We start from the raw sequence: 121,896 nt of genomic DNA on the forward strand, positions 1-121,896 counted from the left end.
AAGGATGACGCCAACATGTAGAACATTCATGCGTGTATACGAATTTTCTTTTTTATAAAAATAACTGACAAAAATATTTTTAATTAAAATAATGAATGCGGTTAATTACATAATAAATCTTACTCTTAAAATACATGGCGATATCAACAGAAATTCGCTTTTCCTATGAAATATGTGGAAGGAAACACCTACGAAAGAAATCTAGACAGCTGAGATGTGAAAGATGCATTGACCAAAAAAAAAAAAAAAAGTTGTCAACGAACGCACTGGGGCTCAAAGTACGCGGAAAAAGTTTTCGCGCAATCTCAGTAAGTAGATGATTGGATATGGAGGTAGTAAATCCTACATTAGCTCAATTTCTGAAGTTTTTATTACAGGATGCGTATTTGTGTCTATTAAGCGTGGAAATTAAAGTAGTTACTGGGTGATGCTAATAATAATAATAATAATAATAATAATAACAACAACAAAACCTCTCGCAATTTAAGCCAATCTACTTCAAATAAAAATTTGCACCAAAAGAAAAAATTTCATTCTTTTACTTTATTAAGTTATTTAAAAAATATACTTAGCTCTGATTTGTCACGAATACCGAATTATTACTAAGTGATGTGAAAATATTTAGAACCGCAGAAAAATATCCTAAATTAAAGGGGAATACTATCAAGATGAAACCAGTTGTACTATATCTAGGAAAAGCGAGTAGTAAATTCTCTACGGTGGGCAAATTTTGTTGTTCAACTGGCTTCAAAATAAATCTTAACACCGCTTTATGAAAACTGTAAGGGATAATCGAAGTTTAAAGCCAGCACAAGATATCGTATGAGGAGTTCAATTCTGTACTGGCACAAATCTAACCTTGGGAAGAGGATAGTGCTCAGCTTAATTTTTGTGGGAGGAGGGGAAAAGAATACGCCAAGACGGCTATTAACCATGCGGCGAGTGTATCATGCATGTTAATTATATGTTTTCATAGTTAAAGCAGAACAAGGTCATTCAGGATGATTCAAATAGACTGAGCAAATCAATGAGGATACTAGTTTAATATAGCTACATGAAAGATTTGAACTGAGCTACATATCCTACTATGTTAGTGTAACTACAATGGGAAAAGCGGAGGACACAAGGGATTTTGCAATTATGGCAGCAGATATTTGAAGTTCAGTACTTAAATCAAACTTCAATATGTTCAACTGCAATACTGAAAGAGGAAAAAATAAAATAAACCTGACCAGCAAAGATGAGGTGAGAGTAATTCCGATGTAGTCTGATTATGGTCTCCATTGGAACTACTGAGAATTTGATTAAATCTGGTCAACAAGATTTGAAGGAGATGAACCTCTGAAGAGTCCACGCGGTTAGCCTAGTGGTTATGTGCTTCGCAACCATATGCCTGGGGAAGGAGTGTCCCAGGTTCGATTCCCGTCGACGATGTGAGGAACTTAAGGATCTTCATCAGCCATAGCCACGTTAGCCGGTCTTGGGCATGGACAGCAGAGTTTTTCTCCCCAGTTTATCTGGGATTTTTCATCCCGCAAGCAAACAGGCCCCGTGAACACACACGGATAGTCACGAATATCGCCCTAGGGGATACAGCAGAGGAATGGCAATCCGGCTGCATTAATACGCCAGTAACCACTCATTAGAAGGGGACTCAACCCGTCCTAGACGGATAAGAAGGATAGGATCCTCTGAGGAAGTAAAAGGGGAGGCAACAAAAATGATTTGAGAATGGTAGGGTGGTAACTATTAGGATAGACTGAAGACAGGTTATCATAGGTAATCTGCAGAATTCTGGAATAGAAAAAGGGATGATGTGGATAAGACATTTGTACTGTTGAGAGAGAATTAAATCGATAGACACGAGAGGTATTTTTCAAATGGCAGAACAAAAGGAATGTGGAATGACAAAAAACCGTCTCTGGAAGAGGCATAACATTTTTTTTTTGTTTGTTTTTATACGAAACCAAGTGGAGGGGGAGGGGCACGGGATACGTTGTCCACGAGGATGATCTAGTGTAAACAGTAAATGAGTTTAAGGAGTGGTCACCGAAATTGGAGGCCTGAATAATAATAATAATAATATACAATGTATAAAAATAAATAACAAAGTTGTAAAAAAGTTATGCATATAACAAGGTGGTAATTTATCTTAATATTTAGTCCTAAGAGTATTCCTTATGCATATTTTTTTTTAATATTTAAATAATTTTTAAAAACTTTAGTTCAGTGGTTTCGAAACAGACTTAAGCCACTGAAGTGGCTATTAAGCCAAATAATGTAGATAGTCCTGACGACTCATTATGAAAAGCATTTGAGCCAAACTAAGGATTCCAAATTCATTATTATCAATCTGCAACTAACTGTACAGCGCAGCCTGCTGAATCTCAAAAATTAAATCTAATTACAGAGAGTATACTCTATTTTCTTGGGATGGGGGAAGAAATGTAGGAATTTTTGGAAGAAAAAGTTGGAAATAAGGAATCTGCAATATTAAAGCTGTGATCAACCTTTATTACCACTGAAATTTGTACTCTTGTTATAAGATCTTTAGAATTTAATTTATTCTAAAAAATAAAGCAAAAATTTATATTATGTTGATGGTTTTGTGCAATATTTAAATTTTAATACTTGTAATAGTATAATGTTGAAGAAAACGCCTACACAAAACGCGTCAAAATTTTAAAGACCAGAAAGTTATTTACATTACACGAATTAATATTTTTAGTATTTTAACACTAAAAATAGTAATAACCAAATTCATTACACATATTTCCTATCCATGTTTCTGAGAATCAAATAATTTTTGCTGAAAGATTCCTATATTACATTTTTTCCCCCATTACAAATAGAGGGGGAAATTCTTTTTGCTGCCGTTTACTTCTAAAAACTTTTCTCTTTCTTTCAACCATTTATGAAGTTAAAAAGAATATTTCTTTATTATGATGCATGACTGTAATTGAATAAATAACAATAGCAGAACTGCTGCGGTGTTGAGAACAGTGGCCAGCAGAAATAAGTGATGCCATTGTTAAAGGACTATCAGACTACATCTGGACTACTATGCACTCAAATCTGGTACAAGATTTGTAGGGAGAAGAAATTTAAAGAAGGTACAGAAGCAGATAAAAGGAATCTCAGGCCTGTGAAATGTTAGCTGATTAGATCGAAAGCTGAGTGAGGCAAACAGAAGGGGTGGAATAACTTAATCAAGATGTTCAAAGCTGTTGAGAGATATTTAAATATCAGATGGACACAAAAGAAAATTTTAATGGCAGTGCAAGGACTTGGGATCATTTCTAGAAGCTGCTTAATGAAACAATAAGAAGTTCTTGGATAGTGTTGCTGGTATATGTTGCGAATGCTTCTTAAGAGGTGAATGAATTAAACTCTCAGTGTGATGGATATGTTACTGGCTGAGTAAACTGCCTATGATGAGTCTGTGGACTCCATGAAGGTTTGGTATAATAATACTTGTAGAATGGGGCTTCCACGATGAGCTATGAACACTATGGATGTACCAATGTAATTATTATTAGATCTTCATGAGTCAAAAGACTTAGCACAAGAGGTAATGTAATAATATGTAACAGTATCATGATAACTGCCGTTTTGAACGGCAGTTATCATGACTACGTGCCAACATGCACATGTAAAAAAAAAAAAAAAAAATGCATCTGACCCATTTTTCTGTTTCATGCCAAATATTAAATGCTTTTCCAGTTTTTACTATCAGACAGTAATCACTGTTTTATTTTATGGGTGCTCCTCTCCCAATATTATTTTTTTATTTCAATTACTGTTTTAACCTCTCTGAACCTATAACAACCAAACGCTGGTATGTACGATAATTTATGCTCCGAAAATCACGTTTTCACCAAAACAATTCGCAGGTAAATTAGCGATCAACTGAATCAAGCTTGAGTGTGTTCTTCAAAGTCAAGGCGCAAAAGATTTTTTTTTAATCAGTTGTAATTCAGATGACGAAACCAACTAAAGAGAAAGAAAGAAGGAGAAAGGGAGAGAAACAGTAAGCGAGCACACGTTTTAGAAGTACGATTATTTTATAATTTCAAACAACGCTACATTTTCTCCCAGTTAAAAATCAGCATAAAGTTTTTACTGTGCTTTCACCCATCTAATGTCATATCCAGTTACACCATTCTCGTCCTTGCGTAGCGAAAGGTTCCAACAGAACGAATTTGTAAGATAGGAGAAAGCCGTCGAAGCATGTGATGTGTATTGAGCCAAGTAAATGAACAGCAGAGCACTCAGTTTTTGTTTTATTTTATTACTTTTTTTCCCCCTGCAGATGAAGACGAGCCAAAAAGCTTGTGTGTAAGCCAAACTTCCAGAAATAAAAGTTCATGAAGGCTAGGTAAAGGAGATGACGCACGAAATATAATATAATAATTAGACAAAGATGCCACACTCGATATTTTTTCGAATGAAAATGCTTGTTTTTATATAATAAACTATACAGATCAAAAATCATCGCATCAAATAAGATTAACGTGTAAACGAATAAAACACAGAAATAGATTAAGAATAACCTTCGTGTATGAAAAAAAACAGACAAATTTATCTCGGGGGGTCTCAATATATCTGTACTTTACAACCTAACCAGAAACTTTCCTTGTTATATAATCTTACAGAAGAAAGAAAGAAAAAATATTAACAGAGGTTACATATTTCCAAGGTATTTTTTTTCTTGGAATCATAATGTTGTATTATATATCGAGAAATTTGGAAATGTCTACAAGCGTGATGTAGTCGAATTTAGCTGAGATGCTTATCATGCGGATTGCGCATGAATATACACACACCCTTCCTTGAGTGTGGTTATTATCTCGTTGAAACAGATCAACCATGTCCTGTTTGTAAATAGCAGCTACATGCAACTGAAATGAATAGTTCATCAATTTAATACAAAAAAAAAGTTTATGAGCTCGAAGTCAATTATCCGAGCTTAAGCAAAGTCGTTTACAATTAAATGCAAAGATAACTTTAGCTATGATACAGCATTACAATTACATGTGATGCAGGTATCAATTAGCATTCCTCAATTAAGCAACATGATAAATCTATTTTACTTTTATAAGAACAATGTTATAATTAAATGTTGGGTTCCTTGATCAAGGCTAGGCACTTAATTTTCAATGAAATAATCCAGAAAATTGTATTTTTTTTTTCCTTCTACTTAATCATATTTTTGGGAAAGCCATAAAAATTGGAGGGGTTTACCATAAAGGTTTGGTGTTACCCAAACCTTGATTAGACAAAGCTCTCTCTCTCTCTCTCTCTCAGACTCGCACTCACCTCCTGACTTGTTCAGCTAGGAAGACGTTACCAGTATCTTAACTACTAGCATATCTCCTGAGGTTGCTGATGCATACTAGTCTTCTTACTACTTAGCGGATGAGATACTATCAAGAAGGATAGTAGATGATAGTGCAAAACAGTCCTCAGCATTCACGTCATAAATCTAATAATAACTGGAGATTTAAATACGCTGTTCACTATACAAGAATATACATGAGAAAACGTTGGTAACTAAAGATTAAAGAGTCCAGTAACTGTTGGGCAATTTTAAATTTCACCATTATTTTAGTCAAGCGGTCTAAAAATTAATGATTTTTTTTATGTGGCTCCCACCCACGAAAGGTTTTATTTATGAACCTATACATTCGTACTGTCGGTGGGTTAAGGTTTTTTTTTTAGAAGGAAAAAACCCTTAACCCACTCACGTATATATTGATTAACCCATATATATATATATATATATATATTACTTTGGCAGGAAACCTGCTCTAGAAACCAAACATGGAACTTTCTCAGGCCTTCAATAAGTGGAACGGTAATCTCACACTGGGAGACGAAATCCATATCATTTGTGTCAACTTTGTGCTTTTGTGTTTAATTTGCGACTCTGTTTCAAACTACAAAAATTGATGTAATACTTAAATACATGCAAATCAAGTTTAATCATACTTAAGAAATGGTGAACATCATTTCAAATTGGATAAAAGATTTTGAAAACAATTACTTGAAGCAGTGGCCATTTTAAAATCTCTGGGCTCTTCCTGAAGCAAGAACTACGGAAATATTTACAATTTCAAACATTTATGTAAACGAAAAGCATCCCCTAACAACCACTGATGAAGTAGCCGATATAGCTGGCAGAATGGACAGGATCGGATCTCCACTTTTCAACTTACAGCGGGCGTTCGAATCTCACTGTGGTAAGAAAGAATAATCATCAATGGCTTTAGGCCCGGGGTCGGCAACCTTTTGAGTCGGAAGAGTCAAAAATTACAAATTTCAAAATTTTTAAAGAGCCACAAAATTTTAAAAAGTTTTTAAAGAGCCACAAGATCTTATTGTCTTCAAGGCATTTTTGCACGGCATTCGCTATATCTTCCCCTCTAGTTTGTCCCGAGAGCGGTAGCAATCCTAGAAGTTCTTCTTTTGGACCTTGGGAAGACATATACCTGACAAAAAGGGCAACTTGTGCCGTGTCTTTTATGTCGCAAGACTCATCTATAGCAAGTGATAAGGCAGAAGGTTGAATATCTTCCACCTGCAAATATGTTACATTTGAAGACATTTTTAGCTATTCTATCTTGTACTGTATTAGCGGATACGAGAAGCTGGGCATAATGAAATATAATTTATCAAAAAACATTTTACAACGATATTTTCCAATTAAAAATACCTACCTAAATAAAATAAATAATTCTCTAATAATTTAATTATTAAAATAAATAATTTAGACACGAAACACTGTTTGTCTCACTCTCTCACGTACTGACTGACTATAAGTACACAGTTTCGTCGCATCTGTGGTCGCCTCCCGTGTGCGGTGATCGCCGACTGGCACGAACGGACTTGTCAGAACGTGTTTATCCACGGCGCAGTCTGCACATTTTAGTTTTTTTTTTTAATTTTGGCAAATATTAGATACTTAGTTTACGAGTAAAGGTGTTATGCCCAGCTATGCCGAAATCAATGAAAATTGACAAACATATAAACTTCCGAGAGCTTCCGACGGACTGACGACAGTGACGATGCGTGTCACGGGGGAGGGGTGCGGTGAAAAGCGAGTACAAGTGGCTGAGAGATAGAATCGGTGCCTAATCCTCGTTAATCGATTCAGAACGATTTTTAAATTTTTTTTTTTGATAAAATAAATAATATTTGCGTATGGAACTAAAGAGCCGCAGCTTTACATCCAAAGAGCCGCATGTGGCTCGCGAGCCGCAGGTTGCCGACCCCTGGCTTTAGGCGGCAGATGATTTTTCATCTATCCGCAGATCTATCCAGTTCTGGAGATCAGACAGAGATTGGCAGATTAGCTACCCCTTAAGACTACCCACGGTATTTTTAAAAAATGGGAATGGCATTCACAAATCAGTAACTGGATTTTTAATGGGCAATACGCCAATTACACAATATTGCAGCTCACGAATGAAATCAGGCGCAGTGTCGATCGAGAAATATTCACAAGTTTTGTTCTGTCTCCGCCTGTATACAATAGGTACAGGAAACTTAAGAGCCGAAGAATTAGTAACAACGATATTAGTAATAATCCTGTCCAGGTAGCATCTGTGGGTAAGTTAATATAAACTAGTTCTCCAGCATTTTATTGCTACTGCAAGAATTTTCCATTCAAATTAAACGCCAAAAGGAAATCTGAATAGCGGATACCAAGTAGCAGATAACTTCAGCACAAGCTGTAAGTACTTTTAGTGCATTAAACCAATTATATTTCGATCTAAAAATCGGCCACGTGCAAGCGCCCGCTATGCCCACCGTACGAAGCAAAGATGGCGGCAACAAAAGCCAACGACGAACAAGCACCCCATGACCTTAACCAGCGCTATTTCAGTCCGCTGTGCCTCCCGTCTGTAAAACAGTTCCTGAACTTAGGCAAACGAATAGAAAGCCTCGAACACCATCAGTGTTATGAACGAAACTTTTTCCTCCAAAATACACGAACTAGAAACCAAGCTCGAATCAAATGACGATCAGCAGCGCAATGCAAGTCCGCGTGAATGAACTCCGTGAAATAATCGCATCAACGGTGCACGACTCGATGGAGGGCAAAAACAAAAAAAATTCAACGCCGTCATTTTGAACTTTCCAACAGAAAACGGAAAAGCACTAAAAGAAGACATAATCAAACTAGCTGAAGAATGCGACATCGGCCCTAAAAATATCGTCAGGCGCCATCGTTTCGGACCCATAAACAAAAGAAAGGACGGAACAAACTTTCCACGGCTCGTAAAAGTGACTTGCGAAACGCCGACAAGCATATCACTACTAATAGCAGCAATCACAACAAGTTCAAAGACACTTGTCTCCAGTCGCGCATACGTGCTCGACCAATCATTTGCACAAAGGGAACAAGGCCACCATCTTCGAAGACAACTTGCAGAAAAACATCAAAATGGTGACTACAGTTGGACCATCGACTACAGACAAGTTAAATTGGTACAAAAACCAAGAGATGCCACTAGCAGCCACCAAGGTGACCAGTATGCAGGCACTGCATAGGAAACGTGGACCCCTGCGGTCAAACATATGACTCACAAGACTATAAATCCACTTTACCAACATCCGTGGCCTAAACTCAACTTTAAGTGTCAACTACCACCTGCAGTCTACCAAAGCCCACCTACTCTTTAAGGAGAAACTCAGATCTTACTTCCCTCCAGCACTATTCATCTGACCCTTCCAAACTATACACTCTTTAACTGCTTTCGACCCAAGAGTGGCATCTGTTCATACATCCACTCTGACATACCTTGCCAGAGAGCACCCAACCTAGAATTGCCCAACTTTGATCTTCTCTGGAGACTGGATGAAAATATCCCTACCCAACTCAGTCAAATTCATATGCTGTCTCTACCGCTCCCCAAATGCAACCAACCACTCTGAGCTCTTTAATTTCCTCTCCCTAAAGATTGACTTTCTCCAGTCCCACTTTCCTAACAGTGAAATAATCCTCTTAGGAGATTTTAATGTCCACAATATCAACTGGCTTTCCTCCTCCAGCTGTACAGATCTTGCAGCAGAGATGCTGAAACATTCGCCATCACTAATGACCTTACACAACTCGTTCAGATGCCAACCAGAATACCTGATAACCCAAGCGACTCTCCAAATATCCAAGACCTCTTCCTGATCAATGACCCATCCAAATACACAATAAATGTAGAGGGCCCGCTAGGCAATTCTGACCACAACCTAGTGCTCATCTTCTCCCCCATGCAACAATGCTTACACAGTTACTCCCAAACAAGAGTAGTTTGTCATATAACAGTGTCAAGTGGGACAGCCTCCGCAACTTCTATGCCTCATTCTCCCCATAGTTAGACTAATGCTTCCAACCCAAACACATGCACTGAACTCATAACCAAATTAATCCTCACTGGCATAGAATCATACATTCCCCACAGTACTCTGACCTGCCATTCCCTAACTAAACCCTGGTTTTCCAAAAGATGTGCCAAGGTAGTACAAATAAAAAAACCAAACATACCATCACTGGCTCAGATCAAGAACCCCATCCTCCTTTAGAGCTTATAGACAAGCCCGAAATAAATGCAAAAAAAAAAAAAAAAAAAAACAATCAATGCTTCCAAAACAGAGGTCGAAAGCGAAAAAAGCAGGAAAATATCAGTCTGTCCAAATGGCAGCCGAGCCTTTTGATCTCTCACCAAAGCAATCGGCCGTAACTTCTGCCCAACACTATTCCCACCTCTATCATATCCAGATGGCTCCAGTGCATCATCTCCTACAGATAAGGCTAATCTCCTGGCCTGACACTTGGCTTCCAATGCACGCATAATCGACAATGGCAAATGTCCCCAACCATTCCAGATGCCCAACATACAATGCCCACCATATTCTTTTGCCAGAAAGAGATCAGCAAAATACTGTCTAAATTAGACACAAAAAAGTCTCCTAGCCCTGATGGCATTCCTCCAATTGTCCTGAAGGTTTGCGCACCAGAACTGTCTCCTCTCCTATGTCGCTTATATATACTATCTTACTCCACTGGTATCTATCCCACAGCCTAGAAATTTGCCTATATTCAACCCATTCCCAAAGAGGGCGACAAGTCACTGCCGTCCAACTACTGCCCCATTCGCTCACCTCAGTCCTGTCTAAAGTAATGGAAAAAATGATCAATCCCCAACTCCTTCACTACCTTGAAGCTACATGTCTAATAAACGACCGCCAGTATGGATTCCGTCACTGCTGATCAACAGGAGATCTGCTCACATATGGCACCCATCTCTGGTCAAATGCCATGTAAAAGTTTGGCGAATCACAAGCGGTTGGACTTGATATTTCCAAGGCGTTTAACTGGGTCTGGCACAAGGGCCTACTAAGCAAACTGCCATCGTTTGGTCTATCTCAAGACTTCTGTAATTGGATTGCCAACTTTCTGTCTGGACGCTCACTATGTGTGGTGGTCGATGGCGCATTATTCTCTCACCACTCAACTAATGCTGGGGTTCCTCAGGGTTCTGCCCTCTCACCAACCTCTTCATACTATATACTACTATATATCAATGACCTACTTCGGCTTACCTGCAACCCAATACACAGTTCTGCAGATGACAGCACATTGCACTCCTCCCTTTCTTTTGATACACCTTACTCCACACAACTCACCTCAACCAACAGAACTGCAACCATCACTGCTCTCATTCAGACCTCCAAGCCATCCTCCAATGGGATTCAGATAACCCCGTTAATTTTAATGCAAATAAAACCCAGTACTGTCTAATTTCTCATAAAAAAGAACCAGTTTCTCGCAATATTATATTTGACAATATCCAAATTTCTAGACAATCTGAGATTTCGCTTCTTGGTATTACCCTGACATTAAGCCTCTCCTGGCATAAACACATAACCAATGCATCCTCAGGTTCTAAAAAACTAGGATTTCTCTTTCGCTCAAGATGTTACTTTACCCTTGAACAGCTATTAACCTTATACAAATCACAAATCCGCCCAACCATCGAATACTGCTTCCACTCAAAAAAAAAAAAAAAAGAATTCGAGGGATATGCAAAGTCGTAATGAATATATGATACTGGGAAATCCAATATCAATGTATCACTGAAGCTAAATGGATGTCGGAGATCTACTATTTTAGAGAGGAGGACTGAATAATCGCTGATGAAAATTCATAATACTCAACGGCCTCTTCAGAATCTGTTCTACTGCCAAAACAATAAATATTGATATTCCTGAAGTAACTACAACTGAACTATATTAACCTGACGTAACCACAACTGATCTATATTAAATGTCAAGCTGCTGCAAATTTCATCATTTTCAATTAACTGTGTGGGGTTTCCCAGCAAAACTACTGTGATTATGATTCCTTTTACTATCAACAGCAAGGTAAAACTTGGAAGAAAATTGAAAATTCTGGCGGTGCGCAGTTACTAAGGTAACCATGCAAACAAACTTCGAACAACGACCTCTTCTACAAACGGAACTTAGCGTTTATTCTGTTACACAATATATACAGCATGCACAATTATATTTTCAGAACCAATATACCTGAATAGATACGGCTTTGAAACGCTTTCCAAAAAAAAAAAAAAAAAAATGCTTACAGCTTCCTTTCCTTTAAGAAAACTAATTACTTCTAATTAAAGACCCAAAATCGTGTTAGTATGAGAAACTCTGTAGGCATATTTTCATTTTCCACTGAATAAAATGTCACGGAAAATTGTCCTGGCCAAGTAACTTGACTTGTTTAAAACAAATTAGTACTCTGAGAGGGAGATTAATTCTATTAACCATGGTGCATTATAGCTATCAAATACGCGGGTTCCTCCTTCCATCCTATGAGACCAGCTAACTCACTTTCGACTGAAAAGTTGCGAAAGGTTCTTTGTGTCATCGAGAAAAGGATTTCCAATTGATAATTCCAAGAGTATCGTTGAAACCACTTGAACTACAAAAGCATCATATTATTTAAAAAAAAAATGGTTTAAATTCTAAGGAGTTGGTGTCAGTTCAAATCTTATTAGAGCGAGAGGGATTCCTCAGAATATTCACCTGCCAAATGTATATAAGTATACTAATCCAATGGTAACGCACTGAGCAATATTATCACGAAATCACTGACAAACGTACTAGTCTACTAAATTTAAACCAGAGATAAGAAAACATTGGTTAGAGCCTCTTAAAGGTTGTTATAGATATATGGAACACTCGACATTATTTTTCACAGCTCTGCGAATGACATCTGACGTTCACAATTGAATCATTTCAGCAACTCAACTGCAATTTTTGAATACAGTATTGGACCGGATATACAATTCTACAGTAGACAATTAGTTTTAACAAATTCTCATTCAATTAAAAAATAATAATAATAAATTTCACAAATATCAAGTTCAATGATGCATGTTGTAAATTAATGGCTGTACTACTGCTAGGTCCACATGAGGTTAGATTTAAGAAACAGCAGGCGATTCACACCTCGAAAGGTCACTTTTTTTTCCCTTTTTTACTCTGCAATTATCAAACTTCCAGTAACAAACATTAAAAGCATTTATTAAACAATACTGGACGACGACAGAAACAAGTACCGATTACTCTCCGCATGCAGAGTTTACTGTTGCCGTGGGAACAAGAAAGCACAACTCGAAACAGCAAAGCAAACTAAATTTAAAATATAAAGGCGGAATACAGTACAGTACTGTACTTGTATAATATGAAGTTTGGAATATGAATTTAATATATAGAAAACTTTATAATACAAACGAAAAGACAATAGCAGTAACTTATTTTAAAACTTCTCACATTACTTCTCACAAGAAGGCCGCAAAACCTATGAAATGTAAGGATCGAGAGAAAAGTAATTTGTTGATATTCTTCTTGAGAATCGATGCCTGTACTTTATAGGAAAAGGAGTCAAATAACAGAGATTGATAGAATGAAACGGTGAAGGAGTAACAGGTTGGATGAATCACCCAAATGTGAGAGCAGTATTGCAAAGTAAGACGGGTCTGGTATTTGCACAAAGTTAATAGACGGGCGAATGAAAAGTAACCTCTTGGACGAAAAAAAAGGATGTTTTTTTTTTTGTTTTTTTAAAGTGAAGGATGCTATAGAAGTGATATAGTTGAGTCAGAACAAGAAAATAAATCTGATCTTGACTGTTCAGCTGATAATTATCAAAGGTAAGGCAAAAAGAACAGATCGTTCTGTCAAAGGGGGAAAAAAGACAAAATTGGGTTTGGGAAGTACAAAAGGTTGTCATCACCCAGTGAAGAACGGTATGAGGATAAGACTTTAGAACAGTGACTGTAGATGATATTTAAGCATGAAATGAGTTAGCCGCAGGTTTGTTGCATAAGCAGGAAGAACATAAATAACAGACTTGTAGAACACCTGTATTAATCGGAAAATCGTTAAGAGAGAAAACGCACTCCACCATTACATGCAGTGAACAGTTCGAGAAGAAACTGGCAATCCAATTATAAAGAAAAGAAAGGAAGATCAAAAGATGCAATTTGCTGAGAAGCCCTCGATGCCAAACTGCCCTGCAAATATCGAGTGCAATAGCACAGGATTCTCCAAACTTTCCATGGTATGTACTTGTCCAGGGATAGGCAAGGAGATTTGCTGTGAATCTTTTGACTGGCGGAATCCACATGTGGCCAGTGTTTAGTTGAGTTCTCCAGGCGCTGAATATAATTATTCATGACCTTTTCCATTACATACAACACAGATGCGAGAGCAATAGCTAGTGTGATGGAGTACACACACATCGCTCCATGCACACTTTTTTTTTTTTTTGGAATTAACTGTATATGGCTTTACTTCCATGCTGTAAGGTGGATACCAGTGTAATGATGATAAAGGACAGGCGTCAGTTCAGTAGCACATCACTCTTGAGCACAATTGTTGGGGGGGGGGAGAGAATACCATCAGGCCCTCCTTTTGGGTTGATCAAGATTCTTCTGAAGTCCTTCTGGCATAAAGCTCAAAGCAACATGCAAAGTTATTCCTGGTTGGAGGTGATTTGCCTTCGTCATCCAAGGCAAATCACATGCGGATAATCAGAAATGCGGTTAATCGTGCGAATTAACTTTTTTTGTTAACTGCCATTAACAAAAAGTGGGATATTTTTCCACATTTAGTTCTTTTAGAGTAAGTAATGTCTTTGAAATCAGGAAACATTTTCTCAACCATTTTCCTCTCCAACCTCGGTTATACATATCAACTGATCTTATGTTGGATATTGTAACCATGTCAATGTTTACTTGCAATGAAATGTAAAAATAAAACAAAATAAGTGATGCTGGTGCTTTTAAAGTCAAAACTGACACCAATAAGAACTTTATATTGTGGGAGAGATTGACTTCGATTTGGGTTTATATAGGTCAAATTTATTTGAAACTAAGTAAGAAAATACCGTATACGGGGACAATTTTCAATAAGATTGCTAAACTCCTCAAGCCACATGGAATACGAGCGGCTTTTAAACCTTCTAAGACCATCGGCCAATTCTTAAGATCTCCGAAAGACAGTCATCCTTTCTTCAAATATGCCAGTCTACAACATCCCCTGTTCGTGCGGATTAAACTATATTGGTCAGACCTCTAGAAGTTTTGAAATCAGAAAAAAAGAAACACGTAGGAGACGTAAACAATAACAGAGAAGCCAAATCGGGGTTAGCATTTCATTTCTCCAGGACAAACCATACCATAGAATGGGACAAAAGCTCCATGCCCTACTTAGAGGACGATTTCCGCTCACGAATCATAAAAGAAGCCATAACAGTGATTCATTCTAAACAGAACTTAAATAGAAACCAAGGATTAATTCTGTCTGAGATTTGGAAGACCCTCATAAGATCTTTAAGCATGCCAGAATTAAATCTTGCTGCTAATTACAGAACGTTCCTACATAACAAAAAGTCAGATCATACACGCTCCATGCGTGTGACGTACGCGTTCTCCTGTTTTTTTTTTTTGTTTTTTTTTGTAAAAAATACAGTTGTATTTTTTCTTCCTTCATTAATAGTTTTAGTTAACAGTTTTAGCGTTTAAGTTGTTTTACATTATTTTTACCCTGAAGAAACCAAACAGCTAAGTTGGAGAAACTTGTCGGTATTTTCTTACTTAGTTTCAAATAAATTTGACCTATATAAACCCAAATTGAAGTCAATATTTTCGATAGTTCTTTTGGTCAAAAATAACTTTTTTTATCATTATGAACTTTATACTGTTTTCCAGGTGTGCAACTACAACCAGGAACTAGTTATTACTGCTGATCTTAGCAAATCTAGTTTCTAGTTACTGTTTCGGAAAACGTTTTCACAATTTTTATGGATAATTAGCAAACACATTCCGTGAAAATAAAGATTTTATGCAGTCTAAAACAGACTAGTGATACAAATCTTCAGTGTTAACCAGATACACAATAAGATGCGTGAACGTCTTTTAGAAGCATACGAAAATATTTTACTCTGCTCTAATAAAAGCGCTCGCAAGTCGATGCCGAACAGTTGCATAGAGACACGTGAAGTATAAAATTCTTATGATCACGCGAACGCAAAGACGATCTCGTTCTATACGCGATGCATTCAGTGCTCAATTTCATTCAATTAACGGATAAGTATATTTTTTTAAAATATCCGTGGAGTTTAAAATGTTACTCAACGCTAAAAAATTCCTTTCACACATCACATATGATGATACTAGCTAGATTTATCAAAAATTTCTCAATAATGTGCTTCGATTTTCTACTCACGAAGCAAGTTTGGACGAGCTACTGAAAGTGGAAAACTCAAGGGAAGGAGTTTAAAGTAAGAAAGAAAACTGATTTTATCTCCACCCACACCCCCAAGCCACCCAAATACAAACAGCACCCCACAGAGAGAGAGAGAGAGTTTATGAACCTTTGCTTTTCTTGGTCCCTTAAGCTAATATTCTAGTACCTTAAGTCTTCCTTCCTCTTTAATAAAAAATAATAAATGTATAACAGAGAACCATAGGTGAGCGGATATTTACAACAGTTACGAAAAATGGTTCTGAAGGATCTTTTGTACATTACTATTGTCTTGAATTATCACAAGAATCACCATCACATATGGACTCGTTAACTCAAATATTTCGTTCTAAAAAGCGTGATTCATATTTGTGGCAATGTTCGAATGCATAACATTTTTAAGCTAAGCAACAGCAATCATCTAATCAATTAATCTGTAGACCAGGGGTCTTCAACGCATGGCCCGCGGAGCTCTTTGCCGTGGTCTGCCGGCCATTTTGAAATAATAACTACTTAACATTAAAACGCAAGTAAATAAAATATAAATTCAATGAAGCCAGCGGGCCACTAAGCTTTACTGCAGTATTTTGAATTGTAAGATGTTTTCCAGAATCACAAGGAATGCTGTGCATTTGATACTTTATATAAAATCCTACAAAAATAAATATTAAATAGACATGCTTCTTCAGCCATCTACCAGCGCCAGCGGTTCTTAAGTACTAGTACTAACGTCGCAGGTAGGTGGCTGAAGCAGTAGTCTTCCAGATACATCTCGAAGGTTCTCGATACTTCGTTATTTTCATATAAATACAAGAGGTTCTTATCCACAGTTTAGTCGTTAACAGTGTGATATTCGTGTATAAGCGCACGCAAGTTCGTCGTGTCAGCCATAGCCTATTGTGGTTTTATATTGCCAGACTTTTTTTTTTTTCATTAGTGTGAGACATATTCAGTGGATAATAACCGTTACGACCATTTTGGATATTTTTGGGGTTCACCTTCCATTACTATGGCGTCTACGAGTAAAAAGCGTAAATCAAGTGATTCTTGTAGGATTTTTAATGAAAAGCGGACCAATTTGTACTTTTTTGTGCCGATCGGCGATAAGCCAGTGTGTTTAATTTGTCGTGAGTCAGTGTCAGTATCAAAAGAATACAATATAAAACGACATTATGAGACAACGCATGTATCCACTTTCAATCATCGTCAAGGGCGGCTTCGTGTGGACAAAGTGAACCGTCTCCAAATTGATTTAAAATGCTAGCAGAGTACGTTTAAGGGGCAGAGGAAAGAAAGCGAAGCGTGCGTCAAAGTCATGTAATAGCTGAAAAAATTGCTAAAAAATTAAAAGCCTTCTTGGACGGCGAGTTTGTGAAAGAGTGTCTCATCGCTGCTGGGGAAATTCTGTGCCCAAATAATAAGGAAGTGTTTAAAACCGAGTTTGTCTCGAATAACTGTAGCACGACGTGTCGAAGAACTTCCCAATGACATTGAAGCTTTAAAAAAAACGGTCGTCCGAATTTACGTCATATTCACTTGCTTTAGATGAGAGCACAGATGTGAAGGATACAGCACAACTGGCTATCTTTGTCCGTACGTCGCAGTGATCAACAATGTACTGTGACAGAAGAACTGCTAGCGCTTGTACTTATGAAGGGAACGTCGAAAGGCACTGATATTCTTGAAGCCGCCAAGAAAACGCTCCAGCGTTTCGACCTCAGCTTAACCTCAAGGGCGTGGGGTAACTGATGGTACCCCTATTATGGTGGGAAAGAGCGAAGGGCTTGTTGCGCTGCTACGGAAAGAACTGGAACTAAAAGGAAAAGATTTCGCCCATTATCACCGTTTAATCCACCAGGAGAATTTGTGCACCAAAACTATTGAACTTGAGAATTTCATGAAAGTTATTGTGACTGTCGTCAACATCATTTGGGCAAGAGGATTGAATCACCGTCAATTCCAAGAGTTTTTGACCCAAGAGTGCGAAACGGATCACGTCGATGTGGTTTATTAGAGTGATGTGCTTTGGTTGAGCAGAGGAAAGGTTCTTAAAGAGTCTTTGACTTAAGGAGCGAAATACAGCAGTTCATACAAACCAAGGGGAAGCCGATTGTGGGATTCAACGATCCGAAGGGATGACAGACTTTGCCTTTGTGACCGACATCTCGTTGCATATGAATGACCTAAATACGGCTACAATCCAAAGATCAACTGGTGCACACTCTGTTTGATCACATCAAAGCTTTTGTAGACAAGCTCAAACTTTGGGAGGCACAAATCGCAAAAAGAGATTTAACTCATTTTCAGCTTCTCACTGAGTCCAACTGTTCGTCTCTTGATAAATACGCTACAAAATTAGTCATGTTGCGAAGTGAGATTTAGTGATTTTCATAACCAACAGTCTTCTTTAGATTCATTTTCAATGCCATTCAGTATCAATGCTGCCGAAATCACAGGCTCAGTACAAATGGAGCTGCTTGAACTCCAAAACAACACTTCTTTGAGAGAAAAATTATTCCATGTGCCCTTGCTTATATTTTACAAAGACTACATTTATGAGAAAACATTCCCTAATCTTCGCCGGCATGGTTTGAAGATGTGCGCTTTGTTAGGAAGCACATACTTATGTGAGCAGTTCTCCAGAATGAAGCATGTGAAGTCCAAGACAAAAACTCAGATTACGGACCAACATCTCGAGAATACTCTGCGAATTGGGACCTCCAACATTGATGCCAACATCGACAAGCTGCTCAAGGAAAAGCACTGCCAGGTTTCCCATTGACATTGTAAAAATGAATGTTTTCTTCATTAAATTATCGTTTTTTCAAGTATTAAAGCTGAGTTTGTTTATTTTTATAGGATTTTATGTAAAGTATCAAATGCACAGCGTTCCTTGAGAATCTGGAAAGCATCTAACAATTCTAAATACCGCAGTATAGTTAATTATTTCTTAGACGCGTTAACTGAAAATTATGCTTTTCATCAAATGCGTGATGAAAAGCATAATTTTCAGGAGGGAAACCCTACAACCTCCTTGCAAAACCGGACAACGCATTTTCAGCTGAAAAGTCCTTATGGGGGTCCTTATGAAATGTCTGAAATGGGATTCAAATTCGTCTTTCCAACTGAAATATAAAAGTTGGGTGCCTCGTGAATGCGTTATTGATAAACTGTAATCTCTGCACAATTTATAAAATACCACTACTACAGTATATTAAACATAAGCTAAAATAATTAACGATTTATTATATGCCATGGATTTAAAGATACCTAGAGTCCATTAAAACTTGAGCTTTCTCTTGGTTTTATTCGTCGACCAGATATTAATAAATGATATGCACAAATTGTCAACAAGTTTCACCAGCTGTTCTGTCTGGCTTCTTCGGGACAAGTATAAAGGTACACATTAACGTAGTAAAAAAGAAGAATGGAGTAACAGAGTCAAATAAATTAAAACTGACACGTAACATCATAAGCATGGAATGTGGTGTCTCAGTCAATGTTTATTGAGCCCATTATATAGTTTTTAGCGAAATGAAATTCTTGTAAGCTAAGTGGGGAAAAAAAAAAATAGTCCTTTTTTTTATCTAAAATTTTTGATTTGAAAGTTAGTTCTCTAAAGGTCACCCTCACCAATGACATCCGTACCTTAAGTATATCAAGTTTATTATTTTGGTAAGTACATCTAAATTCGTGTATGCTTCCATGTATTTCAGTTTTTTACTTCATAAATTTTCAACAAAAAGGTCTGTTGAAAGACATGTGTAACGGAAATACAATATAACACCTGTAATAACCTTGAACAAAGTTCGAGATAAATTCTCTCTCACACACTTTTTTTCCTCTCCAGTGAAAAACAAATCACTGAAACAAAGTCCACGACAAGCTAAGATTACAAATGCCGCAATTTATCAACTAAGATGCGTTTTCCCTGTCCAAGTTTGTTTCTCATAACAATAACAAAAAGATACCAGAATTACAACACCATTCCTAACGAAATTAAAAATGGAAATATATTTCTCTTATTTCTTCGATTTTATATGTAAATAAATTACTATTATGGCACAACTGCATTAATCGGCAAAATAACAAACATGATCACTCAAGATCCCATTTCGTTTATTTCTCATATATCTACTTAAACTACTATTCACATATTGCACAAATAATAAGCCTTGCAGTTCATATACACTGCTTGGAAAGAAGTCAACACATACTATAGTATGAAGAAAGCCATGACGCCCATCTTAATAAGATGCAGGACATCCTTTGGCTGTATTAATACAGCAATCCTAAGATATATATATATATATATATACTTTCCACACGCGTACGATAGCGAGCAATGAAAATTTTGGACAATTGTTCCTGTAGACATGCAATGAGTTCTGAACTGTTGTGGAATGGGCGTCCCTTGACCTCGCCCGACTCCCAGTTCATCACATGGATGTTCAATAGAGTTGAGATCAGGGCTGTGTGAAGGCCAGTCAAGTGTGGTAACTGAATAATATAAGCACGTAAACACAAGAAAGATATTTAATTAACCAAATATTTCGGTCTGGAAATAGTAGACCATCTTCAGTGGCACTACGAGAACAGTTTAAAAAAAAATACAAGGTGGAATACTAACAATAGATCATTTAAAAATAGAACACTGGATATTTCTTATGTCAAACTAAATTTTACAGCCAAGTAGAAGGAACGGCCATGGGAAGTCTTCTCTCTCCTTCTTTAGCCAACTTTTATTTAGAACATCTAGAAGTCCTCTTCTCATCTATTTTCCCTCAACCATCCTGTTGGGTAAGATATATAGATGACATCTTTTCTGTATGGCAGCACAACAAAGACTCCTTACCTTGATTGAGCGGGATGTGGTAAATCCAGTTTTATTTTATAGCCGGGTACGAAACTCGGGTCGAAATCCATCGACATCCATAGAGTTTCAATGCCGAAAAAACTATCGGCGGAACCAAGTGTAAATGATCACTTGGGTGGTACAACACCAGGGCAACTCCATGCAAAGGTGGAGCAAGCTCCGTCACTAACTTTAATATTCTCTCATAATGTAAAACCCAGCTCCTAAGAGATGTATATATATTTGTATTGTTTTACATTATGAGAAGAGGTCACTACCCAGACCGGTTTCAACCTTTTTTGAGGTCTCATCAGTGAGTAGGTAGACCTGGAATGGAATATCAAGGTTTTAAGTGAACCGAAACGTACATACCTCTGCTATCGAATTGCCGAAGTGGTGTACTATATATTGTTAAATATTGTTAATTACAAAGATAATCAGCCGAAAGGCTATTTTACCGGGGAATTTGACTTGAGCGGGAGATGGTAAATCCCGTTTTATTTTATAGCCGGGTACGAAACTCGGGTCGAAATCCATCGACATCCATAGAGTTTCAATGCCGAAAAAACTATCGGCGGAACCAAGTGTAAATGATCACTTGGGTAGTACAACACCAAAATAAAATGGTAAAATAAAATAATCAGCCGAGAGGTAAAATAGCCTTTCGGCTGATTATCTTTGTAATTAACAATATTTAACAATATACAGGGTGTTCGGGATAAATTTGACAGTTTCGTAAGGAAAAAGAAAATCTTCTTTGTATCTATTAAATTTAATGAATTGACAAAAAAAACATTACAGGCAGAGTTAATTACAATACTATCAACAAGATTTACTCAAAATAACCACCATTAGCATCGATCACAGCTTCAATTCTGCTTCGGAACCTCGAACAAGCTGATGCTACAGTCTCCCTGGGAAGGGCCGCAAAAACTGTTTTAATTTTATCCATTAACTGGGCTTTTGTATTACTGGAAGTGCGATTGGTGTCTTTTTCAACTGCGCCCCATACAAAATAATCCATGGGGTTAAGGTCTGGGGAGTTTGGAGGCCAAACATTTGGACTGGTGAAGTCGTAGAAATTTTCAGACAACCATTTTTGACTTTTCCCAGAGGTGTGGCAAGGGGCCGAATCCTGCTGCCATACATACGGCCTACCATTGGCTACCCTTGTTTATCCAGGGCTTGACTACAGTTAGCAACTCCACGAACAAAGCCCGAATTCCAATGCCAGGGTTCTTCAACACCTGTTCCTGCAGATTTGCGAGGAATTCTGCTGTACGAACGCAATCAGATCGTCTGCTAGGGATCTTTCTTCTTGCTACATCCTCGTAGTCACCATTGCAAGTCTCTAGTTCATGCCTGATTGTTTTTACTGTATTCAGGGAGCATTGGGCAGCAGTCGTAATATCCTTATTTTGATGGCGGGCACGAATCATCATGATATAAGTTATTCTCTTCCATGATTCAGGTGGGTTCCAGCTATCCATCCTTTCTGACATCTTGTATATGAATGAAGAAGGGTCCAAACTTTTAAATGAAGAGAAGTGTGTGTTAATACATGTAACTTACGGAAAAATATAATTAATTATAAATATGTCAAATTTATCCCGAACACCCTGTATAGTACACCACTAAGTCAATTCGATAGTAGAGGTATGTAAGTTTCGGTTCACTTAAAAACCTTCATATTCCAGGTCTACCTACTCACTGATGAGACCTCAAAAGGTTGAAACCGGTCTGGGTAGTGACCTCTTCTCATAATGTAAAACAGTATTTATACATCTCTTAGGATTTTACATTATGAAAGAATATTAAAGTTAGTGACGGATCTTGCTCCACCTTTGCATGGAGTTGCCCTGGTGTTGTACTACCCAAGTGATCATTTACACTTGGTTCCGCCGATAGTTTTTTCGGCGTTGAAACTCTATGGATGTCGACCCGAGTTTCGTACCCGGCTATAAAATATAAAATAAAACGGGATTTACCATTTCCCGCTCAATCAACAAATTCGCCGGTAAAATAGCCTTTCGGCTGATTATCTTTGTGACTCCTTACCTTCTCTTTTTAAACAGTATCAATTCCTTACATCATCGTATAAAATTTACTATGGAAATGGAAGAAAACAACCAGTTATCTTTTTCAGACGTTCTCCTCATCCGGTCACCTTCAAATACTCTTACAACTACAGTTTACAGGAAACCAACGTTCACAGGTTGTTATATTCTTAAAGAATCAGTCCATCATCCTTGTCAAAAAACAGGAATCATAAAATGCCTGATCAGAAGAGCCAAAACTAATTGTTCTACTTATAATTTTCTACAGAAAGAACTTTCTACTATCTAACAACAAATGAAACTCAATGGCTATTCCGAAAAGAGTACTCAACATTTTCTCGATTCTTATAATCCACCACAAAACAACAAAGATTCAATATGTCGAGTTCCAATTCCATACATCTCCGGGATTTCAGAACCTATCACAAGAATTCTGAAGAAATATGAGTTAACAGCTACGTATTCACCTATTAACAAATTATCTTCCCATTTTCCTTCTACTAAAGACAGCTCAACTATGTCTCTTCCTGGAGTTTATCAAGTTCCCTGCAACTGTGATCTCTCCTATTTTGGACAAACTGGACATTCTCTTGAAAAAAGAATCCAAGAACATCAATCCTCCATTCATCACAACAAACCTGAAAAATCTAGATTGGCTCAGCACGGGATTGAAACTAACCACAACATCCTTTGGTCAAAAACTCGCCTCTTACACAGATCCCGTTATAAATTTGAACGTTTATTCAAAGAAAGCATAGAGGCTTTACTCCATCGTCCTAACCTGAATGACTGTATATCTATATCAAAATTCTGGGAAAGTCTAATCAGGATAACTCATTAATTCATATTAATTTTATGTTATTTAATATTATCAATTAATATCTTTATTTCAATCATGTCTCTGCTTAAAAATATTCCCTTTTAATACTTAGTGATATAACATCACGCTGCTTGTTCTATTTTTAAACGATCTATTGTTACCTTGTATTTTTTTTTTTTTTTTTTTTTAACTGTTCTTGTAATGCCACTGAAGATGGTCTGCTATTTCCAGACCGAAATATTTGGTTAATTAAATATCTTTCCTGTGTTTACGTGCTTATATTATTCAGTCTTTATGTCACAAGTATCCTTAAAACATCAAGTGTGGTAACGTTCATATGCACAAAACAGCAAGCTACAGCAGCAGCCTTATGACAAGGTGCACTGTTTTGCTGAAAGAAACAATGGTCAACTCCGTAGAAATGCCACAAAGTAGGAAGCATTGCATTGTCCAGAATGGTCAGATACCTCTCAGAGTTCAATGTTTGCGGCACCACAAACAGAGGTGCAAGGCCAAACCAGGAAAAACAGGACCATATACCATCACATTACCACTTCCAAATTTCGTGAATCCCAACTCAATCTCCTTGTTCCCATACACTATCGCCTTTCTACATGCCCAACTAATTTGCCTAAACATTTCACAATCGGTATTTTCTGCATTCCCTGATCTATAAGAGCATCCTATCAGATAGATATACTAACCTGTTTATTTCAACTTCACACCACACAGATTCAAAATCTGTGCATGTGCTATCTATTTCCACACTTAGTGGACACAATTCCTCAGCAATCATTAACAACACAAACCCTCCTCTTTTCAAATTTCTATCCTTCTGGAAAATTATATATCCTTCTATTTCTATTCCTGACATCAAATCCTCCTCAGACAACCAAGTTTCACTTATTCCAATTATCTTTGGGCATACTGACTCAATCAATGCAACAAACTCAGCTCTCTTCTTCCAAATATTCCTTACATTTATGTACAAACATAACAATCCCTGTGTCCTTGAGGCCATTCTACCAGTACCAACATTCTCTATTCTATGTGCTATACCACATCTCTCTCTCTCTCTCTCTCTCTTTCTTTTCGGTCTGATCACACCCATTTCCCTGATCCTGACTGATTTCCATTCCTACCTGTCTCATCCTCACCTTCATGAATTCCATCACCTTGTGCTGCTGCTGCTGTAACCACATCTTCAACCTCATATCCATCTTTATCCATCTATATTCTGGTTGGTAGGTTAACAATATGGAACAGATTATGACATAACTAAATGATTAAGTTTTGCTTCTGGCTTAATAATCATGTTAGAGAAGGAGGGCTAGATTTCATTATTAACATTAAAGTTTCCTATGAAGATTGGGCAATTACTGTATGAAATTAACTTTTTGCAATAAGTAGTGAGTAGTGGTTGTCTGAATTAGAAGAGCAAAAAGGCAATAAAAAAATTTTTAGCAGAGCTGACTGTAATGCAGGGATTCCAGTTTGATAACCTTTGGCAAGGAATGTAAATTTGGCGAAGCATCAAATCCTCCCTTTTTATGGAAAACATCATGCAAGATGTAGTTGGGATAGTTGAGGATAGACTGAAGTCATGGAGGATGCAAAGTGGAGTTTGATTATGTGGACTCAGTTTGGGTGCTCATCAGTGGTGGTGGTCGGTATTTGATTGTTTGCATTGATACCCTGGATGTTGGTGAAATGGATGTCGAAGTATATTTTTATAGGATGAAATGCATTTATTTACATACATATTTGTTTCATATATTTATTATACATATTTACATATTTTTTTGTTATTTTCCCAATTTTTTGTTGTATTTTTCACATTTTTTTTGTCTTTTTTGTTGCTTTTGTGGGAGGTTTTTTTTTATATACATATATAATACACATATATATTAACACTAGTACTTTGGTTATCTTTCATGGGTGAGTTAGTGCAGGAAACCTAGAGAGTAAACAGGGTAGGCCAGTGCACATAATTCCTACACAAAAGTGTCAAGGCTCAAATACAAGAATGGCCTCAAGAGTTGATATGAAAAGCTGAGAATGATATCAGTTTTGAAAGTGTCTCAAAGAAATGTTTATTTGCAGATCTAAGTGCTTTCGTGAATACTACCAACTCTGACCAGTTATTTTCCAGAAGTTTCAACAGTGGTGAAGTTCTTTTGATTGTATTAAGAATTTTTTTTGTTTAACTTTTTATATCAGCATTGATTTAATGGTTGATTAAGTATTAAAATTAGGCAAAAAATATAGATTTAAAAATTAATTGGCTGATTTTGATGAAAAGTTTTCTCATCTATTAAGTAAGATAATAATAATGACAATTCTAGTGAAAAGAGTAAAAATAATAAAACTAACCACAGGTAGTGGATTTTATGGTTTATCAAGAGATCAATCTTAGCCAGACTGCATTTTAACATCATGTAAAAAAATATTCAGGTCAAATAAAATAGGCATATAAAATAATTGCAGGTTGCTGCCCTGCAACCTGCAATTATTTGTAGGTTAAATCACAGTGTGCATATTTTAATTTAAGCTGAAAATAATAAATAAGTATAATCCAAGAGAAACAAAAGCAATGTAACTGCACAAATGTATATAAGTGACAGTTGACATACTGCTGACCAGTTATGTAAATGATATAAAAAACTGAGTATACAGTATTTAAAATCTAAATTTAAAACAGTAACATAACAAAATAAATCACTGAATTATTTTTAATTGATATGTACTAATGATTCTGAAAGGGTTATACAGAATTTCAGTAGATCAAATTTTTCATTTTATGGAGAGCAGGGAAAGGACGTGATGGCATCCTTGGAAATTGAAAATGAATGCCGTCAAGAAGGGGATGAGGGATAGATTTTTCTCTCAAAATGGTGCGTTATTGGAATGAATTGCCATTAGATGTTGTGTAAGTAGTGTGAAAGAATTCAAGAACAGGTATGACAGCTGGAGCAAATAGTATAGCCTCCCTCAACAAGTCCTGATTACCTGAAGATCTCTCTTAATAATAATAATAACAACAAATGTGAAAATTTATAAATTTATATATTTTAAATTTATAAAATTAAATATGCTCTCTCCCTAACTTGCAATGGAAAACTATGGTCAAACACTGACAATGTTGCGTGGCCATTATAGATCTAAAGCAATGCAATCTCTGCAGTATATAAACTTAAGATTTTTTTTTTTTTTTTTTTTTTTGCACAGATCTAGAAATCTGTAAATATGACACTTCTGCAAAACAGCAACTGCATCACAAAACCTGGATTTTTTTTCAAAATGCCAACCCTACCAATCAAAGACTGTTATTCTATGATACTACTAATAGATTGGCTAATGTTCAGACGATCTCTGCTCTAGATCAAATAAACATGGAGCTTTTTCAAGTCACTGTCAGGCTTCCAGTAAGCATGATAGCAGTCTCACATTGGGCAATGAAATTCATCTGCCACCTAATTAAATTCAAAGCATCCATGCCCATAATGACTCAAATCCACAGATGGGTGGCTAGGGAGCAGAGATGCTAATCACACAGCCAACTAACTAGAAAAGCTTAACAGACTTAGATTTGCCAAAACACAACAGATGTGTCCGATGAACATTATCAATGTAAATGAACAAAAATTGTTTTTAAATAGTACACCACAATTAATTTATTGCCATGCAAAGTTTTCTTTTTTAATTCTGCTAATAAACTGCAGTTCAGAATCGCTTTCCTAAACTGCAGGAGGAAAATAACATGCAGTTTGGAATTGTTTTTCTGGTTCAAACAAGAAAATGCTGTAAAAAAACAGAATTAAGTGTATTTTGAATGCAAAAATAATTGATATTTGATTGTATTAACTCATAATACAGTACCAAAATGGGGAAGAACCAATGATGGTGAATGAGCAGGAGATATACGAGGAAGTGAGTAAATTTGAGATCAACCAGGCCACAAGATTTGATAGTATATCATTGTGCATCTTGAGGGAATGTTCCAGTGAGTTAAAGCTTTAACTTACATTTTTTAACATGAGCCTTAGATTACCTCAAGTTCCAAAGGAGTGGAAAGATGGTAAAATTGTTCCACTTTAAAGGGAATGATAAGACAAAGTGTTTGGAATTATAGGCTAACCAGCTTGTCTACAGTTGTGGTCAAGGTGCTAGAGAAAGTAGTGAGGACACCAGTGGCGGCCTGTGGCTTGAAATTGTGGGAGATGCTGCAACTTTTGAAATATACATACACACTGTAAGTACAGTGTATACGTGTTTGGAGAAAATATCCAAATTATAGTAAAAAAATTTTTAAAAAATTAAACATGAAAAAATATTGTTTATTATCAATAAAATTATACAGTTTGGTATAATTCTTAAAAATAAAATATATTCTTCTGGTTTTGTTTCATGAAAAAATATTGTTTATTATTGATAAAATTATACAGTTTAGTATAATTCAAAATTACTTAAAAATAAAATCCATTATCATAACCCCAATGATGTTCTAAAATAAAAACTATAACAAATGTTATGTCTTTAATTGTAATGTCCAAATATTTAAAGAGATGGAGTAAACACAATAAGCACTACGAACACTCTACTACTGGCGCAAACTGCATATAAACAACAGTGGAACTGCGCAACAGACAGTGCCGCATTACACTAATAGCTCGCATCCAGTGGCAAATTCTCCATGCTTGCTGCGTAAGCTCATTAATTGAGAAAGAAGTAATATTTATTTGTTAATAAATGCATGCATTTATAAGCATTCCATTTAGGCTTTTATTTTTGTAGACAGAAGATGTCTTAAGCTTGCGCAGCAATAATTGAGCTTTGTGTTATGTATCGAAGACCGATGCTTGCTCATCTAGTCAAAAGCTACCTTGTCTTGCTCAGTTGTAGGAGCTTCCAGGTCCTAGCTGCAGCACTGTGATTTCATGCGTGCATAGCCATTTCTGCTCCCTTCTTAAATAGAAGAAGAGGAAATCTATCCCAGAAGAAGAAAGTCACTTGTGATGTGCCCCAGGGCATATCACTAGTAACTTTCTTCTTCTGGGATATCACACTAGTGGTTTTGGGGCCATTGTTGTTTAATTTGTATGTAAATGATATTGGAAAGGGCTTACATGGTGATATACAGTTGTTTGCAAATGATGCAAAGTTTGGGATTTTTTATTTGGTTTTTTTTAATGGTGCAAAGACATAAAAAGGTCATACTGCAGCAGGATAACACCAGTACATATGGTAATTGGTTAGTAGGACAATCACAAACATCCATGGCCTTAGCAGGATTCAAACTCACAGACTCTTGGCTGGAGAGCAGATATGCTAACTACTTGGCCAACCAGGCTGCCACAAATTTGGGGAGAGTCATGAGAAGCAGAGCTGATGTTATAACCTTGCAAGAGAACGTGAACAGACTGTAAATGGGAAAGTGTGTGGGGAAGGGGGGGGATGTCAATTTAATGTAATGTGATGTCATTTGAGAAACAAAGATAGAATGCAGAGTATAGTATTTGTGGGGATATCTTAGAGGAGCTGGAGGAGATGAAAGATCTGGGGGCTTATGGGGGATAGGGACTAGAAATTTCATGGACTTTTGCTAAAACTGTGAGGACAACACAGCAGATTATGGGAATGATGCAGAGAACACTGATCAAAGAATGACAAATTGTTGGAGAGGGTTCAGAGATGATTAAATCAGTTTCTGGTCTCAGGAATGCAAGGACAGATTGAGAGAATGCAAATTATAGAGACATGATTGAGATACATAAGTTGGTAAGGAGTAATTACCAGATTAATGTGGATATGTGGACAAGATTTTTCACAGAATAGTTGGAGAGAGGGGGAGAATGAGCAGCCATCCTTGGAAGCTGTATAAGGTGGATGTGAGTAAGGGTGACTAGATTTTTTGCATGGAGAGTGGTAGGCAACTGGAATGCACTGCCTGGGAGTGTGGTGAATGCAGATGTGGTAAATGCATTTAAGTCAAGGCATGATGAGCTGTTCATGTGAGAGTGCGATCTCCCAGAATAAGTCTGACTCCATGGAAGTCTGTCAATAATAATGAGGCGAGCATGGTTACATTAAGTTACCCATAATTTAAGAGACTAATTTTAAAACCACTTTCATCCAATGATTAAGGCTATATTGAACTCCAGAGAGCAACTACAAGAACTTCAGTTCCTAACTTACAACAGAATGTCCATTACAGGGGCGTATTCTCCATGCTTGCTACGCAAGCTCATTAATTAAGAAAGAAGAAATATTTATTTGTTAATAAATGCATGCATTTATAAGCATTCCATTTAGGCTTTAATTAATGAGGCTTCGTCCTGGTAGAAGTACAACTGACCAAATCTTCACTTTATGGCAAGTCTTTGAGAAATCTTGGGAATATGCCAAGAATGTCTACACATGTTTTGTGGACTTGGAGAAGGCATATGACGGGTTCCTCGGGATAAGCTTTGGCAAGAAGTACAGGAGTATGGAGTGGATGGCCAACTATTAGCTGCCATAAAGTCCCTGTATGAATGCCCAGAGTTTTGTGTCAGGGTAAACAGCACAAAGTCTGAACCTTTCACAGTCTCCGTTGGCCTCCGTCAAGGGTGTGTTCTGTCACCCCTCCTTTTCATAATATTTATGGATTGGATTGATAGGCACAGCCGAGGAAGTGAGTGTATCAGAATTGGAAGATGTACCATTGGATATCTGCTTTTTGCAAATGACCTAGTTCTGCTTAGCTCTTCCACAGATGACCTCCAGCAAACCCTGGATAGGTTTGTAGCTGTTTGTGCAGAAGCCGGAATGAAGATCAGTGTGGCCAAAACTGAAACATTTGTGGTCTCAACACAACCATCACAGTGCACTCTACATGTAAGTGGAGTCCCAATGAGGCAGGTGGAGAAGTTTAAATACCTTGGGTCCATATTCACAAATGATGGAAAATGGGATGTAGAGCTAGATACTTGAATTGGCTTAGCAAGCTCAATATTGCGGAGCTTGGCCGTTAGGTAGTATTGAAGTGGGAGTTAAGCCAGAAGGCAAAGCTGGCTGTCTTCAATATAGTCTATGTCCCCATCCTCACCTATGGTCATGAGAGTTGGATAATTACCGAAAGAATGCGGACACGAATCCAAGTGGCTGAAATGAGATTCCTTCTAGGGGTTGCAGGACTGACAAGACTCGACAGGGTCAGAAGCTCTGCAATTTGGGAAACCCTCAATACTCAATTGCTGCTTCTCCATGTTGAGAGATCACAGTTGCATTGATATGGGCACCTGATCAGAATGCCACAAGAGAGGATCCTTCAGCAGGCCATCTTTGCCAAACTAGAGGGTGGGAGGCCATGTGGAAGGCCAAGCACTCACTGGATAGATTATATCCAAAACCTTGGGTGTACACGTTTGGGAATCACACTAGAACACCTGAGCTTGGTGGCAGAGGATCATGACCATTGGAAGTTCCTCTTGCAGCTGTTGCCCCCACAACCCAATTAGGAAAGGTGGGCCTTGAAGATATATGTATGTATAAAAAAACACCTGTTCAACCAAGTGTCATCAAAGCACAGACAGTATTAAGAAAAGTTTTGGTTTCTTGATTTTTTTTTTTTTTTTACTGTAAATTTTGAGTGGTTTATCTGAGTATGGTACAGTATAATGCATCATTATTTGTATTATCTGTGGTGATTTTCCTTATTCATTTTAACATTCATATGCATTTAACAATGGATTTTGAATTATAGAATTATTCAATAATGTATGAAAAATAATTCATATACTGGGGGGGGGGACAAAAACTAAATTCTTCACTCTCCACAGACCTTTCAAAGTAAGCAGAGTTTCTATACAATATTTGTCTTTAAAATTGTCTGTAATGGAAACTTTATTCCATGAAGCCTAAGCCATCAGGGACACCCACACTAACTATTATTGACACAATGCCTATTATATCTCTCCTTAAAATTGTTCACCAGTCAATTACTCATAATCACATCTAGCAACCAATTCTCTCATTTACGACTCTACACAATAATAATAAAAAATAAAAATAAATTTTTTAAATAAAAATAAAAAAATCCTTACACACTTCTATGTTACACTCTTACACAACTTCCAAAGCTGACTTTTCATTCTTTCCCATTTAGTCATACACCAGAAAATTTCTTTAGTGTCTACTCTATAAAACTCCCCTTTAGTAACATATGTTTTTTCTATCATATCCTCCTCCCCCTCTCCATTCTACCTATTAGCTAAACTTGGTAATCCAAAAAACTTCATAAATTATTGTACCGCCCTTGTGGCAGATCATATAGTCAAGTATTTAGGCTTATGTGCTGGTTTGAACTCATTAAGTTCAACGGAATAAATACAGCATAGAGAAACAGTTAAACGCAAATATAGATCCAATATTTCATCTTAGAGTCACATCAGAGTAAAATCTTAAAATTGTAAAAGTACACACAAAAATACTCAAAACAATATTTGTGTCGAAAAAAAAAAAGGACTAAAAGCTTAAAGTCCTATGGGGACACTATCTATGGATCCTGTTAGCTAGCCTTAGCTGTTGCAGGAGACTTAATTAGTTTTCCAAATCTTGGAAAGTTTATCATAATAATATTAAACTGGTTTTTCAAATCTCGATGGGAGGCTGCATACTCGATTAGAGGAGCTGTACTGAAGGAAGTAGGGAAGACAAGAAATCTAGGGGTGATGATTGATAGAAAACTGAAATTCAGGGAACATAGTCCAGCCTAGTTGGCAGAGTGGATAGCATATCCGCTCTCCAGCAAAAGGCTGTGGGTTTGAATCCTGCCGTGGGCATGGATGTTTGTGATTGTCTGTGGAAATACCAGTGGTGACCAGCAGTAGATGGAAATGGTGTAGTTGAGGTCAACTGATGATTGAATGGTGAAGATGGAGTTGTAGAGCAAGTGCTCTCCCTCGAGGGACCTGCTCCACAACTCCGTCTATGAGTTCTTGGACTCCTCCAGGGAGTCCAAGTCCAAATAATAATAATAATATTGTAATTTTTTTTAAACAGTGTATAGTGTGACTTTTGTTGCGAATTGTGCTACATTTTTTTTCAGTAATACAAGTGACACTACTTGTTATTTTTGGGTTACTGAGAAGGCGAGGTCAGAGTTGCACACATCTGCAGTGGAAGAGAAGAAGATAAGCTTTCGTTATTTAGTATAGTTAAATATAGTTTATACTTATAGTATCGTGTAAGTAAATTAGCTTATAGCAGAGCATATAACATGGCATAGTAGAACATTTAGTATTTAGCATTTAGTTGTAGTAGTTCCTCAGTACTATTTGAATGATGGCAGCAGCAGCCACAGCTCCAATTACAAATGGCGTGTCACCAAGTCCTCCCCTATTTAAGAACTATATTTTGCGTAACATACTACAAGATTTTGTGACATGCGATGCTTGTAGTATGAATGCATCTCAGCAGTTGGATATATGGTGGGTAAGAGAAGGAGGGATGTATATATGTGCAAAATGTAAGCAATGGGAGGAATTTAGTGAGTTAGATATTACCATAACTGACCTCGTTGTGTCAGGATTGGGAGAATCTCAATGTAGAGAGACGAGTAGTGTGGTAGAGAGTAAGAATAACGAATGAATGAAAAAATAAGAGTGGGAAGTGTGGAAGGCTTCCATGACTGTAAAGTTTTCAGAGATTGAAAACTTGATTCGAAGGATGAATGGTGAGCAAGAGTGGCTAACTTGGAGAGAGAGAGAGGGAGAGAGATGAGCTGAAAAAGGAGGTGGAATGTCTCGGGAATGAAATGAGAAGTGTGAAAGATGAGATTAGGCGAATGGAAGAGATGAATGCAAGGAATCAGAATAGGAGTGAGAGAAAGAGAGAGAGAGAGTTATGGGAATGATAGAAGAGGAGAGAATAGAAACAGTCAGAGAGATGGAATGAGAAGAATGCGAGGGAGTGCTGGAACCAGGGATAGAGTGATGCCAGGACAGCAGGTAGGTAGGGGGACACAGAGAGAAAGGGTTTGGGGGGGGGGGAGTGAGTGAGTGAGGGATGCAGGTAAGCAATCAAGGAACAGAACAGTAAGAGGTGTGATATATGGAGACAGTGATCCGTGATGTGCAAGATAGGAAGCCAGGCATGTGTGTTTGCCTGGAGGAACAATAAAAACTGTGGTTATGGCAATTAAGTGAGATGAAAGGGTGGATGAGATGATTGTGATGGTGGGCACAAATGACTTGAGAGGCAGTGTAAATCGGGTGACAAGAGATCTGGGATTCATGCTTGAGGTTGTACAAAAGAAAACACAGAAAGATAGTGTGTGTGTGTGTGTGGGTGTTACCCAGATATCATAATAACAAGCTCAGCAGAAGAGCAGTAATAATGAATAGCATAATAGCCAGAATGTCTCAGAAGAGAGGATTGGAATATGTGTATGCTTGGAGGGCGTTTGAGGACAGAAAGGAACTGTATGCGAGAGACTGCTTGTATTTGAATGAGGAAGGACATAGGCATCTGGAGAGATTGCTGTTTTCTGAACGAGTCAGTGTGTCCATGGTTTCGAAAGCATATGGTGTGAGGTAGAGGTTGGCAAGACAGGATATTTAGTGTCTTGCCATACAGAAGGTGGGGGAGCAGGAGATGTTTAGGCAGTTGAGCTTGGCAAGTGCAAGAAGAATGATTGTTATGGAAGATTTTAATTACAGCAGTATAAGCTGGGAAGAGGAAGCTGCATGTAATAATAAAGGAATGGAATTTCTAGAATTCTTGAAGGACAAATGTCTTAGGCAACAAGTAATAGAGGGAACAAGAGGTTCAAGAGTTTTGAATTTGGTCACAGCATCAGAAGAGCTGATAATAACTGAGATGACTCCTCCACCAGTTGAAGAGAGTGACCATGTGGTTTTGACATGGAAGATGAATAGACATGCAGGAGTATCAAAGAAAAAGGAATGTATGTGGAATTATAAGGCCAGTGATCAGGGGCGGCTCATGCATAGGCACTGCAGAACTGCAGCACCACAATTTTTCTCGATATATAAATATATTTATTAATTTATTTATATTTGCTTGTAATATTTAATTTTATCATCAACAATCCTATACAATTCTCTTATTTTGTATAAAAAATAATAAAAATCCATCTTGCAGCACTTAGGAGGGCGAAAGACGCTAGTAGCACTGTATTTACCACAGTATCATATTGCTACATGCGCAAGCATATGCACGTCATAGTGAGATGTGAGCTATTAGTGTAATGCAGCACTGTCCGTCGTGCAGTTCCACTATTGTTTATATGCAGTTTGCGCTAGTAGTAGAATGTTCGTAGTGCTTATCGTTTTCACTCCATCTCTTTAAATATTTGGACATTACAATTAAAGACATAACATTTGTTATAGTTTTTATTTTAGAACATTATTGGGGTTATGATAATGGATTTTATTTTTAAGCAATTTTGAATTATACTAAACTGTATAATTTTATCAATAATAAACAATAATTTTCCATGAAACAAAACAAGAAGAATACATTTTATTTTTAAGAATTATACCAAACTGTATAATTTTATTGATAATAAACAATATTTTTTCATGTTTAATTTTTTTTTTTTTTAATTTTTACCATAATTTTGATATTTTATCCAAACACATACACTGTACTTATAGTGTGTATGTATATTTCGAAAGTTGCAGCACCCCCACGATTTCAAGCCACAAGTCGCCACTGCCGGTGATTATAATAGTTTTAGATATCAACTTGGGACAGTTCCATGGGGGGGGGGGGTAGAATTGGAAGGCCAGGATATCATCAGTGCTTGGGAAATTGTGATGGAATATTTGTTAGCAGCAATAGTAAGCTGTTTTCTGTGTAAAGTATTCTGTATTCCAAGTAAAAAAGTGGACAAAATTTGGTGTCAAGTGGATGACAAACAATATCAAACAGGAACTGTAGGTGAAAAGGAGGTTATGGAAGGGATAAGGAGAAGGGTGGAGAGCAGATGCATGAAGAATATAAGACTCGGGCCACGAGAGTGACTAGTATGGTAAGGAAGGCGAAACTGGAATATGAGAAGAGATTGGTACTAAGAACCACAGAAAATCCTAGAGAATTTTTTAGCTATGTGGCCAGTAGGAGAAGAAATGATTGTGGAAGAATGAACTGTGGGATAAAAATGGGAACAGAGTGACTGATGAAGAGGACATAGTGGAATTGTTCAATAAACACTTTATTGGAGTATTTCATCCTGGAGAAGTAAGTTTGAATACTAGAGGAATAGGGCAGGTCTGAGATTTAGAGATGCAAGAGGAAAGTGTGTTCCAAATATTGAGTACCCTGGATGTCAGTAAAGCAGTGAGACTGAATGGTATTTCACCATGGGTTTTGAGAGAATGTGCTAAAGAACTGACAGCTCCATTGACCTGGCTTTTCAATGTCTGGCTATGGAAAAGGTACCCAAGGAATGGAAGGAAGGTAAGATAGTGCCATTGCAAAAGGGGGTAGCAGACTGGATGTGTCTAACTATAGGCCAGTTTGTGTTTCATCAGTAGTTGTCAAGATCTTGGGGAAATTGGTGAGGGACTATATACAGTGTTGGACAGATGAAGGTAATGTTATCTGTGAGTCAACATGGATTTGTTAAGGGGCACTCTTACTTTAGTAATATGATTGCCTTTTATAATAAAGTGACAAGAGCAGTTGATGAGGGGAAAGACATATACTGCCATTTTTTTGAATTTTGCAAAGGCATTTGACAGGGTGCCACACGATAAGCTGATACTTATGTTCTAGCACATGGGCTTAGATGTCAGGTTAGTCAAATGGATTCAGGATTGGTTGTCTGATATGTATCAGAGAGTTGTGTATGGTGGGGGGGGATATCAATGTAGGTTTCAAGTGGATCCCACAGGGCTCAGTACTGGGACCTGTATCGTTTAACCTTTATATCAATGACACTGTCAGTGGATTGCAGGGGGGGGGGGATATCCAGTTGTTTGCAGATGATGATGTAAAACTGGGAAGGGTTATTAGTAATAGTGCAGATGTGGCAGCTCTGCAAGATGATTTTAATAAAATAGATAGACGGGCAATTAATGCTGCAAAATGTAAACGTCTTGAAATTTGGGATACATCGATGGTAGGCTGCATACTCGATTGCAGGAGCTGTACTGGAGGAAGTGGGGAGGGGGGGAGACAAGAGATCTGGAGGTGATAATTGATAAAAACTGAAATTCAGGGAACACATTGCAAAGGTGGTAAAGGTAACCCAGAGGATTGCTGCAAAACTGAGAAGGATGCTGACCTGCAGAGATAAAAGAGTTATCGTTCCATTGTATAAGACCCTGATCAGACCACATTTAGACTATTATTCTCAAATTTGGTCCCCAGGATTTGAAGGGAATAAATTAACTGTGGAAAGGGTACAGAGGCAGATAACAAAGATGGTTTCAGGACTGTACAATGTTAGTTATGAGGATCAGCTGATGGAATGTGGACTGCAGAGTTTGGTAGATAGAAGAAGGAGAGGTGAAATGATTGAGACTTTTAAACTGTTGAGAGGTAGTTACAGGGTTGAAACTGAGGAGTTCTTTCGCTTGGTGAAACAATAGGAAGGAGAGATGGCAAGGGACCATCCCTGGAAGTTACAAAAGGAAGCTGTGAGCAAGAGGGTGAGGAGTGGTTTCTTTGCATGGAGGGTGGTTGAACCATGGAATGCATTGCCTGATAGATTAGTGAGAGCAAGAATGGTCAATGAGTTTAAGGAGTGGTATGATAGACTGTTTCCTACGAAGGACCTCCCACGATGTCTTTTGACTGCATGGAAGCCTGAATAATAATAATAATCTGCTGCTGATTCTAAGAAAAGTCTTTCAAGTTTATACTGGCTGGAATGAAGCATAGTTTTTCCTATTTTATTCTATGCAAGGCATCCAATGTATGGTCAACTAGACCTGATTGAAGTTAAGGCAGCAGATGTATTTCTTGTGTTCGTCTAGGCAAATGTTGCATATCTCCCAGTTTGACCATTAGATAATTTACAAGAACATAGAGCACAAAAAATACATCTGCAGCATAACTATTGTCAGTCAGATCTAGCTGACCACGCCTTAGATACCTTGCGCAGAATCAAATGGGGGGAAAACTATGCTTCATTCCAGCAAATATAAAATTTTAAAAATTTTCTTAAAATCAGCAGTCGATTTTAAAAAAAAAATCTAATCTTAATAAATACATTGTGTTAAACTTCAAAAGATTTGGGAAACTAATTCTTAGACATCCCACCCAACAGCACCCAGAGATGGTGTCCCTCATATGGCTTTAGGCTTTTAGTCTCTATTACTATTATGCCCTCTATGGAGTCAGTAGACTCATCATGAAAGTTTCATTCAATTGATGATATATCTATCATACTGAATCTTAAAATCCTTAATACTCCCTTGCATTAAGAACATATTCCAGTAATGCATTCCACTCACTGACAATTCTCCATATAAAACATCTACTCCTCATGCCCCTCTTCACCACACACATAACTTCCAGGGATGGCCTCTGGTTCTTTCTATCTCACCTTTGACTCTTTTTTGCAATTCTCTCTGGATTAATCCGATAAAATCCCCTCACTAACATAAACATCTTTATCATATAACCTCTTTTCCTCCTATCCACCAAACTCTGCAATCCACATTTCATCAATCCCTCTCTCTCTCTCTCTCCATAGCCAACATTCTTGCCCTGATATTGCCTTAGTCACTCTTCTCTGGATCCTCTCCAATGTTTCCACATCACACTGAAAATCAAGTGAAGAAATCCAAGCACAATAGTCCAAATGTGATCTGAACAGTACTTTATGCAGTGGCACAACCACCTCCTTATCCCCACATGTTAGAGTACTTCTTATCATAGTGGCACTACAATATGCATTCTTTGCAATATGCTCTCTAAACTTCAGTCTACTGTCAACCTTCATTCCCAAATCGTTAATTCTCATCCATTTCCTACAGTACAGAATCAATATAGTATACACATCCTTATATTTCTGCACTCCAAAATGTAACACCTTGCACTTACTAATATTAAAACTAACCCCACTCCTTTTCCAAGTCAAAAGTCAATTCAAATCTTCCTGAAGGGAATTAACACTGCAGTGCTACTTATAATTCTAAAGAACTTTGCATCATCATCATCATCAAACAAATGATCCCCAGTCAGGTCACATGATATATCATTTACACACAAGTTAAATAGCAAGGGCCCAAAATCAGAACCCTGGAGTATACCACAGTTATCCTCCTTTTTTGAGATAGTGCTCCATCTCGCACAATGGTATCATTCAGAGAGCCAATCTCCAATCCATCTAATCAACCTACTATCTATTTCTATCCTCCGCAGCTTGTACACTAACTTGTGTGGTAATCTGTCAAACACTTTTGCAAAATCTAAGAATACCACTATATACGATTCTCCCTTATCTAACACTTTCATCACCTTATCATAAAGTGCAAGTAAATTATTAAAACAAGATGTACCCTGTGAAAATCCATGCTCACCATCATAAAGAATAGCATGTCCATCAACCCAAACTCAATAACTACTGTTGTAGTCAACACCTTGACTACAACAGCAGTTATACAGGCAGGTCTACAATTGGAAGCTTCTGTCCTGGACCCATGCTTGTGGAGTGGTACTATTTTGCCTTCTTTCCACTACTTAAATCAAATTAAATAACCAGGTCAAGGGCATAGCTAACTATTGTACATATTCCTTAATATTTGGTGACATGTCATCCATTCCCACAGCCTTATTAATATCTAACCCAATCAATGCCTGACAGACTGATTCTTTCACTTCCAATTCTCCTAATGCTTGCCTTCCTTCTATATATATATATTGCATGGCATCATTTACACCAATATGATATATGCTGATGAAGTGCTCATTCAATAATTCCACTATATCATTTGCAATGGCACTCTGCTGCCATGCTTTTTTTCTCCACTTATTGTTTATAGTATTTTTGTGTGTGTGCTTTTACAATTTTAAGATTGCATCCCTGATTATATGAATGAGACGAATTACAGGATCCAGTGAACTTGTGTTTAACTGTTTCTGCATGATGTATTCATTCCATTACATTATACATTCATTATTTAATCTTAGCATTAACTGAACAGTTAATGTTAAGTTACATGAAAGCAGTTATAACTGTGAGAGCTATATAACTCAAATCTAAAGTCCTTACTGGCATTTAAATTTACATTAATAATTAGTATGCAGACAGGTATTCAGTGTTTGTTTATCGGGGTGGGGGGGGGAGTAGGAACACTTCTTATAATACCACATTTCCACCCAAAAAAGTAATGGCTATTTTTAACATGATGCTCCATCTGTTATGTAATGTTAGATTGTCTCTAGCTTACATAACAGAGGCAACAGAGATAAATGCAATGATTAAGAGAACTAATTTCAAAAATAAAGAAGATTCTTCCTAAGGTCTCTTGATTAGACTATATTGACTAATGTGTTCCCATATATCATTTGGCTTCATAGGAATGAAGAAAAGGTTCAGAAGTGGATACCAGAATACCAGGTTTGTGGGACATTTGAGATAAAAAGGACATAATATAGAACAGATTTCAAAATTTAGTAATGAGATTTCTATACACAGCAAGTGGGAAGAGAATATGAGATAAACCCTGGAAGCTAAGTAAACATGATCAGTTAAGGTGAGATGTGTAAAGTAGGCTACATTTTGCAAAATCTAAGAATACCACTGTATACGATTCTCCCTTATCTAAAACTTTTATCACCTTATCATAAAGTGCAAATTAATTTGTATCGGAGAGTAGATTTTGGTTTATATTAAACTAAAGTTTTACTCAAACATGGTAGTTGTCTCCATAATTTTCCAAAATGTATTCTGATCACCGTGCAAGCCTAAAAGAAAGAATGTAAAGTAAGCTCTAATGCTGTGTGGGTTAAGCAGCTTTCCACAGTGAACCCATGGAGGCATACCAATATAACAAGTTGTTTTACCCCTTGGTATACTTATTTAGAAAAATAATGCAAACAAAGAGAACACATTCATCTCATCATGCATTAATTTCAGCATACTCCAAAAAACAACTCCTTCCCCACCACTGCCTCCTCTTTCCAAAATCCTGGTACTCTGTATATACTAGTGAAGATGCCTAATCAAAACCTCATACAATGGACACCATTCCCCTAATCTCAAATTCTTGTCATTATTGCAGCTATCTTCTGAGATACCTTCACAAACTTGACAACGTCAACTACGTGACCACTCATCTTCACGAATATATGCTGTGTATGTAATTTAACTCTAAAATTTATTCTTTATTTTAGCTTATATAATTTGCATTTAGCACAAATAGCCAAGATCGCATTATTTGTTTTTTATAACTGCCAAAAATATTAGTAAAAAATCGTCACCCAATGCAATCACTTACCTCAGCATTCTCTGCTAAAAACTGTTCTCCAATATCATAATTATAATGGGATAACAGGTATATCAAAAATTCACATCAATACTATGCCTGAATAAAAACCAAATAATGCAAAACAGAAACTGAAAACCAATACGATCTCAAAATAAATTTACCGTGCTTTCATCTGGAGCTTGAAACACATGACATTTAAAGGATTCCTCGGGTACATCCTTGGTTAAGTACGTAAAGCACGTGTGATCAAGACCAGTTTGTGCAAACTTGGAAATATTCTGAAGTTTATGTTCAAATATAAATCGACTATCTTCTGTAGCGACTGCTCTCAAACACTGTTCTCTCACCTCTAGATATATTGACTGACCATTGTTTAATCCCTGTCTTTTAGTTTCGGCAATTATCCAAGGAAGCATTGGAAGCGTATAACGCCGGTCCAATACGGCAGAGCCGAGATAAGTTACTTGGTGCGTCCGCTGAAAAGTTACGTGATTTATATTTACTTTCCGATGAATTACATCATGGTGGGAAGCACTGTGCTTTTCATTCATTGTTACTGTTAAATCGGACGGACTCTTTTCTACCGATAAAGTTTTCACACTGTTTTCGGTAGTGACAGCATCGCTAACTTTACATGCCGAGTTTGCCCACAACATTCCCCCATTCTGCAGGCTGACACCGTCGGCTGGAGGAGTTTTAGAACCGCTGGCATTGCATGGTTTTGCAATTAAATTGAAGGCTGCCATTAAGTAGCTGTAAAAATTTCAGAATAAAATCTAAGGCAGTATATGATTACAATATAATCCCCGCAAGTGATCACTCTGCAGCATTTAAGAAAACTAAGTGGGATCAATTCGTGTATCACACCAAAGAGGAGCACAGCAAACCATCTATTACATAAACACAATTCAAGGCATATATGAAATATTCTAATCTAGTCATACAGAGATGACACTTAAAACCTTTATTATAAATAAACTATCCTCCATGGAATTACCGAAACTCAAACAGCAAACTTAGAACGCAAGCAGCAAATGAAGCCGCACAACCACCGGCAATACCTTATCTTTCACTTTCGTTTAAGGTTCTGAGATTAGGGGAGAAAAAAAAAAAAAAAAACGCAACGTGCAGAGCGCGCGACCCCTACACAAAATAATACACGAAGCAGTTAAAACCAAATGACAATATCTTCAAATGTTTTATGTTTATGTTCGCATTAAGCTGTGAGATTTAAAAAAAAAAATGGAATGTGCAGAATACATACCTTTCCCTACGCACTGATATACTTTCATAAGAGATAAATTCTTGAAATATATAATTTTAGTTTTTTAGAGGTACTGCCTTACTACGTTGCTCTGGTATTATTATTATTATTACTTCGTAACATCCCCAGGGAGTCCAAGAACTTATCGAAGAAGGCACTCTACTTCACTAAATACACCTCACCCTCTCCACTACTACCATCAATGCCATCATGTTCTCATTAGATCAATTCTATGTCAGCAGTATACTGTATGTAAATTCAAAGCAAATGATGGATCAAAGAATTAGTATGAATTGCCTCAATTACAAAGATATAATCCAGGATGCCCTTTGAAAGAAAAGACCTAGGTACAGATCCCATATAGAACGGGAAATACTTATTATAATTTTTTAAGTGAATGTGAGAAGACGAAATATCCGGAAAGTCGGATTTTCCATCCCAAGTTTCTGGATATTTCATCCAGAGGTTCTTCATATATGTTTTGATAGGCGTACATACAGACAGAAATAACTGCTCTGCCGTGGATCAGTGACGTTTATATGAAGCCAGGTTAACTGACAGTAACAGATCATTGAGCCTAACACGATAAGTCAGCAGATGGATTAGTATAACATATTAAAGATATTTAGTTATAAGAGTTATAAATCTTTGTGACATGATATTTTTAGTGAAAGAATAAACCAGATCATATGAAAGTAACGTTAATTTTTTTCTTATATTTTGCTACTAATTTTAACTAGCATTATCAGAGTTTTCTATAGAAACCGTTAGGGGAAAAAAAGCACAAAACTGGATGAGGTAAGAGTACACCAGTGTAATGGCCGTAGGCGGAAAAACGTGAGGATCTCATAACACTTTACAATGAATACTATCGACAAAAAAATTTAGACCTTATTGAGCTTGATGACTTCCCATCTTCAAGACGGAGATCAAAATGTTCTTGTTCAGGTCAGAATGATACAGTATACTTCATTCGATTTCATAAATAAGCATGTAAATTTTAAGTACTCATCATCACTGACATTCACTCTCGAACATGGATGACATCTGGAAAGCTTATCTACCACTGATTTTCGAGATGTTAATTAAGTCATTGCATAATGTACGTGATTGTTTCACAGTTGTTAAAATTTGTTTCCAGAAAGTATTGATAGTCGAAGAACATTTACCCATTCGTGTTGATGCACTGTTCTTATTCTCTTCTCAGTCTCTGCATCTTCCTCTCTCTCTCTCTCTCTCTCTCTCTCTCTCTCTCTCTCTCTTTCTCTTCCTCCCTCCACTCTTTTCTCCATTTTAAATGATCTAGGGCAGTGTTTCTCAAACATCAGATATCTGTGTACCCCTTCTTAAATTTTCATTATTACCGAGTAAGCCCTTATCAAAATAATAATAAATAAATAAATAAAGTATATTTCATTGTAAATATCTATTTTATTTGAATTTATATGTTCATGAAAATTAAAAATATCATTTATTTTTAATAGAACAAAATTTGGAATAGGTTTCTCTTCAATTCCTGTCCATGAAAATCCACATTTCAAGTAATTTATATCACACTTAATGATTTTTCATCTTCTTCTTCCTAGTTGGTTCTCTAGAGATGTCAGCAATGATAGAAAATGGCAGAAATGCTAATTCTCTTCAACCGAATTCCATAATATCTGAAACGCATTCACTGTATATTTTTCAGTTTTAACATGTTCACGACGGGCATGGTGTCAAGCAAAACCATATGTCACCAAACAGCATATGGTTTTGAGTCTATAACAGCAGTTTCTGATGGAGGGGAGATGTGATTCATTAGTTAGTGCCGTTTTTATCCCAATTGTCTCTAATGCACTATTTGTTGAGAAATATATTACACAGACTGCAAATATCTCTGTGCCTTATTCAGTGATACAATAAAATGACTTTTTCTTGTGTCTTCAGTATAGCGATGCTGTTGGGAATGCGTGCTTTTGGGGAATTACGTGTAACTCGCCCCCACAGAGAGCGAGTTACTATCACCAGGACGTGAACGTCCTGGCGATAGTAACTCGCAATTTGAGTAGGAGAATTCATACATATATATAATTAATTGAGAAATATATATGTTTAAAATAATTCTTTTTTCTTAATAATGATTCAATTCGTTAATGACGCATATCCGAAAATTGCCACGTACCCACGGAATACCTTTCGCGTACCCCCGGGGGTACGTGTACCACACTTTGAGAAACACTGATCTAATCTAGAACAAGCGATTCCCAGTTCTTCATGAGTCGATGTTTCATTTCTACCTGAAGTTAAATTACATAAAAAATATGTATTAATCGTAATACCTGATATATCCAAAAACCATCACGCTGTTCTTATATATCGTAACCAATCTGCTACTGATTTCAGAGTAATTAAAATTTATGTCAATTGTACTCTGTTGTTAAATTTAATTTTTATATTTAATTATTGCTTTTTTTTTCTTAAATATTTTTTGCTTTGTAATTGGCATTAATGCAATTCTATATAGTTGCTGAATAATTTCTGATTTACTTGACTTATATTTAATATCTTTAGAAGAGATTTCATCCTCATAAGTTTCCATATGACAGAAGTCTTCAATCTTTCAGACAGTGCGGGCTGCATTAAAAATTTCAATGAAGCCCATGCGCCACTAAGCTATATTGCGGTATTTAGAATTGTAAGATGCTTTCCAGATTCTCAAGAAATGCTGTGCATTTGATACTTTACATAAAATCTATAAAAATATCAGCTTTAAGGGCACAGGTAGGAGTTGGGCTCATGATAAGTAAATACAATCAATACTTGAAACAAAGATAATTTAATGAAGAAAACATTCATTTTTACAATGTCAATGGGAAACCTGCCAATGCTTTTCCTTGAGCAGCTTGTCGATGTTGGCATCAATGTTGGAAGTCGCTATGCACAGATTATTATCGAAATGTTGGTCCGTAATCTGAGTTCTTGTCTTGGACTTCACATGATTCATTCCGGAAAACTGCTCACATAAGTATCTGCTTCCTAACAAACCGCACATCTTCAAAGAATGCCAGCGAAGATTAGGGAATGCTTCCTCATAAATGTAGTCTTTGTAAAATATAAGCAAGGGCACATGGAATAATTTTTCTCTCAAAGAAGTGTTGTTTTGGGGTTCAAGCAGATCCATTTCTGCTGAGCCTGTGATTTCGGCAGCATTGACACTGAATGGCATTGAAAATGAATCTAAAGAAGACTGTTGGTTATGAAAATCACTAAATCTCACTTCGCAACATGACTAATTTTGTAGCGTATTTATCAAGAGACGAACAGTTGGACTCAGTGAGAAGCTGAAAATGAGTTAAGTCTCTTTTTGCGATTTGTGCCTCCCAAAATTTGAGCTTGGCTACAAAAGCTTTGATGTGATCAAACAGAGTGTGCACCAGTTGATCTTCGGATTGTAGCCGAGTATTTAGATCATTCATATGCAACGAGATGTCGGTCACAAACGTAAAGTCTGTCATCCACTTCTTATCAATCAATTCTGCAATCGGATTTCCTTTGGTTTGCATGAACTTCTGTATTTTGCTTCTTAAGTCACAGACTCTTTTAAGAACCTTTCCTCTGCTCAACCAAAGCACATCACTCTAATAAACCACATCGACGTGATCCGTTTCGCACTCTTGGGTCAAAAACTCTTGGAATTGACGGTGATTCAATCCTCTTGCCCTAATGATGTTGACGACAGTCACAATACCTTTCATGAAATTCTCAAGTCCAATAGTTTTCGCGCAAAAATTCCCCTGGTGGATTAAACGGTGGTAATGGGCGAAATCTTTTCCTTTTAGTTCCAGTTCTTTCCGTAGCAGCGCAACAAACCCTTCGCTCTTTCCCACCATAATAAGGGCACCATCAGTTACCCCTCGCCCTTGAGGTTAAGCTGAGGTCGAAACGCTGGAGCGTTTTCTTGGCGGCTTCAAGAATATCAGTGCCTTTCGACGTACCCTTCATAAGTACAAGCGCTAGCAGTTCTTCTGTCACAGTGCATTGTTGATCAATGCCACGTACGGACAAAGATAGCCAGTTGTGCTGTATCCTTCACATCTGTGCTCTCATCTAAAGCAAGTGAATATGACGTAAATTCGGACGACCGTTTTTCTTAAAGCTTCAATGTCATTGGGAAGTTCTTCGACACGTCGTGCTACAGTTATTCGAGACAAACTCGGTTTTTTTAACGCTTCCTTATTATTTGGGCACAGAATTTCCCCAGCAGCGATGAGACACTCTTTCACAAACTCGCCGTCCAAGAAGGCTTTTAATTTTTTAGCAATTTTTTCAGCTATTACATGACTTGCTTTGACGCACGGTTCGCTTTCTTCCCTCTGCCCCTTAAACGTACTCTGCTAGCATTTTAAATCAATTTGGAGACGGTTCACTTTGTCCACACGAAGCCGCCCTTGACGATGATTGAAATTGGATACATGCGTTGTCTCATAATGTAGTTTTATATTGTATTCTTTTGATACTGACACTGACTCGCGACAAATTAAACACACTGGCTTATCGTCGATCGGCACAAAAAAGTACAAATTGGTCCGCTTTTCATTAAAAATCCTACAAGAATCACTTGATTTACGCTTTTTACTCGTAGACGCCATAGTAATGGAAGGTGAACCCCAAAAATATCCAAAATGGTCGTAACGGTTATTATCCACTGAATATGTCCCACACTAATGAAAAAAAAAAGTCTGGCAATATAAAACCACAACAGGCTATGGCTGACACGACGAACTTGCGTCGCTTATACACGAATATCACACTGTTAACGACTAAACTGTGGATAAGAACCTCTTGTATTTATATGAAAATAACGAAGTATCGAGAACCTTCGAGATGTATCTGGAAGACACCGCACTCGAACGAACTGCTGCTTCACTCATCTGAAGTATTAACCTACGACGTTAGTACCAGTACTTAAGTACTGCTGGCGCTGGTAGATGGCTGAAGAAGCATGTCTATTTAATATTTATTTTTATAGGATTTTATGTAAGGTATCAAATGCATAGCGTTTCTTGTGAATCTGGAAAGCATCTTACAATTCTAATTACAGTTCTAAATAGCTTAGTTACCCGCTGGCTTCATTGCAATTATTTTTTATTTAATCTCGTTTTAATGTTAAGTAGTTATTTTTTCAAAATGGTCGGCGGGCCATGGCAAAGAGCTCCGCGTGCCATGCGTTGAATACCCCTGCCATAGGGTATGAGTAGTGGTGAGGGGGAGGAATTCAAACACAGAGAATGAGGGAACACTAGAAATTCCAAATGGTGTCCATCCGTTTTAGTGACGAGTATATTAAATGCAAAATATGAATTGTAAGAAATCATGTATATCATATTTGAAACTCAGTGCGAGAGGAGTATATTCAAAGAAAACTGAAACAAATTAAAATTATTATTATTATTATTATTATTATTATTATTTTTATTATTATTATTATTATTATTATTATTATTATGAGAGACCTCCAGAGAGTCAGGAACTCATCAAAGAAGGTTATACTATTTGTACCAGCTGTCATACCTGTTCTTGAATTGATTTACACTTCTTTCACACACAGTATCTGACAGCAATCAATTCCAATTATGTGCTACTGTATGGGTGAAAAATCTAGTCCTGAATACCCTTCTTGGCAGCATTCATTCTCAACTTCCAAAGATGCCCTCGTGTCATTTCCACATCTTCCATAAAACGAAAATTTTCATCTACTGAAATTCTGTATGACCCTTTCAGAAGTTTGTGTCTCTATAATATCACCCTTCTTTTTATTGTTTGCTAGTGTCTGCAGTCTACAAATTCTCAATTTGTTGTCGTAATCAGTATTCCACAATCTTGATATCATTTTTGACACTGTCCTTCACGCTCTCTCTCTCTCTCTCTCTCTCTCAAGTCTATCAGAATCACCACAGAAACCATTAGACTAGACCTTAGACCTGAGCGCAATAGTCGAAATGATGTCTTATGAAAGCCTTGTAAACTTTTAAAGTAGCAAAATGACTTCCTTATCTTTACATGTCAAAGTTCGTTTCACTATTGCCACTATTCTCTGAGTTGAATCTACAATTTTTGCTATATAGCCCTTGAACTTCGACTTCCTATCTACTAACACTTCAAGATCCATAGCCTGATCAGATTCTTCTAACATAATCCCAACATATAAAATTAAAAATAAAAAAACTATAAGTATTCTTGGATTCTCTAAAATGTATATGTAAATATGTGTAATTCTATATTTAACCCAGTGAAAAATACCAATTATTCATACTGGTTCCAAAAATACACCATTTAATATCTGGTATAGTTTACTTCAGCCATTATTAAACAAGCATTCCAAAAATGATAAACTAATTTGCAGTAAAGAAAAAGTATGGCATTCTAATAACCTCTCTTATAATTGTCCAACTTTGTATCAGAAAAAAGTTTAAAGAAATTCGACTGTAGAACTCAGACAATAATGCACATCATGTTAGAATTAAAGTACACAACATGGCCCCAATTTTCTGCCACATTATTTTCCCTGTGTGCTGTCTAAAATTATTAAGGGGTGAATTAAGCCCGGCTGAGGGCCCGACAGTAAAATTTATGGTATTCTTTAAAAAAGTGTTTATATATGTATATGCTACAAAGAGAATGGCTTCACTATAACAAAATATTAACAAAAAATCAGCTACGAGTATTTTTTATACCCTTATAGGAAGTAGACGAGGCCGTTTTAGCTCTAACTAATTTTTGGTGACTGAGGAGGAGGTTCAATATCCACCAGTAGCTAATCAGAGATAGCTGGCCCAAGAACATTACTAATTATACTTGGCGTCGATGAAGTGAGGCGACTGACAAGTGCCGCCATCTCGTGGTTCGTAATCCTAACACTATATTTACTGTCTGAAAATAGTGTGGGTTCTACGGTCGATTTTCTTGAGCTTGCCAGTGCTAGAGTTCGACTAACTCGGGAACCCATCAAAAAAACTTATAAAATATTTTTTATAAGTCGGCGACTATAAATTTCAATCTATCATCATGATCAGTATTCCACAATATTGATATAAATTTTGACACTGTCCTTCACGCACTTTCTCTCTCTCTCTCCCCCTCCACTGTATCGGAATCACCACGGAAACCAGGATCGACCTTACGATGCTCTCTCTTCGATCGGTTTAGCGCCGTGGAAGGAACATGCCACCTCTACTGAGCTACACAGGCGCTACTCACATAATATGTGATTTAATATTTTTATTTCAAAACATTTCAAGAAATTTTTCTTTATAATAACATCAGGCATAAAATATATATAAAAATATTTAAATCTAAACTTACAACAAAATAATAAAATATTTAAAAAAAAATAAAGACATATTAAGTTAGAGTAAGAAGCTAAATAAATTTTTCCTTGATTTTTTCTCTAGCAAATTCAACAATTATTTTCGAAGTATCGATGCTATTTAATACTTCTTTTTCTATACAAAATAGAACTCCATGTCTCTGGAGGCTATCATCTCTGATGCCTGTTTGATCTACCTCTGAAATCATTAGTCTTTGGCCATATATATCAATGATTGGCTAAGGGTGGGGTGGCTTCTTCAGTTTCTAAAAAATTAATTTAGGGCTAAACAGAATCACCTGTCTATTTGCAGAATAAAAGTCATTAGCGAATTTATTTTATTTCTATTTATGAAAAAATTAATTAAAATGATATGATCTTGATAATATGACAAGCATCGAAGCTAAACTGAGCAAAAAATGAGTTTATTCTTTTAAAGAGAGTAGGATGGGCCATTTTAGTCCTGAGTAACATTTTTGGAGACTGAGTGGGCAGTTCAGTCTCCACTGATAGTCCATCAGAGATAGCTGGCCCAAGACTATCAGTAATTATAAGCGGCAATCGATGAAGTGACTGGCAAACAAGTATCGTCATCATTTTTTTTTCTCTTTCTCTCTCCAGACTGATATAACTCGTAGACGAATATAACAACTGACGATATAGTATTATTTGTTAGAATATATTATCAAATCTGTTACTTTGCTATGGTGTTGTGGTGTACAAGGATGCTCTTCTTGTTTTAGCTTAAGGATCCCTTCTTATAACAGCCAGAAAAATTAACACCTATATTGTTTTCACATACCATTTTTCTTATTCATGTCCAGCTCAATGGAAACACATGTTTATCCTTATAAACACGAAAGTTTATAAGGGTCGTGTATGCTGTCTATAAATTGCAATTGTTTATCTCGCTGATTTACCTGTTCTGCAGGATGAAAAAGAAAACTGTTTCTGGAAGGGAAATCTGTCAAATACTTTGAGAAAATTTGGAAAGGTGCGCATAGTTTTTCTCTTCCCTTTAGAGTACATCTGTTGTAGGAAAGATAACCTGTTGGTCAAAAAAAAAAAAAGGATTTAGCGGTCCGACTTAATTATACATGGTGACCATGGTCTAGTATCTGTGCCTATTTGTCAATATTTAGAGGAAAATTTATCTGCTTGCAACTAAAGTGGTCAGTTTGCAAAAGACTCAGGTGTAGACTTAATTTTTGTTGAAATAGTATATTTATTTATGATTTACATTTTATCAATAATAGTGAAAATGCCAGCAGACTGTAATATGCACCGTAATACTGTATATGTGTATTATTATCATATTATTATTATCACGTGACGCCTCCAAAGACTTATCACAGGAGAAAACTCTCAACACAACCCATTGTCTAAACTGCTAAATTCTCCATCTGCACACAATACCGCCACTACATCCATCAACATACAACACCATCTACCGCCACTAATCTTATTTTGTTTGTAAATCACAAATGTGCTAAGGCCAATTTACATGATGAAAAGCTCATGTTTCCAGGATTAAGGGGGGAAAAATACCTGATACCGCCATAAGAGATCAGCTAACTTACCTTCAGTTGAAAAGTAATGTAAAGATTCCTCTCGTCACAGCGAGAATGGAACTTAGTCTTTTCTAGTCGAAGGGTACAATGTCACATCGCTCTTCAAATTGCTCTACGGAGGAGCTAATATTTATTGACTGCAAATGATCTTAGTAGTCACTGCCAAGAAATTATTATTCCTTTTAATAAACTGATTACATTACCTGCCCTGCTACTGTTCCAGTTAATTTTGAATTAAATGCATTTCTTGATATCCGTCCGTGCGGTTAGCCTAGTGGTTACTCGCTTTGCAACCATATGCCTGTGGAAGGAGTGTCCTAGGTTCGATTCCCTCGCTGACGTGAGGAGCTTAAGGATCTTCCTCAGCCATAGCCAAGTTAGCCGGTCTTGGACGTGGACAGCAGAGTTTTTCCCCCGTTTATCCTCTCGCAAAGCAGGCAAACTGGCATCGTGAACACACGCTTCGACAGACATGGGATACTACCGGGAATAATTAGCAAACAATCTATCCCGCGGGATTATCGGTTACGGAAGCTTACGCGGTAAAATGTGTAGTGCGCGAAAGCATGACATACAATGACCTGATGTCCTGTAAAGCTCAATGAAAATGGTATTTACACTCCACAGCACTTGATCACTCGAAGGAAGACCTAGGTTCAAATCTAGTCACCGACATGAGGAACATTTTCTAAGCTTTTTTCAACCTGTTCCCGAGTTAGTCGATCTTAGGCATGGGCAATCAGGTTTGTCGTCTTTAAAGTAAACTCAAGAAAATCGAACGTAGAATACACATCATCTCAGACAATAAATATAGTGTTAGGATTAGGGACCACGAGATTACGTCACTTTTCATCCCCTCTCTTCACTGGATGCCAGATATTATTAGTGTTAGTCTTAGGTCAGCTACCTCTTATTGGCGTCTGGTGGTGTTGAACTCCCCTCCCCTCCCCCCACACCTCAGCCTCCAAAAATTACATAGGGCTAAAACAGCCTCGTCTACACCGTGTAAGGGAATCAAATGCGTTAGCCGTTTATTATTTTTTTTTTATGCATTACGTAAGTGAGTAGTTAAGCTAAGTTAACATTTTCTACATATAGGCTTCAAGTGTACTTAGATTTTGCTCCCACAGGAGTTTATGGACTCTGCAATAATAAAACAACGGTTAAAATAAAAGCATTAAATGAGGTGAGATAATTCAAAATGTGCATATTGTCCAAAACAAACCTTAGATATTCAGAATCGAAGCAGGCTACTTATGCATGAAATGCAACATGGAATTCATTATGTTAAGTAGATCAATTTGTACTTATCCCATTAGGTTTGTGGTAAATTGCAAGAATTAGTACGAAAAGGAAAAAAAAAAAAAAAAAAAGAAAGCCATCATATAAGAGTTCGAATAAATCCATAAGCAAATTATGGCATGCATAAAATATTGGTGTTTTTTGTTTTACTTTATACATGGCTAGGAACCGGCAATTAAATGCTTGCAGAGTTACATATATATCTCTGGAAATTTTTTTGTTCTATTACCATAGCCCTATCGTATTAATAACAGATATTTCTTGCAATTTAAATGCTATCTGTTATATATCGAGTTATTTCTCATTTCAGAGAATCTTGGCGGTCTTGTTTCCATTCAGAGATTGATTATAATTTTTTCTCCTAAGTAATTTTTGAAATGAGATTAGACTAAAATTGAGCCATGTGCCTGGGTAACTCTGCAGAAATGTCATTTGTCTGCATATGTGCAATGAAAAAATAATAATAATAACAGATGATATTCTGCCGGCCTGGTTCGCCGAGTGGTTGGCGTATCCTGCGGTCGGCATGGATGTTTGTGATTGACTGTGGAAATACTAGTGTTGTTGGGCGGTAGATGGCGTTGGTGTAGTTGCGGGTAGAATGAGGTGTAAAGTAAACAGAGTTGTAGAACAGGTACCCTCTCTCGATGAATCCATGCACTCCCTGGTGTTGTCATATAATAATAATAATAATAATAATAATAATAATATTCTAGTCGCTAACTCCAGAAACGATTCCTAAGCACTTCTCTAGAAGTTTCTCGAGATAGTTGATCTTTGGTATGAACAAGGATTCTTCAGGAAGCTTTGGTCATTAACCATGAGTCTCAAAACTCGACCACAGAATTTACACTATTAAAAGTAAAAACTAGGTGCTTTCCCTTCTCTCCTGAAAACTTTGGTTCACTAACAGCTTGGGCTCACCATCACTGTTGGATAGAAACCAGCTGTCCACCCATCTTCAAAGGTTACAGTTAAAAGAGCTCTGCTCAATCCCTTTGGAAGAGAATAAGCAGAAATATAGGATTATTTATAAGATTAAGTAAATTCAGTTCTATGTATTACAACAATTATTATATAACTAACATTTAAGATAAATACCATGAATATTTTAAAAAAATAGTCATTCTACAGTTAGGTGATGCTACACAAATTCTCTGATGATCAATCACTCCAGATGTACCATTTCTCCCACTCTTCAAGGAACATATCCCATTAACCACGCTACCGGCCAAGACGTCTATAGACATCAAGGTTATCATTATTGCGAAGTGCGTATTAAAATTGTAATACCATTAATATTACATTGAAATATATGATGGATACGAAACGTATGAGGATGCCTATTTGATCCATAATGGCTGGTAAGGTGGTTATTACTGATTTTTACAGTTAATACTGAACAAACACCATTTCCACAAGGCTTCAGAGGCTCTCATATGCTTTATATATATATATATATATTAAGATTAGTGATCAGAGCTTATGCCACCTTTACCACGAATTGCCTTGGTCTTGCACTACCTGTAGGATCAGCTAGACTTGCATCACTTGCAGGCTCAAACTTGACTTGTTTGTCTGCTTGCTTACTTGGGAAATGGAGTAAAACCAGGTTTAAAATTGCTCGGTATTTTTAACATATATATATATATATATATATAATAATTACACTAAACACCCTCCTCATCTCTTCTTAAACACAATGTTGGTGACATCTTCAAGGACACATTAAGCAATACACGGAGTCAACAGTTTTCCCATCTCAGTACAGTAAGAAATACTAGTGTTGTTAAAAAGCTTGGCACTAAATGGTACACAAATCGAAATTCATGCAAACACGTTGGGAGGCCTACCAACCAACTAGATACTTATGTTGTAAGTTGTGCCCATAGAATGGGAATAGAGCAGTATGCAAGTGTCTAAGACAAATTGTTCTCCCCTCTAAAATAAATGTCAACCGCCTCCCATTCACATAGCATGTCCTACTCTTAATTTTCTGACATTGCAAATCAAGAAGGGGTTTATAAATACACATTGTAAACTTAAGATCATAAAAATATCTCCCACAAGAAACAACCAAAAATCGTTAATATTTAAAAAGTTCTTCACACGAAATGAATTTCTATACGCCCTTCAATAACATCCATGGTCTTACTAATAGCATAAACAATATGCATCTCTACACAGAGGAATGTAAACTAAGCAACTAAGTCTTATTTCTTCAGATGGCATCAAATATTGACTAAAAACTTAATATCCCTTCATTTTCTGCATTGCCTCAAAATAACCTTGATATAATGTTGCATTATCTCTCTCGCAAGGTTGAATTTCTCCTGTCTTTGAAATATCCAGTACAACCTTGAATACTTCACCGCTCAACGTCTGCTGATCAAGATGGAAGATATACTGAAGCATTTGCTATTTAGTAATGATCTGACATAAATTGTTCATTTACCGTGAACTACAGTTAATCCTCGCCATTCTCCCAAAACCTCAAATTCTTTTTAAAGTTCTACTTTCAAACATACTGAAGATGCCATCTCCCCCTCTTGGTAAATCGGACAATAACCTCATCTGCTTGCCAGCCTGTGATTTGGTACGTCAGGAGTGCTCCTTTCTTCTCTTTCATAGTTTGGTTGCTGTTTCTGCAACAAAGCATTCGTCCAATTCTCCTACAAAAGCCAAACAGTCTAAGTCTTGGTTCACCTAATTCTCCCTGCTTTCAACTGTGCTAAGGAGTCTGATACTTACTGCGGATGTTGGGCATCAATTTTCCCTACAAGCTATGCAAGCAATTAGTAGGCTTGTGCACTCCCTGAAATATATGGGGCGCACACATCTACTAATTGTTTGCACGCTTATTAAATAACTTAAGGAAATTACAACGTACAAAGGATAAAAATTAAATTTTAATCTATATTTCCAATATTTCGAAAACGCCACGTTGCCAACTTCACAGGAACTTAAAATAAAGACAACTGCATGCAGGCATTACACACAGTAAATGAGGACGAAGAAGGAAGCTATTGTTTCTCCTAAAAGTCCTGATGGTGCCTCTAGCAGACTACGTAGGTATTCTTGATGGGCTGAAGGTCTTCTGATGTAAGCTCTCAAATTTAGGGCAGTCTCATACAACCAAATCCGTTGAGGTTTGAGCGTGTTTTTTAGGGCTGAAGCTGATTCCATGAATAGCCTTTCAAATTTGAATTTACTACGGTGTATTACCGTGGCTTTCTTCCACCGTATTCTGTGGCGTGAATCCAGATCATGGTCTGCAAGACCAGATGAGTGTACTGGTGAAACCTGATGTAGTTCTTGTGTTCTGAAATTCTGATATTCGCTGTCCTGCCTGTTTGGCCAAAGTAGGACAGCTTACAGCTGCAAGGGATCTTGTATACACCAGGTAGGGCTATGGGAGTGGTTGGTCTTTAGTGGAGTGGATAAGGGATGCCAATTTTCTATATGGTCTATAACAAGAGGTCAAGTCATATTTTTTAGGATTTTGGTAATATTTTCTGAGGTGCCTCGGATGTAGGGAATGGTGATGGATGTAGAGTAATTCTTGTTGTGAAGTGGGGGTGGTGGTTGTTTACTAGTTTCAATATTTTTTGGATTTTTGGCGGGGGTAGCCATTGGCTGAGAAAGTGTTGAGGATGTGGTTTAGTTCTGTGGTTTAAACAGATAAGTTTAGCCCTGTTTTTAGTGTCTTAATTACTCCATATTGCTGTGAGGTGGATTGTTTGTGAATGTATCAGCCTGTATGGGTGGGTTTTCTGTAAACTGAGAACACCAAGGTTCCATCAAGCTGGCGGGCGACTAGTGTGTCTAAGAAAGGGAGGCTGTTGTTTTTCTCTTTTTCCAGAGTGAACTTGATTCTGGGGTGTTGGTTGTTTAAGTGTGCTAGGAAGGAGAGGGGTGTATCAGCCGTGTGGCCAAATAGCGAACTCATCAACGTAGTGAAGCCATATGGCTGTTTTTTTTTTTTTGTGGGGCAGAGTTTAAGGCTTTCTCTTCAAAGTCTCCATAAGAAGTTGGCCAAGGGTGGGGAGAGTGGTGAACCCATGGCTGTCCCATCTATATGTTTGTAGAATTTTCCTTGCCAAACGAAATAGACTGAGTTCATTGTGAACTGAAATACGGCTGAGATATCGGAAAGAAATTTAGCTTGGATTAGATGTGAGGTTTCTTTAAGTGGGACATTTGTGAATAAGGAAGAGACATCAAAACTGACCATTATGTCAGAATGTTGGAGTGTGAGGTTTTCTATGTTGGCTTTGAAGTGGGCTGAGTTTTTTTATGAGTGATGGTTGTTGCCAGTGTTGTGTGCGAGCGCTTTGGCCAAATGTTTAGCTAATTTGTATTTGGAGGAATCAATGCCATCCACTATGGGATGTAATGGCACATTTTTTTTGTGTATATACAGGGGGGGGGGTATGGAATTAGACGGTTTTAATTTGTTAGTGACTTCTACATGCCAAGAAGTGACCTTCTTAAGCAGCCTGTGGAGTTTTTTAATTTGTAAGTTGGTGGGATTGTATTCAATAGGGAGGTAAATAGTCCGATCTAATAATAGAGCATTAAGCTTACCTATGTAATGCTTTTGGTTAAGTACTACTGTGGCGTTACTTTTATCAGCTTTGGTGATTACTACTACTTTGTTTTTCTTCAATTCCTGCAGAGATTTATATTCCTTATTGGATATGTTGGTTTTTGGTGGTCTTGCTTTGGTGAGAACACAAGTTACATCCAGTCTAATATTGTTGGCGATGTGGTTAGGAAGGTGCGGATCCCGCGTTGAATTTGGATCATTATATCCTCGGCAGGTAATTTTCTGGGAGCAATGGCGAAGTTGTGGCTACTTGAGAGAGCATTGAGTGCTTCAGGCCTCAAATTATCTGAAGAAAGGTTGACTACAGTGTCGGTAGGAAGTTTTTGTTCGGAGGTCGAGTTCTTTTTTAAATTCTCAAATTTCTTAATATGTCGACCTCGTATTTTTTAAAATTCTTTATCAGCAGCAGTGCACGAAATGTCGTATAAAATTGACTAAAGCTCGTGGTTTAACGTGCTGGAAATCTCTCCTTCGAGCGTCCGAATAGCTAAGTTTGCATCAGGTAGGAAAAAGCGAGTGGCGGCAATTTGCTCGCGTAGCAGAGCTTGGCTGGCGCGGTTATAAATTCGGAGAGCCTTTTGTGAAAAGAATCGGTGCTTGAATTTAACACAATTTTTGATTACCTGATTATCCCGGCAGCGTTTTAGGAAGGTCAGACGGTTCAGTTGTCTTCATAGCTTCAGCTTCATTTTATCGTAATGGCGGGCCTTGTGTGCGATGGAATCTCCGTGGATGATAGTAATTCTCAGATAAAGGCTTAGACGTTGGTTATACATACTTATTAAATAACTTAAGGAAATTGCAACATACAAAGGATATAAATTAAATTAAACTATAATCTATATTATAATCAGATAAATTACCGGCCGAGGATATAATGATCCAAATTCAACGCGGGATCCGCCACCTTCCTAACCACATCGCCAACAATATTAGACTGGATGTAGTTTGTGTTCTCACCAAAGCAAGACCACTAAAAACCCACATATCCAATAAGGAATATAAAACTCTGCAGGAATTGAAGAAAAACAAACTAGTAGTAATCACCAAAGCAGATAAAGGTAACGCCACAGTAGTACTTAACCAAAAGCATTACATAGGTAAGCTTAATGCTCTATTATTAGATCGGGCTACTTATCTCCCTATTGAATACAATCCCACCAACTCTCAAATTAGAAAACTCCACAGGCTCCTTAAGAATGTCACTTCTTGGCTGTAGAAGTCACTAACAAATTAAAACCGTTTAACTCCAAACCCCCCCCCCCCCCATATATGGACTCCCAAAAATACATAAAGAAAATGTGCCATTACATTCCATAGTGGATGGCATTGATTCCCCCACGTACAAATTAGCTAAACATTTGGCCAAAGCGCTCACACTCTATGCTGGCAACACACCATCACACATAAAAAACTCAGCCCACTTCAAAGCCAGTATAGAAAACCTCACTCCAACAATGGCCCCCACAAGGGTAGGGCTAACAGAGCTCTAGCCTGGGGACCCGTCTTGTTGGGTCGGCCAGTTAAGTTAGACTAACAAAAGACAAAAAGAAACTTTATAAAATAAGAATGAATATGTGCTGAGAGGGGCTATTAGATTTTGCAACCGTTCCCAATCCATTATCCGTCTTTTCAGACTTATGGTTACGCTTCTGAACTTCCCATTTGAAAGAATTTACTCTAGTTTTCGTTCGCCCGTCTCGCTTTCTATGCACAGCGTCGTTTCAATGCCGACGCTGCTCGATGTTACCAGCACACTACCCTACCGGTGCGTATGCTACGGATGCCGAGAAAAATTTATTTTATTCATAAAAGAGAAAGCTTAATTTGATAGTTTTAGTAGGTTAGGTTGATCTCAAGAAACTGAAAATTTTCTACAAAATTCTTTATTTGAGAAGAATTTGTCTTATTTAAATTAAAATTTTGCTAGTTAGTAAAGTAAATGAAAATATAAAGCTTTTTTAGTTGATTTTTTTGAATGAAACGAACTTTTTTTTTCGAGATCATACAAATTTGAGATAAAAATATTTAAATAAATTGCTCTCAAGCGAGCAAAGACGTTCTAGTTAATATAAATAAAATCCCAATGTCTGATTCAAAATACAAACATAAGTCCGGACCTCAGAAGAGGAAACTTAAATCCGAGAGAGAGAATTGAAAGCATCACGAGGTCGTCAATTCATAACCAAACTTTGAAAATCTGAAAATGAAAAGGACACAGTTCCCAGTACTGTTCATAGTGAAGGTGGTGATAATGTTTGTGACATTGAAATCCAAACAGAATATCAGTGTCAAATTGAAACTCATAAAGCAGTCGAAAGTCAAGCGACTGTTACATGTGAACCTCTTGCAATGGAAGAAAAGGCCACAAGTGAAAAACCTGCAGGAGTGACTATGGAAGAATATGATACAGTTGATGTTTCAGTTGCAGGCCCGGTTGAAAAATCTGCTATAGAATATGATGACCCTAGTATTTTGCTAAGAGTAATCTCAAACAACATGCGGCAAGAGACAGTACGAACTATCAGCTTTAAAGAATTCCAAAAGATTTATAATAACGAATTGTCAAGAGATCTTAATGGTATGAAATTTCATGATTTTTTGCACTATGCGAAAACGAAAGATGAAAGAACAAGAGAACATTTTCCAAGAGAATGGTTAACATTGTATGTATCGAAAGAAAATCTTTATTGTCTACCATGTCGTATTTTTTGCGACTCTAATAACAAAAACTTAAGCAGTTTAGACCAAGGATTTTCGCCTAGAAATAAGCATTGGAAAAAGTTGTATGGTATGTTGTCTCTTCAAGAAAATAGTGCCGAACACAGAAAACAATATCTGGCTTGGAAATCCCTTTTGCAGTCATTGAAAGGACATGGAATCGATAAAGACTTACAACTACAAATTCAATATGAAACAAATAAGTGGAGAGCACATCTGCAATGGATTGTAGATGTAACGTTATTTTTATCATCCAGAGGTTTAGCGTTTCAAGGAGAGAACATGAAGATTGGAGATGTTCATAATGGGAATTTCTTAGGTATATTAGATATAGCGAAGAACGATTTAATCCCCCTTGCAATTTTGTGCATCGAAAATGATTTGGCTAAGCTTTTGTGTTATCATTTAAACTAATTGATCCTAAACCCTGTAGAGCAATGTGTTGTCCTTAACCTGAGCGACAGATAGGGGGGGCTGCCAAAAATCCTGGCCTGGGGGTCCGCTTCAGGATGTGGGGGCCCTGACTCCAACATTCTGACATAATGGTCAGTTTTGATGTCTCCTCCTTATTCACAAATGTCCCACTCAAAGAAACCTTAGGGCTAATTCAAGCTAAATTTCCTCCCGATATCTCAGCCGTATTTCAGTTCACAATGAACTCAGGCTATTTCGTTTGGCAAGGAAAATTCTACAAACATATAGAGGGAACAGCCATGGGTTCACCACTCTCCCCACCTTTGCCAACTTCTTATGGAGACTTTGAAGAGAAATCCTTAAACTCTGCCCCACAAAAAACCAACCACATGGATTCGCTACGTTGATGTGTCTGCTATTTGGCCACATGGCTGATACTCTTCTCCTTCTTAACACACTTAAACAACCAACTCCCCAGAATCAAGTTCACTCTGGAAAAAGAGAAAAACAACAGCCTCCCTTTCTTACATACACTAGTCGCCCACCAACTTGATGGAACTTTCGTTTTCTCAGTTTATAGAAAACCCACCCATACAGGCAGATACATTCACCAACAATCCCCTCACAGCAATATGGAGTTATTAAGACACTAAACAACAGCGCTAAACTTATCTGTTCAAACCACAGAACTAAACCACATCCTCAACACTTTCTCAGCCAATGGCTACCCCTGCCAAAAATCCAAAAAATATTGAAACCAGTAAACTACAACCCCTACCCCCCCACTTTACAACAAGAATTACTCTACATCCATCACCATTCCCTACATCCGAGGCACCTCGGAAAAAATTACCAAAATCCTAAAAAATATGACTTGACCTCTTGTTATAGACCATATATATAAAATTGGCATCCCTTATCTGCTCCACTAAAGACCAACCACTCCCATAGACCTGCCTGGTGTATGCAAGGTACCTTGCAGCTGCAAGCTGTCCTACTTTGGCCAAACAGGCAGGACAGCGAATATCAGAACACAAGGACTACACCAGTACAGCCATTCTGGGCTTGCAGACCATGCTCTGGATTCATGCCACAGAATACAGTGGAAGAAAGCCACGGTAATACATCATAGTAAATACAAATTTGAAAGGCTATTCATGGAATCAGTCTCAGCCCTAAGAAACATTGCAAACCCTCAACAAATTTGGTTGCATGAGACTGCTCCAAATTTGGGAGACTTACATCAGAACACCTTCAGCCCAACAGCCAAGAATACCTACATAGCCCACTAGGGGCACCATCAGGACTTTTAGGAGAAACAATAGCTTCCTGCTTTGTCCTCATTTACTGTGTGTAGTGCCTGCGTGCACGTGTCTTTATTTTAAATTCCTGTGAAGATGGCAACGTGATGTTGCCGAAATATTGGAAATATGGATTAAAGTTTAATTTAATTTATATCCTCTGTACATTGTAATTTCCTTAAGTTATTTAATAAGCATGTATAACCAACGTCTAAGCCTTTCTACAAGAATAATTGTTTGCACAAAATTTTCTCCTTTCGGAATTTAACTAATTTTTGAACATACTAATAACGAATATGATAAATCATGTCACTTATTTTATTTAGTAATTTCTCCAATATTACTATAGCCCATTTAAACTTAATAACTCTACTTACTTTTATTCTCTGCACAGTGGACAAGTGATGCTAGCATCGAATTGTAGAGGTATATTTGTTTAGTGTGTACTATCTAGACCAGGGGTTCTGAACCTTTTCCAGTGGCATACCACTATATTTAATTCAAGATATTAGATGTACCAGTAAGGTAGTGGTACGCGTACTATAGGTTGAGAATCCCTGGTCTAGACAAAAGTCATTTGAGCTCAATCAAATGGTGATGAATTCTTGTAGCTACTAGATTTAAGCGAATTTAGTGTCACAATTTTACAGGTTATAGCTGGATGAAAAACAGTAACACCAATATAACAAACATTACAGTAACACATAGCAAGTTTTAATTGGAAACTTGCACACAAAATGTTTATGTGCACGTGCTAGCAAAAATTCTGGACATTTCCAGAATCCATGCTTTCAATCCTTTTACTCTCTGTATACATATATATGTATGTATTAGTGGCATCATGTGCCTATTTCAGTTGGGTGTGGTGTCATGGCTAATGCAACCCACGTTACAAAATTCACGTCAGACCGTATCATTGCATTTTTATCGGTGCGAAAGTGTATAGCACATCAGTGCTCATCTTAATTGGTCCAATGCAATTAATTGTAGGATTACTTTGAATACTTTATCAATTAATTGCCTCTGTGGCTCAGTCAGTATAGACAAAGTCCTTTGGTCAGAAAGACCTGGGTTCGATTCCTGTCCGTGATGTGACAAACCTTTATTTGGTTGACCAATGGTGAGTTAGCCATTCTCATGTGGAGGTGATGGGTTTTCCTGTAGACAATAATACCTCTTCCCCAACATCAAGCTTTGCAACAATTCAGTTGGGAATGCATGCATAAGGTTACATCATGTAAAAAGGTCAATCCCAAATAGATGGGATAAAGGCACAAGAGAAAGAAGACTATCAATTGTAACCAAATCTGTGTAGAGTGGGGGACATGTTTGTTTTAAGATACTGTATATTAGAAACAATAACGAAGGAGAATGGTATATTTGAATTACTCAAAGGTGTAAAATTTGGAGGAGGACGAGGAGGCTTACCTCCGACTACAACACTGTTTCCCATTGTAAACATAGGCAAAAAAAGTTATAAATTTATTGAATTATATATCAGGTCAAATTCTCTGAGACAATAGCCCCTATAGGCTGTGTGTGCTATTGTCTTAAATTAAAAACGTGTCTATATATTACACACACACACACACACACACACACACACACACACACACAAACTTGCCTATTACGTCAGTTCACAGACTCAAAACAGATGAAACTCAGAAAACAAAAACAGCAAGTCACGACAAATGACATTCGATTGGATTGGTTGACACAATAACTAATCACAGCCTCTAGGTGCTACTGTCTCAGAGAATTTGACCTGCTGCACCATCTGAACATCTTTTCCAAGGTGTATATATTTTGAAAGCACACCCAGGCTATTAACACAAATGTGATGCAATGTTCACGCGTCGAAAAGTTTCCTCTTCATGAAGCATTAATATATTGTTTACTTTTAGGAATCACGCAGAGTCTGTATGGGAGTCTTAACAGGAATAAATGCAAAAAATATAGCTGTGATATTGCTATTCAATGGGTGAGCATTGCACACTGTGGATATTTGCTCCTGACAAATGTGTGTGTGTGTGTAAAACATTACTGAATGATAAGGCCTCCTGACAAAATTAGTCTACAACTTTTACAGATATTGGATTCTGAATGAAGAGAAATTAAAATTATTAATACTCCCTTCAGAATCCAACATAATCCACCATATCAAAGGCTACATTTGAAGATATTTAATGTAAATCTCTTAGTAAAAACTATTATTCATATAATTACCTTTGATTTTTTTAAATTTAATTATTTAATCTAGGATATGTATTAATAATGGAAAGGACTCTGTATAAAAATAACGTTCAGATTATTTTAATTATTCCTATATCGATAGTAGAAGAACGTGTTCATCATAATTATATATTGAGTTGAAAAATATCCTTTTATTTAGTTTCTGTACATAAAGGTATAATGTTATGTAATGCTTATGCACTGCTCTAATTGTTGTCATGGAGATGGAGTTAAAAATAGAAGGTGCAAGAGTGTAGCACGTGAGTTATGGATGTGAGATGGAATTGATATGAGCTAGACGGTGAGAACAAGTTTTGGCAGGAAAACGGAGTGAAAGGATATAAACGGAAAGCGAGAGAAAACAAGGGCAGTGGGTCGACAGAGTTAGCACTAGAACTAGGGACTGGGCTGGGTACAATTGGAACATTCAACACAGTAATGGCACTGAGAACAGTACAATTGAGATGAGCAAATAATTTATTGGCAGCACGGAGTTAAATAAGAGGCTGTAGTACAAAGAATTAAGTGCTGTAATCAGATTACGAAGGATCGAAATGTAAATTGGCAACTCAGAATATTGATATGGAATTTTGAAGTTAATGTTGTAATTCCAGAGCTTTCAATGAAGATAAATGAAAGCTGATTCTATTGTAAAGTAGTATATGAGGAATAAGTGAATTTTCTTGTGCAAGTGTGTCTGCATTTGTGATGTGCTGAAGTTAAAGATTGAGTTAATTTAAAGAAGATTACTTTTGAAATGTGTAGCTCCAGTGTGTTAATTATCCAAAGTTTTAAGTGTACCTCAGTGAATAATATGTGCAAAGATTTATTCCAGTAAGAACAGTAGTACTTTATAGCATTTTAGAGTGAAGTTATAAGAGTTATCTCTTTCTGTTAAATCCTAATATTAACTGTGGTGTTTATGCTGAAGTTAGCTGAAGCTAGAAGATTAATAGTCTTCCCACCCCTTAAGATAATAGCTATCTCTAGATTGAACTATGTGATTTCTAACCAAGGGATAGATAAAGAATACTATTGTTAAAATATTTGCTGTGAATTTCAGTGGTAAAGAACTTTACAGCTATCTTTGCCTATTAAGGAGAAATTAGATTTTGAAGCTCAGTGTTTAATACAAAGTGCTGAGTGAATGTTATGAGTAGTAGAACAGAGTTAAATTTGCATTATCATGTATCCAAAGTATGCTTATTTATATATTATATAACCTTGCATTAAATGTTTTGTTTTATTGATTTCAATTTGTTGTCAGCCTGATTCTTTTCCATTGCACCGTTCATAAAATTATCGGACCTAGCGGGAACCAACCTTAAATGTTAATGTAAAATTCGGCCTATATATAAACATTAGACTGCTAAAGTTAATTAATATTTGATTACACTATTTTGCATAGACTAATCTGAATATAGGGTGACGCAGTATAATAGAAATTTCCCTATATTTGGATTAGTAATCAACATACAATTAATTAACCTTAATAAGAACAACATCAAAGCAAGATGGCGGATTAAAAGACAGAAAGGACGATCCAACACAGACAACTTAAGAAAATCATTTGACACCCCCCCCCCCCCCTCCATAATAGCTCGCTGCTTCCTGTGATTAAATGAAGTTCACCTCTTGGCACCATTTTCCTCTTATAGAAGACTAACAAAAATTATCTCCCTACAGGCTAAACATGAGAGGAAGCAAGCAGTCAGCTGTTACTGGTGTGTGTATATAGAAGAATCCTAAAATAGATTGGATACCAAACAGTATCCAACTTCCGGCCCCGATGGTATTCTCTCAATGGTGTTAGAATTAATACCTATCTGGCATCACTTTCTGTGAACTTCATCTCATATTCACTTTTCATTTTCACCCATCTTAAAAAAAAGGGGGGAGGAGGAGAGGAAATAAGTCAGAACAAACTCATCCATCTCCAAATGGATAACATCATCAGCCTATTACTCAAATAGGTGGACATCTGAATTCTGCAACTCTCCTAATTAACATTAGCAACTTTTTGAAAGAAAGAAAGAAAAAAGTATGGAAAGCTTTGGAGAAACTCATGTGGCTGCTCATGACATTTGACTGGGTTTGACATAGAAACTAACCTACCAGCTACCATCTCATGGTTAGCTTTCCATACTTTGCAACTGGATTACCAGTTTCAAAGTTTTTGCTTTTATGGTTGTTATTATTATTATTTGGACACCTCCAGGGAGTCTAAAGACTCATTGAGTGAGGGCACCTGCTCTACACCAACGCCATCTACTGCTGATCGCCACCACAGAGACAATCACAGACATCCATGCCCATGGCGGGATTAGAACTCACAGCCTTTTGGCTGGAGAGCTGATACCCTAACCACTCGGCCAACCAGGCTACAATATATACCATGTATCATACTGAATGGCTTTATTTCCCCACCAGCATTAAAGGTACTGATAGCATTGTACTGTCACTCATGCTCATCCCCCTATACATTAGTGACATATCGATAACTTGAAATCCTATTTATGGTACTGTTGATTACATACTCCATTCTTCATTTGAAGAATGGAGTATGTAAGCATTCAAATGAATGCTTCAAGATATATCATGAAATTTTGCAAAATAAGGTCTAACATAGGAAGATCCCTTCAACTTTCCCTGTTCCTTTGATAACATCTAAATCTTCATAGATCAGATTTATCCTTTTGGATTAGCATACATCAATGACATTTCCTGGCAAATAAGCACAACAATAGCCTCTTCAGTCTGCAAAAAACTGTCCTTGTCTTCTCAAGAGACTTCTTATCTTCTATAAATCCGATCTCTACACTTTAGAACTGTGGTCTAATATCTGGGATGGTATGCCGAAAACCACCCAAGAAAATGCCTGATGCTGTTCAATGGAGGGCAATTTGCTAAACAGATAGTCCCTCATCTCCAACTCTTATTCTATTTCTGCCTTTTCTATGGGTATTGTAATGGCTGCTATTCCACAGACTTGGCCATCATTCCTGCAAGCATATGAATACACACATGCAGCCCTGCAACATCTAGACACAGTTCAAATCTCAAGTTATTGAACACTCTTCATTGACCACAGATCTTTGAAACAGTCTTGCTCAGTTCATCCCAAGGACTTACTGGTAGCTGTTCACAATGGAAATTGATAAATTTTACTATCGGTTCCTTATGCACCTAATTACAGCATCATTAGACTTGATAATGATGTTTTAACTACTTAAATGGCAACACATGGATGATATATAACAATCATTCATGCTTCCTATCCATGTTATTTAAATAGCATTCAAGTGTTATTTTAATTTCAATACACTTGGCATCCACATAATTGATGTAAATAAATCAAGGCCAGTACATTAAATTATCAAACTTGTGGATTTGTTAAGACACGGAGCTATTCTGGTTATAGAATTGCTACTTTTTTTTTTTTTATTTTTTTTTTTTACAGCATTCTTTCAGACATATGCACATACATTTGCTCTCATTAAGATGTCTTTCATGGCCCCTTTCATGATAAGATTGGCATTTGAGTAAAAAAGGGTATACGTTTTATAGGACAAAGACAAAAACCTCATATTATGCTTCACCACTTCTTAAAGCCCATTTCTTCATTTGCAAGTTACTCACTCTTTGTGCAGACAATTATGCAATCTCATACTTGACACACTGAAACTGGAATTCCTTCATGACTATGGAAAGAAAGGTCTGCAAATAATTTTGCAGTCAGTATTAGACAAGAAGACAAGGCAAGGCCATGTCAGGAGGCAATTTGTAATATCACTTTTCTTGTTGTGTTCAGCAAGAAAAAGTGATCTCCCTAAATCACTTTGTGCAGGATATGTTAAAAAAAAATATATATCACATATTAAAGCAATCAAGGTTTAGCTTTCAGATTAATGAAACTTTAAATATACAAATATTACAGGAGAAATTAAAAAAAAAAAAAATTTGAAAATACCAACTAAACCTCAGAAGCCGAATAACAAAATCTGAAGAAAGCAAGAAAAAGTTCCTAGCACATAAATTATCATCAAGCACCCTAGAGTAAGAGATGAATGTACAAGTTAATTTTAAAGGCTAAATAAATTTTGTAAAAATACTTCAGGAATAATATACTGGAGTCTATTTAGGGAAGGAAGCTTAAAATGATGAAAAAAATCAGAGATGATACATCTATTGAATACCTATATTCTTATATCAACTCTAAATGGTAGTGGATGGGGATTTAAAATTTCTTCGTGGTGAGAAACAGTGGTAAAAAAGCCATTTAAAATGGAATACAGAAGTTTCCATAGTTTAGTTGATATTACTCAGTACCCCTTCATTTGGAAAGATGTAAGTTTGAAAATCCATCTTCAGTTTAGATACTGAACATCTACACTGAAGATGGGTCACAACACACAATCATGAATACATATTTCAACCAGAAACAATCAAATATGAAGGTAATAAAAATTTCATAGTAACTAAACTGAATAAAGTAAGAGCCCAGTTAACTACATGATGGAATCTCAGATGAACTGTATCTATATATATATATATAAAAATATTGGGTGCTTAAGGGTCAAAGCTGTATAACTGAGAGGAGACCTCCACATAGCCTTTAAATGAATGCGGAGAACCGACCAGGGCTTCTGACCTAATGTCCAATCCTCACCTTCTCGGGGTGCGCCCTGTTGGGTATCTACTTGGATACTGAACGAACGAGGATGGGCTGGCAATTTGGGATTTAGCCAACCAAATTGCATTCTTATTGGCTTAAACCAATATACAAAATGATGGTACAACATGACAAAATTTCATGCCGGCTGGGTCATCGCCCGGTTAAACAAGGCCCCCGTTGTTTTCGCCAGGGAACCAGGGCGAACAGCGAAAAGTCAGCTACTGGAACAAATCTGAAAACAAACCCCAACTCAACATCACCAGAGTTAAAGATCGGTACTATCACCGTAAGAAGCCTGAATGGCAAAGAAATGGAGCTAGCTGAAGAATTAGATAAGTACCAGATCAACATAATAGGGGTGACTGAAACAAAAAAGACCAAAACTGGTGAGATCTTTCTGAGCAATAAATACAAAATGTTATATTCAGGCAATGACAATAAAGGAAAAGAAGGAGTAGCCATAGTATTCAACACAAAATACGAGGCTAATCTTCTTGAATGGCAGTCAGTCTCAAATAGAGTAATGTCGGCAAATATGAGAATGGGGAACTGGACAATGAGACTTATTTGTGCCTATTTGCCATATTTGTGCCACAGAAGGTTCTACTAAGGTAGAAGTGGAGGAATTTTTTGAGGCTTTAGAAAAAGCAACTGACACAATGAAAAAGGAAAAGTTGGTTCTTGTTGGGGATCTAAATAGCAGAGTAGGAAATGATTGTCAGACATACAAAAATATTTTGGGAAAATTTGGAGAAAAGAGCAAAGCTAATAATAATGGCAAATATCTGTTGGATTTCTGCTCAGGACATGGACTGGTTATTACTAACACCATGTTCCAACATAAAAATGTGCACAAATTCACATGGAGAAAAGAGGCTAGGAATAAGAAAAGTCTCATTGACTATGTTATTGTTGATAGTGATGTTTTCTTCCTGGTGCAGGACACCAGAGTGTATAGAGGATTTGAAATTGGAAGTGATCACTATTTAGTCTTGAGCAAGATAAAATTGAATTTCATATTGAAAAGAAAAACATGTTAGAAAGTTTTAAAGCGAATAAAAGTTGAGCAGCTCTCAGATGTGAACTGTAGACTAAAATACAGAAATATTATTGAAAAGAAAATGAAGAGTTTGAGAACAGGAATCAAACCTTCGAGATTCAGTGGCAAACTCTGAAGAAAACAGTGATTGATTCTGCCAGAGAGGCATGTGGTGAGGTTGTCTGTAAGGATAAAAAAATCAGAACTCCATGGTGGACACAATAAGTTAAAGAGGCAGTGAAGGAAAAGAAGAAAGCATATCAAAAGTTCCTGTCAAATAAGTCAGCTTGTGCTCTTAGAGAATATAGAGACAAATGCAAGAATGCTAAACACTGTGTAAAACTAGCTAAACAAAAGTCATGGGAGGACTTTGGCAAGAACATAGAAAATAAATATCAAGAAGGTGGCAAAATATTCTAGAGGTTGTTGAAGAAGCTTAGGAATGGAGGAAAGAATGCTGTAAAAGGAGTTAGAGATGATAAAGGTGACATGAAAACGGGAGAAAAAGATATCCTTGAAGTATAGAGTAATTACTTTGAAAAACTGCTAAATGAAACAAGCAGTGATGACAGCACAGTGGTAAAAAACACTGACCAGGCATGCCTTCAGGAATACATATCCATACTTGAAGTAGAAAAAGCCATCAAAGGCTTGAAATGTGGAAAGGCAGCAGGAGTAGATGAAATTCGACCAGAAATGCTGAAGTATGGTGGTATAAGAGTCTTACAGTGGCTGCACTGCATAGTTCAGAAAGCCTGGACAGAGGGACAAATTCCCAATGATTGGAGTAGAGCTCTCATAGTACCCATATATAAAAAGGGAAATAAAACTGCATGTGAGAATTACAGAGGTATTTCTCTACTGAGTGTTCCTGGCAAGATCTATGCAAGTATACTTGAGAAACGTTTGAGAAGAATTGTGGAAGAAAAGCTTGGTGAAGAACAAGCTGGATTCAGGCCAAATAGAGGCTGTCAGGATCAGATCTTCACTTTACGACAAATAGTCGAGAAAGCATGGGAATATAACAAAAATCTGTATTTAAGTTTTGTCGATTTGGAAAAGGCATATGACAAGGTGCCAAGAGAGAAGTTATTCAATATGCTACAGTTATATGGTGTCAATGGGGCATAATATCAAGCAATACTTAGTCTTTATTTGAGTTGTAAGTCAACAGTTAGAATTGAAGGAAGTACAGGAAGATGGTTTAATGTTAAATCTGGTGTGAGACAAGGATGTACATTATCCCCTCTGTTATTCATTATCTATATGGATCACATTGTGAAGGAAAGTGGTATTAAACATGATATCAAAATTGGAGAGGTTAATGTCAGCTCAGTCACAACATGCTGTAAATTATCAAGAGATAATTGAAAAGTGGCTTCTTTTTTTCTCTTCTAAAAGCTCTTGATAACAGGTTAAAAGTATAATCTATCAAAGGAATTAGGAATCATCCACTAACTGCTTTGGTCTGCCTTCAGAGTGATGTTAAAAACATCTTTACTACCAGAAATTTTCATTCTGAAAAAGCATTACGTTATGTAAACATTGCATTCAAGAGTGTGCCATAGGCACAAGCAATGGGAATTTATGGTAATGACATTATTAAAATCTGCTAGAAGAAAAAAATCAACTTCATAAATTTCTAAAGATGAAACAGGATGCATTTTGTAATTGGTACAGTTTTTAAAAGATAATTATCAGATATAATGCCAGATAATAGTTTTTTTTTTCCCCTTTATTATTATAATCTCTAGACTAGATCAAATTTGGTACATTTATGCATAGGTTCACTTTTTTCAGTTTGGTTCCTTTTTCTAGTCATTACCGTACTCAACCATAGCATGCACATACTAAAAATTATGAAAGTGAATAAATACAAATAAGCAGCATATCTGTGTTCAGTAGTAAGGAAGGTACATGGAAGTACTGCATAGGCTTTCTGCCTTGCAGATGGAGTGCAAATAATGTATGTGTAGTACGTAAATTTTTATAATTAACTTTTTCAATGCTCTATCAGGATAATTTGCATAAGCCCGAGTCAGGGACTGCTTATATAATAATTCTTCAGACCTCAATGGAGTTAAAGACTTCTCATCGGAGGTCACTGTCACACACACACACACACACAATGCATTCCAATCTCCATGCGAAAAATCTGTTTCTCACTCTCTTACTCACACCCTCCTTGTACAGCTTCCAAGGATGACCTCTTATTCTCTCCCACCATTCTATAAAAAAATATCTTCAATATTAAGCTAATAAAAACATCCTTACCATCTAAGATGTCTCTATAATTCCCCATCCCCACTAGACTCATTTTCATTTCAATGCAATTTCATTTTCTCAATCCAGAAACCACCACAGTTTATCACATCTGGACCCTTTTCAATATCTCTTCATTCTTCCAAAAAACAGATGACCAAATGTGTGCACAGGTAGTACATATGTGGGATAAAAAACACCTTATACAATGAAACCATAATCTCCCTACAAGTCAGTGTTCTCCACTGCCAGAATATTTTATGCTGTCCTCACAATTTTAGCAATATGTCTTCTGAATTTAAATTCCTACCCACCACCATTCACCCCACATCTCTTATTTCCTTCACTTCATTCAATATATTCCCACCAACTGTATATTCTCCAACTCATCTTTTTTTCTGAATTAAAACTAACACTTTGCAGAACTGAACTAAAACCCCATTCTCTCTATTTAAGTACACTTGTAAAGCCACAACATTAATCTCCACTACTCACAGCTCTTTCCAACTTTTTATCACCTGAAAACAACCGAGTATTTCCATTCAAACCTTCCTCAATATCATTAACATATAAGTTAAACAGCAGTGGTCCTAAAACAGACCCTTCAGGCACACTACTAGTGACTTTCTCTTCTGGTATACTGCTCCCCCATACGTAACTTGCTAATGCCTATCAGAGAGTTAATCTCTAATCCAATGCAACAATCTATTAATTATCCAATCCCGTTGGTTCCAATCTTACAATACTTATCATGATCTTGTGGTAAATCAAAAGCCTTTGCAAAATATACCACACAGTATATGCATCTCTCTCTCTCTTATCCAAAGTACTTGTCAGCTTAATGTAAAAAGTAAGATTGCTAAAAGAAGACCTTTCATCAGCAAACCCATCCTGTCCATCAAAGAAAATGCCACTGGTGTCAATCAATTCTGGATCTCAGACCTCACTAACATCTGACACAGATCGGCCTATAATTTGAAGCCTTAGTCTTACCACTTTATGAAGCACAATCTAGCCACCCTTCCACTCCTTTGGAACTTGGTCAAATATAAGACTCGTGAAACAAGTATGTCAATTCCCTGGTACATTCCCTCAAAACATGCATTCATCAAGTTCCACAGCTTTATTATTAATTTCACATATACCTCCTGCTCATTCGCAACCAGTATCTCTCTCTCCTCTTTCTTTTCCACTGCAGTCAAACTCTGCATGATTCACAAGGATGAAATGTCTTTATGAACTGCTCACCACGATGATTACCTTACCACTTTCTAAAATCAATATTTTCCACCTCATTTAAAATGATATCCTCTGATGAGATGATCAAATTCAAGACCCTCAATCTTTCCATGCCCTCCATTACACAGTGCCTAAGGTAGCTGTCCCTTAAAAACTTAATTTTCTTTACTTCCATAATGCTATGTCATCACAATCTATATCACTATAATTAAAGTCACCCATAATGATCATTCCTTTTCTATTTGCTTGCCTAATTTGCTTATTATTATTATTATTATTGCTCTGGGAAACTCCAAGGAGTCGACAGACTCATCGAGGGAGGCCCTAACATCATGTCAAGAACAACTATTCAACATTCACACAGTATCTATCATACTTTGCCTTGAACTCATTCACAGTCGTAGCACCCACAACAGACTCTGGAAGCTTATTCCACTCATTTACCACTCTCCAAGTAAAGAACCTAGCTCTAACACCCTTGTCAACCACGCTCTTGCCCAGCTTCCATGCATGGCCCCTAGTCCTCCCACCACCAGTCATATTATCAAAAATATCTTCTGGATCAATCTTATAAAAACCCTTCAGTAATTTGAATGTCTCAATCATATCACTCCTCCTTCGCCTATCGTCCAATTTCTGCAACCCACAAATCTTCAACCTATTCTCATAAGGTTCATTCCACAGACCTGCTATCATCTTGGTCACTCGTCTCTGGACCCTCTCCACTTCCTCCCCATCACAAAGAAACCCTGGTGCCCATAGCTGGGCACAGAAGTCCAGATGGGGTCTTATCAAGGCTTGATACAGAGGAACAACAACTTGTTCATCTCTGCATGTTAAAGTATTTTTCAGAAGCCAAGTGATTTGGTGAGCTGTTTTAGTCACTTTTGCAATGTGCCCCCTAAACTTCAACTCCCTATCCACCAACACTCCCAAATCCCTGGCCTCATCAATCTCCTGGAGTATGATTCCACCAATGCGATATACTGTTGCTATTCTTTTCACCCCAAAGTGCATAACCTTACACTTTGCCACATTAAATTGACATCCATTTTTCCTAGCCCAGTCCTCCAAACTATCCAAATCATCCTGTAAAATTTTGACATCTTGTGCACTCACAATTGCTCTACCCAACTTTGCATCATCAGCAAACAAGTGAACACTTCCTCTCAGATCCTTTCCAATATCATTGATGAACAAATTGAAAAGCAGTGGTCCAAGAACAGAGCCCTGCGGCACTCCACTAGTCACAAGACGTCTTTTAGACTCCACTCCTGAATAAACCACTCTTTGATATCTCTCCTTCAACCACCCTCTTATCCATCTCACCAACCCTATATCTATACCCATCTGTTCCAGTTTACTGATTAGGGTTCCATGTGGTATCCTATCAAAGGCCTTGGCAAGGTCCAGTAGTATCACTGTAAACCCATTACCCCTATCCAGTTCAGCCGTCACTGTGTTATAAAACGTGAGCAAGTTACTGAGGCATGATCTACCTTTCACAAAACCATGTTGTCCCCCATACAATATCCCATTTTCATCTATCCAATCCTGTATTCTTTTCTTGACTAATTTCTCTAAGACTTTGACAATGATTCCTGATATGCTAATCGGTCGGTAATTTACAACAGCAGTCTTGGAACCACCTTTATGCAGTGGAACTATTTTCCCCTCTTTCCACCCGCTCGGGACTAACCCAGACCCGAGACTCAAATTAAACAATATGGTCAAGGGTACTGACAATTCTTTAGCTGCTTCTCGTACAACACGAGCTGGTATACCATCCAATCCCACAGATGTATTGACATTGAGGTTATGCAATAGACTACTCACCTCCACTTCATTAACCACAATTCCCGTATAATCTACTGGTTTATTCGTTTCTGCAATGTCACCACCTGGATGATATACTTTTGCAAAGTGCTCACTCAGTAACTCAACTATCTCAACTGATTCAGTTACCTCCCTACCATCGGCATTCTTTAAAATCAATCTGCCATGTACATTTTTCCTTTTACTTGCTACATATCTAAAAAACTGTTTAGGATTTTCTTTAGCCTGCATGGCCAATGTTCTTTCGTAATCCTTTTTTGCTTTTCTTACCACACTCGTCACCCTTCTGGCCTGCGCTTTATACCGTTCATGTGCCTGCCAGTCACCCTTCTCCTTAAATTCCCTCCATAGTTGTTTCTTTTTTTGCAACTCAAGCTTAATGGTGTTATTCATCCATTTAACCCCTACTTGATTTATTATTCGGACTCTAGGTATACAGTCAGCCATTGCTTCTTGCAAGCACTTCTTAACTACCTCCCATGCACTATCAACTTCTAGTCCTTGCAGTTGTACATGCCATGGCACTGAACCAATCAAACTCCTAAGCTTGTCATACTTTCCAGCCCGATAATTCCACATGTACCCTGTCTTAATTGAAAATTCTACACCTTTAGCCACCTCCCAAGTTAAGACCCTATGATCACTCTCACCGATTGGTGGCAATGTGGTCATATTTGTTACAGCCAAATCCTCAGATGTAATTACTAGGTCAAGCACTCTCTGACCCCTAGTATTTTCCATTACATGCTGTCGCAGATAGTTATCCCTTAATAACCGCATAAAATCCAGTTCCTTCCTCCCGTGTGTCCTCTCCTCACTCCAATCAATGCGACCATAGTTGAAATCTCCCATAATAATCACCCTCCTTCCACCCATTTCTTCTATTTGCTTGTGCATACTGTCACCACCATCTTTTCCATCACCTGGTCTATAGCAGCACCCAATTGTATATTTAGTTCTGCTAGCCACAATCTCACACCAAATGGCCTCAAATGTGCTCTTTTCTCTATCCTGCAATTCAACTTCTATTCTCCTTGGCTGGAGCTCATCAACTATCATCAACAATACTCCTCCCCCTTTTTTATTCTCTCTGTCATTCCTGAACACACTATACCCATCACATTCAATCCCACTAGTTATATCATCTACAGTCAGCCATGTTTCACTAATACCTATAACCTGTGGTCTGGAAGTGCCAACCATGGCCAAAAACTCTTCCTTCTTGTTCCTAATACTCCTAGTATTAGTGTACATGAATTTAAGACCCCCATTAGCCCCAACCCTACCTTGATGCCTTATATTAACTATCCCACTCAGATTTGTTGTCCTTATTTGCTCTGGCATATTATATTCGTTCTTACATTCAACTGCCTCCATAAGGACTGTATCTCTACTCACCCCCCCTAACAAATCTAGTTTCCCTGAATTTGCACATCCACTACATTCAGCAACACTTTCTCAAGTCTTCTTACACCGTAACCATTCAAATGCAAGCCATCCATCTTATATAGATCCTTTCGCCCATCAAACTCACTCCACACATCCACAAATTCCACACCACTCGTCATACATAACCCACGCATAAAGTCATTCGCAATTATAGCCCTCCTTTTAAACATTTCACTGTCATACCGTGGCAAAAGACTAATCATTCTAACTCTCACTCTTTTCTTTTGCTACCTCAAACAATTCATTCAGGTCTTCTATCATTTCCATTTTATCTCCTTTCAAATCATTCGTACCTGCCACAACAATCATTTCTTTCATCCTTTCCTTTTGCTCTCTAATAGACGCAGTTACGTCCTTTATGGTTGCACCAGGTTGGTACGATTTTGTCAAATCCTCTACTAACACACCTCGTACTAACAAGTCTCCATACAGCACTCTATCCTTCATTTTGTTCATGTTCACATTCATACGTCTATTTTTCCTGTCATACCTTTTATTATTGGTTGGTTCATTCAGTCTACTTTTGTTCATGCACTCTAGCTGCTGTTTTGCTCTTTCTATCGCACTATTTTGTCAAATCCTCTACTAACACACCTCGTACTAACGAGTCTCCATACAGCACTCTATCCTTCATTTTGTTCGTGTTCACATTCATACGTCTATTTTTCCTGTCATACCTTTTATTATTGGTTGGTTCATTCAGTCTACTTTTGTTCATGCACTCTAGCTGCTGTTTTGCTCTTTCTATCGCACTATTCAACAACGCGATCTCACTCAATGCATCTATCTCATCTTTTTTGTTCTCTGAGAAACCATTTATACTATCATTCACACTTTCTACATTCACACTCTCACAATTTTCATGTACAACCTTGCCGTTTCTTGTCATATCCCTATTTCCTTCATTCTGAAGGTTGACAAAAATATCACACTCACGATCCGAAATACACTTCAATTCCTCATTCTCCCTACATTTTCTACACACATTCAATCCTTTATTATCATCTAACCACACTCCGACCGCACTCCGCAAAGCGTACATTTCACAGCTAGTACACTGACTCATTTCTTTTATGCTACCGTTCTTTGATAACGATGGCGAACCTTCATTACTGGCCGCCATTTTCCTTCGCACAGGTGCCATAAATTATTTGCAACGTGTTTTGTCAAATTATACGTTATAACACACCAAAAATAGACGCACTAAAATACGCAAGGCAAACAAAACAAAACTACACAATATTAAGTAATTTGTATCGAAAACTGAAAATGATACTTATCTTATCTGGAGCTTGCACGAACACTACACATTACGAATTCATCTAGCGGCGACTTCCCGACATAGATTATGTTATAAAACACTTTAGTACACTAACCACGCTAATAAAGCTCCAATAATATACCAAAATTACACACTTAAGTCCATTAAATTGAATCTAAAACACCAATAAATCAACAAAAAACACAAATCTCTCAGGAGCTCTCCGATAGCACGTCCATTCACCAGCTAGCCTCGACACCGAATCCCATTCTATTCACTCTGCCTTAGTGCACAGTACCTCAAAATCACTGCCACTATTTCCTCTCTTGCATCTCCATCTTGCATGGGCACAACTCCTTTTCTACAACAGCACTCCACCTCCCATTTTACCTTTTCTATATTCACGAAAAACATTATAACCTTCCATCTTCCTATCTATCAGAATGTCCTCATCAATCATCTCACTTATTCCAACAATTTTGATTTGAATGAACTCAATGCAACAATTTCATTCCCTTATTCCTGATGCTTCTAGCACTCATATATATATATGCCGTATTTTTCGGGCCATAAGACACACCTTTTCACGTAGAGAAATCGACTTAGAATTGGGGTGTGTCTTATGGTCCAAAGGTAGGTGGTACTGGGTAAGTCTTGGATTCCCACGTTTTCAATGCAATATATATAATAATAATTTTTTCTAAAAATTGTCTCATAACTGAACTGCTAAGTTTACTATACAATAAACTTAGCAGTTCATTTCTGGGTCTATAACGAGAGTTCCATCAATGACACTATTTCTTAAATAGAAGACTTCTCCATGCCGTCTCCCAGCCATTCTTCTCTCATTTCCCATTCTAGAACCCTCTCTCCAGACCCAAATTTTCCCTGCCTGTCTTGCACTTCTGTTCTCTCCTTTTTCTCATTCATGCTACTCACCTCTTCGATTCATAAGTACTCCAATTCCTCCTTTCTTACTCTTCTGCTCTACCACATTACTTACTTGCTCACATCCATTCTCTGCAAGCATTACTAGCAGCAGCTGCATCTCCAGATGACATGCACCAAAACCATTCAAAATTCATACCCAACTAATCCCAAAAAATTCACAAACCACATACCATTCATGATCTTATGCCCTCTGCCTCAATTCATCACTGTCATACCTGAACAACAGACAGACTACCTTTCCTATCATGCTATTATCTTTTATTCTCTTCGACATCCTCCTGATATTCATTCTCGCATTCTCCTTGTCTCTAACCAAGAAATTTGTTCTTACTACCAACTATTTTGCACACTTATTCCTCATATCCAGTGCCTCAATCATTCTACTCATTCTATCTGCTGAAAAACAAACCTTGTGTATTCTCTTGGTTACCACACCACTAATAATAGTGGCTTTTCTGGACCTGTACCCCTACATGTTTTTATTTTTACATAACACTAATTCGAATTAATTATCTAGAATTAAATATCTCTAAATACAAATAGATGGGATCTAATCCTGAAGCACTTCATTTTTGAACTTTTTTTTAACATATATTTTATAGCATAATATATTTTGAAAAATGAAAAAACCCATTGTTAATTTTACTTCTATTCACATTATAAGGTGGATATTACCATACTATAGTATTTCAACTAATATAACATCTATTAATCAAAATATTATGTATGCCTAAGTAGAGATTAGAAAAATCTTGATAGCTATGAAATACTCTGATGAAAACAAGCAAAATTTGTATTTCACTACAATAAAGGAAATTAAGAACAGCATAATGCACTCAGGTGATGATTTTTAAATCCCAGCAGAAAAAACAGTATTCATCCAGTGTCTTTCAAAGCATCATTTACAAATAAATACATATTCACTTTAATATCCGTTCATATACACAGGAGTCAAATATACATGTATTTATAAAAGATATTTTTTAAATCTTCATTAACTGCCTACTCTATCTCTGGGAATTAGTCGGAGTTCAGAGCCATGTTTCAAAAATACATCACCTAAAAACACACGGATAAAAAAACAGCAATTATTAATGAAAATACATGGAAACATATACAGAAAAATTCGATAATTCCTAGTAACATTCTAGCAAATTATATGAAAACAGCTGTTCTAATTTTAAAATAAGGCAATGAATTAAAATTAACAAAATAAGTAATGAAAGAAAATTAATAAAATAAGCACAAATTCTTAATTTAATAAATATGAACATTTATTAAATCTTCTCATCTTCCTTTTGGAAGATGTTCCTGATAAGATGTTCATCAACCAAAAATTTTCAAAACAAAATATCTATCTTTTGAGTAATATGTAATATTTGCTTGTTTATTTAAGCAATAACTCAATATACAGTAATAATAATAATTATTATTATATGGGCATCATCTCCATGAAGTCCAGAGACCTACTGTGGAAGATACACATTAACATTTATAGACATAAAATATGCACAAAAACTGTATATACTTCTTCTTGAACTCATTCACTGTCAGGGAACTCGCAATTAATTCTGGAAATTTGTTCCACTCAATCACTACTCTCCACGCAAAAAATTTAGTCCATACGCCCTTACTAACCACATTCTTACACAAATTCCACAGGTGACTTCTAGTTCTCTATGTCATGTACTGAAAAAATTCCTTTGTGTTAATCTTATAGAACCCCTTTTAGTAACTTGTAAGTTTTTATCATGTACCCTATTTTCTGACTGTGTACTAAATTTTGCAACCCACATACACATTCAATCTATCCTCATACTATTCCACAGACCTGTCACTAGCTTGGTCACGCATCTGAATCCACTCCACTACCTCCTGATTCCAAGAAACTCAGGTGACCAAACACAGTAGTCAAGCAGCAGCCAAACCATAGCCTTATGAAGAGGGATAAAAACCTCCCTATCTTTACTTGATGGCATGTTTTCAGCATCCAAGTAATCCTCTGAGCTGTTCTACAAACTCCTGCAATAGTTCAAAGGGCATATTGCAGAATATGCCCTCTGAACATCAACTCTGTCCACCTCCCCTCTCCCAAAGTCTCTAGCCTCATCAATTTCCTGCAATTCAATACCATCAATTTGATATACCTCTTAATCCTGTTTACTAATGAATGCAGTACATACATTCTCAATCTGTCCTCATAATCTACATTCCATAATAAATATCATTTTTGTTACTCTTCTTTGCACTCTTTCCACAGCTTCATTATTCCCTCCGTGTGTAGAAGTTTAAGTGCTGCTGTGAGGATATGTTGGAGGCTTAATGGATTGTATACAGCACTCAGAAAGGATTAAAACAGAATTTAATTCTGTTTTAATCCTTTCTGAATGCTGTATACAATCCATTAAGCCTCCAACATGATCTTTACCCTCTGAATCAGGAGACCAAATATACACACTAATTTACATAACTTACATAATTACTAAAATTCACCAAAATAAGACCTATCTGTAAGCCACATGTAACATTGCCTCTACTATACAAGTACCACCCAATTCAATAATTCACCTAATAATAATTATTATTCAGGACTTGCTGAAGTGGGAGGTCATAGATTACCCACACCAGCTCTCATAACCTTCCCTCTTAAACACATTTACACTGAATGCACTCACTACTTCAACAAACTATTCTACTCACTCGGTGCTCTGTGAGAGAAAAATCTACTTCTCATCCCTTTCTTAACTGTACAAACTGCACAAAATTTCCATGGATACTTCCCCTTGTCCTCTCCCTACCTATCATATAGTTAAAAAATCTCAATTCTCTTAATCTTGTTTACTAGTGAATGCAGTACATACATTCTCAATCTGTCCTCATAATCTACATTCCATAATAAATATCATTTTTGTTACTCTTCTTTGCATCCTTTCCACAGCTTCTTCATTCCCTCTGAACCAGGAGACCAAATATGCACACAGTAGTCCAGGTGCAGTCATATGCCTTGTAAAAAGGCAAAATGACTTCCATATCTTTACATTTCAATGTCCATTTCAACACTGCAATTATCCTGAGTTGTATTTGCAATTTTTGTAATGTGTCAGTTCTTCCTAATCACCAAAGTGATTAGGAAGAATAATTGTTGTCTATTAACACAATAGACAACAATTATTGTTTGCCCATTTCCAGCTTATCAATAGCAATCCTGATTGCTTACATATCTTTGCACTATCAGCAAATTTTTACATTTCCTGTCAGGTCCTTTCCAGTATCATTAATGTAAAGATTGAACAACGGTCCAAGGACTGATCCCTGGGATACACCACTGATCACTTTAAATCTGGTAGATTCACACCTACTGTATACACTTTCTAATATTTATCCCTCAGCCACCCACTTTTCCAAGTCAATAGTTCATATTTCAATCCCATATTCTCCAGTATTAAATGCCTTAGCAGTCTTACAGTCTATCTCCTTTATCCAATTCAGTCATAACATTATTATAAAATATGAGCAAACTGCTGAAGTATAACCTCCCTTTAATAAATCCATACTGTTCTTTGCACCACCACCATATACAACAGCATACATTCTTTCCATTCCTATGGGGTTTCCTGAGCTAACATTCAAGGTTACTAACAAACCTTGAATGTTTCAAGGTTACTAATAACTAACATTCAGCACATGTACTAAGGGAATGTTTGGCCAAACATTCCCTTAGTACACATGCTGATATCCCGTCTGGAATTATTGCTAAATCCAGGTTATTCAACAGCCTTGAACCTCATTGTTATACACCATACAAACATTAGTTTGAAAGATCTTAACAAAGTGAGCATTCATTAATTGAACATTCTCATCTATTTCTGACACAAAGGTACTGTCTGTATTCACTAAAGTTATTCTTCACATTCATTTTTAATTTAACTTGCAGCATAATAATAAAATTCGTCTGGTTATTGAAAGTTTTTTTACCTTGGTTCTATTATACATTAAAGATACCAAGAAATTATATACTGGGTTTTAATCCTTTACTCCAAGGGAACAAAACAATGTTTATCACGTGAAATATATTCACGTCTGAGCTACTTGTATATAGCGGCTAAAGACTTCACATCACTTGCCTTAATATGTATCCATACTAAGGCACACACCCTTTCAGATGTGTAAAATGTTATGCATAATAGGAAGGGTCACTGTCCAAACTGATTTTGACCTTATGAATAAGTAAAGCCGTCTCTAAAAATTTGGATGATCCCTAGGCCACTCAATTGTGGGCGAAAGACTGTCCATCTCGGCATTGGCTCCACTCAGTGATGGCCTTCCACCCACCACCACCACCGAGCAGAACCGCTCATATTCCGAAGAAAAGCATTCACCGACAAAGCCTCTCACTGGGCTGTGCCAGAAAACACTTTCCCCGGAGACTCAAATTGCTCCCTTAAAGCAAAAACCTTAAGAGAGCGAACTCGTAAAAACCCACCGGTTTCGACCTTTATTGAGGTCTCATTAGTGGGAGCCAGACCTGGGAGTGATACCAAGGTCAAAGTAATGCAGAAGTCATATATATCTCATATACAAGTAGCCGAAAGGTGCTAGACCTTATTAATAAAAATCTCTGGATGAGAGAAAGATGTTGAAAGTTTTTTACAATGGTTCTCTTATACATTAAACATACCAAGAAATTATATACTTTTTTTTTTTTTTTTTTTTTTTTTTGTCATCCTTTATCCAAGAATGCAAAACAATGTTTTGTGCATGAAATATATTCACATCTATAACGTGAATAATGTATCACGGTATAACAGAACCAAGGTAAAAAACTTGCTATGTTACCTATATACATACACACCTATGATAAAGTTTAATAAGCTACTATTGACCTTCTGACAATAAGTCAGAAGGAGGAATACTGAGCAATGACGATGGTTGTTGATCTTTGCTAGCTAAAGGGTTTTTTGCTGAAATCTTTTGAAAGAATATTGTAATTGGAAGTTATCTCTTTCTTCTTAACTCACCAAAGTGCTGTTGCAGAGGTTGTAATCCTTCAGTGATCATACGAATGACTTTAATACTGAGTTCCAGCCAGGAATCAAATTATGAAATATTGTCCTTTAATGTCTGTGCAATTTGAAACACTTTGGCAAATTTTGGTAATGTCCATACTGATGGTTCTGCTTCAGTTTCTTCTTCTTCATCTTCCTCTGTAGATGACTCAACAAGGTTCTTCCAATTCCTCATTTGTTAACACTTCTCGACAGCCTTCAATATTATTATTATTATTACATGACATCTCCAGGGAGTCCAAAGACTCATTGAGGGAGGACATCAACTCCACGACTCTCCATCTCCACTAACTACTACGAACCGCAACTACCATCATCTACACCAACGCCATCTACCACCCACCATTATTTTCACAGACAATCATAAACATCCATTCCCATGGCAGGATGCGAACCTGCAGCCTTTTAGCTGGAGAGCAGATATGCTAACCACATAGCCAACCAGGTCAGTCATATGTTCTTCCACTTCTTCATCACCTGATAACTGAGATGGTTACTAAGTTACTACAGGCAGGTAGCATATGCAGTACAGATACACACCAGCACTTCTTAAACTTTTTCCACTCATGACTCCAGGTATATAGGTATATAAACTAGATATACAAATCAAACATTTACTGATAATAAATCATAAAGAAATTTATTTTAAAACAATTCTTTGGTATACATATAATTTTACCATTTACGCTATTGTTTATAAAGAATTATAAACAATAACCTTGAATCTGAATTGATTTTTGGTTGCTGCGCATTCAGAAACCGCTGCCTAATTTTTCACAACACACTTCTCAAACTGTGGGTCATGACCCACAGGAATTGTTTTTTTCACTAGAAGTCAGAGTTGGGAAATTAAAGTACAGGTATCCCTTGATTAATGTGACTAATTAATCCCTCGATGTTACCATGTATATCAAAATCGCATTAATCAAGTATAATAATCAATAAAAATTCGTTTTATATGGTACTCTTTTAGGAAAGATAAAAAATGAATGTAAAGTAAATGTTTACTTTGTTTAAATGTTTAATATAGGCTTTAAAAGTTGCAATGATGCTCATGTCCATGGGTTGTGGTAATGTTATATTTGGTGGAAAAAAATAAAAATTTCATATTCTCACACAGATCATTAAGAGAATTTGGATGACCAGGTGTGCTATCTAAAAACAAAAGAGCCTTGAAAGTCAAGTTACTTCTCTTGCAATAAGCTTCAACTGCCAGACAAAAATGAAACTTAAACCAATCTTCATATAGGCTTTGGGTAACCCAAGCCTTCTGATTCACCCACCAAATTACAGGTAAAGAGTTCTTATTACATCCTTTCAAAACCTGCTGCTTGTCTATCGAGTTCGATAGACAAGCAGCAGCTTCGATTTAAAATCTCCATTAGCATTCCCTCCAAGCATAACAGTTAAGCGATCTTTTGATACTTCATAGCCAGGCTGTGCTGCTTTTTTTGATATAAAAGTTCTAGATGTATTTTTTTCCAATAGAGGCCGGTTTCATCTAGATTGAAAATTTGGCAGTAATCGTAATCATTTTCTTCAATAATTTTCTGCAGCTCACCAGAAAATGTAGATGCAGCATCTTCATCGGCAAATGCAGCTTCACCTGTTATTTTCACATTCTTAAGTCCAGCCCTAGATTTAAAATTTTCAAGCCAGCCTTTGCTAGCTGCGAATTTTGAATTGTCTTCTTTATATTTAATCTCTTTAAGTCTTGAAAAGAGGCTTAGAGCTTTGGCCATGATTTTATAGGCACTAATTGAAATTCTCTTTTGATTACAGTCTTCCAGCCAAATAATCAACAGATCTTCTATTTCAACCATTATGGCACTTCAGTTACAAGTACATTGCATACTCACAACTTTCTTTCTCTCAGTCAGGAAACACTCCTCGAGGCTTGCATTTTTTTTTTCAATTTAAAGGTGCATTAATTAAAACTTTTGTCACATATATAAAGGGATTGTCACAATTAATTTTGCTGCATTAATCAAATCCCACGTTAAGCAAGGGAATACCTGTAATTATTCCTAATATGGTTGTAGTCTCATAATTTAATGAAATTAATGTACTGCTGTCATAGTAACTTGAATACCCCTTGAAGGTACATATCAGGACATGATGATGATTCATGTTTACATTATCTACAATATTTACTTAGATTAACTGATCTACATCTATCCACTTTGTCACCTTTATGAATCAAAATTATCTTTGCAAATGTTCAATGAGGAATACTCTTAATCTCATAGAAAATGAAAGTGAACTGATAAATAATGACATTTCTGCTCCCTACAAAGGAAGAATTTCTTACCTGTATTATTGTTATTAGGAATCTTCCTCCTCAAGCAGTATTTCTTCCTCTGAGCAGTGTTCAGATATATTTTAAATATTTTAAATATATTAAAATGCCTTAAATGAAGATACCAATCTTCATTTAAGCCAGATACCAATCTTTATACTATTCCACACCACATACAACTAATCAGTGCTTTATTTATTTCAGCTTTAAATTTAAAATGAAAGTTTGGGCATAAAATGGCATATCTTTTTTCTAACAAATAATCATAAATTATGGTAAAAAAACTAAGATAAGTATTAGAAATTTCTTATACAATCACAAACAAAAAAAAAAGATGTACTAAACAACCATGACATACTTTTTTAATAACCTCTTGCAGACTTGGCAATTTGACTAAGGGGATATTTATTCTATATAAATAGACAATCCCTGAATCTAAATCCCTTATAACTTGAGCATGTGGGTAAGTATATGCAGAATATAAACTTTAAATTCTAAGTGAAAAACAGTTTTCAGAATTGTATTTTAATATGAGAAAGAAAGATATAAATATACCTTCCAATGTTGTCTTCAGGCTAACTTGATTTTACTTGTGCAAAGATATATAAGTGGGGATCCAAGTATTGATATTGTCAAAATTTATTTTCACTCTAGAAATTTGGTTATGAATAGAATATAATTTGGTTTTAAAGCAGCATTTTCGAATTATGCCACAAACAATATAAAGTAAATCAATAATGTAGGAATGCTATTAAAATAGCTAATCCATGATAACAATGAAGAGATTTCTTAAGGTGTTGTGTGCATATGCTGATAAGTGCACAACTCTAAAATCATAAATGCTGCCTATATCTGAAGTCTCCATATTACTGGAGACTTCAGATATGGGCTTCATGAGACTTTATGACAAAAACAATTCTGTTAACATAACAAAAATACTGTGCTCTGATTTATCTACAATAATCACTTTTGGCATCACTCATTCATTCCTTAATGAGATGAAAATTCAAATTTTCAATATAATATCTAATTAAAGATATAATTCGTATGTAAAGTTTGGCAATCAGATTGGAAAAGAAAATTTATATCCTTTTATAGATAGAAATTTCATACCTGCTGTCTGTGCTGGATTAATGCCAATTCCATCATCTGTAATGATAGCACTTGTGGCAGGTGGCACTTTGAACTGTAACAATAGAAATTTTTATATTGTCATTAATTCAACATTTAAAAATATTTTATATAAGTATTGAATATTGAATTAATATATATTAAAATATTAATAGAAAATATTATATACCAAATTTAATTTTTAATACTATTCCTATTATTTATTTATCATTCCAAATGAAAATCTTTGTTTGGACAGATATGCTATCGAAGGAAGTCAACTCACAAAATAGCAACCTCATGGGATGGGAATAATTTGTTACAGAGGACAGTTTACTATAACATACTTCTTTTAGTATAGCAGAGAACTTATGGATCTTGCCAAGACTTTTCAGATGTTTGCTATGGCAATGCTTATTGTAGTAAGGGTAACTATAAATGAGTTGAAGAATCATCCTGCACAAATCTTCACAATAATCAAATGTCAACAGGAGTAACAAAGATTATACAGACTGCTTTCTTTTAGGATATTATACAGACTGGTCAATATTCTTTTGATATCTTTCAGGAATAAAAAAATAACAGACATTGAATGTAATGTGTTTGGAATGGGAAAAGGATATTTCTCTAGATTATCGATAGAAGGAAAAAATAAATAAATAAAAAGATTGGCTTTCACTGAAAGTAATATCACGGTAAAATCATCAGTATGAAAAAGAGAGATAAAAGTTTAAATACAATATGCAGCAAACAGTCTCCAAATAATGTGTCTTTTTTTTATTTGCTGAAGACATTGCTTCTCACCTGCCCCTAACTTCATACAAATCCCAAATCTGTCCAACATTAAAAGTTCATGACATCCAAAAGAGAGCAAATTCTACTTAAATCCACTATATTCTGTGGTTAGTGTTGTAAATGTGGGGGGGGGGAGGTATCTATATTGTATATCTTAACGTACTGCTTAATGTAGCTCTTTTGTTTCTTTCCGCATATCATATATATCTTACGCTTTCATCTTTCTTTTTATCTATTCTTCTTTATTCTTTACCATTATTTTACCTTTTTATACCATTATTTTTATGTACTCTAATTCTTACTTTACGCTCTCTAGACCTTTATCTAAGTTACCACACATTGCATTTTAGCTACTACAGGTTATCTAATGTCTAATACCTTGTGAGCCTTGGAAAATTTATTTATATTTAAAGGTCCCATTTTCTGGCCTTAAATAGAATTAAGAACACCTGCAGTATCTCTCTAATTCTATCTCTCAAGCTTTACTGTCAGTCGTGGCTACTCTAATTTAACTTTGCACACAGGTTTGCATATTTTTTTTTTTTTTTTTTTTGGAAACAGTGCATTGGAATCAGGATCAGTGAATACACATTCTTTTGCATATTAAACACATTTATTTAAACTAGGATACATTAACACATTAATACAGTTTCTTAATTGAATTGATACTACAAAAAATTAAAAGCTAAGAATTATAATCTCATGCAATAAATTTTACACATTAAAATTCACAGCAATACTATCAAATGCCAATCTGTAACCTCATTCATTCTGCTGCTAAATATATTCTCATCTGATATACACACATTAAAATGCACAGCAATACTAACACTTATCAATCCATAATCTTAATCATTCTGCTTTTAAGAATTAAAATCTCATACATAGTACATACATGATGAACATGCAGCAATACTATCTTTCATGCAATATATTTACACATAAAAATGCACAGCAATACTATCATTTACCAATCTATTATCTTATTCATTCTACTGTTAAGAATCAAAATCTCATAGATAGTACATACATAATGAACATGCAGCAATGCTATCTTATTCCAATCTATGATTTCATTCATCCTGCTGCAAAGAATTATTATCTCATATCTAATTTATATCAGCTGCTCTTTTGCCTCTTAGTCCGGGCCATTACAATTTAACTTTTATATATATGTCCCGCCGAATATATGTACTTCAACCAACAAGTATGCTATATCTAATTCACTACCAACATTTTCTTAACCTCATAGTCCGGAACATACAAACATAATATAACTTTAAAAACATCCGGCCGAATATATAAATACTTCAAGGAAGTACTCACTATTGAACTGGCTCTGCAGGCTTCTTTTCTTTCTGGGTCTCATCATTCGTGCCGGTTTCCTTTGGTCTGGTTCTGTCGCATTGTAGAAGATTTTCGGGGGATCGGATCATGTCGTACCGATACTGCTTTTTCGTCCTGGGCCATGTACACTTGTGCAGGCTTCTTTCTTTTAGCACCGTCGCACTTCCAAGAATTCCCAGGCTTGACGCATATTACTGTGGACTTCTCTATAGACAATCCCCTACTTTTCTTCGGACCCACGATGATGGATTCCGAGATACTACGAGAGGAGGCTGCATTTTTGTGTACTTGCTTCCTTCTTCCTATGCGTACTGGCATACAGCCACCACACCACTGCATACTGCCTTCACCTGTTACATCTTGGATCTCTTGCCTCTGGATACCTGGATAGAAGAGAGCCCTGGATACTTCTGGGTCGTGTCTTATACTCCCTCTTGCTGTCCCTGGAATAAGGATTGAACACCTAGCCACAAAGGGGGATGTGACCTTCGAGTTGTTGTTTACTTTTGTTTCCCCCAGAACATGCAAAAACAATACGCAGGAGAGCCTTTAGTTGTTCACTGCCTGTTGTTGCACTGTCCTTGGGGCACGCATTAAGTTAAGCTTTGAACAGTTGAAGGCACTTTACAATTTCCAAATAAGGTTTCTAAACTTTCTTTCAACTCGGAACCACTAAATTTACTGGCCACTTTCAAAGGCATTGGCCTTGAAATACAGAGTTTAACATTCCATTTTAATACATACTTGTATTGGTATTTTGATTCACTCACAAAAAAAAACTACTGTTAATATAAACCTTATATACTAAACAAAAATTCCACAATCAGTGTAAAAATCAATTTCTTTCTATATACAATGTTAATGACCTCTTGTAAAATTCGATGTAAAGTTAAGAAAATTATTCTTACTACATTGAAGTTTACACACTCAGTAATTGAAATAAACCCAGTGTCTCCTAGAATAATCACAGCCAAACTTCAAGCAAAAGAAAAAGGTCAAACAATTAACATAATCAAAATATATGCACCAGACAGTAACCATTCAGAGGAAGAAATAGAAAATTTCTATGAAGAACTACAACAGGAAATAGATAATCCAAAAAATAGAGAACTCGTGATAGTGATGAGAGATTTTAATGCAAAAATAGGACAGTTCACAGCAGACAAAAAAGATGCAGTGGGGAAATTTGGATACGGAGAGCTTAACGACAGAGGAGAACAATTACTCCACTTCTGTAAAGCAAATGATCTCATGATTACAAACACATTGTTCTATCAATGCCCTAATAATAAATATACATGGACAACCCCAGATGGTAATATAAAGAACTGCATAGACTATATCATCATAAACAAACAATGGAAAAGATCAGTAAATAATGTACGAACATTAAGAAGTTTTGATCTTGACAATGACCACAAAATATTAACTGCCAAAGATAAAATTCAACAGGAAAAACAATATCAGAAAAGATGAAACCTATCAAAACTAAAAGATAGCTCAAGCAGAAGTCGATTTTTAGAACAGATGTGCTTGAAATTAAAACCCTCCATCTTCCAGAGTAGCGGAAAATACTGGGAAGAAGGAAAAGAAACTGTTATCAATTGCAAAAGACACTCTAGGTTCCAAACCCAAAATAAACAAACAGTGGATAACTCAAGAAATCATAGCTACCATAGAAGAGAAAAGAGAGGCCAAGATACTTGTAAACCAACAAAACAATGAAGAGAATAGAGAAAAATACAGAGACCTAAAAATAAATTTGATAACCTATGCAAAAAAGCCAAAGAAAAATGGTTAAAAGAAAAACCTAAGAAATGCCAAGAAGCATACCAACAAAACAACCTAAAAGTCTTCCATTATACTGTAAGAGAAATTACAAAGGAATTCTCAGCAAAAGCAGTAACAATGATAAACAACAAGATGACTGAAACCAGGAATATTGAATATATAAGAAAAATCTGGTCAAACCATTTTAAGACTATTTTCCACCAAGGAAACAAAACTACAATGCCAACAATAGAAGAAAATAATGATCACCCGAAAATTTTACAAGAAGTTAGATATGCAATAAAAATGAAAAATAATAAAGCACCAGGCATTGATACTATCCCTACTGAACTGTGGTCATATGGAGGCAGCATATCAACAGAATATTTAACAACCCTATTCAATAAAATACTACAAACAGGAGAGATCCCAGATGACTGGAGAACTGGAAAGATCATCCCAATATACAAGAAAGGAGACAAAAGAGACTGCAGAAATTACAGACCAATCAATTTACTCCCTCACACCTATAAAATATTCATAAGAATTATACAAAATAGATTAAAAAACACCTATGAAGAAATGATAGGCATTGAACAAGCTGGTTTCCGAGGAAACTATTCAACAATAGACCAAATTTTCACATTGCACCAACTAGCAGAGCTCAGCTGGGAAGACCATAAAGAACTATATTGTTGTTTTGTGGACTTTAAACACTCTTTCGATAGCATCAACAGAGAAATCCTTCTCAAAATTCTACCAGAAAAAGCAAGACAAATATATAATACAGTTTCTCATAAAATATTACTCTAAGACAAATGCAATAATTAAAAAGGACACACTCACAACAGAACCCATAGAGATCCAAAAATGAGTAATGCAAGGATGCCCATTATCCCCATGCCTATTCAACATATATCTAGAAGTTGTAAAGAAGGCAATAGACAATGAGCCTGGAATCAATGTCAATGGTTTAAACATAAATAATATCAAATATGCAGATGATCTCGTCCTTCTTACAAGAACCCCAAATGAACAACAAAAGTTGATCAATAAGCTAAACAAAACCTGTAAAACATATGACATGACAATAAATATACAAAAGACAAAAGTGATGAAAATAGGGAGGAACGGACCTACCATCTCAGCCACCCTAAACGGAGAACAAATAGAACAAGTAGATAACTTCATATACCTTGGATCAAAACTAACAGAAACAATAGATGAACTCAAAACAAACACAGAATAGCGATAGGATGGACCACCATGGGAAAATTACAGAAAATCTGAAAAACAAACAAGATATCTAAGCAAGACAAAATCAAATTATATGAAGCAATAATTATACCAACAGTCATCTATGGAGCAGAAGCGTGGACAGTTAAAAAAGGAGAGGAGGAAAAACTGGTGGCATTTGAAATGAAATGCTTAAGAAAACTAAATAGAACAAGTTGGATAGAAAAGAAAACAAACATCACAGTCAGACAAGAACTTTTGTATAAAAAGACAATAATAGAAAAAATTAGAAAACAACAACTGAGATGGTTTGGACACACTGTATGCATGGACACAGACAGACTTCCTAATCAATAATTATCCAACTGAAAAAAGAAGACCCAGAAGACCAAGAATTACCTGGCTGAAATTAATAAAGAACATCTCGGGATGCAGAACATACAAAGAACTTTTTCGAACAGCAAGGAATAGAGAAGACTGGAAGATCCTGCTCAAGAGAAGACTCAACCTGTCTTAGACGGAAGAGAAGAAGAAAAGATTGAAATTTTACAATGTACTAGAGGCCTGTGGCTTTTTGTGGGTGCAAGCCACATAAATATTCAATTATTATCTTACAGACATTGTTTCTGCCTTATCATTTCTAAAGAAATGTTTGTGGAAACTGTCATGCTGAAATGGCATCTATCATCATCCCCTTACTTTGGCCAAGCATTGATCTTTATTTGCAATTCCCTTTACTTAATCCCCTTTACTTTAGACATGCACTGTCCTACTACAAAGATCTCTGAACCAGCGTCACATCATCTTCTTTCATTCAATTTGTTTCTATACTTTAGAACATCATCATCATCATCAAATTCCTGCCATGTACCCTCAAGGGGTGTACAGGATATGACAGTACTACATGAAAAAATTACATCATTACTAACTTCCTATCTACAATTTTCCTCCAAATCAGTCTGTTACTTGTCAAGACTCCAACATTATCAGATCTTATATTTCTATCGTCTAAGGCACTTTGTACTGTATCAATCCACCTATATCTTGGTCTTCCTCTGGGTCGTTTTGCTGCCAACCTGGCAGAGAACACCTGTTTTGCTAATCTTTCCTCGTCCATTCTGTTTAGGTGACCATACCACCTGAGATTAGCTCTGCTAACGCATTCCTGGATGCAGACAATGTCAAGTTCTTTCCTAATATCCTCGTTTTTAATATGATATTGCCATTGATGCCATCTGTTCACGCCTCTAATCTTTCTCAGAACTCTCATATCTGCGGTCTCTAGTCTTTGGTCAAGTGTTTTACTTCTGACCAAGCTCTCAGATCCATAAGTTAAAATTGGTTTGAACACAGTCTTGTATACAGCTAATTTAGTGTTCCGACTAATTTCTTTCTTATTCCATATGAATTTATTCAATTGACTTCCCACGATACCAGCTTTGCTGATTCTGTTGTCTATTTCTATATTTAGTTTACCATCTTCAGTAAAAATTGTGCCTAAGTAGCTGAAATGTTTTACTTGTTCCACAGGTTCTCCATTCACAACACAGTTGACATTTTCAATGATTCTGCCAATTTTCATTGTCTTTGTCTTTTTATTGCTGACCTTCATACCATATCTATTACAACAGCTATTCAATTTAGTCAGAGAATCTTGCAGACTTGTAGCGGATTCATTTAGAAGTATAACATCATCCGCATAAAGCAAAGAGCTGACATTAACATCTCCAATTTTGATATCAGGTTTAATACCACATTCCTTCATAATGTGATCCATATAGATAATGAATAACAGAGGGGATAATGTACATCCTTGTCTCACACCAGATTTAACATTAAACCATCTTCCTGTACTTCCTTCAATTCTAACTGCTGACTCACAACTCAAATAAAGACTAAGTGTTGCTTGATATAATGCCCCATTGACACCATATAACTGCAGCGTATTGAATAGCTTCTCTCTTGGCACCTTGTCATATGCCTTTTCCAAATCGACAAAACTTAAATACAGATCTTTGTTATATTCCCATGCTTTCTCGACTATTTGTCGTAAAGAGAAGATCTGATCCTGACAGCCTCTATCTGGCCTGAATCCAGCTTGTTCTTCACCAAGCTTTTCTTTCACAATTCTTCTCAACCGTTTCTCAAGTATACTTCCATAGATCTTGCCAGGTACACTCAGTAGGGAAATACCTCTGTAATTCTCACATTCAGTTTTATTTCCCTTTTTATATATGGGTACTATGAGAGCTCTACTCCAATCATCGGGAATTCGTCCCTCTGTCCAGGCTTTCTGAACTATGCAGTGCAGCCACTGTAAGACTCTTATACCACCATACTTCAGCATTTCTGGTCGAATATCATCTACTCCTGCTGCCTTTCCACATTTCAAGCCTTTGATGGCTTTTTCTACTTCAAGTATGGATATGTATTCCTCACTGCATGCCTGGTCAGTGTTTTTTATCACTGTGCTGTCATCACTGCTTGTTTCATTTAGCAGTTTTTCAAAGTAATTACTCCATACTTCAAGGATATCTTTTTCTCCTGTTTTCATTTCACCTTTATCATCTCTAATTCCTTTTACAGCACTCTTTCCTCCATTCCTAAGTTTCTTCAACAACCTCCAGCATATTTTGCCAATTTCTTGATATTTATTTTCTATATTCTTGCCAAAGTCCTCCCATGACTTTTGTTTAGCTAGTATTACACACTGTTTAGCTTTCTTACATTTGTCTCTGTATTCTGTAAGAGTAAAAGCTGACTTATTTGCCAGGAACTTATGATATGCTTTCTTCTTTTCCTTCACTGCCTCTTTAACTTCCTGTGTCCACCAGGGAGTTCTGATTTTTTTATCCTTGCACACAACCTCACCACATGCCTCTCTGGCAGAATCAATCAATGTTTCCTTCAGAGTTTGCCACTGAATCTCCAAGGTTTGATTCCATGTTCTCAAACTCTTTCATTTTCTTTTCAATAATATTTCTGTATTTTAGTCTACAGTTCACATCTGAGAGCTGCTCAACTTTTATTCGCTTTAAAACTTTCTTACATGTTATTCTTTTCAATATGAAATTCAATTTTATCCTGCTCAAGACTAAATAGTGATCACTTCCAATTTCAAATCCTCTGTACACTCTGGTGTCCTGCACCAGGGAGAAAACATCACTATCAACAATAACATAGTCAATGAGACTTTTCTTATTCCTAGCCTCTTCTCTCCATGTGAATTTGTGCACATTTTTATGTTGGAACATGGTGTTAGTAATAACCAGTCCATGTCCTGAGCAGAAATCCAACAGATATTTGCCATTATTATTAGCTTTGCTCTTTTCTCTAAATTTTCCCAAAATATTTTTGTATGTCTCACAATCATTTCCTACTCTACTATTTAGATCCCCAACAAGGACCAACTTTTCCTTTTTCATTGTGTCAGTTGCTTTTTCTAAAGCCTCAAAAAATTCCTCCACTTCTACCTTTATAGAACCTTCTGTGGGACCATAGGCACAAATAAGTCTCATTGTCCAGTTTCCCATTCTCATATTTGCCCACATTACTCTACTTGAGACTGACTGCCATTCAAGAAGATTAGCCTCGTATTTTGTGTTGAATACTATGGCTGCTACTCCTTTTCGTTGATTGTCACTGCCTGAATATAACATTTTGTATTTATTGCTCAGAAAGATCTCACCAGTTTTGGTCTTTTTTGTTTCAGTCACCCCTATTATGTCGATCTGGTACTTATCTAATTCCTCAGCTAGCTCCATTTCTTTGCCATTCAGGCTTCTTACGTTGATAGTACCGATCTTTAACTCTGGTGATGTTGAGTTGGGGTTTGTTTTCAGATTTGTTCCAGTAGCTGACTTTTCGCTGTTTGCCCTGGTTCCCTGGCGAAAACAACGGGGACCTTGTTTAACAGGGCGACGCCCCAGCCGGCATGAAATTTTGTCATGTTGTACCATCATTTTTTATTTTGGTTTAACCAATAAGAATACAATTTGGTCGGCTAAATCCCAAATTGCCAGCCCATCCTCGTTCGTTCAGTATCAAAGTAGATACCCAACAGGGTGCACCACGAGAAGGTGAGGATTGGACATTAGGTCAGAAGCCCTGGTCGGTTCTCCGCATTCCTTTAAAGGCTATGTGGAGGTCTCCTCTCAGTTATACAGCTTTGACCCTTAAGCACCCCTACTTTAGAACAGCACTCTTTAAATGTTTCCAAAAACTACAATCCCCCCCCCCCTCACCTACTATTTAAAAAATGTAGGTTTGTTCCCTGTTCTCATGGTACTTGTGCAGTTTACATCCTATGGTCTCTTGTGGAAGTGATACACATATCAGTGAAAACAAAAAATTCTCTACAAAGGTCAGCATGCATACACACCTATAATTTACAATAAGATAATTCAAGGAATGGTATTGATCAACTTATTTGTCAATATTATTTAATGCAATCTGACGGAGAAAATTCAGTTGCTTGCTGATATAAAATCTTCAGAAAGATTTTAACAGGCTGGTAGCTTCAATACAGATGTGGGATTACCATTTTTAAAATTGAGAGCAAGGTTTTAAGGAGCATATACATAATGCTATGTACTATAGAACCATGCTCCAGAAAGAAGAAATAATCTGGATGTGATAGCTGTAGGAAACCTGAGGTTCAAGGACATATTGCAGCAATACATTAAAACCACAATGTATTGCTATGATAAGCGAAATACTTGTACAGTGATGTACCACTGATGTTAAGACAGTTCAGGGAATATTTTAATAGGCTGGTAGCCTGAACAAATAAGTGTGATTGCTGTTGTAATGTTGCTAAGCTAAGCACACAACTTAACACATTGGAGCAAAAGTGTAATGCTGTCACTATTATTATTATGATTATGATTATACAGGCATCTCCAAGGAGACAGAACAGTCATTGTGGAAGATAAACTATTCATGCACTAGCCATCATTCCTCTCCTTAAATTGATTCAGTGATGAAGCACCTACAACCACCTCTGGCAACCCATTCCATCCATTCGCCACCATCCAAGCAAAAAATCTAGTCATAACACCCTTGCTAACACAACTTCCACTGGCTAACCCTTGTTCTCTCCCTTCTTGCCATGTACTGAAAAAAAGTCTTCAGTGTCAATCCTATAAAACCATTTAATAACTTAATAAATGTTTCTAACATGTCTCCTTTTTTTTGCCTATTAGCTAATTTTTGAAGTCAATCTATTCTCATAGGGATCATTCCACAGACATGCCACAATCTTTGTCACTAGCCTCGGATCCACTTCACAAGTTCTTCATCCCCATGGAATCTATGAGTCCAGAGTTGTGCACAGTAGTCGTAAATAAGGCTACAGGTGTGACCTAATTTATTGTACACGATCACACCCAAGTCCCTGGCCTCATCAGTTTCCTGCAGTTCAGTTCTATCAATATAGTACACAGCTTCTGATCTCTTCCCGATGTGTGTTACCTTACAATTGTCCACATTACACTAGCAGCCATTTACCTTTGCCTATACTTTTGTCTGTTTAAGTCTTCTTGAAGGATCTCTGCATCACCTCCATTCACCCTTCCCAGTTTAGCATCATCACAAACAACTGAATATTTCCTGTCAAATCATTTCCTATATCACTGATATACAAATTAAACAACAGAGGACCTAGTAATGAGTCCTGTGGTACACCACTGGTCACTTACCCTCTTCTGGACTCAACTCCTCCATAAATCACTCTCTGATATCTGTCCATCAGCCACCCGGTAATCTAATTCACCAGAATTCATGTTCTAATTTATTATTATTGCAGGCAACTCCAAGTAGTCATAAGACTCAGAGGGAGGCCCTAACATCATGTCCAGAACAACTATTCAGCATCCACACAGTATCTATCATAGTTTGTTTGAACTCACTCACAGTCATGGCACCCACAACAGACACTGGCAGCTTATTCCACTCATTCACCATCTCCAAGCAAAAAACCTAGTTCTAACACCCTTGCTAACCACACTCATGCCCAGTTTCCATGGATGGCCCCTAGTTCTCTCACCACCAGACCTGTTCTGAAAAATTTCCTCTGAATTAATCGTGTAAAAACCCTTCAGTAATTTGAATGTCTCAATCATATCACCCCTTTTCTGCCTATCAACCAATTTCTGCAACCCACAAATCTTCAACCTGTTCTCATAAGGTTCATTCCATAGACCTGCTATCATTTTAGTCACTCGCCTCTGGATCCTCTCTACCACCTCCCCATCAAGAAGAAACCTTGGCACCCAGATCTAGGCACAGTATCAAGATGGTGTCTTATCAAGGGTTGATAAAGAGGAACAATAACTTGCTTGTCTCAGCTTGTCAAAGTATACTTCAGTAACCAAGTGATCTGATGAGCTGATTTAGCCACTTTTGCAATGTGCCCCTAAGCTTCAACCCCCTGTCCACCAACACTCCCAAATCCCTGGCTTCGTCAATCTCCTGAGATTGACGAAGGAGATCCACCAATGTGGTATACTGCTGTCAGGGGCGGCTCGTCTATAGGGGGCCAGGCCCCACCAATATTTGTATAACTAGCCCAATAATTGTAGTTTTAAAAAATATGTTTCTTGTAATTATTCTTTTTTTTTCTTTATCTATTTCCAACAAGTTTTATTGTTTAATAAAAATAATTACTGTGGTATTTTGTGGCAATATTGTATAATGCGACTTAGTACTGTCTCTGGGGCCAGCCATGGCTGGCCCTATTTTATATGTGTAGAACACAGGGCATGTATGAGGCATGTGAACTAGTGATCGTGTTTGTTTACCAGGCACAATGCTTATCTTGGGGCCAGTTTAGTCTGGTCCAGTCACGTACATACATAGCACGTGATTCTTTGATTGTGAAGCAAGTGCACTAGCAATCGTGTTTGTTTACCGGACACAACGCTTATTTTGAGGCCTGTTTAGTCTGGCCCAATCACTGTGTTTGTACGTAAATAGAGCGGGATTCTTTCATTGTCTTATTATTTAATAAGACAATGAAAGAATATAATTTATAATTTATTTTAAAGTTTAAATTTTTATTATGTCCATAAATAATACATTTTAACTATGAACAAAATCGATAGTTTATTGGAGAAACGTTTCTCGTTATTAAGTCTAGAAGAAAAATTGGAAATCAAAAGATTTGGCACATACCAACCCAAAGATGTGCGTATTACTCAACAAGATGGTAAAAAAAACAAGAACATTTTATGCAACTTGGTTTGACAAGAAATCATGGCTTAGTTTGAGTGATGAAAAAAAATCTTTGTTCTGTTTTTATTGTGTTTTGTTGGTGGCAAGAGCTTGTGGACACTCAGTGGCAGTAAAGACCTAAAACATCTTTCTGAGTGAATACAAAAACACGAATCCAGTAAAATTCACATAAACAATGTGGTGCAATTTCAAATGTTTGGTAAAATGAACATCTTATCTCCCATTGATACTGGATATCGTCTTAATATAAAGAAACATAATGAATTAGTTGACAAAAATAGACATACTTTATCAAGGATCATAGACTGCATAAAATTTTGTGGTGTACACAAACTGCCGTTAAGAGAACATGACGAACCCATCGATTCGAACAATAGAGGAGTGTTTTTAGATATGGTTTCATACACAGTGACATTAGATAGTGTTTTAAACGATCATCTTGAAAATTCAAAAGTAGCAAAAAAATACTTCAAAAACCAACCAAAATGACATTTTAGACTGCATGTATAAAGTGTATATAGAAGAAATTAAAAGTGAAATTGATAACGCGAGTTTGTTTCCTTGCAAGCAGACGAGACAACTGATGTATCTTGTCGTTCGCAGTTCATAATTATTTTGCATTACCTAAAAGATTCTCAACCAGTTGAAAGGTTTCTAGCGTTTATTGATGTTCTTGATAGGGCTGCTACGGGACTTACAAATGTGTAAAAGAAGAACTGAAATCTTTTAGTCTCAACGAAAAATTGATCGCACAGGCCTATGATGGTGCAGTAGTAATGAGCGGATCACGAATGGAGTACAAAGTTTAATGAAAGAAGTTTACCCTAATGCCCATTATGTTCACTGTTATGCACATCAACTGAATTTAATTTTAAAAAAATTCTGTTCATCAAATAAGCGAATAAGAACATTTTTTTTCTACTTTAAGCGGATTTGGCATGTTGTTCTTCACATCCTCTCCAAAATGAATTTTCCTAGGGAACACATAATAAACATTAAAAGAAATTATCCAATGTTAAGTGAAGACAAGCTGATATCAGAATTAACTGCTATGTATGAAAATACTACTTTTAGTGATATACCCAACATCAATGCCTTATCACGATTTATACAAGACGATAAACTGGTCGATACCTTTTCCGAAGTGTCAAAATTAATTGAAATTGTTTTAGTGACACCTGTCTCCACAGCTGATGCCGAACGTTGTTTTAGCACTCTAAAACATATTAAAACACTTTTAAGAAATTTGACAGGCCAAGATCTGTTGAATGCTGTAGCCGTACTATCTATTCATAAGGATTATTTACAAGAAATTCAACAGTTTAATCATAAAGTAATCGAAAAATTTGATTATATGAAACAAAGAAGAGCAGAATATTTATATAAATAAATAATAATTGTGTGAATATTGGTAAATGAAAATTATAATATCTATATGCTACGTGAAAAGTTTTGTGCATCTGACTAGAAATACCGATGTTTGCCCTTCTTTGATACAGAAATAACTTTTTTAAGGTATTTCTTTAGTGACACCTGTCTCCACAGCTGATGCTGAACGTTGTTTTAGCACTCTAAAACGTATTAAAACACTTTTAAGAAATTTGATTTAAGGGTCAAAGCTGTATAACTGAGAGGAGACCTTCACATAGCCTTGTGGGGAACGCGGAATGCAAAGAACTGGCCAGGGCTTGTGACCTAATGTCCAATCCTCACCTTCTCTTGGTGCACCCTGTTGGGTATCTATCTGGATACTGAACAAACGAGGACGGGCTGGCAATTTGGTATTTAGCCGACCAAATGTATTCTTACTGGCTTAAACCAATATACAAAATGATGGTACAACATGACAAAATTTCATGCCGGCCGAGGCGTCGCCTGGTTAAACAAGGTTCCTGTTGTTTTCGCCAGGGAACCAGGGTGAACAGCGAAAAGTCAGCTACTGAAACAAATCTGAAAGCACACCCAAACTCAACATCACCAGAGTTAAAGATCGGTACTAACAACATAAGAAGCCTGAATGGCAAAGAAATGGAGCTAGCTGAGGAATTAGATAAGTACCAGATTGACATAATAGGGGTGACTGAAACAAAAAAGACAAAAACTGGCGAGATCTTTCTGAGCAATAAATACAAAATGTTATATTCAGGCAATGACAATCAAAGAAAAGAAGGAGTAGCCATAATATTCAACACAAAATAAGAGGTTAATCTTCTTGAATGGCAGTCAGTCTCAAGTAGAGTAATGTGGGCAAATATGAGAATGGAGAACTGGACAATGAGACTTATTTGTGCTACAGAAGGTTCTACTAAGGCAGAAGTGGAGGAATTTTTTGAGGCTTTAGAAAAAGCAACTGACACAATGAAAAAGGAAAAGTTGGTCCTTGTTGGGGATCTAAATAGCAGAGTAGGAAATGATTGTCAGACATACAAAAATATTTTGGGAAAATTTGGAGAAAAGAGCAAAGCTAATAATAATGGCAAATATCTGTTGGATTTCTACTCAGGACATGGACTGGTTATTACTAACACCATGTTCCAACATAAAAATGTGCACAAATTCACATGGAGAGAAGAGGCTAGGAATAAGAAAAGTCTCATTGACTATGTTATTGTTGATAGTGATGTTTTCTTCCTGGTGCAGGACACCAGAGTGTATAGAGGATTTGAAATTGGAAGTGATCACTATTTAGTCTTGAGCAAGATAAAATTGAATTTCATATTGAAAAGAAAAACATGTTAGAAAGTTTTAAAGCGAATAAAAGTTGAGCCGTTCTCAGATGTGAACTGCAGACTAAAATACACAAAGATTATTGAAGAAAAAATGAAAGAGTTTGAGAACAGGAATCAAACCTTCGAGATTCAGTGGCAAACTCTGAAGAAAACAGTGATTGATTCTGCCAGAGAGGCATGTGGTGAGGTTGTCTGCAAGGATAGAAAAAATCAGAACTCCATGGTGGACACAGGAAATTAAACAGGCAGTGAAGGAAAAGAAGAAAGCATATCAAAAGTTCCTGGCAAATAAGTCAGCTTTTCCTCTTAGAGAATACAGAGACGAATGGAAGAAAGCGAAACACTGCGTAAAACTAGCTAAACAAAAGTCATGGGAGGACTTTGGCAAGAACATAGAAAATAAATATCAAGAAGGTGGTAAGATATTCTGGAGGTTGTTGAAGAAGCTTAGAAATGGAGGAAAGAATGTTGTAAAAGGAGTTAGAGATGATAAAGGTGACATGAAAACGGGAGAAATAGATATCCTTGAAATATGGAGTAATTACTTCGAAAAATTGCTAAATGAAACAAGCAGTGATAGCACAGTGGTAAAAAAACACTCAACAGGCATACAGTCAGGAATACATATCCATACTTGAAGTAGAAAAAGCCATCAAAGGCTTGAAATGTGGAATGGCAGCAGGAGTAGATGATATTTGACCAGAAATGCTGAAGTATGGTGGTATAAAAGTCTTACAGTGGCTGCACTGCATAGATCAGAAAGCCTGGATAGAGGGACGAATTCCCGATGATTGGAATAGAGCTCTAATAGTACCCATATATAAAAAGGGAAATAAAACTGAATGTGAGAATTACAGAGGTATTTCCCTACTGAGTGTTCCTGGCAAGATCTATGCAAGTATACTTGAGAAATGGTTGAGAAGAATTGTGGAAGAAAAGCTTGGTGAAGAACAAGCTGGATTCAGGCCAAATAGAGGCTGTAAGGATCAGATCTTCACTTTACGACAAATAGTGGAGAAAGCATGGGAATATAACAAAGATTTGTATTTAAGTTTTGTCGACCTGGAAAAGGCATATGACAAGGTGCCAAGAGAGAAGTTATTCAATACGCTACAGGTATATGGTGTCAATGGCGCATTATATCAAGCAATACTTAGTCTTTATTTGAGTTGAAAGTCAGCAGTTAGAATTGAAGTACAGGAAAATAATGTTAAATCTGGTGTGAGACAAGGATGTACATTATCCCCTCTGTTATTCATTATCTATATGGATCACGTTATGAAGGAAAGTGGTATTAAACATGATATCAGAATTGCAGATGTTAATGTCAGCGCTTTGCTTTATGCGGACGATGTTATACTTCTAAATAAATCCGCTACAAGTTTGCAAGATTCCCTGACTAAATTGAATAACTGTTGTAATAGATATGGTATGAAGGTCAGCATTAAAAAGACAAAGACAATGAAAATAGATAGAATTGTTGAAAATGTCAGCTGTGTTGTGAACAGGGAACCTGTGGAACAAGTAAAACATTTCAGCTACTTAGGCACGATTTTTACTGAAGATGGTAAATTAAATATTGAAATAGACAACAGAATCAACAAAGCTGCTATGGTAGGCAGTCAAGTGAATAAATGCATATGGAATAAGAGAGAAATTAGTCGGAACACTAAATTAGCTGTATACAAGACAGTGTTCAAACCAGTTTTAACTTATGGATCTGAGAGCTGGGTCAGAAGTAAAACACTTGACCAAGGACTAGAGACCACAGATATGAGAGTCCTGAGAAATATTAGAGGCGTGAACAGATAGCATCAATGGCGATATCATATTAAAAACAAGGATATTAGGAAAGAACTTGACATTGTCAGCATCCGGGAATGCGTTAGCAGAGCTAATCTCAGGTAGCATGGTCACTTAAACAGAATGGGCGAGGCAAGATTAGCAAGACAAGTGTTCTCTGCCAGGTTGGCAGCAGAACAACCCATAGGAAGACCAAGATATAGGTGGATTAATACGGTACAAAGTACCTTAGATGATAGAAAAATAAGATCTGATAATGTTGGAGTCTTGACAAGTAACAGACTGATTTGGAAGAAAATTGTAGATAGGAAGTTAGTAATGATGTAAATTTTTCATGTAGTACTATCATATCCTGTACACTCCTTGAGGGTACTTGTCAGGAATTCGATGATGATGATGATGAGGTATTTCTTTCCTAATTTTTTAAAAATATTTTTGTCTTTACCTGTATTTTATATTTTTTCTGGATTTATCAGTAGTTCTTATTTAATTTGTTATTATTTTTGTGTCTTTTCTGTATCTTTATTTTTTTTCAGTGTCTCTCTTTATTGAAAACCTATTATGTTTTGATCATGTCACTATATGTTTAGTACATAATATGTACTACATATTATGTTTACTTTGTAAAAAATAAAATTTATGGGTTCTATTAGTCAATCTTAATTAAACAATTTTAACTTTTTAAAAATTTATTTTCTCTGAAGTTTCGACATTGATTTATAAAATAAATAATAGAAATAATAACTTTTTTTTTACCACTTGAAAAATTAAAACTCTAAACTATTTTGCAGTTCGACCAGCTGGAGTCGAACCAGTGTCTTTGGATTTCCGGTCCACTGCTCTAGTCCGTTGAGCTATGCCTGCAACTGCAAATCTTTTGAGTTTTTATATTATTAATACGTTGAGCCCGTATATGTTGCATCCTAACAATTTTAAAAAATTAATAGCTCAATGCATCAGTGGATTCTGACTAAAACATTACTGTAATAGAAATAATAACTATAAATCAATAATAGACCCCACTATATGAATATAAAAAAATTAAGTTGTTTTTGGCCCCTAGCCCCACCTGTTTCTATTGTCAGCAGCCGCCACTGCTGCTATTCTTTTCCCCCCAAAATGCATAATCTTACACTTTGCCACATTAAACTGACATCCATTCTCCTTAGCTCAGTCTTCCAATCTATCCAAATCATCCTGCAAAATTTTGACATCATGTGGATTTACTATTGCTCTACCCAACTTTGCATCATTAGCAAACAAATGAACAGTTCCTCTCAGATCCTATCCTATATTGTTAATGAACAAATTAAATAGCAGTGGTCCAAGAACAGAACCCTGCAGCACACCACTAGTCACAGGCCTTCTTTTGGACTCTACTCCTGAATAAACTACTCTCTGATATCTCTCCATCAACCACCCTCCTATCCATCTCACCAACCCTACATCCATCCCCATATGCTGCAGTTTACTGATTAGAATTCCATGTGGTATCCTGTCAAAGGCCTCAGCAAGGTCCAGCAGTAGCACTGTAAACCCATTACCCTTATCCAGTTCAGCCGTCAATGTGTTATAAAACGTGAGCAAGTTACTGAGGCATGATCTACCCTTCACAAAACCATGCTGTCCCCCCATACAGTATCCCATTATCATCTATCCATTCCTGTATTTTTCTCTTGACTACTTTCTCCAAAACCTTTACAACGACTCCTGATATACTGATTGGTCGGTAATTTGCAACAGCAGTCTTGGAACCCCCTTTATGCAATTGAACTATTTTCCCCTCCTTCCACCCCCTCGGGACTAACCCAGACCTGAGACTCAAAATAAACAAAATGGTGAGGGGCACTGACAATTCTTTTGCTGCTTCACATAAGACCCTTCACATAGTAAACTTTATGCAATAAAGTTCTATGTGGAATCTTGTTAAATGCTTTTGCAGTCTAGCAATATCACTGTATAGCCATTTCCCTTATTCGACTCCATTGTCACTTGATTATAAAAAAAAGTAAGCAAGTTACTAAGGCAAGACCTGTTCTTCACAAAATCATGTTGTTCCTTACAGAGTTTCATATTCCTGTCCACACACAGTCCAAAATTCTGACTTTCACCAATTTCCCCAATACCTTACACTGATTGGCCTATAATTTGCTACTTCTGTCTTGGAGCCTCCTTTATACAATGAGATAATTTGTCCTCTTTCAACTCCATTGGTACCTTCCCAGTACTGAGGCTTAAATTAAACAGCCTGGTTAGAGGAGCTGATGATTCACTTGCACATTCTCTCATAATACATGAGCCAATATGCCATCCAATCCCATGACTGTGTTCATATTGAGGTTCTGCGATATTTTAAATAACTCCATTTCAACCTCTATTCTTCTATCAGTCATTGTCACCATCCAGATGGTATACCCTGCAAAATGCTCACTCAGTAATTCAGCTATCTGGTTTGGTTTTGTTACCTTCATGCCATTCAGCACTTTTTAAGGTCATTCCTCCTTTTACTTGCCAAAAAGCAAAAGAACCCTTTAGGATTTCTTTCAGCCTCATCAGCTAGCTTTCCTCTCACAATTAGCTTTGGCATTCCTTACCATATTTCTCACCCTTCTTGCCTGCACCTCATACCGTTCATGGGGATGCTGATCACCTTTTTCTTTATAATCTCTCCACAACCTTTTCTTTGTGTGTAACTCCTGCTTAATGAGGGTATTTATCCATCTAACTCTTACCTAATTTATCCTTCTGACTCTAGGTATACATTCAGACAGTGCTTTTTTCAGACACCCATTGACTACCACCTCCCATATACCACCATTTCCTCCCTTCCACTAGATCAAGAGTACATGATCACTTTCTCCAAGCAGAGGCAGCACAGCTAGATTGGTTAGTGCTAAGTTCTCTGATGTAATGATCAGATCCAGCACTCGTGTCCCCTCCATTACATGTTGCCTCAAGTAATTATCTCAGCAGCTGTATAAATTCCATTTCCTTCCCTACATGTGGCCATTCTGCTTCCCTCACCTATGTCCCTGGAATTGAAATCCCCCAATAATTATGCAATCCGTACTCATCATGCTAATTTGCAAATACATATCATCCACATTCTCCTTTATACCCCTGGATTACAGCAGCCAGTAGTAACCAATTAGATATTTAGTCCTGTTAGCCTCTATCTCACACAACATAGCCTCAAATGAACTGCCCTCTGTATCCATTTCTCTGATGTACTTCAACTCTTTTTGGGCTTTAATTCATCTGCAATCATTAGAACCCCCCATATGCTGTTCCTTCTATCCTCTCTGAGGACACTGGGAAGGGGGGGTTCCAATAAATACCCAGAACAAAAAGGATATTAATGCAACTGATATAACCACAAGAAAGAACGCATCTTAAAATCCTTTAACTCACATTCATCATGAAGGTATTTTCTTGATCATAAATTAGTATAATAATAATATTTGGTTGCAGATCAAGTGTTGATCAATTTTATTATTAAACTGAACCAACTAGTTTCGCCACACTTTAACTGTTGGCATCTTCAGGGTACATTATAAGTTTAAAAAATCTCACAATTATGCATAACTGCAAAACTGACAAAATTAACTGTAAAAAACTGACTAGAATAATTACAAATAGGATAGTATCGAACGTGAGTGAGACACATATCGCGTGTACAATGTTAGCTAGCTGTTGCTAAGGAACTTTCTGTAATTTGTATTAAAGTTCATTTCTTCCGTTTTTAAAGTTCTGCTTAGGGTTTTCCATATCTCTGGGAGTATTAGGCCTTGATTTCTGTTAAGGTTGACAGTAGAACGGGCGGCTGTGGCTGCTTCTTTGAAAATTCTTGAATGGTAATCTTCCTCTATGTAAGGAGAACAGCTTTTGTCATGTTTCATCAAATTGTAATAATTTGTTCTTTTTTGTTTATGATATATATGGAGATATGTCAGAAGTTTTGAAGAAATTCGAAGACAGTGATGAGGACATCATCAAGTTCTTCATACTGCAAGAAAAGTCCGCAACTGAGATTCACCAAACTTTGTGTGAGAGTTTAGAGGACTGTACCCCAGCATATCCAATAGTTGTCAGATGGGTAGCCAAGTTTAAAACTGGGTAGCTTAAGACAACAGATGCCCCCAGGTCAGGAAGACCTTCCATAGCGATCACACCTGAAAACATTGATGCAGTGCATGCCATGATCCTTGATGACAGACAAATAACAGCCAGAAACATTGCAAAGACTCTGGGGATATCCAGTGAATGAGTTGGGATCATTATCCACCAACATCTGGACATGCAGAAGCTCTAAGCGAAGTGGGTCCCCAAATGTTTGAATGCCAACCAAAAGAGAGAACATGTGCTGTCATCTCAAGGGATTTTGAGTCATCTTGAGAAAAATATTTTGGCTTGTATTACGACTGTTGGTGAAACATGGCTTCATCACTATGACCCAAAGACCAAACAACAGTCAATGGAGTGGAGACACAAAGGTTCTCCATGACCAAAGAAGTTCCAAACCCAAAAGTCAGCAGGAAAGGTTCTTGCCATTGTCTTTTGGGATATGAATGGTGTAATCCTCACCAAGTATACCTCAAAAAAGGTGAAACTGTTATATCAGTTTATTTAACAGCTCTGAAAGAATTGAAGGAGGTACTGATGGAAAAAACGCTGCAGGAAACTGAGCAGAGAGGTGTAGCTTTTGCAGAACAACACACCTGCTCACACTACTCATGAAACCCAACAGACACTACACGACTTGGGCTTTCAATGTCTGCCTCATCCATCCTATTCACCAGTCCTCGTGAACTGGTGAATAGGATGGATAAGACTTTTTTAGAGGATTGCAAATGATGCAGCAGCATTGTAACGAGTGTAAAACACTTTGTGGGGAATATGTAGAATAATATGAAATTTACATGGTTCTACCTCAATTTCTTCATAGTGATTATCACAACTTTTCAGCATACCCTCATATATCCCTTGATTCTATTCCTATGACCATATTATCCTCAGTCAACCACGTCTCACTAATGCCTATAACTTTTGGCCAAGTTGTACTAACCAATGCTAAAAACTCAACCTTATTTGAATACTTCTGACGTTAGTAGACAAACCGCAATACCCCACTTCAACCCACAATCGCCCTTGTGTTACTTAGGCCACGAAAGTTAAGAACCTGGGATGCTATATTTTGCATCATGCCCCAAAATGGGGCAAAAATGATGCAAAATGCACTCTCTCACTTATTAACTTCTATGTTGCCTGCACTCAAGCTCATCTGCATTCCTCCCTAAACATTCTAATTTTCCTGACTTTGTACTTCTGATCTTTTATTAAACAACGTTTTCTCAAGACTCCTGACACCAAATCCATTTAGATGCAAGCCATTCACTTTATATAAATCCTTCCTTCCATCAAATTCACTCCACAGTCCACAAACTCCACACCATTCCTCCTGCACAATCTGCACACTGACTGATTCACAATCATAGCTCTGTCTCAACTCACCTATCATACCATGGTAACAGACAATCTTTACCTTTCCACTCTTCTTTTTCATATGCACCAGCAACTCATTCATGTCTTCAGGCATACTACACTTATTACCTGCTAAATCATTTACACCAGTAAATGATTTAGCAGGCGACAATAAATATCTCTTTTACCTTAACTTTCTGCATCCTTACAGCATCACTGCCATCCTAACCTTAGCTCCAGAAAAACACAACACTTCGTCACACTCTCCTCAAGGACTCCTTGTATCAATGAATCACCATACAAAATTCAATCCTTATTTTCATGCTCTGCTTTCTCTCCCTGTTCTTTGGCTTCTGTGTCATACCATCTGCCTAGTGTTTCTCCAACTTTTGAATAACAACTCAAAACAACATTTTGTTTTATGAAGAACTCCATGTATGTGCGCAATCTTTTACATTACCATCTGGTCATTCTCTTCATTTTTCATCACATCATATTATACAGTCACTAATACTACTTGCAATACTAGCTATGGCAATCACATTACCATGAATTTCATCTTTCAACTCATGACTATCACACTTCCGGCATTCACTCATGAAACACTTTCGACAAGCATGTTCTCCAGTTTCATTCTCTTTCCATAGATATCTGTTCTGCAAAGGCCATACATTTTACACATGCTGCAGCGAACATAACCACACACACACACACACACAATAAAATCACCTGCCACTTGTTTGCACACCAGTGCCCTTATACTTGTTAGCAGCTGTATAAATTCCATTTTCTTCCCTACCTGTGACCATTCCTCCTCGCCATTTATATTCCTAGAATTGAAATCCCCCCCCCCTCAATAATTACACAACCAGTACAAAGTGTACAATAAAACTAATTTAAACCTTTAAAAATCAGAAAAGTAAGCACACTACCCTTACAGTTAGTCAAACAAATACTCAAACATTATGATGCAAAAAGAATGACAACTGTTGTTAAATACTTCAAAAAAAAAAAACTTATATTTCAGCACCAAAATTCACCACATGCACTATATTCTGCCCTCTCGCAGTGATCCCAATATATATTGTTATATCTCATCAGTATACATCAATGAAAAAACAGATGTACTGATCAGTTCACTCACTCCAGTCATTTAAATGCAATCCATCAGGCCTGTATAATTCCCTTCTTCCTTCAAATACATGCCATACATCTACAAACTGCATTCCCATCTCCTAGACAGCTCTGCCAGCATAATATTTATGATTCTGGCTCTCTGTCTCAACTCATCATTGTCATATCTTGGCAACACAACGATAACCTTTACCACTATAGTTATCTTTCACTCTCCTCAGTAACCTCCTGATATCTGCCCTTAAATTCTCCTTATATCCACTTAAATCATTTGTTTCTGCAACCACTACTAATTCCCTTGATCGTTTCCTCCCCATATTCAAACATGAAGTATCTTGCTCATTCTCCCTCCTCTATAGCAGACCATATGGACTCTCTCTCATTAACCAATCCCCTAATAATGGAATCTCCATACACTGCTATTATCAAATTACTCTTCACCTTTTTTTTTTCTCTGCTTTCAATCTACTGTTTTGAACTCTTTCATTTGTTTCCACTAAACGTCTAGTATCACACCGCATATTCCTCATTTTATTTTTCATTTTGAATAACTCTTTCTTCAAATCTTGCTTCATACTTCCTTTTGTTTCCATATCACTCACTTTCGTTTCTTCATTCTTGTGTTCTTTCACTCCTTCAGCCTCACTAGCTTTTCATTCTGTTTCCATTTCTTTCATTTACACTAACTTTTACTCCTTCAGTCGGTTTCATATTTGCTAATTCTTAGTCTAACAAAATATCACTTTCTACAAACCCATAACTTCTCTCATCTTCTGTTCAGTCTCTCCACAAACACATCTTTCACATTTGCCAAACATACAAGTTGCACTCATGAAATCAAACCATTTTCAAAAAGTCTACATTGTTAATGGCATTTGATCTTTGTGCCCCTTGACGAGTTGACTTTGTGCATACACCATTGTATTCCATTCAAGGCAAGATTTTCAAAATTGAATAAAAAAAAAGTCAGAAACAGAACTACAAGGCCACTAAACATGCAGACACACTAAGTTATCAAAAATAAATAATGACATAATAAAATGTAAGCAATATCCCCAATTATTACATAAAACAGCACTTATCTTTTCCAGATCCCATTACCAATGGTAAGCACATAATGGCCCTCTAGCAGTTGATTTGAAAATGGTAAGTCTCAGAGAATTAAAGAAATGCATTAGAGAAATTATAAAGAAGAAATAAGTTCTGTAAAATATCAGTAAGAGAAGAAGAGAGATTATGTGGATAGTATAGAAACCTGCAAAGTTAGGGCACACTAAAAACTTATATGACATGACAAGGAAAATATGCTCTGAAAGAAGGAAAAAAATGCAATAAGTGATAAAAAATGGTATGCTGCTAACTGAAGAGAATAAAAAAGAATGGAAAGAATATTTGCACGAGATTTTAAATGTAAAAAACAATATATTGATATAATAAGATGAAAAATAACAGAAGAATCCTCTATAAGAATAGATTTAATTATTGCATACTATAACCAATATCTAAAAATGAAATAATGATCATAACAGAAAAGATGAAGAATGAACAGAATCTGGCAATAATAAAACAACGACAAAATCTTTAAGAAGACGACTAAGGATATTACTGCTGATAAACTGCACGATCTTTAATAAAGTGATAAGAGTGAAAAGATAAATAATGGAAAAAAGCAATCATAATCATCGTTCCAAAGAAAGGCAGCCTTCACTAAATATATGAAAATTGAAGAACAAGTCTACCATCTAAAATTACTGAATCATCAACAGTCAACTTCACTACTTACGGTGGCGGTGTGTGGAAGGGATGAACCAAGGTGCACTTCCCCAAAAATTCTTAATGGGGAGGTGCACCTTAATCTGAAGAGAGCAGTCCAGGTGGTTAATGATTCCTCTCTGATTCACTTCAACCACTATTTCAAAACGTCGCATTTCAGCTAATGTCTCTTCTAAACATGATTCCATCAGAAGAAGTTGGACAGAAGAAGATGCCCAACATCCTTTTATACACTGCCCTAGGGGTTGACCAAACACGTTGCCCTTATTCCTCTTTGATTCCTTCTGCCCTCTATTCTCGGAAATAACCTTCTTAATGATATGTTCCCAATGACTACAATCTCCAGCTCTTAAAGAAAAATATTAATAAACTAAGGTATAGGAAATGTTTTAAAAAGTGAATAATAATAAACAAAATCACGAATATATAATTTGATTCCTACCTCTTCTGCTGCAAACTTCATTACTGCTGTGAAAGGAGTATTATCTGGAACACTTAGTCTAAAAAAAGAAATAATAATTCTATAAGGAGAAAGAAATGAATGTAAACAAATAAAATCATCAGTTGCATTCATGAAATATCAACCTACTTACAAATTTCTTTCATATATTAAGGTACTTTTCATCACTAATGGACAGGTGTATATCAATATACATTTGATCTAAATCAAATGTCATTTTCATCAAAGGGACATGGCAAAATCAGCAAGTATTTCCCATCATAAAGGGAAGATGAAGGAGATTGCTAAATGGAAGATGACCATCACTCGTTGAAACACCATCTTGTTGATGGGTATCATGACTTTGGGCTTCTACCCTATGACTCCCCCACCTTCTCTTTTTTTTTTACATGCAGTGCAAGTAATACATTAATGGTGGGTCACAGAACCTCCTAAGGGTAGGGCTGTTTAGTTCTGCAGGCCACATTTCCAATCAGCTGATACATAATCCTGTTGCCAACTATTCTGACAGAAGTTAAAGTGGAGCTATATGTATGGGAAGACCATCACATTATCTCATGAAAACTGGGTAATCCCTATATGGCAAACATGTCCAAGAATATCTCCAGTCACTGCACATCCCCCCCCCCGCTTAACCTTCCATTAACCATGAAAATAATAATATCATTAATAATTATGCTACCAGATTTTTAAAAAAATCAATTAAAACTGAAAATGTATATAAAGAAAAATTTTACTAAAAAATCACCCACATCCACTTCGGTAGTGTCTGTTTTTGAATTAACCTTAAATAGCAGCATTCACTGTATATCTCAAATGGCCAAATGACACTCTTCCTGATTCCTTTTACCACAAGAATGCACTCATGCTTGAGTGCAATCAGTATTCCACACTAAATAATGCAAAATCTACAAATCTTCTTTTCTGAACTTCAACATAAAATGTCCTTACATTTTATGTTGAGGAAGTTAAATGTGTATAGCAGAGTGCCCTCCCACGATGAATCCTTGACTCTTTGGAGGTGTTGCATAATAATTATAATAAAATTTCCATTTCTGAGTGTGTAAAATTTTATCTGCCATGTAACAGATTCTGAAAATCAACTTCCCTTAGTAAATTTAATGAAAAAGGCAAACTAATTTCTGGTATAAAGACATCACCTCCACACCTCCCCAGCTTCCAAAAAACTGTTATTTTCTGCTCAAGACGCTATTCTTACCTATACAACCACTAATACGACATAAATTTGGAATCCATCTAACCTTGAATACTGTTCCCACCTTCTGAGTGTTGCACCAAAAATCTCGTCAAAATACTTGATGATATTCAAAAGAGATAAGCACTCATTAACAGCTATTCAGTTAACTGATGACCATTAATTCACAAGCTCACTCAAACTGATTTCTCATTGTTCTGTTTCTGCCTTATATCTCTTGTATTTTCAAGGGCAGTGTTGTGATGAAATGACCACCATCCTTCTTCCACTTTCTATCAGCCTATAAGAACATGAGCATCTGTTGGTCAACATCAATTCACTGCCCAGATTTAAACGAATAAAGTTATCACCTTTCATTCCATCTACCCATTCCCTTCCTTGTTCCCCAAAGATTAAGCCTCCAGCTACTCGAGTAAAAAAGGTGCCTACTTTCTTGATAATTTCTTGTCCACAGATGGCACTAAAGGTTTCTCAGCCTGTTGTGTATTGGTTTTAATTACATACCCACACACACAGACATGTGCTAATGGTTTCTGGCAGTTAACATGTTAGCTGCCAGAAGTCAGTTAACATGTTAACTATTCAACAGTTGATTAATGGAGGATTTGGTTATTTCAAGATTACATAATTGAGAGATCGCTGTATATAAAATAGCTTCCCCTTGGAACAAACAGGAAAAGATGCAGAAATATTTGCTGTAAGCAATGATCAAGCAAATCATCCATCTACCAAATCGAATAACATAAATATCTCTGGCACTTCCAATACTCTTCATCCTTTAACTTGTTCTTCTAAGTATATCACGGGTTGCCTCCCCTCTCAATAACTCAAACAATAAGAGCTCTGGAAAGATAAGTGCTATTTTGAATAATAATTGGCAGTGTTTCATAAATTTCATTATGTATTTTTGAGAATGAGTGTGTCTGAGTGATTTTTGGTGTAAATTCTATCAGAATTATTAGTGTAAATTGCCGTTTTAAATATCACACAATGCCAGTCAGGAGATCAACCACGTGGATGTCGACTGGTGCTACTAGGCGAATGGCGCAAAAGTCAAATAGCATTGGTGACATAGACTTTACAAAACTGATTCGATGTCCTTGGTGTGATATGTATGCATGGCGGAATGTAAGAAATGTCTTTGTGGAGAGGGAGAGAATGAGCGAAAGATGAGAGAAAGTATGGATTTGTCCTACGTGCGATATACAGTTGGACCACGATACACAGAATGCGAAACTGACTGAAAAGATAGACAGCGTACATGAAAGAAACAAAAGATAGAGAGACTGATGGAGTGAAAGAATGCAGGAATGTAGAAGTGAAAGTTACGAAAAACTGAAATGAAATGAAAACAGGAGAAACTGAGGGAATGAAAGAATGCAAGAATGTAGAAGCGAAAGTTTGTGAAAAATGGAAATGAAACGAAAGCAAGAGAAATTAAGGGAGTAAAAGAATGCAAAGATGTAGAAGCAAAAGTTAGTGATAAGGGGGAAGTAGAGTGCAGCTGAATGAGAGATAGCAAGATAGAGAGTGAAACTCTCAGAATGCACGATTTAATGAAACAGATATTGGAAATGAAAAATATGTTGAGTGATGTTAGGCATCTAGTGGAAACTAATGGAAGTATGCAAGAAAACAGAATGAAAGAACAAAGAGTAAAAGAAGTGACGAGTGATTCTAGTATAGCAGTAAATGGAGACTCCATAATTAGAGGGCTAGTTACTGACAGAGTCCATAAAGTCTGCTATCCAGGTGGGAGAATGAGTACAATAATTAAGCCGTTGGACATGAGGAAGAAACAAGCAAAAGAGTTAGTTGTGATTGTAGGGACGAATGATCTAACTGGTCATAAGAAGGATGTGAGGATGAATATCAGGAGACTATTGAGGAGTGAAAGATAACAGCGTAGTAGGAAATGTTGTCCGTGTGTTACCCAGGTATAATGCTGAGTTGAGACGGAGAGCCAAAATCATGAATGGTATGCAGAGCTGTGTGAGGAGAAGGGAGTGGTATTTGTGGATGTATAGTTTGAGAGAAGAATGAAATTATACAGGCATGATGGGTTGCATTTAAATGGCTTTGGTGAGTGTGCTGGAGAAAGTATAGTGTGCGGAAGTACAGTGTGTGATGCATGCCAGAGATCAGAAGGAACAGCTGAAGAGAAAAATCAGGAGAGTGGTACTGAAGAGACAGAAGTGCTTCATAGTGGAAACAGTAGTAGTGTGAGAGAGGAAGAGAGAACGGGAATACAAGAGGAACAGGGAAACGGTGGGGAGCTCAGGTGGACAGGGAGACATGGCATAGAGAGAATGGTGCAAACTTTGTTTGCTTACACTTAGATAAAGGATTAAACTAAATATATAATTTATAGTCTAACCAAGTGAAAAAAACTTCCAATATCTTTCTCTAATCCAAATGTATTAGTCTTAAGGGAGATTATGTTGAAAAATAACAATAATTTTGAAATTATAAATTCGTTTTTACATTGTTAGGCTGGAAACTTTTCAGTCCACCCTCATATAAGCAAAAAACACATTGTGATATAAAACTCGATCATTGGATAAAATCTAAAAATAATTCAATTATCAGAAATAATTTGTATGATTAAAATGCTCTATTTTCAGTTTTGTGCTGTGATTTCAGTTAGCAACCTCGAGTAAAAAGATACACAATCGGATTTCACTGCTTCTGTGATCCAGTATTTCATCTATTCATAATGGAAAAATTTTATCAGTCCTAAAAGCCATGGTCATAAAGCCAAGGATTACTGTACCTAAAAACAGGTGTCTTCTGAGCTTAAACCTAATGTGGTACAAAAACAAATTATATTAACGTTCATAAGCTGACTGTAAGTGAGCAAGAGGTGTTTGGGGAGTTGAGTAAACTAGATGTAAATAAGGCTGTGGGACTTGATAATACATCACCGCATATTCTGAAGGCATGTGCCAGGGAGTTGACACTTGCCTTGACATATTTTTTTTATTAAGAGTCTTGCACTTGGTCAAGTTCCTAAGGAGTGGAAGGAGGGCAAGGTTGTGCCACTTCATACAGGAGGTGATCGAACTCAAGCATCAAACTATAGGCCTATCTGTGTGTCAGGTGTTGTGGTTAAGTTGTTGGAGAAGCTTGTGAGAACTAGGATTCAGAGTTGGGTTGACAACAATGGTATTATCTTTGATGGACAGCATGGATTTGCTAACAGGAGGTCATGTTTTAGTAATCTACTTACTTATTACAATAAAGTGACTGCTTCCTTGGACAGAGGAGAAGGATACACAGTAATATACTTGGATTTCACAAAGGCTTTTGATAGAGTACATCATGATAAGTTGACAGTCAAACTAGAGTAGATGGGGTTGGATATTAGATTAGTGCATTGGATTGGAGACTGGCTATCTGATAGGTATCAACAAGTTGTCTATGGGGGTGCGATATCCAGGAAAAGGAAAGTCACTAGTGGAGTGCCTAAGGGGTCTGTTTTAGGGCCATTACTGTTTAAGTTGTATATTAATGATATTGGGGAAGATTTGGATGGAGATATTCAGTTGTTTGCAGATGATGCAATGCAAAGTTGGGATGAACCATAAAGAGTAGTGAAGATGTTGTGGCCTTACAAGAAGACGTATATAAATCGAGTGATTGGGCACGGAAATGGGGATGCGAGTTCAATGTTGCAAAATGTAAGGTTTTAAAATTTGGAACACAAAGATGGGATGCAGAATTTATGTTTGGTGAGAATATATGGTTGGAGGTAGAGGAAATAAGAGATCTGGGGATGATAGTGGATACGGATCTAAAATTTAAGGAACACATCACCAAAATTGTGAAGACAACACAAAAGCTTCTGGGAATGATGCAGAGGACACTGTCGTGTAGAAGTAGGGAGATTCTTGTTCCGTTGTATAAGGCTTTGATTAGGCCACACATGGACTATTGTGCCCAGATTTGGTCATCGGGTTTTCAGAAGGATGAAGAGATGTTGGAAAGGGTCAAAAGGAGACTGACTAAGGTAGTTTCTAACCTCTGGAATGTCGAGTATGAGTAAAGATTGAGAAGACGTAATTTGCAGAGTCTGGTGGACAGGAGGAAGAGGGGGAGATATGATAGAGACCTATAAGTTGGTAAGGGGTTGTTATAGGATCAATGGTGGAGAAGTTCTACAGAGAATAGTGGGAGATCAGGGAAGAACCAGAGGTCATCCCTGGAAACTGTATAAAGAAGGTGTGAGTAGGGGAGTGAGAGGCAGGTTTTTTCGTGCAGTTGTGAATGATTGGAATGCCTTGCCTGAGAGTGTGGTGTCTGCAGGAGTTTGAGTGTGTTTAAGACACGGTATGATGAGATGCGTGTGTGATCAAAGGACCTCCCAGATGAGTCTTTGACTCCATGAGGTCTTGGGATAATAATAATAATATAACACACTTAGCTACAAGAACAACACTACTTTATGAAAAGTGAAATTTAAACAATAAAACAAAACAAAACAAAAGATGAGCAAAGATCAACAGTTGAAATGAAATTTATGAGAAAAAATGCAAAATATAACTTATTATACAGCACACATTATATAAATAACTAAAACCATTATTCATGGTCACTTATCCCATTTTATGAGCTATATCAACCTATATATCTCTAGAAAACAAATGTGACTGCTACCAACCCAACTGGGAACCAGAGTTACAACAAAATGGTCTGCCACTGGAATCCACCTTTTCACAGTATAAGAAAGCCTAAACCATGCATATTAAACTAGCCAATACCCTGTTGTGATATGCAAAGACCAGTTTTCATGACAATAAGCTTGAAAATCCAGAAGCTGTCATTTTCACTCTCATCCATCGGATATGCAACCACTGGTATGCTTGCTGTGCAATTCTAATTTATCAACCCTTAAAATTTCATGTATTTCAATTTCTACATAAATTTTTATGCATTTGATAAGTGTAATGTAAAGAATATTTTCAAAAGTTGAACTGTTGTTTTTTTTTTAATGCCTCTCATAATATACCCCAATCTGTACAAATTACCAAAATTTTATGCATTTGATAAGTGTAATGTAAAGAATATTTTTCAAAAGTTGAACTGTGCATGTTTTTTTTTTTTTTTAATGCCTCTCATAATATACCCCAATCTGTACAAATTACCACAACAGACAAAATCACAATTCAATACCTGAAGAATGAAATGACAAAACCCAAATTAACAGCAACATTTCATTGAATAAATGTTGCCCTTTAAGCTGTTTTGGTTTGAAACCTCTCGCCCTAAACAAAGTCTTTCCTGGTTAGTGAAGAAACTATACTTTTCCTCTCTTGCTGTTTCTTCGTCTCACTCCATAAAGTAAGTCTTAATAGCCTAGATCTCTACATCTGCAACAATGTATGATTAGGATTTGTAAAATAAAATGTTGTTCACAAATGCTGTGAGAACTATTTGTTTTGGATTTACAGCTGAAGCAAAAGGCTATGAGGCTAGTGTGTGTGTGTGTGTTCAAAATGATGCAAATAAGACAAAATCAACTATAAAATTCACATAATTTCATACAATAATAGTAGGATTAGGAACACAATTACCTGCTATATTTTTATATGTTTTATCTATGTATGCATCAAGAGATTGCACCTCTCAATGAAGACTAGTTCCTGCTCCTTCAAAGAATAAAGAGGCACAGAAGGTTTTTTTTAATATAATTTTCACAAACCAAGAATACTTGACATATGATATGTATGTGTGTGTGTGTATATATATTATATATATATATATATATATATATATATACCAAGCTGGTTTCAGTTGATGCAAATGTGATAATGCTTCTATAAAGAGTACAATGCTACTTCCACTCTTTTTTTTTTTTTTTTTGAATCTTACATAATTTGGGTATATGTATACTATGACATTTATTTAACATTAATACTTGTACCTTGAATGGTAATTTGGGATCCAAGGTGAGGGCGATCTTAAATGTCACTCCAGTCAAAATTCCTTGGCGAAGATAATCAGGAACTGGGGAGAAGATAAAATTATTACTATTACATGATACTTCTATGGAGATACAAGATTCGTTGGGAGACCTACACTGCGTGATTCACTATCCACACTGTACTATCTAGGCTGCAGAATTAACCATCTACTGCTACCTACTATAATAGTATTTTTGTCTCTTAACTGAAGTTCTCCAGCAGATTTGACTGTTATGGAAAAGAGGATGAAAAAACCGGAAATCCATTTTCCATTTGCACTATATACCATTTACAGCTATATGCTGGGTACAATTTTAGCGCTGGATAATTATTTTTCTACTAGTAGAAAAATACCAAATATCAGTAGAAAAATACCAGTATAGAAAGTTTTTTTTTTTTTTTTAAATCTTACATAATTTGGGTTTGTATATATAACATACCATAATGTGAATAGCTACATAACGTGAATACTTACACCTTGAATGGTAATTTGGGATCCGAAGTTAGGGTGATTTTAAATGTCACTTTAGACCTGTAACGAAAAAACAGGTTATGCTCACATTTATTACAGTGACTTCACCTATACAACGGAAAAAGTACAAATTCATTAAATCCTGTAGAACTTATTTCAGCAATAAAACTACACTTACATATTTCTGACAGGAGTAAACGACGTGTCAAGCAAAAGAAAAGCTTGCAGCGCCACATGCCTGTACGAAAATATTTTATATAGCATTTATCACAAATCTTATTTTTTATAGTGATTATCTGCTTTCTCGAAGGCAAATATCGAAGAGAATTAGGATAAAAAAAATATTCATAGTAAATATGAATAATTAAAATAAATGGCCTAACGCGCCTTTTTATTTAACAAAGGAACGCTTTTAGTTCTCACTTATAGAAATCGGTAGATACCCTTTAGTCGTCTGTATTCCTGTGGTTATCAATGATTTTACGAGCAAGAATACACAAATCATCATCATCATCATCATCAAATTCCTGCCATGTACCCTCAAGGGGTGTACAGGATATGACAGTACTACATGAAAAAATTACATCATTACTAACTTCCTATCGACAATTTTCCTCCAAATCAGTCTGTTACTTGTCAAGACTCCAACATTATCAGATCTTATATTTCTATCGTCTAAGGCACTTTGTACCGTATCAATCCACCTATATCTTGGTCTTCCTCTAGGTCGTTTTCCTGCCAACCTGGCAGAGAACACTTGTTTTGCTAATCTTTCCTCTCCCATTCTATTTAAGTGACCATACCATCTGAGATTAGCTCTGCTAACGCATTCCTGGATGCTGACAATGTCAAGTTCTTTCCTAATATCCTCATTTTTAATATGATATTGCCATTGATGCCATCTGTTCACGCCTCTAATCTTTCTCAGGACTCTCATATCTGCGGTCTCTAGTCTTTGGTCAAGTGTTTTATTTCTGACCCAGCTCTCAGATCCATAAGTTAAAATTGGTTTGAACACAGTCTTGTATACAGCTAATTTAGTGTTCCGACTAATTTCTTTCTTATTCCATATGAATTTATTCAATTGACTTCCCACGATACCAGCTTTGCTGATTCTGTTGTCTATTTCTATATTTAGTTTACCATCTTCAGTAAAAATTGTGCCTAAGTAGCTGAAATGTTTTACTTGTTCCACAGGTTCTCCATTCACAACACAGTTGACATTTTCAATGATTCTGCCTATTTTCATTGTCTTTGTCTTTTTATTGCTGACCTTCATACCATATCTATTACAACAGCTATTCAATTTAGTCAGAGAATCTTGCAGACTTGTAGCGGATTGATTTAGAAGTATAACATCATCCACATAAAGCAAAGAGCTGACATTAACATCTCCAATTTTGATATCATACACAAATAAATGCAACTATTCAATGATCTTACACCCTAACACTCGTACTATATCTGAAATGTAAGTTCTACAATCGTTTTTCATGAGATGTTCTATTAAAAACTCGAGTTTTCGGGAAGGGAAAAC

The 121,896-nt window shown here is 36.6% G+C and overlaps 3 protein-coding genes across 4 annotated transcripts in view; 1 reads left to right on the forward strand and 2 right to left on the reverse strand.

The window, feature by feature from the left end:
* LOC150104795 (TBC1 domain family member 1-like) overlaps positions 1 to 42,048 on the reverse strand; it is a 533,214-nt gene extending 491,166 nt beyond the window's left edge. For both annotated transcript variants that reach the window (XM_090395359.1, XM_090395357.1), the window contains exon 1: positions 41,160 to 42,048. In XM_090395359.1, the coding sequence (XP_090251485.1) occupies positions 41,160 to 41,744 (585 nt within the window). In that variant the 5' untranslated portion in view covers positions 41,745 to 42,048. The remainder of the gene's footprint in view (positions 1 to 41,159) is intronic.
* Positions 42,049 to 59,444: 17,396 nt separating this feature from the next.
* On the forward strand, positions 59,445 to 67,306 carry LOC150104796 (uncharacterized). The gene is made up of 2 exons (XM_090395642.1): positions 59,445 to 60,132; positions 67,221 to 67,306. The coding sequence occupies exons 1-2, from the start codon at positions 59,445 to 59,447 to the stop codon at positions 67,304 to 67,306; spliced, it is 774 nt and encodes a 257-aa protein (XP_090251768.1).
* Positions 67,307 to 79,373: 12,067 nt separating this feature from the next.
* On the reverse strand, positions 79,374 to 120,581 carry Ufm1 (Ubiquitin-fold modifier 1). Its single transcript, XM_090395971.1, has 5 exons — positions 120,538 to 120,581; positions 120,363 to 120,419; positions 112,691 to 112,748; positions 86,951 to 87,023; positions 79,374 to 79,531 (listed from the first exon to the last, which is right to left on the reverse strand). Coding segments are annotated over exons 1-5 (255 nt in total). The 5' UTR covers positions 120,540 to 120,581; the 3' UTR covers positions 79,374 to 79,466.
* Positions 120,582 to 121,896: the final 1,315 nt, after the last annotated feature.

This window comes from Typopeltis vanoorti, chromosome 7 (assembly GCF_054136105.1).
Source record: "Typopeltis vanoorti isolate ZY-2024b chromosome 7, IOZ_Tvanoo_1.0, whole genome shotgun sequence".
NCBI classification, from domain to species: Eukaryota; Metazoa; Arthropoda; class Arachnida; order Uropygi; family Thelyphonidae; genus Typopeltis; species Typopeltis vanoorti.

Coding starts and splice junctions, on each gene's coding strand:
- LOC150104796 (XM_090395642.1), top strand. CDS start 59,445: ATGGAAGAAAAGGCCACAAGTGAAAAACCTGCAGGAGTGACTATGGAA. Junction 60,133..67,220: donor TCATAATGGGAATTTCTTAG/GTATATTAGATA, acceptor TTTTTTTTACAG/CATTCTTTCAGACATATGCA.
- Ufm1 (XM_090395971.1), bottom strand. Junction 87,024..112,690: donor TGAAGTTTGCAGCAGAAGAG/GTAGGAATCAAA, acceptor CTATTGTTACAG/TTCAAAGTGCCACCTGCCAC. Junction 79,532..86,950: donor TAATCCAGCACAGACAGCAG/GTATGAAATTTC, acceptor GTGTGTTTTTAG/GTGATGTATTTTTGAAACAT.